At 62.6% G+C, this 127473-nt stretch overlaps 13 protein-coding genes and 1 long non-coding RNA gene across 46 annotated transcripts in view; 6 read left to right on the top strand and 8 right to left on the bottom strand.

Annotated features, from left to right (window-relative positions):
* Positions 1–8136: 8136 nt before the first annotated feature.
* Positions 8137–12114, bottom strand: ALYREF (Aly/REF export factor). The gene is made up of 6 exons (XM_060645129.3): positions 11681–12114; positions 11097–11228; positions 9506–9653; positions 8832–8895; positions 8571–8748; positions 8137–8484 (listed from the first exon to the last, which is right to left on the bottom strand). The coding sequence occupies exons 1-6, from the start codon at positions 11915–11917 to the stop codon at positions 8470–8472; spliced, it is 774 nt and encodes a 257-aa protein (XP_060501112.1). The 5' UTR covers positions 11918–12114; the 3' UTR covers positions 8137–8469.
* ANAPC11 (anaphase promoting complex subunit 11) lies at positions 12084–17728 on the top strand. 4 transcript variants are annotated; one of them, XM_060645132.3, is made up of 3 exons: positions 12084–12206; positions 13114–13233; positions 17473–17728. In XM_060645132.3, the coding sequence occupies exons 2-3, from the start codon at positions 13125–13127 to the stop codon at positions 17616–17618; spliced, it is 255 nt and encodes an 84-aa protein (XP_060501115.1). In that variant the 5' UTR covers positions 12084–12206; positions 13114–13124; the 3' UTR covers positions 17619–17728. The 4 variants fall into 4 exon arrangements, with proteins under 4 accessions (XP_060501115.1, XP_060501118.1, XP_060501116.1 ...); XM_060645135.3 differs by lacking the exon at positions 12084–12206 and adding an exon at positions 12282–12637; XM_060645133.3 differs by lacking the exon at positions 12084–12206 and adding an exon at positions 12651–12801.
* A 2222-nt stretch (positions 17729–19950) lies between these two features.
* On the top strand, positions 19951–20693 carry NPB (neuropeptide B). Its single transcript, XM_060645131.3, has 2 exons — positions 19951–20344; positions 20454–20693. Exons 1-2 carry the CDS (start codon positions 20102–20104, stop codon positions 20580–20582), a joined length of 372 nt encoding a protein of 123 aa, XP_060501114.1. The 5' UTR covers positions 19951–20101; the 3' UTR covers positions 20583–20693.
* Positions 20694–21638: 945 nt separating this feature from the next.
* Positions 21639–28348, bottom strand: PCYT2 (phosphate cytidylyltransferase 2, ethanolamine). Of its 2 annotated transcripts, none has more exons than XM_078437993.2 (13): positions 28185–28348; positions 26374–26462; positions 25675–25836; positions 25402–25468; positions 24815–24899; positions 24659–24703; positions 23882–24020; positions 23609–23691; positions 23299–23376; positions 23030–23095; positions 22818–22883; positions 22469–22557; positions 21639–22373 (listed from the first exon to the last, which is right to left on the bottom strand). In XM_078437993.2, exons 1-13 carry the CDS (start codon positions 28271–28273, stop codon positions 22262–22264), a joined length of 1170 nt encoding a protein of 389 aa, XP_078294119.1. In that variant the 5' UTR covers positions 28274–28348; the 3' UTR covers positions 21639–22261. The 2 variants fall into 2 exon arrangements, with proteins under 2 accessions (XP_078294119.1, XP_078294120.1); XM_078437994.2 differs by lacking the exon at positions 28185–28348 and adding an exon at positions 27904–28165.
* A 391-nt stretch (positions 28349–28739) lies between these two features.
* On the bottom strand, positions 28740–34537 carry SIRT7 (sirtuin 7). Of its 2 annotated transcripts, XR_009613984.3 has the most exons (11): positions 34375–34537; positions 34167–34304; positions 33942–34046; positions 32256–32326; positions 32085–32157; positions 31289–31387; positions 30978–31214; positions 30754–30834; positions 30490–30596; positions 29953–30038; positions 29251–29364 (listed from the first exon to the last, which is right to left on the bottom strand). XR_009613984.3 is itself a non-coding variant. In XM_060645119.3 (10 exons), exons 1-10 carry the CDS (start codon positions 34465–34467, stop codon positions 29166–29168), a joined length of 1203 nt encoding a protein of 400 aa, XP_060501102.1. In that variant the 5' UTR covers positions 34468–34534; the 3' UTR covers positions 28740–29165. The 2 variants fall into 2 exon arrangements, 1 of the variants encoding a protein (XP_060501102.1); XM_060645119.3 differs by lacking the exon at positions 29953–30038 and having other exon boundaries at positions 28740–29364; positions 34375–34534.
* A 54-nt stretch (positions 34538–34591) lies between these two features.
* On the bottom strand, positions 34592–43966 carry MAFG (MAF bZIP transcription factor G). Of its 7 annotated transcripts, none has more exons than XM_060645121.3 (3): positions 43706–43966; positions 39524–39586; positions 34592–39427 (listed from the first exon to the last, which is right to left on the bottom strand). In XM_060645121.3, exons 1-3 carry the CDS (start codon positions 43928–43930, stop codon positions 38975–38977), a joined length of 741 nt encoding a protein of 246 aa, XP_060501104.3. In that variant the 5' UTR covers positions 43931–43966; the 3' UTR covers positions 34592–38974. The 7 variants fall into 7 exon arrangements, with proteins under 7 accessions (XP_060501104.3, XP_060501106.1, XP_060501108.1 ...); XM_060645123.3 differs by having other exon boundaries at positions 43702–43810; XM_060645125.3 differs by lacking the exon at positions 43706–43966 and adding an exon at positions 43319–43365.
* A 4186-nt stretch (positions 43967–48152) lies between these two features.
* Positions 48153–55372, bottom strand: PYCR1 (pyrroline-5-carboxylate reductase 1). Of its 5 annotated transcripts, XM_060645115.2 has the most exons (9): positions 55286–55372; positions 54047–54189; positions 51972–52095; positions 51691–51761; positions 50836–51015; positions 50409–50630; positions 50141–50233; positions 49830–49993; positions 48153–48972 (listed from the first exon to the last, which is right to left on the bottom strand). In XM_060645115.2, exons 2-9 carry the CDS (start codon positions 54173–54175, stop codon positions 48819–48821), a joined length of 1137 nt encoding a protein of 378 aa, XP_060501098.2. In that variant the 5' UTR covers positions 54176–54189; positions 55286–55372; the 3' UTR covers positions 48153–48818. The 5 variants fall into 5 exon arrangements, with proteins under 5 accessions (XP_060501098.2, XP_060501099.2, XP_060501100.2 ...); XM_060645116.2 differs by lacking the exon at positions 50141–50233; XM_060645117.2 differs by lacking the exons at positions 54047–54189; positions 55286–55372 and adding an exon at positions 52506–52608.
* On the bottom strand, positions 55349–57874 carry MYADML2 (myeloid associated differentiation marker like 2). The gene has a single exon (XM_060645114.3). It carries the CDS (start codon positions 57726–57728, stop codon positions 56523–56525), a length of 1206 nt encoding a protein of 401 aa, XP_060501097.3. The 5' UTR covers positions 57729–57874; the 3' UTR covers positions 55349–56522.
* Positions 57875–64774: 6900 nt separating this feature from the next.
* On the bottom strand, positions 64775–73269 carry NOTUM (notum, palmitoleoyl-protein carboxylesterase). 2 transcript variants are annotated; one of them, XM_078437989.1, is made up of 12 exons: positions 73162–73269; positions 71569–71930; positions 70404–70456; positions 70228–70323; positions 69701–69761; positions 69201–69259; positions 68726–68828; positions 67821–68012; positions 67576–67676; positions 66886–67033; positions 65681–65728; positions 64775–65449 (listed from the first exon to the last, which is right to left on the bottom strand). In XM_078437989.1, exons 2-12 carry the CDS (start codon positions 71901–71903, stop codon positions 65143–65145), a joined length of 1503 nt encoding a protein of 500 aa, XP_078294115.1. In that variant the 5' UTR covers positions 71904–71930; positions 73162–73269; the 3' UTR covers positions 64775–65142. The 2 variants fall into 2 exon arrangements, with proteins under 2 accessions (XP_078294115.1, XP_078294116.1); XM_078437990.2 differs by lacking the exon at positions 73162–73269 and adding an exon at positions 72790–73098.
* A 13174-nt stretch (positions 73270–86443) lies between these two features.
* ASPSCR1 (ASPSCR1 tether for SLC2A4, UBX domain containing) lies at positions 86444–113407 on the top strand. 13 transcript variants are annotated; one of them, XM_060645100.3, is made up of 17 exons: positions 86444–86646; positions 87609–87664; positions 89222–89336; positions 90636–90736; positions 98005–98062; positions 98975–99048; positions 99395–99794; positions 106261–106400; positions 106530–106611; positions 106985–107051; positions 107815–107877; positions 108436–108488; positions 108618–108712; positions 111707–111758; positions 111893–111962; positions 112042–112217; positions 112476–112586. In XM_060645100.3, exons 1-16 carry the CDS (start codon positions 86545–86547, stop codon positions 112206–112208), a joined length of 1695 nt encoding a protein of 564 aa, XP_060501083.3. In that variant the 5' UTR covers positions 86444–86544; the 3' UTR covers positions 112209–112217; positions 112476–112586. The 13 variants fall into 13 exon arrangements, with proteins under 13 accessions (XP_060501083.3, XP_060501082.3, XP_060501081.3 ...); XM_060645099.3 differs by lacking the exon at positions 112476–112586 and adding an exon at positions 112351–112444; XM_060645107.3 differs by lacking the exons at positions 86444–86646; positions 108618–108712 and adding exons at positions 86821–87351; positions 87955–88049 and having other exon boundaries at positions 112476–113407.
* A 424-nt stretch (positions 113408–113831) lies between these two features.
* Positions 113832–117187, bottom strand: CENPX (centromere protein X). Of its 2 annotated transcripts, none has more exons than XM_078437988.2 (5): positions 117057–117187; positions 114613–114664; positions 114389–114442; positions 114055–114140; positions 113832–113958 (listed from the first exon to the last, which is right to left on the bottom strand). In XM_078437988.2, exons 1-5 carry the CDS (start codon positions 117084–117086, stop codon positions 113944–113946), a joined length of 237 nt encoding a protein of 78 aa, XP_078294114.2. In that variant the 5' UTR covers positions 117087–117187; the 3' UTR covers positions 113832–113943. The 2 variants fall into 2 exon arrangements, with proteins under 2 accessions (XP_078294114.2, XP_078294113.2); XM_078437987.2 differs by having other exon boundaries at positions 114055–114143; positions 117057–117186.
* LOC145713105 (uncharacterized) lies at positions 114673–116614 on the top strand. The gene is made up of 2 exons (XR_014136041.1): positions 114673–116013; positions 116240–116614. It is a non-coding gene; the product is annotated as an uncharacterized LOC145713105 (long non-coding RNA).
* A 123-nt stretch (positions 117188–117310) lies between the features above and the next one.
* Positions 117311–125439, top strand: LRRC45 (leucine rich repeat containing 45). 3 transcript variants are annotated; one of them, XM_078437984.2, is made up of 17 exons: positions 117311–117975; positions 118526–118587; positions 119008–119078; positions 119329–119507; positions 119761–119889; positions 120940–121052; positions 121376–121434; positions 121686–121763; positions 122039–122174; positions 122260–122337; positions 122428–122539; positions 122661–122731; positions 123161–123253; positions 123545–123637; positions 124180–124350; positions 124424–124571; positions 124781–125439. In XM_078437984.2, exons 1-17 carry the CDS (start codon positions 117756–117758, stop codon positions 124975–124977), a joined length of 2010 nt encoding a protein of 669 aa, XP_078294110.1. In that variant the 5' UTR covers positions 117311–117755; the 3' UTR covers positions 124978–125439. The 3 variants fall into 3 exon arrangements, with proteins under 3 accessions (XP_078294110.1, XP_078294111.1, XP_078294109.1); XM_078437983.2 differs by having other exon boundaries at positions 117312–117975; positions 124177–124350; XM_078437985.1 differs by lacking the exon at positions 119761–119889 and having other exon boundaries at positions 124177–124350.
* A 459-nt stretch (positions 125440–125898) lies between these two features.
* The window catches only part of RAC3 (Rac family small GTPase 3), a 2594-nt gene continuing 1019 nt past the window's right edge, over positions 125899–127473 (top strand). The window contains exons 1-4 of one of the 2 annotated variants that reach the window (XM_060645086.3): positions 125899–126039; positions 126588–126659; positions 126874–126991; positions 127121–127183. In XM_060645086.3, coding sequence (XP_060501069.1) covers positions 126005–126039; positions 126588–126659; positions 126874–126991; positions 127121–127183 — 288 coding nt within the window. In that variant the 5' untranslated portion in view covers positions 125899–126004. The remainder of the gene's footprint in view (positions 126040–126587; positions 126660–126873; positions 126992–127120; positions 127184–127473) is intronic. The other variant, XM_060645085.3, reaches the window with a different exon arrangement.

Here is a 127473-nt window from a genome sequence, read left to right on the forward strand (position 1 = left end):
ACAGAGCCCGATGTGGGGCTTGAACCCACGAACTGGGAGATCATGACCTGAGCCGAAGTTGGATGCTCAACTGACTGAATCACACAGGCGCCCCACAAATTGATATGTTTTAAAAAAAAATTTTTTTAAATGTTTATTTATTTTTGAGATAGAGAGAGACAGAGCATGAACGGGGGAGGGGCAGAGACAGAGGGAGACACAGAATCCGAAACAGGCTCCAGGCTCTGAGCCATCAGCACAGAGCCCGACGCGGGGCTGGAACTCACGGACCGTGAGATCATGACCTGAGCCGAAGTCGGACGCTCAACCGACTGAGCCACCCAGGCGCCCCTAAATTGATATGTTTTAAATTAATGAGTTGAGGGGTGCCTGGGTGGCTCAGTCAGCTGAGTGTTGACTCTTGATCTCAGCTCAGGTCTTGAGCTCAGGATTGTGAGATCAAGTCCCATGTTGGGCTCCATGCTGTGTAGCCTACTTAAGAAAGATGAAATAATAATTAATTAATTAATTAATTAATGAGTTTATTTCTTGGTACTCTGAAGGTTTTATTTCTGCATTAAAATCTTTAATGGCATATAACTTATTGCTATTTTCCCCCAATGCTCAGTTGATCTCAGAGTGAGTCATCAATAACAGTGAATTACTGTAAGTCAGATAAACAGTTATGAACATTACACAAATGTGTATAATTCCATAACAACTAATATATGTAAAATGCCAAAAAAAAAAAAAGTCAACCAGGATACGTGGGGTAGCCACAGTGGGACACCAACGGTAACACATGAACCTAACTATAGTACAAATTACACCAAAGGGGCAGAGAAGAAAAGGACTCACTCATAGAGTGTCACTGGATACTCTATGGCTCAACACGGAAATAACAGAACTCAATACCGTACCCTAGTTAGTACATGTGTCTCGTGGGGGTGGGGTATGGAGCGGCAGTTCTGAAACTAAGGTAAAGGACTGGCATCGTATAAGCAAACAATGAGCAGGTTCCCCCTCATCACAGAAAGAAGTTACAGGAAGGAAAGGGGAGGCAGGGCTGTTGGTGCTGGGTTGGAATCAGAGGCATCGGTAAAACTCACGGTTTTCTACCACGTGTTTACACAGTTAGCTAGATAGGGAGAAGACGGTAGGTGTGTGTGCACGAACTCCTATGTACATCTCCTAGCCCCGTGCTGAGAAGGCCGAGGAGCACCAAGAGCCCGGAGGCAATGAGCACACCCAGCACCCAGATCTTGGTTGCTAAATACCCGTCTCCGTGAAAGTTGCCGTTCAAGCTGAGCCTGGAGCCCCTCCTGGTGTCAGAAAGTCAGAAAAAGCTGAGGCGATGACAGGGGATGTCAGAGGGCACAGGAGGGACCGTGATAGGCTCCTGAGGGCCGAAGCGAAAACAGTCCGAGCAACAAAATAGCAGCTACCGGTTTATGACTCATAAAATCAAATAAATATCCACGAGTCCATCCTGATATAAATAGCTGAATAAATGGGTGGAAAGGGACTTGTCTTTCTTAGAAAAGGATCCCAATTATTGTTGAAGGAATGAGGAGAATATAAAAACTCACCGTCAAACAGCACGGTGATCTGGGGCGCCTGGGTGGCTCAGTCGGTTAAGCGTCCGACTTCAGCTCAGGTCACGATCTCACGGTCCGTGGGTTCGAGCCCCGCGTCGGGCTCTGGGCTGACGGCTCAGAGCCTGGAGCCTGCTTCCGATTCTGTGTCTCCTCCTCTCTCTGCCCCTCCCCCATTCATGCTCTGTCTCTCTCTGTCTCAAAAATAAATAAACGTTAAAAAAAAAAAATTAAAAAAAAAAAAAACCAGCACGGTGATCATGTTTGCACAACTGGGCACAATTGGGCAGAACTTTGAGAAACGGGTATTCACTTAATCCCCAAATGTCTCCCTCAGCGGGGTGCCTGGGTGGCTCAGTTGGTTAGGGATCTGACTCTTGGTTTCTGCTCAGGTCACGATCTCACAGTTCATGAGTTCGAGCCCCGCATCGGGCTCCGCACTGACAGCACAGAACCTGCCTGGGATTCTCTCTGCCCCTCTTCCACTCTCCCTGGGTCTTAAAATAAATAAACTTAAACAAAAAAAATTTTTTTTTTTTTTAAATTTTTTTCAACGTTTTTTATTTTATTTTTGGGACAGAGAGAGACAGAACATGAACGGGGGAGGGTCAGAGAGAGAGGGAGACACAGAATCGGAAACAGGCTCCAGGCTCCGAGCCATCAGCCCAGAGCCTGACGCGGGGCTCGAACTCACAGACCGCGAGATCATGGCCTGGCTGAAGTCGGACACTTAACCGACTGCGCCACCCAGGCGCCCCAAACAAAAAATTTTTTAAATGTCTCCCTCAAGATAGTTGTGGGTTACAAAATGAACAGTAACTCTACAGTAGAGAGGCAGGCAGCTCCCATCTGAACTAAGGCCGCCTCACCCACGATAAGACAGACAGACTGCCATCATGCACCCCACAGGGAGCACTGAAATGGAACAGTCCATCTGTGTATCTTACCAAGGATACATAACCCTGGTCTAATCATAAAGAAGTGAGACCATCCCCGATGGGACCGACCTTCAAAAGTGCCGAGGTCAGGAAAGATAAGGAAAGCACTACCAAGTGAAGACAAGTAGAGGCATCTCGAGGTCAGTGGACCAGGCATCAAAGAAAGAAGCATCTACAACACGGACTGTTAGGACAATTGGCTACATCGAATCAGGTCTGTAGTTCAGATCATGGCACTGGGTCAATATTAGTGTCTGACTATGTAAGAGAATAATCTTGTTTTTATTATTTATTGATTGATTTTTGAGAGAGAGAGAGAGAGAGAGAGAGTGCACAAGTGAGCTAGGGGCAGAGAGAGAGAGAGAGAGAGAGAGAGAGAGAGAAGCGGGACTCACCTATTTGGGGGGCTTGTGTGAATATCCTTGTTTTAGAGAAATACGCAGAGAAAGATTCAGGGGTAAAGATGCATCGTGCCGCACTCACTCGCGATCAGTTCAGAATTACACGGACAGGTGGAATGCCAGCATCTGGGTGAGGAACACGAAGGAACTCTCTGTCCTGTTCTCACTCCTTTCCTATCAATCTGAATATCAAAATTACAAAATAACACCCAAGAACATTCACAACGAAATAGAGAAATAGGCTGACATTAAAAGAAATGATGAGGATTGGGGCGCCTGGGTGGCTCAGTCGGTTGAGCGTCCGACTTCGGCTCAGGTCAGGATCTCGTGGTTTGTGAGTTCGAGCCCCGCGTCGGGCTCTGTGCTGACAGCTAGGAACCTGGAGCCTGCTTCAGATTCTGTGTCTCCCTGTCTCTCTGCCTCTCCCCTGCTCACTCTCTCTCTCTCTCTTTCAAAAATAAAGATTTAAAAAATTACTTACAGAAGCAGGCTCCAGCTCCGATGTGGGGCTTGGACCCACGAACCGCGAGATCGTGACCGGAGCCGAAGTGGGACACTTAACTGATTGAGCCCCTCAGGCGCCCTGAGCTTACTTATTTTGAGAGATTGAATGAGGGAGGCAGAGAGAGAGAATCCCAAGCAGGCTCCTTGCTTTCACCAAAGAGCCCAACATGGGGCTTGAACTCACAAACCATGAGATCATGACCCGAGCCCAAACCAAGAGCTGGATGCTTAACCAACTGAGCCGCCCAGGAACCCTTTAAAAATAAAATCTTAAAAAAAAAAAAGTAAAATAAATAAACCCACTGCGGTACCAGGGTTTTGTCTGGAGAATGTGGGAAGGCAGTTCTGTCTATGCCATCACACTTCTGTGCTGACTGAATGTATTATTATTTTTAATCTATTTTTAAAGTAAGCTCTACACCCAACATGGGGCTCGAACTCACAACCCTGAGATCAAGAGTCCCACTCTCCATCCATGGAGCCATCCAGGAGCCCCAAATGTGTTATTTTTTCAATTAAAAAAAAAAAAAAACACTTTTTTTTTTTTGTTTATTTTTGAGAGAGAGAGAGAGAGAGTGAGAGAGCGAGCGCAAGTGGGAGAGAGGCAGAGTGAGAGAGGAAGACACAGAATCCGAAGCGGGCTCCGGGCTCTGAGCTGTCAGCACAGAGCCCGACGCGGGGCTCGAACTCATGAACTGTGAGATCATGACCTGAGACAAAGCCATACATTTAACCAACTGAGCCTCTCAGGTGTCCCAAAAAACAAGTTGTCTTAAAAGAGCACCTCATAGTCAGTCAGAGAAAGACAAAAATCCTATGACTTCACTCATATGAGGACTTTAAGAGACAAAACAGCTGAACATAAGGGAAGGGAAACAAAAAGAATACAAAAACAGGGAGGGGGACAAACCAGAAGAGACTCATAAATATGGAGAACAAACTGAGGGTTGCTGGAGGGGGTGTGGGAGGGGGGAGGGGCAAAATGGGGAAGTGGCATTAAGGGATCTACTCCTGAAAACATTTTTGCACCATATGCTAATTTGGAGGTAAATTTTTAAAAATGAAATTAAAAAAAAAAAAAAAAAGAGCACCTCATGTTCCATTCACCGTTAAGATAAGACTACGAAAACCCACTCCACGGTCTCTGCCCTTCATCCTCGCTGAGTCCCCGAATTCTGGGCCCAGGCAGCCTTTCCCCACATGCTGCCTTTCGCTCAGGGTGCATCTCTGGCTGATGTCCCCCCAGGGCTCCTTCCTTCACCCCAGCAAAGAGGCCAAGTAGTGAGGCCTCACGGCACCTGCCCCCTCCACCCTGGCCACCCTGGGGTCCCCGAGCTTTCCCGTGTTCTCACCTCGGGGCCTTTGCCCTTGCTGTCCTCTCTGCCGGCAAAACTTTCCCCTAAATACCCACATGCCTCACACCTGCACCCCCTGCCTCCTCAGCAAGGCCTTTCCCTACTCCTCACGCAGCCTTACCACCATCTGCCGCCCTTTAACTTTTTAAAAGATACTTATTTTGAGGGTGTGTGAGCGCTGCACACGTGTGTGAGCGGGGAGGGGCAGGGAGAGGGGTGGGGGAGAGAGAGAATCCCAAGCAGGTTCCGCGGCATCAGTGGAGTCTGATGCTCAGCTCGATCCCACACTGTGAGGTCACGACCTGAGCTGAAACCAAGGGCGGGGCCCTGAACCCACCGAGCCACCCAGATGCCCACCTATTATCTTTCTTAAAAAAATATTTTCTTTCTTTTTAAGAGTTTTAGTTTTTTTTAAGGTTTATTTTGCTTTTCTGAGAGGGAGGGAGAGGGTGCACACCCGCGTGGGGAGGGGCAGAGAGAGACTCCCAAGCGGGCTGTGTGCCGTCAGCACGGAGCTCCGTGTGGGGATCGATCTCACGAACTTCATGATCGCGACCTGAGCCGAAAACAAGAGTCGGACGCTTAACGGACTGAGCCACCCAGGCGCCCCTGACACCCTGTATTTCACCTTCCCCCATCTCTTCCTCATCGGAGCGGCCAGTTTGAGGGCAGGGATTTCTGTGTTTTGCTCCCCGTTACCCCTCGCACGTGAATGGTGGCCGGTGCGCAGCAGGGACCCACGTACTTGTTGGAGGAGTGAGTGTGCCGTGTTTTCTTTAAACTCTGAAATAAAGCGATCACTCCACTAGGTTCTTGGGACGATGGGTGACATGCGCAGGGGACGCCCAGTAACGTGTGGGTCACGGGCCCTCAACAGACGCGTGGTACGCATTCCGCAGCCAGCGGCCCACGTGGGGCCTCGCTCGCGCACTAGCTCCTATGGCGGTTATCGGGCCGCATTCCAGTCTCCCGGGTCGGTTTCCTGCATCGGACCGTCAGCTCCCCGAAGGCAAGAACAAACCTGTCCTCTTCCTGAGGAGCACACACACACAGCGGGTCCCAGGGTGCCACAGGGGTGTGCGAAGCGCGACGCTCGCTCAAGAAGTCCGCAGCCCCGGCCTCTGCGGGGTTTCCTATAGTCCGCAGGGACAGGTTGCTGCTTCTTATTCCAGATTCCTCAGGAACCACAGGGATCTTTGCTCAACCGCCTGAAAGCCAAGCATACGGGTCGACTGCCTCTTCCCCACACGAGCCACCGGGTAAGGGTCAGGCCCCAGGCCCAGGGCCTGCAATCCGTGCGGGCCCGCTGCCTCTCCTCCCTGGTGCCAGCTTCCGGCCAAGCGAATCACCTACGCGCTTCCGGACGCACCACTGAGCTTCCGTGCAGACCGAGGGCCAGGAAGAGGGCTACCCGGCGTCGGATCTGGGCGGAGGGGGTGGCCTGATCCATCTGGTCGGCTGTTGACAGGCGCTGGCCAATTGCAGTTCGGCGTCTGGGCGCAGTGCAGGAGGGACATGTAAGACCGCTAAGTGTCACTTTGGCTTTCTCTCATTCGATTGGTACTTTGGGGGACGAAGGTGCTGGCCAGCGTAGGGACGCCTGGCACTGTCCCTTAGGTGGCCAGATGCCTGGTTTGCCTCGGATCACGGATGCTGTCCTGCAAACACAACAGCCCCCCGCCCCCCGATTTTCCTCTCAAGAGCTTCCCGACAGACAGTGACAGGGTCCCCCAGCCCTTGAAATGAAATGTCCCCAGGGAAAGCGTCGGAGGCTTCTTCCGGCTCAGGACTCTGGCCAGCAGCCCCCCCACCGGACTCACCTGCAACGTCTCGGGTCTCCTTATTTAGTCCTCCTCCCCCCAGTGGCCTCCCCAGCCCGTGACGTCACCCCCTCTTGCATCTCCTGTCACCTCCAGCCCTTCCTGGGCCACGCCACCGGCCGCGGCCTTGCTAGTGTCCATGTGTCAACAGCTTGCCAAATTGACGACGTCCAACTCCAAGCACCCGTGGGGTCCCAGCTCCAGGCCCGACCGTGTCCGGGGTCTCTGCTCCCCTCCCGGATCCAACACGGAGCGGACCCTTCCCCTGCTTTTCTTCCGGGCCTTTCTCTGCACCACGGCACCCTCGGCCACTGCTCTGATGCCTCTGAGCAGGGGATGCCCTGCCCTCCCCATCCCAGTGGCCGTCAGTTCCATACTTGTGGCCTCTGGCCTGGGCCTCCCTCCACCTCCACCAGGTGTTCTCCTCAGGTGGCCCACCACCTTAGCCTGGCACCACCTCCCAGGGACACTGTCCCGCTGCACCTGGACGCTCCGACCTCCATCACGCCCAGGCCTCCCAGACACACCACCGGGGCCGGGCACGGGCCGGTCCTCTCCCCTGCTACGCTGGGCTCCCCCAGGGCTGAGCCGGCCGGGTGAGTCACTCTTCTGCCCCGTCCCCAGTATGACACAGGCCGGAGCAACAGCTAGAACCGACAGCGAGAGGGCCGCTCCTGTACACGCTCCTTTCTCAGGACTCTGGAGCACTGTCCCGAGCGTGGAGGTCGACCTGAAACACGGGCTGTGCTCTGGCCAGTCTTCCTGTTGCAACTGCCCCCTCCTCCCTGTCCCCACTGTGAGGCTCGGGGACAGCTCTAGGGCTGTGCTCCCCACGGCTCATCCGGGTCTCTTCTCCACGGCCGCAGAGCCAGGGCCCTCGGGTCGCACTGGCTTTGGGGCGGAACCGGGTCATCCACAGGCGCCAGAGAGGAAAGTGGAAAATCCTGAAGACTCCAGACAGGTCTCCATGCCCTGCCTCCCACTGGGACCCGGGCCTCTTCCGAGCCCCAAGGTATAGGGAGTAGAGACCAGTGACGTCACCAGCTTGCTCCGTTCTGTCCCAGAGGGGGGTCCAAGTGGGGCACCTGTTCTTCCGGTCCCTCCGGTTCTCTGCACGTCAAACTGGACCCTGCCACAGCTCCCCAAGCTATCTCACCAGGCACATCCCGGTCCTCTTGTGAGAACGCTTTCTGGCTCGTCCCTTAACATAAAAGACAGAGAAAGCCACGAAGGGATCATGCTGCAGTCGCTGCTGAACCCAGGCTTCTGAGAACCAGAGCACCAGAAGGAAGGGAACGGCCCAGCCGGGGCACGTGAGGTCTGGCAACAGCGTGGGGCCCGCGGTCCGCCCCTGACGTCCGGTGCAGGTGGCAGAGGCGGCTGCTCCCAGGTCCTCCCGCCCAGCACCCGCCTGGAGCACGGACTCTGGCGGCTGTGCCAGGACTCCAAGGGTCCGTGGGACTGTTCCCCACACGCTCTCATCCGGTCGCGACACCAAAGTTCCAGCCCAAGCAAGGACTCCGACAGCGGGACAAATCAAATGGTTCCAGTTCTACACACGTTTCTATTTTATTATGGCAAAGGTGAAAACGCCACCTTCTCCACAACAGCAACCGGTAAAATTTATCCCAAAAATAACTCGGTACAAAACAGGTCTGTTTCAGAATTTAAAAAAAAAAAAAAAAAGAAAAAAAAAGAAAAAAAAAAAAGAAAAAAAGAACAAAAAAACCTTTACATGAGTTTTTAAATCCTATTTTAAAACATAAAAGAAACAAATCCGTCATTGGCTGCACAGCCCCGGTCCTCCACCCCCCTCCCGCCAGGGAGCACCGAGGGGACGTCCGGGTCCTGCTCCGCTCGAGGATCTGCCGGTCTGTTTAACTGGTGTCCATCTGAAACACACAAAGACTTCTCACTCCAAGGAGCCCCACCCCCCCCAGGCAGTCTGCGGCCCCGCCCCCCGGGCCCCGGGCCTTACTCTGGCGTTATAAGCGTCCAGCTGGGCGTCCAACTCCTCGGCGGAGAGCTGCTGCTTCGAACTCCTGCCGGTGCCTCTGCCCCTGCCCCGGCTTCCTCCGCGAGCGCCTCTCCGGGTGCCGCCACCGCCCCCGAAGCCTCCGGAACCGCGGTTTCTGGTCATCCCGCCTCTGTTTACGCTGGCAAGGAAAACGGACCTCACTCACGTGACCTGCACAGGCCCGCGGGACGAGCGGCCACGTGCCACAGGCCCCCCACTCACCTCTGTGCGGGTCTCCGCTGTGTGTCAATCTGTGACGTGACGAGCTGAATGTTCATGGGGCGGCCTGTGGCAAAGCACACAAGAGGGCGCGCTCCAGTTAGAGGGCTCTGAGGCGCACCCGCGGGGGCACCGCACCCCGGGCTCCATGCAAGCGCCGGAAAGGGGCCGTGTGTCTCAAATGCTGCCCGCAAGGGGAGCGGCCGAGTGACACCGGTAGGAGGGCGAGGCGGTGCCGATGACCAGCCCGCCAGGACCTCCTCGCTCCTTCTGAGTCCAGGTCAGGTGGGTGTCTGCTCAGGTGTCCGGGGTGCTCGTGGGTGGAAAGGTGTGGGTGACCTGACGGAAGAAGGACCGGTACCTTTGTCTTTACGACTACAGCCCCGCACTCAGAGGTGTACTATGGCGGTTCTGAGAAGGCTTCACAGAAGTGAATCTTCCGGAAGGAGCTGAAGGAGGGGAGGGATGTAGCTTGCTGGATGGGGGTTCACAAGAGGTTGGTCCGGATGTGTGGGGCAGCATGAGAGGTGGCAGAATGGAAGAGAGAGACAAAGGGGCGAATGCAAAGTGTCCTCAGCCACAGGGGTAAGCCACATTCCTGCACGGACGGCTGCCAGCCCCAGACTCCACAACTAGATGCGGCCCCTCTAGCATCCTGGGTCCAACCTCGGACGCACCATCCAGGGGGACGCCGTTGTACTGCTTCATCGCCTTCAGGGCATCTGCCTTCCGTTCAAAGTGCACATCAGCTGTTCCTAAACTGCGCCCTGAGCGATCGTAGTGTACGGCCGCCTTCTTCAGAGTTCCGAACTCAGCGAAGAGCTCCTGGGGGCCGGAAAGTGCAGCTGTTAGCAAAGCGGCTCCCCTTCCTGGGGGCCCAGGGCCGTCCCTGGGAGTGTGAACTTCTGGGGGGCCGGGGGGGGGGGGGGTCTTTCCCTGGGAGGCAGACACGTATGGGGGCAGGGCAGTGCAAACTGGGGGGGGAAGGGAGGGGCGGACGGGACAGCAACTTCCGGGAGCAGCTGGGCCTGAGGGCTCCTGCCAGCGTGGGGACCTGACACCGGTACCAGGAGGCAGGTAAAGGACCGCAAAGCCCACCAGTGAAGGGCACGAGATTAAGTCGCTATCTTCTTCAACAGAGGAAAATTTCCAACACACCCAAGGACTGTACCAAGAAACAGCAAAGGCCAAGATCACAGAGCAAGGGACGCTATCCGTCATGTGGACCAGCTCACAGGGCCCGTTGATGCGGGAGCCCTGACCCAGCCCCTCCCCCAGGGCAGATTTCTGGCTCACCTTTCCCTCTCCTCCTACTCAAGCCTGCCGCAAAGGCTGAAGTCAAGCGCTGCCATGGAAACTGCCCTGACCTCAGGCAGGCTGGGAGTTGGAGAGGGAACCCAGAGTGTGGGGCTACTCCGGCCGCAGGCACACAGCGGGAAGTGGAGTTCACCAAAAGCGGTTTCCAGTGGATGCCAGAAACCACCTTAAAAAAAGTGTTGAGACACCGTGAGTGCTCACCGGCCTTGCTCTGTCCTCCCATGGTAGTCAAACAAACAGTGGGGCTCTGGGAAATTGAACCCAGGAAGGCCCAGCACCCTGACCCAGCCATCTCTGGGACCGATCCTCAAGGTATCTTTACTTAACCAGAAAATAAGCTTATGCGCCTTTGGCATTCAATCGAAAAGAAAAAAAGGAAAAAGAAAACAAACGAAAGAAAACACAGCTTCTGACAAGGATGGGTTTGAAATCGTGTCACTACAAAGACGGGTGGGGGAAGCCGGAGCGCAAGTTCCGCGAGACAGACGCGGAGCTTGCAGCTCAAGGCAAATGGAGCAGGAAAGCTGCCCGGCACCATCCTGTGCCCGTTTTGTCTACCTGTTTCCATGAAAAAAGGTCTTCTCCTCCCAACAAATAGCTAAAACAAATGCAAAAGAAACCAAAGAAACATCCCGGCTGAGTCGGTAACGCGAGAAACACGGGAGAGCCCCCTCTCCGGCCTGGCTGGGAGCTCTGGCAGGGGATCCTCACTGACGGAACGTCTTAGAAGGGCGGCAGCTCCTCAGGCCGGGCTGGGGGCCTGTCTTCCAACACACCGGCCTACTTGTGAGGCTGGCGACTAGTGTGACCTCTGCTCTGCGACCCCGCAGCTCCTCGCGGGGGGCCGGGGAGGGCTCACTGGTCTACGGTGGAGGAGATTCAAGACCACGTCCCGAACAGGACCGAGTCCGTGAGGGGTCAACTGCGCGCCAAGAAGCTCCCGTCCCTTACCTGAATATCAGCGTCCGATACTCCAAAATCCAGATTTGACACCAGCAGTTTCCCACCCGTCTCGACGCCTGCGCCGCCCCCGAAACCGCTGTCGAAAAGGTCGTGTTGCCACTTGTCAGGAAGTTGTTTGGGCTGAAGGGGAAAGAAAACACAAGAACGGACCCAGACCCGTGAGCGGCTCTCCAGGACTCTCCTTCGCCCTCACGGTCCGGGCACGACACTCGGGACCCGGAGGGAAACGCACACGGACCCGCGGCCCTGCCCTTCCCGCCCACGCCGCGTCAGGCCGCAGCCGAGCCCCCGGGAGCCCCGGGCCCCGCGGCTCCTCGGTTCCCTCCAACTAACTTCCCGCCGCCGGCGCGGCCGCGCCCAACGCCCCCTCGGCCCCGCCGCCACGAGGCCCGGCGCCCGGCCGAGACAAAGGCCGGGAGGGTCTCCGCCTCCCGGGCCCGGCCGGCGCGCGGCCTCCCCGCCCGGTCGGCGCCCGCGCCCACCGGCCCGGCGCGGCCTGCAGCCCTCCCCGCCGCGCGCCGCCCCGCCCCGCCGGCCCGCTCCCCACCGAGGCCCGCCGCCTCCGCACTCACCCTGCTGTAGGGCGCCGGCCGGTTCCTGCCGCCGCCGCCCGCCGCGCCTCGAGCGATGGCCGGCCGGTTCCGGATGGGCCCGCCGCCTCGGTTCACTCGCGCGGCGGCCTGCGCCCCGCCGCCGCGGCCGCCCTGGGAGCCGGCCCTGCCGCGGCCCCGGCCTCCGCCGCGGCCGCCTCGCTGGCTCCGGTTCAGCTTAATGATGTCGTCCAGAGACATGTCCATTTTGTCGGCCATGGCGGGCGCGGAATCGGCCTTGGCTCGAGCCCGCGCGTCAGCACGCCGGGGCGTCACTTCCGGGGCCGCGCGGTGTCTTCCGGTGCCGAGTCCTCGGAGAGGCCGGGGATTGGCTGCGGGCGGGCTGTGGGCGGGCTGCGGGGGCGGGGCGGCGCGTGCGCGCCGAGGCGCGAGTTCGGCGGGCGCAGCTGTGAGGTGCCGGGCAGTGGCCGCGGTCGTTTTTATACCTTCCCGCGCGGGCGCTGCCAACGGAAGGCGGGCGGGGCAGCGCGCGGTTAGGCCGGCGGAGGTGCGACAGCGCGGGGCGGAGCGCGGCCGTTGGGGCGGGCCTGGCGCGCCGCCCCTCCCCCGCCCCTCCCCACTCCGAGCCTTGAACCCGCACCTTTCACCCCGCCCACACCCTCTCCCCGCGCTCCCGCCTCTTCCGCGCGGCTTCTCCCCGCCCCCGCACTCCTGCCCCGCACCCCTTCGCCGCGCCTCGCACCTTCTACCTGCTCCTACCGCTTCCCTGCGCCCTGTCTCCGCGCTCGACCCCCATCCCTTCCCCGCGCTCTCAACCCGCGTTCCTCCTTTTCTGCGCCCTCACCCTTTTCCCGCGCGTTTCCCTCTCCCCGCGCCCCACCGTCTCCCACGTCCGCCTCTGCGTCCTTCTCCGCGCCCCACCTTCTCACCGAGCCTGAGCCCCGGGTCCCGGCCCGCATCCCCCTACCCAGCAACCAGGTCCCCTTTTGGTGGCGGTGGCGGCGGCGGCGGGGGGAGGAGGCGGCACGCAGCTTGCCTAGCTGGCGACCGAGCAGCCCGCGACCGGGACCGCGGGCTGAGTGGTTGTTCCCTGGCATGACCTCCTCGTTAGCCGGGTCTGGGTCTTCATTTGTTAACCCCAAGTTAGTCTTATGCCTTTGAAAAGCACTGTATGGCACGTTTTTGCAAATATTGTTGAACGCCCATGCACCCTTTGGTGGACGCAGGGTAGACTGCGGATGCTCTGAAAATGTAGGGAGCCTAGCTCTTGGGGCGCTTGGTGCTCCCAAGGAGGTCCCGGTCCTGCCCCCGCCACCTTGTAGACAGATTTGTGCTCACCCCTCTGGATTTCTCAGCCTGGGCATGGGTTCCTGATCCTCTTGATCCCTGGGGGCCTAGATGCTGTAGCTGAGCAGGCTGAATGTAGCCAGCCGATCTCTTTCCTTTGCTCGCAGGCTCCACGGCCATGAAGGTGAAGATTAAGTGCTGGAATGGCGTGGCCACTTGGCTCTGGGTGGCCAACGACGAGAACTGTGGCATCTGTCGGATGGCCTTTAATGGCTGCTGCCCGGACTGTGAGTGTCCCCCGTGTTCCCTCCCTCTTGAGCTTTGCCTGCTGGCCTGGTCTTGGCGTCTCCCGGAAATAACCTGCACAAAGTGCCTGGGTTTTGGGGCCCCTGTCCTCAAGAAGAAAAGTTGGCAGAAGAAAGCCAAGTGGTTTGGTCACATGTTTGTATAGAGACCCCATCAAAAGTTTTGTAAGAAAAAGGGTTGTAGCCTTTTATTGTGATCAAACTCAGCTATGAAATACGTGCGGCAAGGGGGCGCCTGGGTGGCTCGGTCAGTTAAGAGTCTGACTCTTGATTTGGGCTCAGGTCGTGACCTCACGGTTCATGAGTTGGAGTCCCAAGTTGGGCTCCGAATTCTCAGCTTGGAGCCTGCTTGGGATTCTCGATCCCTCTCTCTCTCTCTCTCTCTCTGCCCCTCACCTGCTCATGTATTCTCTTTCTCAAAATAAGTAAACTTTAAAAATACTAATTTTTGAGAGGGACAGAGCATGTGCATGCGTGCGCATGTGCACGAGCAAGCAGGGGAGGGGCAGGGAGAGAGGGGGGCAGAGGATTCCCAAGCAGGCCCCGCACTGACGGCAGAGAGCCCGAGAGCCCGACGAGGGCCGACTCGGAGCTCCAGCTTATGAACCAGGAGATCACAACCGGAGCTGAAGTCAGACGCTTAACCGACTGAGCCACCCAGGCTCCCCTACTTAAATAATGTTTAAGGGGCGCCTGGGTGGCTCAGTCGGTTAAGCGGCCGACTTCGGCTCGGGTCATGATCTCGCGGTCCGTGGGTTCGAGCCCCGCGTCAGGCTCTGTGCTGACAGCTCAGAGCCTGGAGCCTGTTTCAGATTCTGTGTCTCCCTCTCTCTGACCCTCCCCCGTTCATGCTCTGTCTCTCTCTGTCTCAAAAGTAAATAAAAAAACGTTAAAAAAAAATAATGTTTAAAAAAACAGAAATACACGGGGTACAAAGATGTGTTAAAAGTCTTTAAAGATTCTCAAGCGAACAAAAAGTGGAGTATTGTAAGGATACCCCTTCCCTGCATCCAGGATGCATCCGGGATGTAGGATAACAATGCCTGAGGAAAGTTTCCATGTTTGCCTCAGGGTTTTCAAGTGTGTTATGGTAACAGATAAATAGGATATTTCACTGGACTCCTGCAGAGTCTCTAGCCGTGGCTTGGGTTTTTTACCGGCAGTGCTGTCGTGTCAGATGTGGTGATAAGTCCTTAGCGTTACCCCTGTGCTTAGTCCTTGCTCAGATTTTTCCTGCCGTCTGTAGTCGTCTCTGTCCTTGATGGTGTGAGCAGAATCAGTGAGTGCTTGCTTGCTTTGCTGTGCCTCGGCTGTTGAATCTCCAACGAGCCCCTGTTCCCCCCTTCTCTTAACCTTTCCGAGGCAGCTGATCCTTTAGCAAAGTCATGTTTTTCACACCGTGTCCACTGCCAGGTTTTATCAGATTTCTTCTCTGTGGTGTTTTTTTTTATTGATTTTTTTTAAATGTTTATTTATTTTTGAGAGAGAGAGAGAGACAGAGTGTAAGCAGGGGAGGGGCAGAGAGAGAGGGAGACACAGAATGGGAAGCGGGAAGCAGGCTCCAGGCTCTGAGCTGTCGGCACAGAGCCCGACGGGGGGGGCTCGAACTCACGAACCGCAAGATGACCACCTGAGCTGAAGTCAGACACCTACCCACCTGAGCCACCCAGGTGCCCTTATTTCAATCATTCTTAAAGGGCTACGGGAGCCTGGAGGGGCACGCGTTTGCAGCTTCCTCCTAAGCAACAGACTGTTAGCTTCTGAAAAGAAAAGTCTGGAACGTTGCCCTCGACTGGGTGTGGCAGAGTGAGCCTGTGTCTGACGGGTGGCACTCCCACAGAGCCCACAGAGGGCAGGTTCCACTGGGCCTGTAGCCGGGCATCTCTGCGTTTAAGGGGGTGCTCAAGTTTTGTGGAAGTGGGTCTGTTGCTGCAGAGAGGAGGGGATTTAAAGTTTATTTATTGCGAGAGCGAGAGCGCACACGAGCAAGGGAGGGGCAGACAGGGAGAGAATCCTAAGCAGGCAGCGCAGAGCCCAACGTGGGGCGTAGAACCCACAAATCCTGAGACCGTGACCCAAGCAGCCCAAATGACTGAGCCCCCCAGGCGCCCCAGAGTGGGGGATCTAGAGTCTGGTGTTCAGACTCGAGGTTGTGTGAGAGCCGGTTGTAAGGTGCAGAGTGTTTGACAAGCCTATGGTGCTCTTTGTACAGATGAAGTGAGGCGGGGTTTCTCTTGCCAAAATTGAGCTCTTGTGAAGAACCCAGGGTGACTGAGGCCGTCTTCAATCTGCTCCCTGTCCCTGAGGGCTTTGGGAGTAAAGGTCTCCTTGCGGGGGCTTTTCATTACAAAGGACACCAGCCAGCCCTTGGGTGAGTCACCGACCTTGTGCTCAGGTGCCCGTCAGAGCCTGAAGCAGGCTGCCTGCCTGTGGGGACGGTACGGAGTTCTGGAAGCGGCTCCTGCCCTAGCCCTGACTCACGTGGACCGCGTGGCCAGTTCTCCCCCACCCCCCAGAGAGCTAGCTCCTGCCCACTGTCTTGGATCCTCTTTTTCAAAGCGACTCTAATTTCGTAGGGGTGATTCCAAGCTGAGTTCTGCTGGGCTTGGGAAGGCCTTAGGGGTGGGGGTGGGGTGGGATGTAGTCTCCATCAGGTGTCCTACCACATGGGCTCCTGGCACAGGGTCCTGCTCACCCCCCAGCACCCATCCCTCCCGTGCCTGGGGGGGCAGAGCGAGTTCAGTAATTCCATACTTGCTAAGGGTATGATTTTCTGGTTTTGTCATGAAAATTTCAGAAAGGGAGTGATGTTTTGTTATAAAAAGGAGTTTTTGCCCCAAACAGGTGAAAAAGGCATAGCGGTGGCTCTTTTCTGACTTGGTGGGGTGCACGCGCCACCGTGGGGCGGGGGCTGCGCAGGGACGGGAGCTGATGCTGACAGTAGACCTGGAAGGTTCCTGGCCTGGCACCCACACCAGCTGCCTGGCTGGGCTACTGCTCCGCAAGTGGCCGCCGCCCTGAGACACCGTGTGCCCTGGCCTCCTGTCCGCCAGGGGGGGTGACAGGGAGGCCACAGAGCACCGCCGGGCCCCCAGCCCCAGGTCAGCGGGAACAGAGCCCGGTGGGAGCGCTGTGATTTTGCAGGGTCGATCACCTCTGTTTGGTGGCGGGAGGAAAGGCCGTGGTCACAGGAGTCCAAAGGCGGGGTCTGTGCTCAGAGAGCCCCCAGACTTGCGTTTGGGATACGCGTGGAAACAGCTGTTGCCATGACAGGATGTCTGGTGTGCCTTGGCCCCAGTGTGTCCGTCTGGTCCCCTGCGTTTGTGCACCAGTGACACGTGGACACGGCATTCAGTACACGTAGAGGACCCCCAGGGCAGTGAGGTGGGGGGACGGCCACCCCAGGAGGGGTGGGGATAAGAGGCCACAGCTCTCAAGGCCTGGCGGGGGGGGACCTCGACCCGGGCCTGCGGAGGTCGTCCTCCTCTGTTGGCACCAGCTGTGTGATGGGATTTTCTTGATTCTGGGAAATCAGAGGGACCCGTTTTTGTCCTGATTTGGGGCAGTGTGGACGTCCTCTCGGTGAAGGTAGGTGGAGGTGGCTTGTCCCCGCAAAAGCCAGCGGCTCGCACCTGGCCTTGGAGGCGGGGCCCTTTCGGACCAGAAACAAGAAAGGGGTGGGTGGCAGCACTGTGCTCACTCCCAGCTGCTGACAGGCAGGGCGGTAAACGCCACAGGGTCCCCCCCACCCCCTCTTCCTGCACTGGGTCGCTGCCGCCTGGGAGAGGAACCCCTGTCCCAGTCCCAAGGCCCCAGCTCTTCTCTTGATCGGGAGAAAGCGCTCACTCTTCAGATGGGTGGCTCTGGGGGCTGGGGGGACGGGTCACCTAGACGCGTTCCTGCTGTGATCTCCTGTGGCAGGTTACGTGGCAGAACTGGGGTGCATCCGTGGATGGTCTGCGGGCTAGGCCAGAGCGCTCCCTGGAACTGAGCCCCCGCAGGGGAGGGGAGGGTGATTCCCGTGGGGGTCACTGCTGACCTTTGTTGGGGGGCACACCGCAGAGGCGCGTTAACGCTCCTGATTTCGGGCTTTCCTGAAACCCAGCGTGTGACAGGCTCGGGACACAGACCCCCCCCCCCCGGGGCTGCCACGGCTGCCTGACATCCCTAGCCGCCCCCCCGCCCCATGTGACGTGCACGGTCCTCTTGTCCCTCCCACAGGCAAGGTGCCGGGCGACGACTGTCCCCTGGTGTGGGGCCAGTGCTCCCACTGCTTCCACATGCACTGCATCCTCAAGTGGCTCAACGCACAGCAGGTGCAGCAGCACTGCCCCATGTGCCGCCAGGAATGGAAGTTCAAGGAGTGACACGGCCCCTCTGGGCTGTGACAGGGTTGACACGAGGACTGGAGCCACGTTTGTTTTTCATCACGCGTTGACGCTTTTATCCAATAAATAAAACTCATTGAATTGCCTGAGCCTTGCTGGAGGCCTCCTGTTTGCTCGGCCGCTGCTGCAGCCCCGCTGGGCATGCCTTGATAGGAAAACTCATGAATAAACATCTGGATGATGCCACCCAGGCCCTGAGTCACCACCCCGGGAGGAGAAGGAGTGCAGGATCAGCCAGAAGAGCCTGGGGCAAGAGTGACTGGGGTCTTGAAAGGCCTGGTGGTGCAAAGGCCCTGGGGTGCGCGTTGTGTGCCAGCAGGGGGGGGGCAAAAGAACGGTGGAGTGGAGGCCTGTGGCCTGTCATCTGGCCCCTCACCTGCTCGAAGCTGCCAGCCACCCCACAGACTAGTTTGTGGGCCTCTGACTGCACAGCTGCCCGCGGTCCCTCCTGAAACGCTGTACCTGAGTAGGTGCTGGTGATCCAGTTGGAGGCCAGCTCGTCGGGGCTGTGACCTACCCAGTGTAGGTCATGTCAAGGGTATCTGTGTCCCTGGGTGTCTGAGATCCTCTATTTGAAGGACAGCCTTTGGGAAGCTCCTTTGGACACCTCTGTTAATCCATAGCTGCTGGGGAGGGAGGTGGGGGGCCCTGGGGACTGTGTCCCAGCCCTGGGAGTCTTGACCGCTTCTGGACAGAGCCTGCTGTAGGCTGCATGTCTCTGGGAGCTGCAGGGAGTCACTTGGCACTGGCTCCTTCCAGTCTATTCTCAGTGGACCCTCCCCATCCCCCACTGGGGTCCCCGCCCTGTGCCTCGTGGGTGTCTATCTGCCTAGTGGGTGGCTAGTCGCTGAGCACTTGTGACACTACTTGTCCTCAGCTCCCAGGACAGAAGACTGGTGGTTCACACAGAGGGGCTGGCCTCCTGGTCACCTGTGTGACACCCTGCTTCCCATCTGGATGTTGTACCCAGAGGAAAAGAAGAGGCCCTGGGGACCACCACCCTTACCCAAGCTGAAGGTCACATGCCTCTTGTCCAGACACCTAGCTGCCAGGACCTCCGTGCTGATATCTGTCCTGGGGAGGACACGTGACCGGGATGTTTAGGGACTGAGTGGCAGGGATGCCTGGGCTCAGCCTCTTGGGTGCACCCCACAGCCCCTGCAAACAAAGTTACATCTGGCCGCCGGGGTCCGGGCAGGGGGCTTCTCTGTATTCTCGAGGCTTCGTGTCTACTAAGTGTCTGGATTCGTACCCGGGGAGTCAGGAGGAGGCGTGGTCTGCGGCACCGCGGAGGGCCCTCCTGGGCAGTCTCCCGGCCTCGCCCTGGCCTGCCCCCAGCCCACCTCCCCTGCCTGGGGAATTTTCTCCTGTGACAGGAAGTGCACACGAGGCACGGGGACGTGTCTGTACGCTGGAGCGCCGGGCCCTGAGTGCAGCCTCCCAGGGTTCCCGACCTCGCCGCCTCCGAGGGCTTGCCAACTCGCCCAAGGTCACAGCCCCCCTCCAGGCTGTTCCCACTTACCTGCCGCTTGGGACTTTTCTGCAGTGGGCTCCAGCCTGGTCCTCCCCGGGCCCGCTGGGCCTCAGGCTGAACACGTCGCTGCCCACCAGGCCCCGCTCACATCCAGCCATGTGTCTCTGCTCAGGGCTCCCTAACCTCGGGCTGCTTCCCCTCCTCCGGGAGGCACCCGCTCATCCCACCTGCCTTTGCCAACTCTCTCCCTCCAGTGAGCCACTCTGCTTGCCCTCCGGCGGCGGGGCGGCTGTTTTCCCATCTGTCTGTGGCTTGAGGCAGGGACTGGGTCTGATTCATCTCCTATTGAACACTGGGGTTCACCGAGAGGCCTGAGGCTCCCGAGGCCACCCACGGCTGGGGCAGAGCTGGGCGGGAAGGGCCTGCGGATTCTGGTCAGCTGTCCCTGGGTCTGGTTTCCCTGAGGTCAGGCCTGGCCTCGCCGCCCACCTCTTCCTAAAGGACCTCGGTAGTAGCAGCCGTGTTGGTAGAACCTTCCCCCGTGGGTGTGGGGCACCCAGGCCCACCCAGGCTTTGATCCCCTCAGGGAGCCCTGGCCCTGGGATCAGTGCCCCTTTAGGGCAGGATAAAGTGTCCCTAGGGCCCGGTGGCTCTCTCCCCAGCCTTGAGCACTGAGGACCTCCAAGGGGTAGAACTCGTAGGGCCGCGCGCCCTCCGGCTACTTGGAGGTTCAGTGCAGTCCCGCTTGCCCCCGCTCCGGCTGAGGCTCTACCCAGGCGGGACCGTGGGCAGAGGGAGCGGCAGGGGTGGGGGAGGATGGGGCCCCGATCCCCGGCAGGCGCGGAGGCGCTGCCCAGCACGGCTGCTCGCTCCGCGAGGCGGGGCCCGCCAGGTGCTCCGCGCCCGCCCCCGCGCCCCGCCGGCCACAGATATAAGGCGGCCGCGGCTGGAGCTCCGAGCCCCACGCCCGCCGCCGCCCCGCGTCCCCATGGCCCGGTCCGCGCCGCTGGTGGCCGCCGCCCTGGCGCTGTGCCTGCTGCTGGCGCCGCCCGGTCTCGCGTGGTACAAGCAGGCGGCGGGGCCCAGCTACTACTCGGTGGGCCGCGCCGCGGGACTGCTGTCCGGCTTCCGCAGGTCCCCGTACGCGCGCCGCTCCGCGCCCCCCGTGGGCGCGGGACCCCGGGGCCGGGCCGGCGCCTTCGCGGAGCCGCGACCCAGCCTGCGGAGCCTCGTGAGTGTGGCCGCCGGAGGGGGCGCTGGCGGCGGGGGGCGCGGGGGTCGGGGGCGGGGCGCGGGCGGCGGGGGCGTCGGTCGCTCCCTCAGCCTCTTCCCGCCCCCAGACCGTGTGTGTCAAGGACGTGACCCCGAATCTGCAGAGCTGCCAGAGGCTCCCCGACGGCCGGGCCACCTTCCAGTGCCGGGCGGACGTGTTCCTGTCGCTCCGCGCTGCTGACTGTCGCAGCGCCTAAGCCCCGACCACCGCGGAGACCTGGACCTCATCTGGCCCTGGCCGGTGCCCCCAGTGCCCCCTCCGTGCCCGCAGTAAACGGCTAAATGAATAAACGAGAAGCGCAGCCGGACTCTGAGTGGGGGTAGAGGGGCGGGTGGGTAGGCTTGTGTAGACGCCGCGGGACCTGCAGACCTGACCGGTCTCCAGACGCTCCCGGCCCCCGTCCGGCTCTGGGCCACCGGGCTGTGGTGAGATAGCCCGCACAGAGGCACCATCCCCAAATCCACACCGCCCTCCCGGGGGCACTGGAAGCCTAGCCCCACGCCCCGCTCCTGCTCCCACTCCGGCTCCCGGAGGTGGTCTCCGCGTCCTGCCTCTCCAGCCCCTTCACCTCCCTGCCTTTGTCCACGCAGCTCCCGGGTTCCCCTGGGAGGTGCTGCTGCCTGAGTTGTCTAAGCCAGTTCCAGTGTCCTGGTCAGAGAATTCCTCTGTGACCGCCCTATCCCGGGGGGGAAGGGGGGGGACCCTCCTGCCTCAGGGATGCGCACTCTGGCTCTGCCTTGCTTCCTGGCTTTCTCGAGGACAAAGCTGTCCCCTGCTGGAGGGGCGGCTCCCGGGTGGTTCCCTAAAGGCCTCAAAGTACTGAGCACAGGGCAGCGGGTCCTCGGGTCGAAGGAACGAGCAAACAGGCCAGGCAGCAGGGGGGAGGCCGCCAGCGGCGCAGCATCTCGGGGCTGGTCCGGGCTGCTCAGAGGCCCCGGCACCAGAACTGCGCGGGGCCCAGGCGGCCCTTCACCTCTCCTCTGACCCACAGCAAAGCACGTGGCCCCCACCCTCGAGGAGGGTGCGGCCGGGTCTGCAGCGGCCTCCCCCACACTTGCCGGGAGTCCCGGTGGATTCCTGTCCCCCCGCCCCAGGGAGGCCGATCTGGACCTCCCTTCACAGGATTCAGCCTGAAGCATCTTGGGGTCCTAAGCTGGGGAGGGGGGGAGGTTCCTCGCTGCCACGTTGCCTGCCGCGCCCTCAGTACGTGGATGGTGGGGCGGGGAGCAGGGCCAAGAGCCCAACACAGAGCACCTCCCACCAGGTTTATTGGGTTGTGCGCCAGCCAGTCAGGTACAAAATCACGAACAGTCTGTGGGGGAGCAGCGAGGCCGGCCAGGGAAGTGGGGGGCACAGTGCCCAACAGCCAGGCCCAGGGCACCAGGGACGTGCCACGGGTTAACAGGTATCCACGCAGGAGATGGCACGGTCTGCACCCTGAGACGGAAAGGGGGTGCCCCCCTTGGCTCTCTGCTCCCCTGAAGCTGGCTTCAATGATCCAAAGGGCGGAACGGGCACCGCCTCGAGCTGGGCAGCAGGGCCGTCCTGGGTCTGCGGAGCTTCGGGGGCAGGGAGAGCTGAGCTGGGCCTCCACCGGCACACAGGGCAGCGCCCCTCCAGCCGCAGGTGCCCTCTGCTCACCCTGTTCGCCGAGCCGCCCCACCGTGCCGCGGGCCCTCTCTGTGCGGCTCAGCGGGAAGGGCACCTGGCCGGTGGGGTGGGAGGCAGCGTCCTCCACTCTGGCCCTTCCGGGACGGGGCCAGTCAGAGGGAACACCGGAGGCTTTGTTGAAACCGCGGGAGCCAAGCCCTCAAGGCGCAGGGAACAGAGCAGGGGGAGGGCCGGCACCCGGGCGCTCCGGTGACCTTCCTCTGGTCAGAAGTCACAGTCACTCTCCCTCTCGGGATGCACCTCCTGCCGACGCCTGGCCTCCAGGAAAGCCAACTCCTTGGCCTCCTTCTTCTGGTTCCGGGCCTCGTACTCTAGCCTGGGGGCCAGGCCAGGGTGAGCCGTGTGCCCGGGCCTGGGCCTCGTGGCTCTCTGCGCCCCCCCCACCCCGGGCCCCGCCAGGACCCCTCTCACCTGTTCTTGATGATGCGCTGGACGATGAGGTCCGTGGTAAGGTCGTTCCCGCTGTCGATCTGACAGAAGATGCCCCTTCTCTTGGGCTCCTGGGGGCCAGCGGGGAGGGGAGAAGATGAGGACCCTCCTCTGAAACCTGAGGACACTGCCCAGCTGCCCGGGCCCAGGGGGCCCTCAGGGAGACCAGAACGGGTGCCGTCAGTCCTGCCTGTTAGCAACCTGCCTCGTCATAGCGGGGTGCCGCTGGACTGGCAGTCCTCACCCGGCCTGGGTCCCAGGCGTCGTGAGGCCCCGGGGACGCTAGGTGGCTGAGAAACCTCCCGCCCGGCGCAGGCCCAGCACAACCCACCTGGTAAGGGTCTGAGCCGTCCTTGTCAGGCACGATCTCCGTCTTCCCGTGACACACCAGGTCCACCTGGGGAGGGAGCAGGGATCAGGGAGTACGCCCCCCCCCCCCCCCCCCCCCCGGTCCTCCCCGGCACTCAGGGCCCTCCTAGGGAGAGGCTGCAGCCGTGTTCTCAGCCTGGCCTCCCCTGCGACCTGGCCCGCCAGCAGCCTCACCTTAAAGTGGTCCAGGAGCTCCGCTGTGACCGAATACGGGGCCCCGATCACCACTTCCGACACGTACTACGCAGACACGGAGCACAGGTGGTTAGCTAGGAGCCTGCCCGGCCAGAGGGTGCCGGGAGAGGGCTCTCGCTGCTAAGGAATCAGGGCCTGGGGCGGCAGCACGGTGGGGCTGGCCGGCCGGAAGCCCGAGCCTCCTGGATGCCCTGGGACCACGAGCCTGGGAAGGAGACACCACCCAGGCCACCCGCCTCGGCACGTACCCGGCAGGCCAGCACGCTTAGGGTCCGCTCGTGCAGGTTCATGATGGGGTAGTTCTTCCCCTTGTAGTGGTTGACCTCCTAGGGCCAGAGCGAGGTCGGGTGAGCAGGCAACCCAGGGCGGGTGAGGGCCGTGATCCCCCAACGGTCCCTTGTGGGTGGGGCCGCCCCGGGCCCCAGAAGAGGCCCCGGTTTGTGTCCTCCGCCTCCACCAGCATCCAAGGCCTCACCTCCCGTGGGCCCCCCGACCCAACCTCCACCCCAGGAACCCCCGCGGGCCCCCACACCCTATCCGCTGTCCAGGGAGTGAGACCTGGTCAAAGTGCAGGCCAGCGATGACGTAGGGCCTCTCTGCCAGGCCGTGCACCTTCTCCAGGAAGTCCACGTGGCCGATGTCCATGCCGCAGTTAAGGAGCAGGTAAGAGAACCGGGGGCCCCGGCCGGCTCCCTCACACGCCACCCCGGTCTGGGGGCCCGTGGAGTCAGTGAGGCCCCTCTGGGTCCCGTGGCCCGGTGGTACAGACGTGGCTATGCAAAGAAAAGGCCCAGGACGGGGGCGACCCTCCCACTAGGTCCCGGAGGATACGGAACAGGTCAAAGGCGCCAGCCACGTAGATGACCGTCTCCCCTGGCTGGGGTTCTTTCCCAGAAGCGAACTGGATGATCTTCTGGGACGTCTGCAGGAACTGTGACACCCCCGTCCAGGGGTTCCGTCCCCCCGGGCACTGTAAGCCGAGAGGGGTCTGGTCGGTGACACGCCTCGCGGGCCCGTCCTTCACCTGTCCCCACCCCGGAGCCCCTCCTCTGAGCCTGGGGCTGCCCACACCTGCCTGCCCGGCTGTTCTGGGAGCAGGCAGCAGGGACCGTGGACCAGAACCCGAGCCCCAGCCGCAGCCTGCCAGCTCGCTCAACCGTCTGTGTGCCGGACGGTGGGGGCCCAGCGGGCCAGGCCCAGTCCATTCCAGGGCCAGGCTGGGTAAGGTCCCTGTGACCAGCAGGACATGGCTCCACCCCATGGCCACGGCAGGCACCGCGGCCAACACCGCCACGGCCTGACAACTGGCCCGCCGGTGGACGCGGCCCCTGTGGGGATCCGGCACCCTGAGGCCACCTTCTGGTCACCTGGGAGGAGCCTTCGGAGGAAAGCGTCTCCTTCCTTCCTGGGTGTCAGGTGAGGGGGTTACAAAGGGAGAGAGGACCAGGCCGTCCAGTTAGAGGCCGCCAGACAGGGGCCGCTGTGACCGGCCAGTTCGCCAGGCCCGGTGGTCAGTGCCCAGCCAGGGCGCAGAAGGCAGGGGGCTGCGTGAGGGGCCCGGCCGGCCTTTCCCCAGGGGCGGCCCGGCGGGGGGACGTCAGTGCTCACCTTGCCAAAGCTGTCTGCGTATTCCCGGTACTCAGAGGACATCTCCTGAACGGAGGGATGCGGGATGTGAGTCCACACAGGGGTCAGGACACGGCAGGCTGGGTGCTCCCTCGCTCCCAGCGGTGTCCTCAGCCCCGGGCCCCCCCCCAGACTCGCCTCACAGCTGTGATGCGCCTTGGTCACCAGCAACATACGGCCGACGAGGTCTGTGGTGGACACGCCCTGGGTGCGCCTGCACTCTCTGGGGACAGAGGTGGGGTCAGGGCTCGCGTCCCGGACACGGTCGAGGCCCCACCTCCGGCTCACCCCAGCCCCCCGCCGTGCCGCGTGCAGACCAGAGAGCGGGAAGGCCGCTGTGCTTTTATCAACCGAAGGAAATGACAGAATAGAGGAAAAACGCTGCTGAACCCCAAGCGTGAGGCGCTGGGTGGGCAGGCCAGCCTCGGGGAGGCGGCGGCTCCGGCCCCCGCCGCACCCCGGACTCTCAGGTCTCGCCCTGCGGCGCGTTCTCTGCCAAGGGCGTGCCGGGCCGCGCCGGCCTTCTGAGTTAGTCACCGGCGACAGAACCCGCTCCCCGGTCACGGCCCCGTGCGCCTACTGTAGGCCTACGACACGCCAGCCCCCCACGCTGCGGCCCTGCCTGCTAGACGCGGGCCACGGCCAATTTCCTCGCGGGCAGCCAGAGCCTGGGGGAAGCTTCGAGCCCCACTCCTCGAGAAGGCGGGACCCTTGCTGCGGCTCACCTGTACCTCCCAGCCTGCTTCACTTCCTCGTAGGTGTCCCTGCCGTCTACGGTCAGTGTGATGTCATCTAAGGGGCAACACACGCGCGGGAACGAGGATCCTCAACCCAGAGCCACGCAGACTTTTAGGACCCCCAACCCTCCTCCCAGGCCCGCCTGGCACGCGGGGACTCGCTAGTGGGGAAGGAGCCAGGCCTTTCCCAGATCCCCCGAGGGCTCGGTGCTGCTGCCCCAAGTGTGCGGAGGTCCCAGAGCCCCAGCCCCGCCCGCTCACCGCCATGGACGCAGAAGTCGCAGCTGTACTTGTCCAGCGTCTCCAGCGTGGTGACGTAGGGAGCGGCTGGCACCACCTCGTCCACCCACTTGATGGCCTGTACCATCTTGTATCTCTCCTCCTGAGTGAACACCGGGGGCCCCTTGTGCTTGGAAATCTCCTCTAGAGCCGGAGAAAGGACAAGGATGAGGCCTGTGAGCTCTGGGGGGGCTGGGCCACAGGAGCCCCCGCCCGGCACCGAGCAGTCTCTGACCACGCGTGAGCTCCGTCGCGGGCAGCTGTCTCTGTCACTGCGCCCTCGGCCCACAGGGCAGGAACACACCCAAGCGGACACCGCTCTGTCCTCTACGGGCCAGCGCAGGTGCTCACGATGTGTTTGCTGGACAACTACACGGTCCCTTCATCGGGTTCCAGGTAGTCAAGCGCTCCCTTTGACAAGTGGGTGCTCAGTCCTCGAAGGCCCTGGGAAGCAGGTCGATGCGGATGTGTGTGCGGAGTGGGCGGCAGAGCCGGAGGCTCGTCCGTTGGCTGCACTGCTCAATGTGAGACGCACAGCGGGAAAGCCCTGGGGGCGCTAAGTCTGGGTCTGGAGTCGGGGTGAGCATGCTGAGCTGTGATCTTCAGAAAGACGGCCTTGGGTCTGGTCTCACCCCTCGCAGGGCCCTGCAGACTTAGTGAAAGGCGGCGGCCCCAGCTTACCATCGGTGTGCACACCCACGATGAGGTAGTCGCCCATGGCCCGTGCCTGGCGCAGCTGGTTAGAGTGGCCGTAATGCACCATGTCGTAGCTGTGAAAAGGACAGGGTGCTGAGTCCCTGTGCTGAGGACGCGCAGTGAGCAGCTGGAAGCAGAGATGTGGGGGGTGCAGCTTCTGACAAGCCACCACTGGGAGCTGCTCCCCGGGGTCTGGGCTGAGCCTGGGCTTTCAGGGGGAGGGGGGTACCCGGCTCTCCACACCACCGCACCCTGGGCCACATTCGGCAAGCGTGACAGGGGCCGGACTGTGCCCAGGGGCAAGGCCTGCTGGTCCCCAGGGCCGGGGAGCACACGGCACATACTGTGCGCCCCAGACCTGCCACGGAGCTCTGCCCTTTGCTCTCAGCCCCTCCGCTGTCCAAACGCCAACTGCGGCAGGCAGTCCCTTTAAGCTTTAAACTGACAGTAACTTAGGAGCTGGACTCTGTTCCACTCTGAGGCAGGTGGACAGTCTTGGGGCCAACACAAAACAAAGTCCAAAAATGAGCAAAGGCAACGGCTAGCTTCGGAAATCCTGCTCGTTCCCCCCTGGCCTCCGGAAACTCAGCGAGCCTCTGCTCTCTGGGGCCAACCACCACCTCCCTGGCCTCTGGTTGTAGAGCTCTTATCCTTTGATCTAGGCCTGGTTAAGAGTAACTTCTCAGCTGAAGACTCAAGGGCTCCCCGCGTGTGCCGAGGGGAACCCGCACGTTTCTCTGGGGGCCCCAAGTTAGCCCCACAGGAGCTTTGTTTCCTTCTAGCTTCATGTTGTCTCCTGAGTAGGTGACACTGCCCCCGCTTCTCCAGGTGACCCTCTTCCACTCCATGCCACCTGCTGCTCCCGCCACAGTGCACCAGTCCCGGCACAGAAGCCTGTGGGGTCACATGGCTCCGGCCCTGGGGTGAGGGAAGAAAAGTCCAAATCCAGAGGCACGACCGGTCCTTAAGCTCACTGCACGGTCTGGGCCAGGGGTGCAGGGTGTGTCCTAGCTGCTGTGGCCCGTGTGGCCATGGGTGGCCTGCTGGGGTAGGGGCCCGGCCCGACCAGGGCCAAGGTCAGAGTCCACCAACAGAAGCCACGCTCCCTCTGCCCCGGGTGACTGTGGTGCAGCTGCAAAGTCACGGCAGCCCCTCTTGCTCTCCTTGGAAGCTGTAAGCTAGCAGGGATGGGGGCTGCCCTCTCTCGGATTCCATTAGGTAAAGGGGGAGAAAGCACTCTAGGTGGCAAGACCTCAGTAGAGGTCAGTCTTCCTCTTATCTGTTGACAGCCCCAAACTTATCTTGAAACAAGTCCAGCTGTCTGGCTGGCCAGAAGAGAGAAGGGAGGGGGCACTGTAACCCTCCTGGGATGGCCCCGGGGACCTGGGGGCCTCACTGGGGGTCTGGGACACCAGCAAGTCCTGCCCTGATCCCTGCCCAGGCAACCCAGGGGAATCTCTCCGATCTAGCGATAGGCGAGCTGGGCAGCACACGGCTCCTTCCGAGGGGGCGCACCTCACAACACCAACGTGATTCCTGTCGCGGGGACCGGACACCCTCGCCCCGCGCTGCCACCGGCCAAGATTCGGGCGGGCGGCTTAGCGGCGGGAGCGGCAGCGCCGGGGGGCTGTGGCCCACAGCCGTCCGCGGCGGGGCGGGCGCGGGTCGGCCCCGACTCGCTGCCCGCCCCTCGCGATCCACGGCCGCCCCGGACACCGGGCGCAGGCAGGGCCACAGGCACGTCTCCGGGCGGCGGCCCCAGCCCAGCCGCCCCCGCCCCGGCCGCCCGCGCTCACCAGCCGTCGCACCACACTCGCACGGCGCGCCTGCCCCCCGGCCCCGGCGGCTCGGCGCCCCGGGTCGCCCCGTGCCCGTTCCGGATCATGGCCCCGCAGCGGCGGCGCGGCCCGGCCGGTTCCCCGACTCCCAGCGGCCGCCGCCCGGCGGCCCCGCCCCACCCGGCGCACGCGGCGTCACGCGGGCCTCACCCGCCGCGCGCGGCCAATGGAGAGCACCGTCCCGCCCCCCGGCGCCCCGCCCGCCGCCCACAGCCCGCGGCCAATGGCGTGAGCTACGGGGCCGCCCCGGAACCGAGCCCCCGCCCCTCGGCGCGCGGCCAATGGCGTGAGCCGCCACCGCCGAGCCCCGCCCCCGCCCCGCCCGGCGGCCTCCGGAAAGTCCGTCTCCCCCGCGCGGCCAATAGCGTCAGCGCACCTGGCCGAAGAGGCGGGGCAGGGCCACGTGGGGCCCAGCGTCCCCGCCCCGTCCTGTCCCGTCCCCCAGCCCCACGAGCCCGGCGGGGCGCCCGCCCCCCACCACGCGCCAGCTGGACAGTCACAGGACACTCGAGGGACAGTGCTGAGATGTTTAATAACAATAAAAAGGGCTGCTGAGAGCCGAGGCCCAAAACCACCCCTCTGCCGCAAACCCCACACGGAAAGAGGTTCCTATAAAGTTAACAGGTTTCAGTACGAAGTAGTAGAAAGAGGGTTGAGGCCCCTGAGACTAGCCTGGTGAATGAGGTAAGGCAGCCGCGCTTCCTCTCGGCCGGCCAGCTGTGCAACGACCCGAGCTCTGTCCCCAAAGAACGGCACGGCCGCCGCCGCTTTATGCAGAGGCTGCACAGGCGAGGCGTCCTCCCGGAGACGCGCACAGCGGTGCAAGGGGGCTTCCGGCCAGAGGATTCTGGCTGGACCCCGGGGCAGTCCTGGCCGGGCCCCCCACGAACAGGCGTTCCGTCCTCTGCAAAGTGCCAACTGTTCCCGTCAAGCACCGGGTTACGTTACTTTCTTCCTTTTTGTGCGTTTAGTGCAGCCCCTGCCAAACCAGCCTCCCAGCACCGGGGCGGAGCTAAGTGGCGCAGCCCGCTCTCCGGGCGGGGGCTCCTCGCGGCTCCTGCACAGCGACTTCCGACTGTGGGTGCCTTCTTCACCCGCACGCAGGGGGGTCGCCAGGGAGAAGATCGGGTCCTGCCACCTACCGAAAAGGGAAAGCTGGGTCAGACGTGCCTGGGAGCCCCTCAGTCACAACCTGCCCCAGGGCGGGAAAGCTGACTGCGGTCACCCTGCTGCCCTCCCCTGGGGTCTGAACTGTGGCCAGGCTCTGCCTAGCGGCAGTTCCGTCACACCCGAGCTACAGAGCAGCTGCCGGACGGCTAAGGTTCCTGAGTGATTCAGACCAGCTCGGCCCCGAGAACTGTGTCCTTGCTGGTGATCGAGCAGGCTGTGCGCGCCCAAGGTGGGGCAGCGGTTGGTCACTAGCAACTCTGGGTCCCACCTTTCAATTGTACGGTCAGGGGTGGGTGGGCCAGACCCTCTCCCTCTTCCCAGACTGCCAGACCTGAGGGGGGGGTGGGGGGGGGGCGGGAAAGGCCAGCTGACTAGGGAGGCGCGGCCTACAGACTACACCGTGAAGAGATCATGTGTCTGACGGAGATGTAGAACCACATATCATAAACTTAAGATACAGATAAGCACTGATAAAGAAAATGAGCTAAGTTAATGTAAAAAAAAAAATACAGTACACAATAGGCCCACATTACAGAACAGCACAAACATAACATACAAGAATTGCCAGGCCCAGAAGGTGAAGGGATCCTTAATTCTTGAACCCTTTGATTAAAAGAAGTTATTGATTTCCCCTATAAGACCCTGAAAATTCACAGAGAAAGAAAGTGTAAACTTTTTACTCAATACATACACCACGTCTAAATTATCACAAATTCTGTATTAAGGTACAGTTTAAGCTTCCCCAAAGTACACCAGCTCCCCGAACCGAGTGCACCGAGATCCTGTTTGGAGATGCCGAGACCACGTCCCTTCAAGGCACCTTCGCGTCCAGGCTGTCGGAGGTAGGAGGGGGGCTCTCCAGGCACACACTGGCACATTCTCTCTCCCCATGGGGAGTCACACCAGCCGGGGGGCCTCAGCTGATGCCTCTGCCACTCCCCCTTGCTGGCAGAGGCCACCAAGCTGGGGTCACGCCTCAGACACCATCTGCGACAACTCAGAGCATTCTCTACACTCAGTTCACGAGAAAAGACAGATGCGGTCCATCCACACAGGGCAGGGAAGGGGGGGGATGCACCCGTGCCCCCCTCACCTGCTGTAGGGGGGGATCTCCAGGCCCAGCTCGTCCATGAGGAGCTGCATGACGTCATCACACTTCCCATGAAGCTTCAGGGCAGCCCAGTCATCCTTCGGGGTCCACTGGGGACAGGGGAAGGCGAGTGAGGATACCTCACTTCTTCCCAATGGCCCTTTCCTGCCATATCTCTGTGACCCAGGACACGAGCATCCAGGAACTCTCTGGTTCTCCTGTTCTAAGGCCCAGGTCTAAGGAGGTGTCTCTGGGTGCTCAAGTTACCTGCAAGTTTACAATGTAGAGCTTGGGCCGCCTGCTGGGGGGCTTGGTCATGCACCAGAGGCGTGGATACTTCTTTAGAACCTGCAGGAATGGACGGACGGACAGAAAGACCACATGCACAACAGCGAACGAAGCTACAGGAAGCTAGCTTCTAACACTGAACTGGCCAGGGACTGGCAGTTCTCCCCTCCCCTCCGGTCCCGTCCGCGGCGCTGTTCACGTACCTTTAGGCTGGAACCCAAACACAGGATCGTGTCTGCCTTGCTGGCAGCCTCAGTGGCTGCCTCCCAGTTCAGAGGCTGCCCCAGCGTGCCCCGCTCCCCAAAGTGCACAATGGTGTCCCGGAGCTGGGCCCCACACTTGTGGCAGGCCCGGCCCGTCTGGTGCCGGTGCAGGGCGGTGCGCTCAGTCACATCAAACACCCTCACGTATTCCCTGTTGGGTGTGCAGGCCGTACAGACCTGAGGAGGAGAGGGCGCCGTGAGCAGGAGCCGCTGGCCCGCACAGGCCCGCGAATCCCAGAGGGACCGCTCACTTCAATGTACATGTTCCCGTGGAGCTCCGAGATGGCCGTCCGCGGCAGCCCGCTCCGCAGGTGGAGCCCGTCACAGTTCTGAGACACCACGTGCTGCACCTGCGGGGCAAGCAAGGGCAAGTCAGCAGGTGGCCTGTGAGGGGCTGTGCTCAGTAGTGAAAGCAGTCCTTGACCCTGCCCGGAGTCCCCAAACCGGGGCAGCTCCGACCCCGTGTGGAGCCTCACAGGCAAAACCGGAGCGGCAGGCCGGTCCCAGCAGCAGGTCGAGGGGGGTGGGGGTGGGGGTGGGAGTGGGGGGGAACCCAAGCTGCCCCCGACCAACGACCAACCCGGAAGCACTTAGCGAGCTGGGAGTGCAGCTGTTTGCTCTCGGCAGGGAAGGGGCTGGGGCCCGAAGTGACACTCTCTTGGGTCCTTATGTTTCAGGTCACTGAAGGACCAGGAGGACTGACCCTTCCCTACTTGGTTGAAAGCGCTCGGCAGAGGGTCTTTAGGGTTCCCACAAGCCTCCCCCGGACGTAGGTGGCTTCTGAGGTCGGTGGGGACAATGTGAGAGAAACACAGGGGGGAAAAGCCACCAGCGGCTCTGCGCCTGAGGCCGGCCCTACGATTCACGCGAGAGACTACCCTTCTCTTGAAAAAGCAGCACCGGAGTCTAAAACACTCTGTGGGCGCTTCTCCCAGGGGTCCCTGGGACAGAGGTATGATGCAGTTGCCATGTGGGCACAAAGGTGGCCCTCCAGGTCCTGTGCCAGGGACCCGGCAAGTATACTAGCTAGCCACACCGGGCTCTTACCAGCTTTTGCTCGTGTAAGCGGGCGATGCTCATGTGGGTGAGGGTTGGCTCGGCCTCACTCAGGTCAGCAGCACTGCCAGGTGGAAGGGAAGCAAAGGCGTGGGGAGCTGTGAGGTCAGGCCCAAGCTGCCCCTGCTCAACTGGCTGGGAAGGCTGCATCAGGCTGCTTACCTAACGCTTCTCCCTTTCTGAAGCAGCGTCCACACTCCATTAGGGCCCCGGTAATCTGGGATAGAGGCTGCCTGCATGTTCAGAAGGACGAGGCCAGTGAAAATGCATCACTACGGGAATTGGCAAAAGTCCCCCAGACGAAAACTCAACGTTTTTCTCTTGATGTGTTCCAGACTCGTCTGTGCCCTGGCCTCCGTTCATTCCACAGGCTCAGCATTTCCTAGTCCAACCTGCCTGAACCCAGATGGAGTGGCTCCTTCCCTCTGCCCGGACCCCTGCCCCCACCCGGTCTAGCTCCTCCCTCCGGCTTCCGAGGAGTCCTGCCTCCTCCGGGAGCCTCTCCAGCACGAGTACAACCTGGGCTCTGCAGCCCCATCTGTCCTCCAAACCAAGGGAGAGGACGGGTCAGGCTGATCTGTGTGTCCCCAGGGCCGAGCCAGTGCTCAGGAAACACTTAGCAAATGGTGGCACCCTAGGTAGGAGTGCTGGTCTGTCCCAGTTCTGACACCCGATACGGTGTTTCCTGACCTCCCTTGACAAAGACAGCCAACCTCTCCAGACGAGCTGAACACCCTGAATGTCCTTAGTTCTCGATGCAGAGAAACGAAACCACCACGAGACAAGCCAGAAGGTGTGCTCAGAGCAAGGAGTCTTACATTCCCTAGGCTGTGAATGACATCCCTTCTGGGGAGCCCTGTCTCCTCCCCGCGGTTTAGGCTCAGAAAAATGCCCACCCCAAGCAGTGTGGTTCTGAATCACACTGACAAGAGAAACCTCAAACAGTGATGCTCAGAGCAAACTAAAGAGCAGGACTTTCAGAGACGACAGGAATGACTGGAGGACGGAGACCCGACCACCAGGGTCTGCAAGTTAGGACGGTCAGCGCGCCTTACGCGATCTCGCTGGATCTTCCCCTGGCCCTCTCCTGTAAAACCTTACTCAACCTTCAAGGCCCGGCCTCAACGCCGCCTCGCACACGAAGCAAGCTGCACGGATGTCCCAGCTCTCTGAGACCGCGGAGGGCGTGTCTGCATGTCTGCTCTGGCAACCCGGCCCGGCCAGCATCCCCTCATCACCCGCGGCCTCCCCGGGGCCAGAAATCCTCCGTGTTCACCTCTGCCGGGCCCACACGTGGGTCACGCTCCACAGGCACCCATCAGGTGGACAGGTAACACTCTCAAAGCTAGCCGTGTTCAATGGCCCGAGATAGCTTCTCAATAAAATGTCCCCAAACCCAACGCGTTTCTCTTCTTTACCTGGTGTACTCTAATTCTAACTACCTCGCGATCTACTTACTTTCCTTCAACATTCAGGAAATAACAACGAACGCGGAATCAGGAGACGGTCTGGGGCTTCACTCTACCCACATAACCTTGGGACAGTGAGTTAACCTCCCGGACTTGAAACGAGGAGGTGCCTGCAAGCCCTAACGTGTTATGTCCTGTTTTACTCCTCTTCCCTCCTTGCCTCGAACGGGGCATCACAAAAACTGCAAGTGTTTACAAGTATTTATGCCCTGAATGAAGTTTGAGTCCTTTCGAGCTTCTCGACTGTGCTCTCCTCGGTCCTGGGTCCTGGGTCAGTCACCCAGAAGGGGGCGCCCCACACCCGCCCCCGGCGCTCCGGGTTTCTCCCGGGCCTGGGAGCCGACGCCGGGGCGCGGCCGCCCACGCCTCGCCGCCGTACCGTGCTGATGCCGGCGCCCGTGTAGACGACCAGGTACTTGGCGTTCCGGACGGCGCCGGCCAGCTCCCGTACTTTCCTCCGCAGCTCCTCCGGGTCGTCGCACACCTGCCGAGACGCCGAGGCCGGCCGTAAGCCCCGCCCCCGCCCCCGCCCCCGCCCGGCTAGAGGTCCGGCCCCGGCGGCCCGCCGACCGAGCCCCCGCGCCGACCGAGCCCCGGGACTCGCCTCCTCCTGCCGCCGCTTCAGGCCCTCGCGCCGCCTGCTCCGGCCCTGCAGCTCGGTCACCAGGTCCTCGCTCTCGGCCAGGAGCCGGCCCTCCTCGGCGCTGCGCTCCGCTGCCGCCTTCCTCAGGATGCGCGACACCTGCGGGCGCGGGGCGGGCGGTGAGGGCGGCGCGGGGCGGGGGCGCGGCGCGGGGCGGGCGGCGGCGTACCTGACGGAGGCGCTCCCGCTGCTGCTCCTCCCGCAGCCTCCGGACCCGCTCCGCCGCCTTGCGCTCCGAGCGGCTGGGACCCCCGGCTGCCATCACTCCCGGGAGACCCGCGCTTCCGCTTCCGCCTCCCGGCAGGCCGTGCACCGGCGCATGCGCGCAAGGTCCGCCCCGCCCTTCCGGCCCCGCCCGCGCGGCGCGCAAAGGAAGCACCTGACGGTCTCTTTAAAAGGTGTTTATTGATCATATACAAAATAAAGAAAACCTTATATATCACAAACATACACTATGTACAGCAATAAATACCCGGGGTCCGGCCCAGTGCCGCCCCCCCTGGACAATAATTTAGCAATAAATACTGCACAGGGCGGGGTGAGCGCTGAGGCCACAGCCCGCCCCAGGGAGGCCCCTCCTCACCTGGATCTTCCACAACCCCTGCCTGCCCCGGCAGGTCCCAGGGTACCACCACCTCCCCCTGGTTTCAGCCCTAGGCAGGACAGGCAGGGTCTGATCAACTCCGCTTGGACCCAGCCTCTCAGCGCCAGGAGAGCACCAGAGCTGGACGCACTGGGCAGCCCTTGTCCTGTTGCCCTAAGATGCCAGGAGAAGGCTTTCTGTACCCACTCCCGTTTGGTTAAAGGCTTCAGGGAGTAGCAAATTGAGGGGATGGGGAGAAGGAAGGGGCTGGGACACGAGGGTGCTGGAGGGGCCGCCCCCTCGCAGTCCATCAGGGGCACACTCTTCTAACACTCCGGCTCAGGCTCACCAGACACCCACGTACCAAGGCTGCTGTTCCAGCGTGGGGTGGAAATGTGCGTGACCGGCCCAAAGGTACAGCCCACGCGCAACACACACAGGCCAGAAGCAGGACAGGCCATCAGTCTCCAGGGCACACCCCTGCCTCCGTGTGTCCTCCACTCTCCCCACCTGCTCCAAAACTAGACAGCCAACAGGAAGGCAAAAACGCGCCAAAAAGAATTATTCAGTGGCTTCTGGGGAAAAAAAAATCGTTACTGTGTTGGTTCCTTTCACCAAACCACAGCCTAAAAAAGTAACTTACAAGATCCCAGAGCGGAAACGGTGCTGCAGGCTGTGGCTTGGGCTTCCCAGCTGTGGATGGGAGCTTTAGCCAACTGGCCACCTCTGAAAGGGAGGCCACAGGGACAGGAGGGGGCTTGACCAGCCATCCGAAAGCAGGCTGCAGCTGATCGGAGCTGTGGGCCCAGGAACTGACCATAGAAGCTGTTGCTGACGGGCAGGGTTGTGCACACAGACCTGAAGCCTGGACCAAGGGCAGAAAAGCCTCCGGGGAGACCTGGTATCCGGCAGAAACCAGCACACCACACGGCCGAGCAGCCGTGTCTTCCCACCTTTACAAACAGCGGTGCCGCCCAGAACAGCAGCCAGGGCCATAGGGAAGTCTCCCTGGGGCCACACTCAGGGCAGGAGCTGACCTGTTCCCACAGGGTTCTCCTCTGAAATCTGAGTGTCCGTGTCGGGATGAGGGGGGAGTAGGGCTCAGGCGTGATGGGAAGGAAGGTACACGTCATGGTTTACTTAGCGGACCAGTTTGGGAGATTTGGCCTCGGCCAAAGCCCTCGATTCGCTGTGTCAGAAAAGTCGAGGATAAAAAGAACACAACACCCTCACAGTAGGAAAACTGAATTGACAAGAATCAGAAAGACACCAACCAGTCACATGTGGACACAGGCTCTACTGTCAAGAAACCAAGGGGAAGGGGGAAAGGGCAGAGTGCAGAGCGGCCCCGTGGGGCTGGCTTGATGGGAACAGGATGTACTCCCAGACCCAAGGAACAGTGGCTCCAAATCCAAAAACTCCGAAGGGAAGCATGGCCTCAGTAATTCCAGAAGCTTCTTCCGATACCTAAACCAAGGACCTGCAATTTCTCTTCCGTCTGTGTCCACCCTCCAACCCGCCTCTGGACTTCCCAACCCACCTCCTTTCTCTCCTCTCCACGTCTCCAGCCTGCAGATGGACAACCACCTCCCAGCAAGGACGAAAGTGTCGGGACCGTAAGCGGATATGGAGAACATGGCCGTGACCCCTCTTCAGTGATTCTTATGACGCGATTCCAGCTCACTGCTGCCACAACCAACGTCAACAACGTTCATCTAGACCCTAGGTAGACAAAGCCAGACAGCAAGGAGGGGCAGGAAGCCACTAAGTATTGAGAGCCAACAGTCAAAATCTCCATCGCAGGCCGACCCGGGTACAACCGGGAATGACTGAGCCCCTAGGGCCAAGCCCATTAACACGACAGAAATTGACAGCGTGCCCCTGCTCCTACCCCACGGGCACACCGGGTCAGACTCTGGGATGAAAATCCTCCCTGCGGCCCACGAGGTCACACCCTGCGAGGCTGCACAGTGTTTCTTTTCGCCAGCCCACCCTTCTGTGCTCTACAGGGGTTCGGGGCCCCCAGAGGAGCCAAGGCCCATGTGGCCAGAGATGGGGCAGTAGCCTCTTGAGGGCAGGCACCGCAGGAGGCCTCCGAGGAGCTTCCCAAGCCCAGTCTGGAAGACTGGCTGCCTCTGCCGAGGGGCCACGGGAAGGTAGGCTCAGCCCCGCAGAGGAGCACCCCTTGAGCTGAGCAGCGCATCCCTGGAAGACACAGATCCCAGAGGCGAAAGAAGGCCCAGAGCCCAGTCAGGGCGAGGTGAGAGATAGGACCCGGCCTTGGGCACTGGAGCCCTTGTCTGGCACCGGCGGAGACCCCCCCCCCAACCCCGCCCCAGGCTCATGGGCAGGGTGAAGGGGCCGCCCCAGGTGAGTCCTCAAACCACCTGGTTTTGCCTGGGAAGCTCCACTTCACAGCACAGCAGCACTGCCAGGACACGTGGGCAGCAGGCCTCGCGACCCCCACGTGGGCTCCACGGGTCCCGATGAGGCCCCCGTGCAGCCCACAGGAACAAAGCTGGGGTTGGAGGCCAGAGCCCAAGCATGTTGACCAGAGGCCAGAAGGAAGACACCCGGGGATACCCTAGTGACTCCTTGGTCCCTGCAAATCTGCCACCCCTGGCCAGAGGCGGTGGGCATGGAGGCAAGGGGCGCCGTCTGGGATGGCCCCCAGTTTTACCTACCCGGCCATTGGATCAGCCCAAGCCTAGGACAGACATGCGAAGCCAAGGCTGTGCAGGGGTGGGAGCGGCAGAGCCCCCAATCTGCTCCTCTGGGGTCCCGGGTCAGGCACCGAGGCAGAGGCGGGGGTGGGGGCTGGGCTGCTGGGGAGATTCCCGCGTTCTGCCAGAGCGGGAGTCGCCCAGCGCCCCAGTCCGGGCCGGCAAGCTGGCAGAAGCAAACACACAACCAAATCCAAAAAACAAACACAGGAATAACAGACACAAGAAGTGACACCCACAGGTCAAAGGTCACCAGAAGCACCAGCACGTGACGCTGCACAAGACCTCACCAGGCACGGACGACACCACGGCACCGGCAAGAGACGGAAGCAGGAAGGGCAAAGGAGTAAGTCACTTTCGGTACAATTGCAAGAGAGATAGCAAAGAGGGCGCCAGGATGCGCCTTGTGGTCGCCCACAGCTTGGCTTTTCTTTTTTTTTTTTTTTTTTGTCTTTTTTAAAACTAAGTTTTATAAATAACGTCTGATAACTCTGTGTATATAAAAACTAAACTCCAACAGCCACAAAGACTTGTCCATAAGTTTACAAGAAAGGGATTTTTTTTGTTTGTTTTTTTTTTCTTTTGTTAAACTAGCAAAGTTTCTATTATACTTTCTTCCCTTTTCCATATATATGGTCAAATGTTCTTGCTTGTTTTTTTTTTTTAAAAAGACAGTTTTATAAATACTCTGCAGCTCTTTTTTTTCTTTAGCTTTTAAACATATAATTTAATAACTTCGTAAAAGGAACTCCTCTCTTTTAAATAAAGGGCCACGTAACCACACAGATAGGTCATGTAAACAGTGACACGGGACCCGTCGCAGGACACTGGACACACCCTTCACGAATGTTCACAACCAGTGATTTGGTCTTGTTCAGTGCAATGCGTCAGGCTTGAGCGCCGTGGGCCCTGGCCCAAAGCCACATAACGCCCCGTCCCTCCCAGCGGCCGTAGCGCCCAGGCTGGTGGCCCGCCCATCCAGGCCCATCCAGGGCCCCCAAGGACACCCTACTCTTAGGAGCAGAGCCCATCTATGCCTGCTGGCCACACTGAGAGTGAATCACAGCCCCCTGCCAGGCAGCAGCTGTTGGGGCCTGTGGGCCACCCGGGAGCAGACAGCAGCCCTCCCTACTCAGAACCGCGAGCCCCAGAGAGCTCATCCGATCTTTCTCTGTTGCCACAGGGCCAACTCTGGACTCCAAGCCTGCACGGCCTTGGTACAAAGGGGGCCGAGGCAACCCCACGTCACCGCCGAACTGACCAATCCCAACGTACAAAACACACGATGACAACGACGAGATCAAAGGGGCTCAGCCCGGCGCCCCGGGGTGCAGGTTGTGCTTTGCAGGGAAGGGAGGAGGCAGGAGAGGAAGAGGAGGAGAGGAGGAAGAAGGGGACAGGGCTGCCAAACTCGCCATGCGCCTAACGGCCCCTTGCAGACCCGCCCGGGCAAGCGCGCGTCCCTACGATCGGGCGTCCGTCTTGGACTTTACTATCGTGATGACGCTGGTGGCAGCCACCTTGCCAGGGACGAGGGGCCCCAAGCCGGCCGCGAGGGGGCCCCGGGCCGGCGCCACGGGACTGCGGGCCACCGTCCTGGCGAAGTTCTGCAGGGCCTCGTACTTGGAGCGCAGTGCGTCGAGCTCCAGCTTCATGCTGGCGTTCTCCGAGGCCAGCTTCTCCACCTCCTGCTGCAGCTCCGCCTTCTGCTTCTCCAGCTCCTCCTTCTGGGTCACCCGCTTCACGCGGCAGCTGGCGGCGTAGCCGCGGTTCTTGAGCGTGCGCCGGCGCTGCTTCAGCTGGATGATCTCCTCCTTGGACAGGCCCCGCAGGTGCTGGTTCAGCTCCCGCACCGACATGGTCACCAGCTCCTCATCAGTCAGGCTGGTGCCATTCTCACCTGGCTCCCGCTTCACCTGGGGGCAGGGCAGTGCACGGGGTCAAGGCTGAGCGGGGGACCGCCCACCCTGGAGGCACCCCGGCCTCAAGACTCCATCCACCCCGCTGCTCACCTTCAAGGCCTTGTTTCCTTTATTGGGGGTCGTCATAACCCGGGGGCACAGCACGCAGGCACTCTGCGAAACAGGGAGCAGAGGTCAGGACCCTGGAGAACACCCCGCTTTCCCTCCCCAGTCCATACAGAGCCTGGGGGAGAGGCCCAGCCGCCCCCGCCCCCAGCCTCGCCTCTCAGCTGACCGTCCCCAATACCCCGAGGACCACCCGCCACCCTTTAGCTAGGCTGTTCCCCGTCCCCCTTGTCCCTAGAGAACCCAGCAGGTCTGAGGCGGGAAAGGGGAACCGAGGCGCTGTTAGAAAGGCAGAGACCAGGAAAAGGGGCTTGGGAAGAGTTGAGACGCATGCAGGAGGGGCCAGCCTAGAAGGAAGCCGGGAGCTTTAAAAATAACCCCAGTGTGCGCCCCAGAGCACGGCTGTTCCTGCCCAGTCACGCTGACTCAGCACATTGCTCCCGCTCCCGCTCCCTCACCGGCCTGGCCTGGCACTCCCCAAGGCTGCCAGCCAGCCAACACAGCCCCAGGGGACCCGGAGCCTGAGCAGAGCACCGCTGGGCCAGGAAGGCCAGCCTGGCCAACGGCAGGTAGGGCTGGGGCCGGCGACCCCGCACACGTCTACTCCAGGGTCCTACCTGCTGCAGCCACCTCCCCTCAGCTGGCCCTGCCCCCACGAAGGCTTAGGAGCCAGTGGGGACTCAGGCCAAGAGGAAAATGCAGGAGAGCCCTGAATCTCCCACAGACTTTTCACTCTGAACAGCTCAACTCTTTCCAGCACTGGTGGGAGCCCCCCACCCCTCCAGGTGGCAGGCACTCCGGCGCGGGCTGCACACAGCCCACCTCCGCTGCCGATGAAGCAACCTTCCTGTGGCCTCAGATTGCAGCATCTTGCACCCCTGCCCCACCCCATCCTCGCTGTTTCATAAGAGTGCCCGGTTAGCCACGCAGGGGCCTGCTCAGCCCCTTCCAGCCCCCCACCTGAGGTCACTGCCCACAGTGCAGGGGACAAAAACAAGAGGGGTGGGGGGCTGGACCGAAGGCCCCCACCCCCGCCCGGCACCCACTCGGTTGCCCCTCCCACACTCTGCCCTCACTTTCTGCTTCCTGAAGCCCTGCCAAGGACATTTCTGTGCACCTAATCCTGGCAATTCTGGCTCAGCCACCCCCCACCCACCCACCCCTAGCCCCCTGCTCTCCAGGTTAGACGCAGAAAAAGACGTCAGACGTGGCTGGAGGACCAAGCCAGACTGCAGTTTCCCTGCTGCAGGAGAGGTCTCTTACCCCACTGGGGAGATAAAGCATGGGCTGGGAGGGGGGTGGAGGTGCAGTTGGCTCCAGGGGGAGCCCCCGCCTCACCCAGCCTTGCCCCAGGCGGTGCCTCATCACAGCCAGGGCATCCGGGCTCTCAGACAGGCCCTGAGGCTGGCATCTCCTGGATGTTCCAGAGCAGAGGATGGAAAAGATAGGAACTGGAGGTCAGAAGAGCCCCAGGGCCCCAACCCACCCTGGAAGCCAAGCCCTCATGGCAGAGCTAGAGGGGCGCCCCCAGTCTTGAGTCTGAATCAGGGTGCAAGGACACCGCCCTGGGTCCAACCACTGTCAGCCCGAAGGAAAAGGGCTGCCACCAGCTTTTCCCACTCGCCGTGCTCCCTCCCCTCCAAATGCTGAGCACGACGGTGACTTCCTGAAGAGATCACACAGAAAAGTGCCGAGCGTGGCGGCTGGGAGCTGAAATGTGCCTCCTCGACAGATTTCGCCCTCCGCAGAAGGCCTGAACTCAGCACAAGCACAGCCGCTCGCCTCCCAGTCAAAGGTGCGTGTGCGTGTGCGTGCTGTGGGGGAGGGGCAGGCCTCTGCAAAGCCGGGGCCTCAGCCCCCTGGCCCGGCCTCTGTCCACCGGGGGACACACACAGATGTGACAGAGACAGCCTTTGGACATAGATGGCTAGGGATAGCTCAGGCCACCTCTAGAAGCCAGACGGGGAGTATCCCAGAGACGGGACTGAGGAGAAGCTTCCTCTCCTCCCCATCAAGGGCCGGTCCAGAGCTGGGGCCTGGTCATCCTTCCCAACTCAACTCCCCCAGAGGCCGGGCCACCCTGGGGAGAGGGCACGGGCAGTCCCCAGGGCCTGAAACCACCAAGGTACCCTGCGCCACCCACTCAGGCTGAGAGCCGGTTGGGATGGGAAAACAGGTTCCGAGAGTTCCGTCCCCTGTATCTGGGCCCGAACTCTAGGATGTGGACACTCGGCAGGAGGCCGAGACAGCCTCCTGCTCCTTTTGGTGGCCTGCAAACTCTAGCGTCCAAATGTCCCCAACAGGCGTGGCCCCAACCTAGCCTAGCCTTACTCCCGCCCTGCCCTTCAGAACCACCTTCTCCAAAATCTCTCAGCCACTGAAAGCGATTCTGAAAAAAGTTTCAAACTTCATTTCCACCTAAGCATAAATAATGACAAGACTTACAGAAATACCCCTTCAGGAATCTGTATTTTCCTAAGGTAGGAAGAAATTCCAGCCAAAAGATGAGCTGAAGTGTTACACAAAGCTGCCTCTGTGTGTGTGTGTGTGTGTGTGTGTGTGTGTGTGTGTGTGTGTGTGTGTGTTGGGGGCAGGGGGTGTCCCTGAAAACAAACCACAAGGCGGCCCGACCTAGCCATGAACCCCTAGGTTCAGCTCTGATCTAGACAAAACAGCCCCCGTCCTGGAGGCCAGGAAGCACCCATACATTCAGGAAAGGTGGCCCAGGCCACACCACCCTCTCAGGCTGTCCCCCCGCCCCCCCCGCCCCAAGAGGCCCAACATCCATCAGGGCCACAATCTTTACTAACACCTGCTCGACACTGAGCCCCAATCTCAAGTAGGACAATTTTGGGGTGACTGGAAACCGCATTCTTCCACTCCATGCCTTCCACACCAGCCCGCCTGCTGTGCCCCAAAGGCTAGGCACCCTCAAAGCCACCACCACCTGCAGCTTTGACCCAAACCCCAAAGCCAGGCTGTGCAAAGGGGCAGGGCCTGCTCACCAGACACCTCACTCCCCAGATGTCAAAGTCCTGCCGCTTCCTCTCATTGGCAGTTTCCTGGTACAGCTGCACCTGCTTGTCCCTGCCCTGTCCACTGCCCTCCAGGACTTGAGTAAAGGCACCCCTCTTTCTCCCACTGACTCCCTCTCTGGCCAGGGTGTATTCCTCTCTTTCTTCCCCGCCCAGGGGCTGCCCAGCCTAGCCAACCAGACCAGTCACAGGGAAAGCCTGCTTCCCAGCCTGGCAAGCACGGCCCCCCTAAGCTCCTCCCCTCCTCTCACTCAGAGAACTATTTCCCAGTTTGGGGAACTATCCCAGACGCTGGTCAGGGACCAGCTGCCTGAGAAGAGAATGCCTGGGAGGGGAGGGGACGGGCAGGCCGGGGGGCTTCACATTCTGCCGGGGGAAGAAAACCTACCCCGAGGCCCCTCCACTGTCTTCTCACCCACTCCTCCTTCAACTCGCACGCCGGCCCAAACTTGAACCGGTGCCCCAGTCCCTGGGCCTGAGCCCTTCCCCGGTTTCCCTCCTGCGCCTATCTCCCAGCCCCTTAGACCCCAGGCCCCTTGCTCAAATCCCCCCCAGACATCAGAATGAGCATCGAGTGACCTCATGCTGATGACTCAGCAAGTCTCCCTCTGGGCTCTGGCACGCGTGTGACGGAGCGAAGCCACCGCGAGCAGGGTCTTCCCGGCCCCGCCACGTGCCGCCCCCTACCCCCCACCCGCCCCGGCCCGCCGAGGACCCCCGCGCCCGGGCGGGCGGACACAGACACCTGATGAATCAGCAGCGAGAACCGGGGCCCAGAGGCTCTTCCGCGGAGCCCTAGGCGCCCCGCTCGACCCCACCCTTTCCTCCCGCCACCGCGGCCGCCCCTCCCACCGGGACGCCCCGGGCTCCGCCGAGCGAGCCCCGCGTACGCCCCGCCCCGCCCTCCTCCGGCCCCCGCGGCCCACCCCCAGCAGCCCCGGCGCGAGGGCCGGGAGCTGCTTCTGAGCCGCGGGGAAATCGAGGCACGGGCCCCCAGCAGGGCGCGGGGCAAACCCGAAGCCGGGAGCGCGCGGCCCGCGCCGCCCCCGGCCCTCCAGGAGGAGCCGCGGCCCCGCCCGCCCCCACCCCGGGCCCGGAGCCCCCCGCCCGGCCCGCCGCCGCACTCACCCACCACACTGCGGGCCCGGGCGGGCCGAGGCCGGGGCGGGCGGGGCGGGGGGCGCTCCGAGGCCGCGCGGGGGCTCCGGGCCCGGGGTGGGGGCTCGCCGCCTGCGCGGGCCGGGCCGAGCGCGCTGGGAAGGCCGGGCCGGATCAGGCTCGGGATCCGCCGCCGCCGCCGCCGCCGCCGCCGCTCCACAGACGTCACATGATGTTTGGTCACGTGGGCTCCATTCATGAAGCGGCGACGCGGCCGGCCGGGGCTTAAAGGGGAAGGAGCGGCGGCGGCGGCGGCGGCGGAGGCGGCAGCGGCGGCGGCGGCCGCCGCGGCGGGACGCGCCTGCACTGCGCCTGCGCGCCCGGAGCTGTCGCCCCGGCGATGCCGCCGCCGTCCTGCCCCGGCGGGGTCTCGCGGGACTGGCCCCGGGCGCGCGCACCTCTGCGGGCCAGGCTCCGGCCTTCGAGCGGGGAGCCTCGTGGGACTGTCCCGCCGCCTTCCTGGCCCGGGGGACCCGTGCGGACCTGCGGTCCCGGGGCATCGCCAGGAGGGTCCTCGCGGGGCTTCCCAGGCTGCCTGGCGGGCACTTGCAGGCATGACCTCGCCTAATTGCGAGCCGACCTCTGCCCTGCCAGGTAGCCGCGGCCTGGTTCACGGAGGACCCGACAGTCTTGTCCAGGAGGCAAACTGAGGCGTGTTCAAGGCCGCCTCCAAGATCCTGCGGGGAGGGTGGTCTGGCTTCACCCAACGCCCGAGACCCCACACCGGGCGAGGGGCAGTCAGGCAGCCCAGGAGTGGGTGCGCCGTAAACAAGTGTGGAGTAGTTGGTGCACCAACTGCTCCTTTCCCGTTCCATCCACATCTGCCTGGAGCTCAGCTCACAGGAGTCCGTGGCTGCGCCTGCCTTTTCTCTAAGGACTTCTCGCTGCTGTTCAAAATTCCCAGAGAACGGGGCAACCCAGGGCAAGAGGGGAAATTGGAGGGATCCTTTCCATTTCCACTTCCAAGTTCTGGATTTCCTTTCTCATGTGTAGTCAGGAAGGGTGACTCACCCCACCAGGCGGGTCAGTGGGACTCCGCCGGCAGAGGGAGGAGTGAGGGACAGGTGGCCGGGGCTTCACAGGAACTCAGTGCCACTGACTGATGAAGGCCACTCGAGGAGGCCCCCAAAGCTGGGGGCAGAAGGGCACCACAGCACCCCCTGCCTGCCTCCAGTAACCTCTCTGAATCCCACAGTGCCTTGTCACCAGCGTTGCAGGTTTGGGCGTGGTTGTCTTAATCCAAGCTGCTCTTTAAGGGCAGGGCGTGACATTGTACTGAGCTCCGCTGGAATCTCACATACTCCGGGGCCTTGAGATTATATTTTTAATCTTTACACCCATCGTGGAGCTCGAACTCACAACCCCAAGATTGCATGCTGTACTGACTGAGCGAGCCAGGTGCCCCAACGGTGTGACTTAAAGTCAACCCAATCTACAGAACAACAAAGGCCCCTGAGGATAAGAATGCAGTCCTGTGGGCTCCAGCTCCTCCAGCCTCCTCACCACCGGATGTCAGCCCCGTTCTCCTGGTCCCACTTGGCAGGGATGTGGGGTCTGAGCTACTGTTGGACCTTAAGAGCCAGTCCACGAAGCAGGGCCCTGGCAGGCCACATGGGGTTGACTTGGTGCCACCCAGCTCATGCCAGAACCACGATGCCATCAGGAAACACCGGTGATTGGCCTGGGGCTGGGGGTCACGATGGGTGGAAGCTCGCTGGCTAATCCCCACTCGTCTTCCCACACCCCTGACTCCCCAGTCCTCATGGGAGGGAGTCTGGCTGCCATTGACATGTGGGAGGTGACTGAGAGGCTGATTTATCAGTCATTCGCGTTCTGCTCCTTCTCACCAAGTGAGCAAGGAGTCCCCTCCTCCTCCTCCCCACTGGGAACACACCCAGCCACCTCTTCTGTCTTGGAAGAGGGACAAGCAGGCATGGGGATGCACCCACCCAGGGCCATCAGAGAGGTCGGGAAGCGAATCGGGCCCAACTCACCTGGAGGCCAGTGACAGTGTGGATGTCAGGGATGCTTCCCACAGAGATGGCCCTGGGCCCTGAGGTCAGCCCTCTGGCCATGGGATGGGGGTCAGCTCTACGGCCCTGGGAGGTCAATGCTCTGGGAGACAACCCAGACTCTTTGCTGCCCCCCTCCCAGACTCTTCAGGAATATGGGAGAGTATGTGGAAAAGTGTCCCGACCACCTGCAGAATAACCGATAGGGGGTTTGTTTGCATGTCTGGGAGAGGCCACCGAGGGAGAGGAGGTGCCCTGTTGAAACAATCAAGATAGCCAAGCCCCCGGCACCTGTACTAGGGTCCAGCTAAAGGCCCCAAGAGAGTGCGTGCTTGCTCTCCCACCTGTCAGAAGTCTGGCTGACTGCCACCCACGGTGCAGGACATTTGTCCCCCGGGAATAGCACTACAGCCTTGCCGGGGAGTGATACTGCAAAGGGACAGGCCCAGGTTTCAGCGTCCCTGCTGGTCCAGGCAGCACCACCTTGACCAGCTTCCAGATCGGCCGCTAGGGGGCAGACGCTTAGACCTGGCTTTCTGGTCTGGCCTGGCCCTCTCTGGGCCTTAGTACATTGCTTCCTGTTGCAGCTGAATGCTGGCACCACCCCCCCCCCCCCCCATGTCCTCCAGCCCCACAGCCCCCCTCCAGGTTGAACCCTCCGTGGGCAGATCTTAGACCCCACTGGCTTCTTCTGGAGTTCAGCAGGCCCCAACCTGACACTTCGAGGAGGCCCCGGGCATATAGGATGTGGCTGGTGTCCAAACCCAGACTGACCGGCCCTGCTCCCACTGGTGTCCAGGTAGGGAGATGGGCCCTCACCAGGGCCCTCCTAGGATGGACGTCTCCCTTCTCTGCCTGGCCAAGGGCTGCTGACCTGTTTGTTCTGGAGCCTGAGCCCAGTTGGACAGGGGTTAGCCTGGTACAGGAAAGGACGGGCAGAGAGGAGCAGGGCAAAGGCCCCATCCGGGCAGGCAGGAGCCCAGGGCAGAGTTGCAGTTAGGAAACTGAGGCAGAAGCTGGGTCAAGCAGAGGGAGGTGGCTCTGCCACCAGGGTTCACCTGGCCCATTGGGCAAAGGACAGTAAATTCATTCCAGCCTCTGCCCCATCTGGGGAGGCCCAGGGCGTGGTGGGTGTCAGAGCTAGCAGTGACGGGGGCCAGGAAGGTACGCCAGACTGACCTTCACCCACTGAGACCCCTGTCAAGGCTCCTGCTTGGACTCATTGCAGGACCGCAATGCTTCCCACCTGGCACTTGTGGGCCCCTGGCCCTTGAAGCCCGTCCGCCTCCCTGACCTGCTCTGATCGCATGTACAACACGTCCCCGCTCCCCTCCACAGTGTGCTCCCGCTTACAACGCCTTCCCCGGACACCTGTCCCCACAGGACCCTCGGGGGCCTCACCCGCCTCCGCAGCCTTCCTGCCCAGGCCACTCCCCTCCCTCAGGCTCATTTGCCTTTCCTGCTTCCCCACCTGTGGAACTTTGGCTTGATGAAGAACCACAGATGGAAGGCTCACGAGTCCTGCCTGCTGGAACCCAGCACATTCTTCGTGGGTCAGAGTAAAGCCTCCCTGCAAAGCTCATCTGGACCCGTGCCTCCTCCTAGGCCGTGATGTGCCTCTTCCCCTCTTCAGACTCACCAGCTCACTTTCCTCAGACCCACAGCACGGGGGGGGGGGGGGGGGGGGGGGGGGGCGGGGGGGGCAGCACTGCCCCTCGTCGTATTGGCCGGTGTCTAACACACAGCAGACGCCCAGTGAGACTGGTCTTGACTTGAAGGGATTAGCTGGGGACCAGCTTTGGTCCTGGGCAGGCCTGTGGCACCACCTCTTCTGAGAACATCTTTTTCCCAGGGGGAGGGTGACAAGGTGCTGTCAGGGAAGGGGTGATTCTGGGCACTCACTGCCCACCCCTGCACACACAGGGCCTATGATGGGGCTCACACCTTAGGAGGGACCCACAGACATTCCAGGCCCAGATGTATATACATCTACTAGTCCTATTTCTCTGGAGAGCCCGACGTACCTCCGCAGGGGGCTCCTTCCTCACCTGCCCCTGCCAGCGTGGGTTGAGACATGTGCCCCTGCTACACTGGGAGATGTGGAGGGTGGAGAGGCCGGCGCCCCTCCCAGAGCAGGGCCCGCCAAGCCCAGCCTTCGGTGCCGGCCTCTGGCCACAACACTTGTGATGGGGGCCCAAAGCAGTACACTCTTCCCCAGAAGCTCCCTCCACTACTGCTGACTGGGAGACCCAGCCCCCCCACCCCCCGCCCGAGCCAGAATGCCGTGCAAAAATAGGGCTCCAGGACCTGTGGGCTGCTGATGGCCTCTAAGATTACACCCAACAAGGACCCTCTAGGGCAGCTGGGGCCTTCCCTTCACACGTGGTGACAGAGGTAGAATCAAGGCACTGACTTGGAAACCAATGTATTTAACCTAAAAGGTCAGGAGAGAAGTGACAGGCTTGTAAGTTGGGTCAGGAATGGGAGACGGGGGCCTTAACGGTCGGGACTATCGAAGAGCCCTTTTCTCAAATGCCAAACGGAGATAACGGGCAGTGGTCCTGCTCTCTGGACCGAACCCTCTGGTCCTTCTCACACGGAGAAGGAGGCATCCCCCCAAGTGGAGGTCGGGGAAGGGGCAGGAGTGGGACGAAGTTCTCTCCTTGGCTGGGCCTTCACGGGAGTCGGGGGTGCGGGGCGGGAGAGGGGGACTTGACCTTTGTACTCAGCAAGGGGCCAGGCCCCAAGCCAGCTGACCACGGGGAGTTAGCTCAGGCCTCCTGAGCTCCAGAGGAAGTGGTCCTGACCCGGTGTGGGGGCAAAGGAAAGGTAGGCTGAGGTCGGAGAACCCAGCTCTGTTCTGGGGAGGAAGCCCTCAGTGACTGGAGATCCCCACTGGGACGTGATGTGCCCCATCCCGGGTCACAACCCCAGCTGACCCCCGAGCTGACCAGAGTCGTGGGAGGCAGGCCGCCGCGGTGACACACTGAGGCCTGGGGCTAAGAACACACAGCCTCAGGGTTGCAGGCCCAGGAGGGAAGAGGAGGGGAGAGCGGCGCGGGCTTGTCCGGCACCTCAGTTCCTCTTGCCTGCCGGGGCCAGGCTGTGGGGCGGCAGCTTGGAGTGGCCGGAGGGGGCCAGCGAGGACTCCAGCTTCACCTTGTCCAGGACGGTCTTCTTGATGGAGGCCGGCGAGACCTTCTCCTGGTCGGCCATGGACTGCAGCTCCCTGAGGAGACAGTGGGGAGGGTTCGGTCCGAGGCTCTGTCTCCCTCCTGAGCCCGACCGTCCCCCAGGGAAGACGAGCGCCTGCCTCCCCGGCACTGCTGGACAGTCACACCCACCTCGCGGCCTTCGCACCCACGGTTCCCTCCACCAGCCACCCCTCCGCCAGATGGCCATCTGCCTCCCTCACCCCTCCCGCAGATCAGCTCAGGGTCACCGGATCCACTAACAGCACCCAGACCCCAGCCCATCGTGCCCCAAGTGTGGGACATGTGCCTCATCTGTATCCCCTGAAGGCTGGGGCGGGGGGGCTGCATCCCAGCTCTGCCGTCGTGTCGTGGCGCCTGGAGAAGTTCTGGGTTTCGGCCGTGGCCGGCAGGGATGTGAGAGGGATGCCTGTCCATCCGGCAGATCCAGACTAGAGACAATGGCTCCGAGCCAAGATACTAACCCTGCCGCCCTCCTCTCTGATTTCCTTCCTGGTCTCACCGAGCCGGTGCCAGCGCACAGAGGCACGTCCTGGGCCCGGCCTGCCGTCTAACTTGCTTAATCTCCCCAGGAGGAGGAGCTCGGGAGGAAGGTGTTGTCAGACCCACAGGGATCCCCTCCGGTTCCCCCAGGCCTGCCTCCCCGGCTTGGACGCGATCCCCCCCGCCCCCCGGTCTGAGGGCCACAGTGGGGAGACTGTGGGGAGCAGAGGGCAGGCGCCGAGGGCAGCCCGTCCTCACAGGACAACGGATGGTGAGGGGCACCGCCGCCAGGCCTCGATAAGCATCCGCTGAGCGATGGCTGAGCACAGCGTGCGGGGGCTCCTGTGCTGGGGCGCGCAGCCCCGAGTAGGCGGCGGCGGCGGGGGCCCACCGTGTGCGGGTGCAGGAGGCCTCCACGGCATTGATGAGGAGCGAACGGAAACCCCCGCTCTCCAGCACGTGCAGGGCATGGATGGTGGCCCCACCGGGAGAGCAGACGTTGTCCTTGAGCTGGCCAGGGTGCTTTTCCGAGTCCAGGAGCATCTTGGAGGCTCCCTGCAGCCAGAGAGAGAGCCGGCTGCCGCGGGGGCACCCCTGCCCCCGGCCCCCCTGCACGTCCACTCTCCACCCACCCGCCTGGGGGCGACAGCATCGGGCCTGGCAAGGAGTGGCCCCCAACAAGGCGTCAAGGAAAACACTGACCAGCAGAGCCTGGGCCCCGAGGCGGATGGCCAGGCGCCGCGGAAGCCCCATCTTCACGCCGCCGTCGGCCAGGGCCTCCAGGGCTGTGAACGCCTGCAGGGAGAAGGCGCCTGAACCTCCGCCCTAGGCCTTTCCTCCTTCTCCTCCAGGCAACGGTGGGTCCAGCAGCTCTGCCCACGGCAACCGAGCAGGGAGGAGTAGGGAGGATGTGCCCTGAGGTCCCCGCACTGCCCACCGCCACCAGCTGCCACCCACCCCCAGGCCTCACATAGGCTGGGCCGCTGCCACTGAGCCCCGTGACAGCATCGATTAGGTCCTCCTCCACCTCGGTGCAGAAGCCCACACTACTCATGAGCTGCTCCAGGAGCCTGCCGTCTTCCACCTGGGCGTGGGTGCCCGTGGCGTACACGGTGGCCCCCTCCCGCACCACGACAGGTGTATTGGTCATGCAGCGGATGACTTTAGGGGCTGGCCGGAACGCCGTCAGCTTCTGGAGGAGAAACCGGCTGTGCGTCCATCCCACCCAGCAGGGTGTGCGGGGCACGCGTGTGAACACACTCACGCAAGCAGCGTGTCCCCGCCCTCCCCGTGGGCCGGGCCAGTGCGCCCGTTTCACAGCCAGAGCTCCTGACCACCGGGCAGCATCCGCCTCCACCCGCTCTGCAGATCCCACCGGCCTGGACCCACAGGCCCACCTTCTCGATGGAGCTGATGGTGACACCAGCCGCGCAGGACACCACGATGTGCCGATCTTCAACGTCGGCGCCGATCTCGTCCAGGATGAAGGGGATGATGTGCGGCTTCACGGCCAGGAAGAGCACGTCACTGTGCCTCACGGTCTCCTTGTTGTGGGACGTCAGGTTCACGCCCATCTTCTGCGGGGAGTGCAGACGTGGGCTCAGCCTGCCCCGCCCAGTGTCCTCCCCAAGCCCCACGTAGAGAACAGCACAGACGCTGCTGAGAATGTAGACGGCCAGGGTCGAGGGCTCAGGGTGTGGAGCTCTGCCGGCCTCCAGCCGCCCTTCCCGCCCCAAAGTGGAAGAAGCACTCGGCCCCGGAATAGGTCCCCTGCACAAACAGAAGAGGGGTGCCGCATCCCTGCCACAGCCCTGACCCACCCTGCCTCGGGCTGTCATCTCCCTGGTGTCCGGGTGGAAAGTCTCCAGCCTGGAGCCCACCCCACCCTTGGATCTGGAGCCAACGTATTCAGTCCCCAGATGTGTCTGACCTGGCCCCCACCGTCCCTGTGGAGGCTCCTTGGCGAACCCCATTCCAGACCAGCACACCCTCCCCACCAGCGACACCTGGGTCCCAAGAGCTAAGCAAGAGGGGCTATCAGCAGGCCAGGAGGCAGGGTCTGTGACATGCTCCCCCCAAGGCTCTTCTCTCATGAGCGGGGGAGGGGGGTGGGAGGGTGGTGGTGGCATGGTGTCTCCCGCCGGGACCTCCACCCCCGGCCCTTAGGGTCAAGGCTATCACACACTCTCCCCAGACACACTGACTAGCCCCTTCAGCGACTGCCTCCCTGACCCCCTCCACCCTGCACCTACCCTGAGGGCAGAAACTGTGGCCAGGTCCATGTCTGGGGAGCTGGCCATTATCTTGTGGGCAGCCAGGATGCCTGCGGGGAACAGAGTTCCTTCCTCAAGGCCTGGCCTGGCCTCCCTCCCTCCCATTCCCAGGAAGGAAAGTGGAAATCCCACCGCTCAGAGTAAAACAGCAATCCCTGAGCCACCCCAGACACCCCAAGGCTGCCACTTCCCACAGGACTCAAACCCCTGCCTCCACCCGCCCCCCCTGCACAAGGGGCCCTCCCGGCTGAGGAGCCTACCTGCTGCTGTGAAGCCCTTGGCCAAGGCGAAGGCCAGCTGGCCCGCCCCGATAAAGCCCACGCTCATGCTGGACGCAGGCCCCGCCCACAGCCCTCGCAGCTGGCACCGGATACGCAGGGGCAGCTGCGGGGCGAGATGGGGCAGGATCCACAGCAAGAAGAAGTTAGGTGTGCAGTGCCAGGCTTGGCCACTGGGCCGCTGGCCCTGCGCCCATTTCCCCCCCCCCCCCCAACCCCTCCATCCCAGCTGGTCCAACTTTCCCCTCTGCTGCCCGGCAGCCCCGACGTGGTAACTGTTCCAGTCTCCCTGCCCACAGTGCCGTTTCCGACCTGCTCCCGCGGGTCTCGGACCAAGGAGACAGGGAGGGGCGCGCCGACCTCCGGAAGGGGTCGAAGAGGGGCGGGGGGCGACGGATCGGGCCCGGAAGCTCCCCACGGCCGAGCTACCCCTCCCCTTCCTCGAGCCGGTGTGCGGATGCGCAGCCCCTCCCCGCACCCCCGCCCCCGCAGGACCCCAGCCCAGCGCGCGCTCACCCAGTTACCCCGCGCAGGTCTCCCGGCTCCCCAGAACCGCGCCCGCCACGCGGCACCCGGGCCCCGCCGGCCCCGCCTCCGCAGCTGCAGCCAATCGGCAGCGCGGCCGCCAGACGCCGGCCAATCGAGGGGCGCGGGAGGCGCCGAGGGGCGGTTGCATCAGCCGCTTGCCCCGCGCCCCCGCCCACCCCGCGAGGTCCCCGCGCGCCGGGTCTGCGCGCCCCCGATTGCGCGTGGGGCCTGGGGCGCCGGGAGCGCCGGCCGGAAGCTCTGCCCGCGGGGCCTGGGTGGACCACGCGAGCTCGGGCACGCCAGGCTGGTGTCCTAGTGGCGCGGCGGCTGATGGCTGCTACTGGATCATCCTGTTTGGAGACGCCCAACCGTGTAACAGTTTTGCTTGTTTGCTTAGGGATTTTTTTTGTCCTGGTTTTTGTTTTTGTTTTTTGTTTTGTGGGAGAGTTGAAAACAATTTGCAAGATGGAAACATTTAAAGCATACAATTTTGATAGTGTATTTTGTCGCTTTAAAATAATTTTATTGTAGGGGCGCTTGGTTAAGCGTCTGACTATGGCTCAGGTCATGGTCTCGTGGTTTGTGGGTTGGAGGCTGGTATCAGGCTCTCTGCTGGCAACCCAGAGCCCGCTTCTGATCCACTGTCCCCCTTCTCTTTGCCCCTCCCCTGCTCATTCTCTCTCTTTCTCAAAATAAATAAACTTAAAAAAAAAAAAAGGCAAAAATTTCTCTTTGTACCAAGAGGCTTGGAAACTGGAAAGGATAGCCTAAGCCTTTTTGGGCTCTTAAAATTAAGGGGCACCTGGGAGGTCTAGGTCAATCCCCTTTGACATCCAGACCCTCTTCTTCCCAACTGGGGTTTTCTCTGGGAGTCTTCTCTAGGGCTCTGGGGTGACAGAAGCCATAGACCAATTACCATGTAAACCGCTCCAAACAGGTGCTTCGGGTGGGTGGTGATAAACCAGTAAATAGAAGATGAGATCCCATAGTGTTCCCCCAGCTCCCATGGAGCACCCCCATGTCTCCTGACATCTGGTCACCTGAAATCCTGACATCTTTGGCCCTGCATTTGGAAGAACGGGTCATTTTTCCCCTGAGGACTCACTCAGAACTCATCCGAGTTGAGTTTGCATTTGGGTTTCAGGATAGTCCAGGGTCTCAGTCAGCAGCAGAGTTAAGGGCAAAGTAAGAAGTCATCATCGTTGGGGCGTCTGGGTGGCTCAGTCGGGTGAGCGTCCGACTCTTGATTTCAGCTCAGGTCATGATCCTAGGGATTGAGCCCCACATCAGGTTCCCCACTGAGCATGGAGCCTGCCTAAGATTCTCTCTCCCTCTCTCTGTCTCTGCCCCCTCCCCAGCTTTCTCTCCCTCTAAAAAAATGAACGAATAAAAGAAGTTATAATCATTGACAATCCGTCCTTGCCCCCAGCCCCGGGGAAGGGGTGAGCTGCTCTATTTTTTCAGTTCTGTATCTTCAATGGTGACAGATTGCTCTAAAACCTGATTTCAGCATCACCCGGATGTCGTACCTCGGAAGCAGGGCTGTGAGCTCTTGTTGACAGAGCGATGACTGACGATAACGCCACCAGACCACCGTGTGCTGACCGTGTGTGCAAGGTGGACTTCCTGGCCTCCTCCGCACGCCTGTATCTGGGCATTTAGCCCTCACCCTCTGAGGAAGGGGCCATCGTAAGAAGCCCTTCCCCGGTCGGCGCCCCCGGGCTCCATGCCCGCCACACCTCTGACCCCCCGGAACCCCTACCTCAGGACCCACGTGCCCCTGACTCCCGCCCACCGACATCTGGCCTCGAGCCCACTCCTCTTGTCCACCGTGGACTGTCTGGGGGTGGCCCAGACTCAAGCCCATACACAGAAAACCCAGCAGTCCCACTGAGTTTTGCCTGACTGTATAATCAAAGGACAGAACCCCCTCCTTTGGAAAGTACTGTTTTTCAAGTGATAAAAACAAATAACTCCCTCCTCCAAAATGAGAAAGTCCTCTTGCCCCGGAGGTGACTCTGGGGAGAACATCCCAAGGCTCCTCCTGGGGGACTCCGCCATGCTTATGCTGAGTCCAGGATCCCTCCCTGCCTCTGTCTCCCTCTCAGGACCTTTGCAATTGAGGGTGGCTGGTGCCCTGGGGGCACAAGGCCCCTGGGCAGTGAGGAAATTGGGGAGTTGGCGACCGATGACCATTCCTGAAGTGTGGCCAGAAAAGGAAGGAAGACTGGTCGGTGTCCAGGCCTCCCTGTGGGCGAGGAAGGACGTGGCGCCCATGTTCCTTTGTCACCTGGAGATGTACCCTAGAGGGTACCATCTAGCCCCCGCTCTCCCTCACTCTCCCTCAGCCCCTGGAGGCCCTCAGGACCCTCCAGGACGCAGCCTCCTGGCCCCTTTGAGGATCTCCGTTGAGCCCTAACACCCACCCCTCCAGGTGAAGGACCCCTGTCCTGTCAGCCGCCTGTCTCACACTCTGCCTGGCGCCAGCGCAAGGGAACCCTGGGAAGCCCGCCTAAAAGCCGCTTGGGCTCGGCTGCCCCGGCACAGCGGCCGCTCTGCCCAAGGCTGTGCCCCTGGCAGCCCCCGGCAGCGGTGTGGGCGGTGTGACCCGGAGCCCCACCGGGAGGGGGGAGACGATCTTGGCGGCACCTTCACCCCTCCCACTGCCCACTGAGGAGGAGGACACCGCCTGCTTCTTCCCCAAGAGGCTGTCCCCCGGCCACGTCCTCCCTCAGTCAAGCCTAGTTTCAGCCCTTCTTCCGACTCACGTTGGAGGGATGGCCCAGGAGGTGCCCTCGGCCATTGGCAGAGACTGCTAACCAGAGCCAGGATGCGGGTCAACATTGGCGTTTATTTCCTGCTCGAGGCCCTAGACCCCTCTCCGGGCCAAGGGGCTGCTGTACTCTGGGGTGGCCCCGTCTGGGCTCCTGAGCAGGAGAAGCTGGCTAGAGCGTGGAGAGTGACAGTCCCGATGGGCTCTGGTGGTCAGCGGCCAGGTGAACGGATACTTGAGTGGAGGTCATGGGCCTGGGAGTACCAGGGAGGGACCCGGGGCCCAGGCGCTGTGGCCGAGGGGCTGGGCCCTCCCCCAGTGGTTCCAGACTAGCCTCCCTGGCCCCCCCCCCCCCCCCCCCCCACCGCAAGCTCTGCAGAAGCTGATGCCCGGGGCTGATGGTGAGCGCCTGGCGGGCACTCCCTCCCTGGGTGGGGACCCACCTCCCCGCCACCCCCCCAGCATTCTGTGCTCATTGTGGTGCGTCTGAGGCTGCCTTGTGTGACCACACCGTGGCCCTTGTCCTTGTTATAGCCACGTGGAGGTGGGCAAGGTGGGCCCCAAGTCCTGGCTCCTTCTCTTTGAGCTGGCACACAGATTCCCCAGCAGGGCCCTGTTGAGACAGCCTCCTTCCAGGGCCCTGGGAACCCTTCCCTCAAGTCTACAGGAGCCAGGTCCCCTTGTCCCTCTGCTGGTCCAGCTCTGGCCCTCTCCTGGGTTCCTTTCCATCCCCTTCCCATACCTGCAGGAATTGTCCCCTTTCCAACTCTGCTTAGGTCACACAGCCTGAGTGTGATCTCCAGACGCTGACGTGCACGTGGGGCTGCCTCCAAAATCCTAGCCTCAGTGGCCCCATCTCTAAAGTGGGTCACCACAGCGCCTACTTCAAAGGCTTCTTGTGTTACAGTGGGTAGCACTGAGCCAGGGAAAGCCAGGAAATGGAGAGAGGGAGAGAGAGAGAGAGGGAGAGAGATGGAGATAGAAAGAGACAGAGAGGGCTGGGAGCTATCTCGGGGAGGACCCTCGCCTGTGTCCTGCTCAGGGCTGCCAGCCCGTCTGTCTTCCCTCCCTCCTCCCCAAGCCTAGCTGCGGAGCACTGCCCGAGGTCCAGGAGCACCTGTCCTGCCTGCCTCCCTCCAGCCTGCTCCTTCGGGGTCTGGGTTCACCCGGTCACCCCCCAAGGTGCCGGGAGCCCCTGGGGAGCACAGGTGGGTGGACTGCTGCCCACAGGGCTACAGGGGGGGCACGAAGCGGATCCTCTGGGAGTAGGCGAGGTCGGCGACGTAGAGGAGCAGGTTGACGTAGGTGAAGGTGGCCACCACCAGCTGGCTGTCCCAGAAGCAGCCGCCTCTGGGGCAGTCAGGGGGCCGTCCGGGCTCACCGTACTTGGGGTCGAAACAGAAGACGGGCCAGATGACCGCGGCACTGAGGTAGAGGAGCACGGCCAGGAAGGTATAGACCACCACCAGACGGTCGAAGGGGCAGCCCAGGCCCCCCGTGTGGCCCGTCACGCTCAGGACCACCATGGCCACCGTGGCCAGGAAGCACAGGCTGTAGACGGCCACGCACCACTGGGTGGCCACGTAGCGCCCGTAGCGGCTGTCGTAGACCAGGGCCCCAAAGATGATGCAGGCCACGAAGGCCTGGACGATCTTGAGGAGCCCCGACACCGTGGCCATGTAGCTGGCCACCTGGCCCGGCCGGGCCCGGGTCAGGGCGACCTCCGCGGCGTAGGCCAGGAAGAGGAGCCCGGCGAAGACGCTGGCTGCCAGGCGGAAGTCCCGGGCGGCGCAGCCCGCGGGCTCGGGCGGGCACTCCAGCCGGGTGAAGTACAGCGGGTAGATGACGGCGGCCGTGGCCGACAGCAGCGTGGCCAGCATGGCGAAGGCCGCCGTGAAGTTGCCCCAGGAGAGGTGCAGGCAGCTGTGGAGCCGGGTGAACTCACAGGCCACCACGAGGCCCGAGAGGGCAAAGCAGAAACCCCAAGCGGCCACGCAGAAGGTGCCCTGGACGCCCGCGAAGCCGCCCCGGTGGGCCACTAAGCTGAAGGTGGTGCAGCCAAAGGCCAGCTGCAGTACGCGGGCCGTGCCCACGGGGGACGTCACAGCGCCGAGGTGCAGGTACCCGCCCCCGGGGGGCTCCATGGTGCTGCCCATCTGGCCGGCCACGTCGTCCTCGCCTCGCACAGTGCCCGCTGGCGCTGGGGTCCCCGCGGGCCTGCGGCCCCTCTGTCTCCTCCGGCAGCCGTGACAGGTGCCGGCAGCCTGCAGCAGCCGTGACGCCGCCGCCGCCGCGGCCGCCTTGACATTGCCGCAGGACAGCCTCGCTGCTGCCTGTGTGGGGCGGGCCAAGGCTCCCCCCGCCCCCCCCCCCAGCACTATAAATAGGTGGTCACGATTTGAGCCCCGGAATAGCAGCCCGGGCGTGCCCGTCCCCATCCCAGAGGGTCATCTGACCCCTGCGTCCCCGCCAAGCCCCCGCTAGCACCGTCCGTTAACTCCTTGGCTGCTGGCGCTGCCCCACCTCCGGAGCACCTGCGTCTGTCTGTCGGTCAGCTGGCTCCAGGGCCCGCGGGGGAGGGGAGGGAGGACGGCAGAGCCGAGAGAGGAGGTGGGCTTGGAAGCCTCCCGGACCACCTGCTGGGGAGGATCTCCGGGAGGCGGGACCGCAAGGCAGAGGGAGGAGGGGCGGGGGAGGGGGGTTGGGGGCGGGGACTCCGCGGGCTGTCCCCACCCCCCCCCCCCCCAGCCTCCTGGAGGGAGGCTTGGCTCAGAGCTGAGGTGGCCTCAGGGCGGACCCTGCTGAGAGCGTCCCTGGGCTCCTACTCAGCCTGATCTCCTGGAGGTGCTGGGGCTGACCCTGGCGCAGAGTTTTTGTTCTATTTGGGGGTTCATCACGGAGCTCCTCGCTCGTCCTTCCTCAACCTGTAAACTAGAGAAAACTCAGCTCTCCCATTTTGGGGCAGAAGTATTCATAATGTGTGAAATGCTTTTGACGATGGAAAACAACTTTCTAACTGTAAAAGTAGTACCTTGGAGGCCCAGTCAATACAGGAAAAGACAAAGAAAAATCGCCTGTAATTCTGTTGCCTGACCATGAACGTCTCCTGTATGTGTGCCTACTTCTCTTGACTTTTCATTTAGAAAATTATAAAATTTGGGGCGCCTGGGGGACTCAGTCAGTTGAGCGTCCGACTTCCGCTCAGGTCACGATCTTGCGGTTCGTGGGTTCGAGCCCCGCATCGGACTATGCTGACAGCCAGTTGCCTGGAGCCTGCTTCAGATTCAGTGCCTCCCTCCCTCTCTGCCCCCCTCCCCCCTCCCATGCTCTCTCTCTCTCTCTCTCTCTCTCTCAAAAATAAATTAAAAACTTGGGGCGTCTGGGTGGCTCAGTTGGTAGAGCGTCCGACTTCAGCTCAGGTCGTGATCTTGCGGTTCACAAGTTCGAGCCCCGCATCAGGCTCTGGGCAGACAGCTCACAGGCTGGAGCCTGCTTCGGATCGTGTGTCTCCCTCTTCTCTCTGCCCCTCCTCCGCTCATGCTCTGTCTCTCTCGGTCTCTCAAAAATAAATAAAAACACTAAAAAAATTTCAAATTTATGGAAGAATTGCAAGACAACACAATGAACACTCAGACACCTAGATTCAAGAATTGTTAATATTTTGCCCTATTTGTTCTCTTTCCCCACACCAGTAATAATTAATGATATTGACTAATTCTGCAGATATGACAGTTTGCCCCAGACACTTCCATGAGCATCTCCTATGAACAAGGCCATTCTCCCATAGAACCTGAACACAGGGGATTTAAGAATGATCACTTCACACACGGTCCTTATTCCATTTTCCCCCTGTATCCCAAAATACACTTAAAATCTTTTAAAACATTCGCACCAGAATCTGATGGGGATTATGCATTGCAGTGGTCTCTCGTGTCTCCCAGTTATTCTGGAATAGTGTCCATCTCCCGCCCCTCCCCCCCCCTTTTATTATTTATTTATTTACGTACTTTTTATTGTTTAAAAAAAATTTTTTTTTGATGAAAGAGAAATAGAGAGTGAGTTGGGGAGGGGCAGAGACAGAGGGAGAGAGAGAGAATCCCAAGCAGGCTCCACACTGTCAGCACAGAGCCTGACTCGGGGCTCAAACCCACAAACTGTGAGATCATGACCCGAGCCGAAATCAAGAGTTGGACGCTCGACTCGCTGAGCCACCCTGGGTGCCCCTGACACCGTCTTTTTGAAGATTCCAGGCCAGTGGTTTTATAGACTGTCTTTCAACGTGTATTGGCTGTTTCCTCGCGGTTATAGATTCTGCTAAATGCTCTTGGCAGGAAAACCACAGGGAGACGCGCGTGGCCTCAGGGTGCCCGTCGAGAGAATGGTGACCGGATGAGTCCAGAGCGGGAGGCCTGGCTGTCGCTGGGGTGGTGTCCCCAGCACGGGTCTCGTGGCCCCCGCAGTCCTCCCAGGCTCTCAGCAGCCTCTGGAGTCTCTCGTGGGCAGCATTCTCCGTGAACACACACCCCCTTTACAAGTAGACTCGTAGCGGTCCTCTGACCCGATGTGCCTGTTTATGATTTTTCTGGAAGAGTTAATATTATCATGAAAGAAAGGATTCGTGTTGGTTTGCAGGTCGTGAGTCCTCCGAGATGGTGTCTGGACGCTGCAGGCTGGGGGAGGAAGGCCTCGAAAGGTACACCTTCCAGTCCACTGACACTCAGGAGGAAGGCGACCCCGCGTGCGCCCTTGGGAAGGGTTCTGCTTCGTCCCTCCAGGCGTCCGCCATGTGCTCTGCTGACCCTGGACCAGGGAGCAAGGGGACATGGGCCTCCGGCTTGGGGGTGCAGGGAAGATGGGTCAGCTCCCACCGCCCTGCGACCCCAGGGAGCTGGAAGGAAATCCTCTGCTCGGAACAGTTTCATTTACCACAAGCGGACCATGCTTTAGCCAAAGTTCATGCCTCAGCAAGTGGTAACGGTGAACCAAGCCGCGTTCCTCAACGGCTCAATCGGTGGCTGGGGCACAACCCCCCGCATCCTAACCGAAGGGGTCCAGCTTGCCGCACGCGAAACCCTGAGCATTTTGGGAAGACCAGGCCCGGCGTGGCCAGCGCCTTGGGGTGGCCCTGGGCGCTCAGGGACGGCCAGCACACCTGTGCGGGCGGCAGGCAGCCTCCCAGGCACCCTGTGGCAGGTGCGGTGAGTGAGGGGGCACCGCTGTGGGCTTCGGCAGAAGTCGACTCCCTTCCTGAAGACCGGACACCGCACAGACCTTGCTGGGTTTCCAGCTGCCAGCACGGAGATGCCTGGAAATCAGGCCAAGATGCAACGAGAGATGCTGGAGAGGGACAGGCATGGCAGCAGCGAGAGTGTCCCGGCAAGCTGGGACATGGCCTGATAGTGGCCATGGAGTCCAAGTAGGGCAGCATCCCAGGGCCAGCGTCCATGGCTGTCCCACGTCCCCCCGCCCCTGCGGCCCCCTGGCCCTGCAGAGCACGGGGGGCCTCAGTGGCCCTGCCCAGGAGAGAGCTGTGGCCGGCGTGGCCCGGCCAGGGGCCTGGACGGAGCAGCAGGCGCTGTGTCTGAGCCTGGGTGAAGCCCCTTCTGGCCACTTAGTCCCGCATTTCTCTAGCTCCCTGCGCGTGGAGCCCGGCCCTGAGTTCTCTGTGCAGGCGGGCCTGAAACACAGGCAGAGGCAGAAGAAGCGGGGTGGGGGGTCTGCTCAGGGGCAGCCCCCTTGCCTGGGCCCTGCAAGCCTCCCCTTGCCAATTCTTAACCGCTCCCCACCCGGAGGGGCCTACAGAGCTGGAGAGAGCACAGCAAAATCGGCTTCCTTTGCTTTGCAGTCGGGCTCTGCTGCCCACAGCGGGAGACTCGGTCCGCGTGGCCACGCTGGGGAACAGAGGCCAGGCTGGGGGGCTGCTTCGTGGCTGGGACGGTAGCCGGGACCCCTGGGAGCCTGACATGGGACACGTTCCAAATTCCAGACACAGACTCCCCAGTTGCTTGGCGCAAGGCTGCTCGGTGGTGACGTCTTCTGTTCTCAAGCCTCCACTCACTTGTCACAATTAAAAAAACACCGAGAGGGCGCCTGGGTGGCTCAGTCGGTTGAGTATCTGATTTCAGCTCAGGTCATGATCTCGTGGTTCATGAGTTTGAGCCCCGCGTCAGGGTCCGTGCTGACAGCTCAGAGCCTGGAACCTGCTTCACACTCTGTGTCTCCCTCTCTCTCTGCCCCTTTCCTGCTCATGCTCTGTCGCTATCTCTCAAAAATAAATAAACTTAAAAAAAAAAAAAAAACACTGAGAATCTAGCTTCTTGTAGTGCGGAAACAGCAACTAAATGTTCAGTGAATTTAGCCTTTTTTGGGGGGTCATTGAAGGCCCCTCTGAAGAGGGGACAACTTGGCTGTGAGCTGAGTGATGCCACGAGCAGGTGTCCACACGACAGAAAGGCAGGGGTGGCTGCTGTGTGTGCTCAGGGGACACGGAGGCTTGGTAGCTGGAATTTGGGCACGAGGGCCGGCGGTGGGGGCAGGACAGCTGGGAGGGAGGCTCTGGAGGTCCCAGCCACTCTGATGGCAGCCACGGGGAGCGTCTGTGTGCACATCTTGCCTGTGCTGTCGGATATTTTGGCTTTTTTTTTTTTTTTTTTTACATTTCTATTTATTTTTGAAAGAGAGACAGAGACAGAGCGTGAGCGGGGGAGGGGAAGAGAGAGGGAGACAGAGAGTCTGAAGCTCAGAGCCCCACGTGGGACTTGAACCCACAAACTGTGAGATCATGACCTGAGCCAAAGTCGGACGCTTCACCAACTGAGCCACCCAGGAGCCCCGGATCTTTTGGCTTTTTTTGAAGTGTGGAGTTGAAGTTCCAGGCTTCAGGTCCCGGGCAGCAAAGCTTATGCTCTGGTCATCACGTACCGGAAAGCAGGGCCATGGGTTTGGAGTGAACGTTCTGAGCACTTTTTTAATCAACTTTTTACATCTTAGAGCAGTTGCAGGATCGCAGCAAAACCGCCGGGAAGGTCCAGAGCTTGTCCGCGTGCCCGCCCCTCGCGCACAGCCTGCCCACGCACCTGCCGCGGTGCTGTCGGAAGCCTCGTGCAGGGACGTTTCGCCTGCTCGTCCCTCCCCCACCCCGGCAGCCCTGGATCCTTGTCCTGTCCCCACAGCTCTGCCTTTTCCCAGGGTGCCTGGCACTTGGGAGTCACACAGCCTGGAGCCTTTGCAGACCAGCATCTTTCACTCAGTAATATGCATTTAAGGTTCCTCTAGGTCTTTTCCTGGCTTGGTAGCACATTGCTTTTTAGTGCTGAGTAATTGTCTATCGTTTGGATGGACCACAGTTTATTCAAGAAACGGATGCTCAACCGAATGAGCCCCAGGCGCCCCTGGTCTTTTTTTTTTTTTTTTTTTTTTTTTTTTTTTAAGTAGGCTCCACACCCAATGCGGGGCTTGAACTCACAACCCTGACATCAAGAGTCAGTCGTGTGATCTATCGACTGAGCCAGTCAGGAGCCCCCAACCCCCCTGTATTTAAAGTATGTCCTGAGCATTTTTGTTCCCATGGGAGAGTAAAAGCAGCACCATTTCTAGAAAAGCCGAGAACTCAGTGTGGAGAGCGCTGCGTGTCACTTGCTGAGTACTGAGGTTTGGCCGCCCCACGGTCCTTGAGTGTTCTGGGCTCGTTTTGTCACTGGTCCGGCAGTGAAGCACAGCCCGGACAGGCCACTAGGCCGGTGGTAGGTCTCCTCTCTCTCTTCTTCCTTGTCGGGAATGCGTGGAGAAGGGTTTGTTCATTTGGTGACAGAAATCCCGTCGGGTATAACCCACAGGTATGACGTTCAAAGGTGCACAGCGCATCCGAGGAGCTGCCTGCTCACCCCCCAGCCCGCCTCGGACATCTGTCCGATGGTGCCGATGTTGCCGCCCCCCGCTCTTCTCTGCACAAAGAGCTGGGGTTTAGACGGCGCCGCTCGAGTCCCCTGTCCGGCTTGATTGTGGCCCCTTCCGGTGAAGCCCCCCCTGTCGGCCCCTCCCAGCCCCCTCTCCCACCGGGAGTCCCCCATCCACGGGGAGCCTGAGGAAGGGCCGCTCCCCCGAGCCAACAGTCCCCCCTGGATTCCTCTTCTTTCGTCTACAGCCCTTGCCCACCCCATCCCTGAGCTCACTGTCTCCTTCGCCCTTGGGACCGCATGGGTTCCCACAGAAGACCATGGGGCCGCGGTCCCTGGAGACCCCAGGTGGGCCGCTCAGCGCCACCTGGGGAAGCCAACATTGGTGATGAGCGGGCCCAAGGTGGGCTGGGAGGGGCCGCGGCGCTGCTCGGCAGATGACACGGGCCCTCGGCTTCTGCCCCGATCCCTCTCCACCCCACGGTGGCCCTGATGTGTTGGCAGAGCTAGCCAGACCCCAGGGCACGGCCCCCGACCTTGCTGGGCCAGAGGGTGCCGGGCCTCTGAGATTCTCCTGTTCTGGGAACAGGTCTGGGCTCCTGACACGTGTGGTGGGTGCGGAGCCCGGGCTGCCTGGCAGGGATCCTCCCTCTGTCACAGAGGCGGCCTCTCCGGGCCTCAATTCCTTCATCTGTCACTTGGGGCTTGTAATACTTGAGGGCAGCTGGGGCGGTGGTGGGGGGGGGGGGGGGGTTTGTCACCATGCAGGTATGCTGGGGTGCCCGAAGCAGGGAGTGCCCGGCTCCCCTCAGTAAGCCCTCTGGGCTCTTTGCCCCCCCTCCCCCCCCCCCGCCCCGCGCGAGGTGACGTCTGTCGTCCAGCCCGAGGCGACAGGAACACCACTGGTACACAGCTCTGTGGGCCTCAGACACGGTGTGTGGTGAAAACAGAGGCCACAACAGAGGGTGTGCGTGCGTGCGTTTGCTGGGGTGCAGGGTCCCCGGGACCACCCACGGGAAGACTACCCCTGTGTTCTGGGAGGCAGGGTGGGGGCTGGGCCCAGCGGGTTCCGCCTGGGAATCTGCATCTTGGCGTGTGCACGGGTGACCTCATAAGAACCAATAATGCAGTGCAAGCTTTTAAGAACGCTTTAGCTGGATAGGGAGTGTTTTTCCGGGGTGAGACAGTTTGGAAATGAGATTGCTGGGGGTGGTGTGTTGCCTAAGGGGCAGGTGCCCCGCCAAGCACTCTGAGTGGCCTCGGTGCGCGCCGTGTGAACGTCCCCGGACGGGAAAACAGAGACATGGGAGCTGTGATTGCCATGTTGGAGTCTCACCTGTGCTGTGCCCGTGACTGGTATTTGCTGAGTGGACGAACAGGACACGAGGTGGGGTCCGTGCCCCCCACGAAGGGGTCAGAGGTCAGGGCTCCCTATGGCCCCCGCCCCCAGTATCCCTGCTGCCCTGGGGATGGGGGAGGGGGTGTGAAACGGGCAAAGTGCCCATTCAAATAAACACGCCTGCAGGGGGAGGCTCTTTTGTTATCTTTTTTTTCATTATTTAAAAAAAATATGTTACAAAACAATATCATTAATCATATATTTCTTATTTTCCTTTTTTAAAAAATTAAAGTAATAAAAAAGTCATTTTATAAAATAATACAAAAGGCCAGGAGAGGCTGAGGCTGGGGCTGGGCCAGCGGGCTGGAACCCGGCGCCTCGGGCTCCCCAGCGAGGGCAGGCGGGAGGCAGGGCTGGGGCTGGAGGGCAGGTCCACGGTCTCCCCTGGCTGGGTCCCCCCCCTCCCAAGGCAGTGGTAGAGGGGCAGCGAAGGCTGCTGGGAGGATGGCCAGGGCCCTGTCTGTCCTAGGAGGGGCAGGAGAGGCCAGGCAGGTGGCCCTGGGGTGGGGAGCCCGTGGCGGCGGCCGGCCCTCAGTGCCAGCTCCCGGGGCGGGACCCCTAGCTGCCGCTGCTCAGCATCCCCAGCAGTTTACTGGGCTCCAGGCCCTGCTGCTGCGCCACGGTCTGCACGTCAAAGCCCATGTGCATGAGGAACTGGGCCACGTTCATCTCCTGCCCCGTGAACTGGTCCCGGATGGTGGGGCAGGAGGGGTTGCAGTGGGGCCAGGGGCAGCTGTCCACCAGGTGGACGGGGCAGCCCTTCAGGGGGGCTTTGCCGGCCTTGTGGCTGTCGTGCAGGCTTCTGTCCCAGCAGTGCAGCGCCCGCGGCAGCGAGGTCCCCTTCACCTGGACGTCCGTCCAGTGGCTGCAGACAGAAATCCAGGTGGGGCTCGCTCGGCATTGCTACCACCGGAGGCGGGCTGACTCTGAATTCTTGCCACACAGCCGGTTGTGTAAGCGGCATCGGAAGCCCGAGACGGAAGCCCTTCATGCAGAGCCAGAGAAGGCAGGTGGCGGCCAGGTGGGGGGGTGGGGCTGTGGACGTTTGGAGCGAGAGCCAGGGATGCGATCTTATCCAGGGCATGGGGACACTGACCTTCGGATGATGATCTCGTGGGAGAGGCAGGCGGGGGCGAAGCTGGCCCTGTTGGGGAGCAGACGGTCAGCTCACAGAGAGCACCTCCAGCATCTTCCCACCCCGGTGCCCGCAGGTCCTGACGCTCCAGCCCACCCCCCTGGGCACCTCTCTCTGGCTCCCACCTCCTTCCTGTACCTACTGCTCTGGACCAGGCCTTGTCCCCACCGACCCATGGGCTCCCCTACAAACCCTTGTCTCTTTCTGCCTCCAAACCCGGCACAAAGTTCACCCCTTCCAGGCACGGCCCCTGGGCCATGGTGGGATGCTGACCCGGACAGGTGAATATTTTGCTTTGTTCGTTTGTTTAATAGGCTTCATCTCTAGATTCACATTAAATTTTTTTTTTTAACGTTTATTTATTTTTGAGACAGAGAGAGACAGAGCATGAACGGGGGAGGGGCAGAGAGAGGGAGACACAGAATCCGAAGCAGGCTCCTGGCTCTGAGCCGTCAGCCCAGAGCCCGACGCGGGGCTCGAACCCACGGACCGCGAGATCGTGACCTGAGCTGAAGTCGGACGCTTAACCGACCGAGCCACCCAGGCGCCCCTCTAGGTTCACATTAAAATTGAGTGGAAGGTATGGAGATTTCTCACACACCCCCTGCCCCCACACCTACAGCCTCCCCCATTATCGGCATCCCCCACCAGATGGCGTGTCCGTCACAACTGACGAACCTTCAGTGACACACAGCTATCGCCAGAGTCCAGAGCCACGGTGCACTCTCGTGCTGGACATCGTAAGGGTTTGCACAAACGGATGCTGACGTGTGTCCATATCACGGTCTCACACCGAGTAGTCTCACTGTCCTAGGAATCCCCTGTGTCTGTGCATCCCTCCCCCTTTTCCCAACTCCGTCCTTGGTACCGAATGAGCTTTTTACGGACCCCGCAGTTCTGCCTTTTCTGGGATGTCACAGAGTTGGAATCATACGTTATGTGGCCTTTCTCGGACTGGCTTCCTTCTCTTGGTTACGTGCGTTTACGTTTCCTCCACGTCTTTTCATGGGTCAGAAGCTCATTTCTGTTCAGCACCGGGCAATACCCCTGCTCGCAAGGCCGCTTCCTGTTTTGCCATCTGTGAGGCCGCTATCTTTACGTCAAATGGTTTACCGCCTACCTAGAGGGGCGGGAGTGGGGTGGGGTGGGGTGGGCAGGACACTCACGGCACATCCTTGAGCGTGTTTCGAAGCTCGCGGCCCAGGTTCTGGATGTACAGCCACTGGCCCTCCTGCACCGGCTGTCCCGTGAGATGCACGTTGTCCACAGTCAGCTGGGCCTCATCAAACAGCCACTGCACCACGAACACGGGGCCTGGGGGGCACAGCTCAGCTGGGCCTTGCCTCGACACTCTACCCTCCACCCCGGGCTAAGGGCCGCTGAGGTCCAGCCAGCTCCACAGCAGGCTCACGGGCCCTTGGAGTGCTGGCTACCGGCCCCCTCACAGTGTGCTTGTCTGAAGAAGTACCTTGTTACCTCCCCCACCAACCTTGGCCTGGCTCCCAGGGTGTGCACTGTGACCACAACTTGGTGGTGGTGTCCCTTCAAGTGGGGGACTGAGGAGGGACGGCCGAGGCCCACCGAGGGCGGCACTAGGATTCAGCTGCCAAGCACATTCCTAACTGTGACTGTGGACAGGGTGACCCACTGTCCTGGTCGGCCTGGGACCGAGTGCACTTTCAGTGCTGAGACCAGGCAAGTCCCAGGCAAACCTGGACGGCTCAGTTCCCCCGCCCCCATGTGGGTGGCCTGCGGTCTCTGCACCCAGCTCTAGACTCCAGGCTGGAGGAAGCCTAGACCCACACCCCCTGCTCCCCACCCTGCCCCGCGAGTCCCGCCCGCAGCCGGCCCCTCACAGCGCAGGGTCGGGTAGACTTTGTAGCCAAAGAAGCAGTTCCACTCCTCGCCGTCCTTGAACTGGTGCCGACAGCGCTCCGGGACCACCCCGTTCCAGTACCTGCGCCAGGGCTGGGGGTCAGGCAGCCCCGCCCCGCCCCGCCCCGCCCCGGCACCTCCCCCCCCCCCCCCCCCCCCGCAAGCCCAGCCCCAGGCCCTCCGCCCCCGAGCCGGCGAGCCCAGGAGGCACCCCGGGGTCTGGCACCTGATGCCGCGGCGTATGGCCTCCGTGGGCGCGCACGTGACGGTGTCGACGCAGTCGGTTCGGCGGTACTGCTTGTTGTCCAGGAACCAGCCCGAATCAGCCAGGCCCCGCACCTGGATGGCCGGGTAGCCCAGCTCCTCCAGCTGCTCGGCCACGCGGTCCACGTTCAGCAGCACCCCCGTGCCCCCCGCGCTGGGGAGGAGGCAGTACGTGAGGCCGGGTGGCCGCGGTGGGGCGCTCGCCTCCCCCGAGCCCGCCCTGCCCCAGCCTAGGCCCGAGAAGGGGCCGGGATCCTGATGCTTCCCAGCTGCCAACACGCTCCGTGTTCCATGTTCGTGTGCAAGACCCACAGGCCTTTGGGGGTCACGGAGGCACAGGAGGGGCTGGCAGAGCTCCCGACACTGAGCTAAGTGGCAGGTCACCCGCTTCCTCCCCCTCCTCTCTCCCTTCCTCTGTCTCTGACTCGGTTTCCTTATCTGAAAACGAAGACAAAACATGTGGCCTCCGACCCCCTCAGGTATTCTACCGATGTCCTCGGGGCCCTGCATGCCTGCAGGGGTGCAGCCACCAGGCGTGATCCCGCTTGCAGGGACCCGAGGCCTTGGAGAAGGTACACCGGTCCACAGCTAGCCCCTAACCGACTACCTAGGCTACCGTCATCCAAGGCTTCCCTGGCATCCAGCAACCTCGGAGTCCAGAAGCATCCTCCGGAAAGCTTCCAGCTACACAGCACTGTGGAGCGGAACCCCTGCGACGCTCCAGTAACACAGACCCTCCTAGGTGCCCTCCCAGGCCTGGGGAGGCGTGAGCTCCCTGGAGCCCAAGGCGCGGCCCCTCCTTGCCCTCCACACCTCTAATCCCGCCACACCCCCTGCACACACAGGCCCCCGCCCTGCCTGGCCCACCTGCTCCCTGCCAGCAGCAGCACCTTGGCCCCGCTCAGCCCTTTGCCCAAGAGCTCTCGGACCACCTCCTGGATGATGAGGGCACCCATGAAGGCATACTCGTCTGCAAGGAGGAGGACCGTGGCTTCAACGGGGGGCCCGGACAGGAGCAAGGCCTCCCAGCGCCAGGTTGGAAGGAGGAAGAATTCTAGCTGGGGGTCTGGAGGTCCTTCCGGGGGATAGGGTCAGGGGCTGAGGTGAACTGAAGGGAGGTTGTCAGGTGCGTGAGAGATGGGGCCCCTCCCTCCCCAGGGGACACGCAGGAGTGAGGACCTCCGAAGGGGCCAAGCCAGCCCTGGACAACAGGCAGTGGGTGCTTGGGGCAGGCATCCCGGGACACACGGTCAGAGGATTAGAAGGAGTTACAAAACAGGGGCCCTGTCCTTCCTGCCGTGTCCTTCGGGGCAGAGAACAGAAGTTACAGCAAGGGACTCACTCTTCTCAGACTTGGATGAAGCTCCACTCCAGACATCGCTGGAGCAGTAGGGGATGAAGCTGTGACAACGGACGGTGTGAGTTTGCCATAGTCCTCTGCTGCCCAAGGCCCTCAGGAAGGACCCCTCCCCAGGAAGGGTCCCGAGGACAGGACCGCCTGGGAAAAACCTCTCGGAGGACAAGATCCTCCCAAGGACAGGACCTCCTGGGAAGGACTCCCCACAAAAGGAAGGACCCTCCCCAGGGAGGAACACCCCCCATGGGACTCCCCTGGAAAGAACCCCCCCCCCCCACCCAAGGACAGGAATCCCTCATAGGTAGGAACCCTCAGGGAGAATCTCCCCAGGAAGGACCCTCCAGGTGGGACCCGCCCCCAGGAAGGACCCCCCCCCCCCAGGAAAGACCCTCCCCAGGGAGGAACACCCCCCATGGGACTCGCCAAGAAAGAACCCCTCCCAGAAGGACCTCCCCCCAGGGAAGGACCCTTCTGCTCCCTCTTACACCATGTTGGCATTCCACCAGTGGGGGTTTTCCTCTGGCTGGGAGGACAGGATCCCTGTGCCTGTGGTGTCGGAGGGCAGAGGCAGTGGGTCTTTCTGTTGGGAAGGGGTGTGTGGGGATGGGAGCTACGGGAATGTGTGGGGGGTGGGGGATCCTACTTGGCCACGACAAGGGAGGTAGGCCAGACTAGCCATCTGGACGTGACCCCCGACCTCCACCACCCAGCACTGGCTGCTGTGACCTAGGGATGAGGGGTGTAGAAGCAGCCATAGTAAGCCCCCTCCCCCCGCCTCTGGAGATTACCTGTGGAACAGAGTGAAGGATGATAGGTGGGTGCCCCCTGACCTTAGGAGGGTGGGAGAACTGGGGGGTGGGCGCGGTGGGGGCTTTCCTAGGGCTCTAGGGAGTGAGGAGGGCAAGGGTTCTTCCAGAACTTGGAACTGTCAGCCCTACCCTACCCTGCCCTACCCCTCAGGCGGGAGCTGGGGTGGGGGGTGGGGTGAGGGGGGGATCGGCGACTTGCTGACCTGTGCGGGTGCGCGGCCAGTCTCTGGAGCTCATGAGGCGCCGCATGGTGTCATAGCGGGAGTCGCAGTTCTCCCGGTTGAAGCAGTACCAGCCACCTGCGGGCACAGCCACCATGTCAGGGCCCGCACGCCCAGGGGCCTCCGCCCTCCTCGCCGCCTCGGCTCCGGGGACGCACCTTCCAGAAAAAGGAGCCACCGCCGACTGCCCTTGGATTCCTTCAGGTAGTAGCTGCAAGGAGGGGGAGGGGGACGGGCGGAGCGGGTGGTCAGCTGGGGCCCGCAAGGACCCAGCTCTGGGGAGGAAAGGGTCGTTCCACCTGTCGCCCGGCGCACGCGCCGGCCGCACGGGGGCGCCAGCGGCCAGGCCCCGCGGAGCGCGCGCGGCCCCGCCAGCGGTGGCGGGTCCCGGGAGGTGGCGCTCGTGGGGCGGGAAGGGCCTCGAGGGGCTGTGTGGTCCGTGGAAAATCCCCACGGCCCGCCCCGCGCGGGACCCGCTGTAACCTCGGCGCCGGCGGCGGGGCGCGGGGAGGGGTGGGGGCGGTCTTGCTGGGCTCGGGATCTCCCGGGACCCGCAGTGGTGCTTGGAGACCGAAAAGCACCCTCTCTAGAGGAGCGTGCACGTGGGGCGGGGGCCCTGGGACCGCCAGGAAGGCGTGGAAGGGCGCGAGTACCACCGAGGCCCGACCTAACGTCCGGTCCTCGGGCTGTCGACTTAGCTGAGGGTGTGGGGGCCCCGACCCCTCCTCAACCCTCAGCCTCACATCCTTCCTTCGTATACATCGGGGCTGGACAGGGGTGAATGCCGCAGCCCAGGTCCTTCGGTCCCACCTGCGCCCCTTCCCCGTCCCTCTGGCTGGCTGGGATCTCAGGTAGTCCCGGCAGCAGCAGGGGGCGGACAGGGTCGCTGTGGAGCTGGGGTGGGGGTGGGGTACCGCAGGACTCTCCCCGTCCCGCTGCGTCGCCTCCTGCTGCTGGAGCCAGGGTCATCTCCCCGCCCAGAGACCGAAGGACGCGAGCAGCGGGGCAGGGCACCGGTGGCCGAGGGGTCAGTGCCCGGCCTGGCCAGAGGCCAGCTCTCCGAGCGCTGCCCCCACCCCACCCCACCCCACCCCACCCCACCCCCGCTGCGGGTGCCCGCCCCGGGTCCTCCGCAGGGCCAGCTCCTCTGCGAGCCCGACGGGAGCCCTCTTACCCCCCACCCCGAGGAGGGGGGGCGGGCGACCAGCGCCGAGACTCCGTGCGTCCGAGGGGGGCACGGAGGCGGATGGCGGCCGAGCCCGGCGGGGCGGCCTGCAGGGGCGCGCCGGTCGGGGCGGGCGGGCGGGCGGGCGCAGGCCTTACCCGGCGGGGCTGCCGTCGTTGCAGGTCACCGACGTGTTGAGCAGGAGGTGCAGGCGCAGGTCCTCGTTGAGCTGCTGAGCCGAGCAGGGGTACAGGGACTGGGCCAGGCTTTTGACCTGCGCCATGAAGCTGTCCATGTTGCCCTCCACGGCGGTGAAGTCCAGCGGGAAGCTCTCCACCGGCTGCCCGGCCGCGGGTGCCGCCTCGGCACGAGGCGGGGAGGGCGGCGGGGGCGGCTGCTGGCCGCGGCGCCGCCAGGTCTTCCTGCCCTCGCCGCCCCCGGCCCAGTGCAGCAGGCCCAGCAGCAGCAGCAGCACGCGCACCCCTCGGCCCATGGCCGCGCCGCTCGGGCCCGCGGCCACCTGCGGAGAGCGGGCGGCCTTGAGGCGGCGGCGGCGGGGGTGGGGGCGCCGGGCCGGGGGCGCCGGGGCCGCGGGGCGCCGGCCGCGCCTGCTCGCCCGACCGGCTGCCCGCGCCGGGCCCGGCGGAGGAAGCGCGGGCGGCTCGGCGTCGAGGCTCGGGGGGCCGGGCGCCGTCGGCCTGGGCTGCTCGGGCTCCGCGCGCGGCCGGCGAGGGCAGCGCAGGGTCTGGGTGCGCTGGCTCCGGCCCGCGCCAATGAGCGGCGGGGGCCGAGCCTGGGCGTAGTTTGCGGGGGCCGCGGCGGCCCGGGTGCCCGCGCGTTAGATGTGCCGCCGCCGCCGCCGCCCGGCTCGGCGGAGGGGGAGGGGGCCGCGCTCGCTCTTTTCTTGGCGGAGGCATCGCCTTTTCTTCCCAAACCGCAAGCCTGACGGAGGGGCCTGGCCTACCCCGCCGCGGCCGCCGGAGGCGCTCCCGGCCCGGCTCCGTGGGGGGCAGCGCGGCCCCCGCGGTCCCCGGCAGCTCCATTCCCCCCGCGGCCGGCCCGGCGCCGCCGCCGCCGCCCCCACCCCCACCCCCGCCCCGGGGAGGCTGGAAGGGGCGGCGGGGGCCGAGGGGAGGGGGGACGCCACGGGCAGGAGCGGGGCTTTTCCGCGCCGGGACTCCGCCTGCCGCGCAGGGGCCGGGCCCGACGGGCCTGGGGGCGCAGGGCGGGCGCGCTCACCTGAGCCGCCGGGGTCCCCCCTCACCCTGCTGCCCAGGCCCGGAGCCGCCGGCGGGCGACCGGGGCCCCGGTCCGCACCCCACCCCCACCCCCACCCCCTCCCACCGCCCGTCCCGAACGCGCCCGAGCCCCGCGCTCACCGCGGCCGGCCCCGCGGCCCCGGCTCCTCGGCGTCGCTCGCCCTGCGCCAGCCCGCTGGGACGCCGGCTCGGCTGCGCTCCCCCTCTGGCGCTGGCGCGGAGCCGCCCGGGACTTTTATCCAGCGGGGCCCCCGGGATCAAAGCGACGGCGGACACAGGGCCCCGCGCCGAGGGGCCGGCAGCAGCGGCGCCGGGGCCTCCAGGAGGAGCGGACAGGTGTGGCGCGGGGCCCCGGCGCCCTCGGCGACCTGCGGGGAGGCACCGGGCGTCCCGGCACGGCGCCACGGGGGAGTCGCCCGATCCTGCGCCCGGATGGACGGATTCTGGGCGGCCCTGGGAGGCAGTGGGGCCAGAAGGGGCGCTGCCACTTACCGAGGTCGGCGGGCCTCGGGGTGGGGTCCTGGATCCTCCCTGCGTGAGCCCTGGCTGAGTGCTCCACGCGAGGACCCCCAAGAACCTTTCCGTGCCCCAGCCGCCACTGGGAGATGGGGAGGGGAAGGGGCGAGGATCGATGAGCCGCCGGCTCGGTCTCCCCTCAGTGACCCCCCCCCCCCATGCGGCCCAGTCTGTCTGGCCCATCACCTCACCTTCCCAGCGCACCTCACCGAAGACAGAAGGAGATTCTTTCTCAGAAATCAAAACGGGGTGTGTGTGGGGGGGGCAGGTGTTTGCTTAGGAGGCTTCTACGGGTGGGTGGGGAGAAAAAAAAACGTTTCTTCACCCTCCACACCCACAAAGTGCTGTGGACTGCTTTAGTAGACCTTTTCTCCTTTCCCCTCCCATCTACAGTCCAGCGGATGCCATCATGCCCATTTTAAAGATAGGGAACAGGCCTTGCCTTTGGGGACAGGGGTCCAGAACTGGGTTGCGGGGGGGCTTCCTGAGTCCGTCTCCTAATTCAGGGCAACGGGGAGGCTGTGTTCACACCCCCCCCCCCCGGGAGGCACCTGCAGCCCCTCCTGGGGCAGGAGATTAGAGGCTGCCACCCCACCCCAGCCCCCCTGGATTGCTGCTGGCCCCACTGCTCTCTGTCCTTCTCACCAGGCCCGAGGCTGAGTGCTGAGCTGTACACACAGCAGGCAGCTCTGGCTGGGCTCTCAGGAAGACCAAACAGGGCCCCTGAGAGCTGGTGTTGGGGCACTCGAGGGATGTGAGGCGTGTAATGGAACCCTCAAAGCCTAAGATGAGTCTTAGGGGCCCCAGAGGTTGGCCTGGGCTGGAGTCATTCAGCTAAGAGAGGGCAGGCTGTGTGATAAGCACGGGTCCTCCCCACGGGCACCTTCAGGGAAGCTGTGTACCCATTTTCCAGATGAGGGGGACTGAGGCTCAGAGAAGCTCACAGACGTGCCGAGAGCGAGCTCTGTTCACTCAAAAATCCACACTGGCCGTCCCACCCCCACGTGGTTGGGTCAGTTTAAAGGCTTGGGACTGGCCGGCCAGAGGTGGTAGCTTCGCACAGATTCCATCCAGAGGGATTCCACCTTCCCGCCCCCGCTGACCTAGGTATTGGGGACAACCTGCCTGGGAGCCCCCTACCTCTAGGAGCCCATTACTCCAAGTCCCAGGCGGGGAAGGTCGGCTTCCAGCTGGGTGGCATCATCGGGTTGGGTCGTGCCCCACACTGACCCGGCTCTGAGCCGTTTCCTGGCTGGGAGATCCAGGGCAGGACCTGTGACCTCTCTCTGTGCCTCCGTTTCCTCTTCTTTAAAGTGGGGTAATGACCGTACCTCTATTAGAGCTTCTCTTGTGGGATTATGGGAGCCCATGCGTGAAAGTGCTCAGCACGGTGGGCGGCCAGGACGGCAGTGGTGATTGCCAATGAAATTCCGGGACGAGGGGAGAGCATGAATGTTGTGCTCGCCGGTGTTTGCCGTAATGCGTTTTAGCCTGCACGTTGAACCAAAATGAGTTCTTGTTTTGGTTTATTCGACATAACTAGCAGAAGTGAAAAGCTTTCCCCAGAACGTTCCTGCCCGTCTGTCTGTCTGTGTCTCCGCCTTCGCCATTCCTGCTCCGTGCGACCCTGACCTGTCGTGGCAGTTGGCTGTGACACACTGACTCTGTCCTCTCCCTGCCGGCCCCCGAGGGGCCAGCTGTACCTTCTGCGCCCCAGACTCCCGCGCTCAGAGTTTGCAGCTCCTGCACTCTGCCGGGTCCTCCCAGGCCAGCCGGCCCTTCAGGCTGCCCAGCGCTGGGCCTCCGCTTCCAGGCAGACGCACCCGGCCCCGAGGCCACGGAGGAGGGCAGACCCTCGGCTGAGAAGCAACGGGTCAGATACCGCCTCACAGCCAGGAGGATGGGCCGCGGTCAGAAACACGGGAAAGGACAGGCATTGGCCGGGGACGCATGGAGGACGTGTGTGCGCCGCTGGCGGGAACGTAAAATGGGGCAGCCGCTGCGGGAGACGGTTTGGTGGCTCCTCGGTGGGTTAAACGGAATTATCGTGTGATCTAGCCATCCCATGCCCAGGTATAGTCTCAAAACAATTGAAAACAGGTGTCCCAACAAAAGCCTGTATGGCACCGTCCGTGGCACCAGTACGTACAGTCGTCAAAAGGTGGAAAACCCGGACGTCCATCCACAAGTGAACGGATGGACAAAACGTGGTCTATACCATTCAGACATAAAAAGGAAGCATTGACACGTGCTTCGTAATGAGTGAATCTTAGCAACGCGAAGCCCAGTGAGAGAAGCCAGATACAAAAGGCCACATATTTTATGATTCCGTTCGTGTGAAATGGCCGGTATGGGCGAGTCCACAGAGCCAGAAAGCAGACTGCTGGTTGCCAGGGCACGTGGAGGAAGAGGGAACGAGTGACGAAAATATTCTGAAATCGGTCGAGGTGGCAGTTGCACCTGTGCGTGAACTCGATGCCGCGGAATTGTATACTTTAAAGTGATTGGTTTTAGGTTATGTGAATTTTACCTGGGAAAAACAAACAAACAAACAAACAAACAAACAAACAAACCCTATAGCTCCAAGGGGTGTGACCCATGGTGGTCACCAGGCTGGACGTAGGACACCACGTGACTGAGGATGTGCTCCAGGTAGACTGAGTGTCCAGGTGGGACATTCTCCCAGGACATGTGATGTGCACCCCCCAGCTTGCTCACTACGTGGACGTCCAGGGGCCCCACATGGTGGGGGACGGAGCAGCAGAACCCCCAGCACCTGCTCTCTGCCCCCCCCCCCCCCCCCCCCCCCGCCTGGGGCTGGGTCTTGTATTGCCAGGTTTCTCACCTGTAAAGTGGAGACAAGAACAGCACGTGCCTCCCAGGGTCGTGAGAACAGGAAATGAGCCAGGACCAGCAGAAGCCAGGGGGCATGTGATATATGATGGTTATTACTTTGGCGTGCGTGGTGGCCATCCCCGAGGGACCAACGTAGACTGAGGTCATGGCACCAAGGGCTCATGGAATGTCTGGAGGGTAGGAACTTAGGTTTGGGGACGAGGAGCAGGAACAAATCGTCCTCCCGCGGTGGCCCACAGACCAAGGACGCCACAGATGCTGGATGTGGGGCTCGCCCTTCTCTGGCCTCTCCCCACGGCCACGTGCAGTAGACTTTGCTTTATTCCTGCCTCTTGGCTTCCTGGCTCCCATTCAGGGGGGCAGGTGCTTCCAGCTAAGCTCAGATCTGGCATATGCTCAGCTGCAAGGAAGCTGGGGAACTGAGAACCTGGAGTGGGGTTTCTTTTCTTTAGGAGGGGTACCCCCAGACACGGTTTGGGGGTGCAGGGGCTGCCGCCTGGGCAGGAAGACGTGGGGGAGGGAGCCGGAGACCTCAGGTGAGTACGCGGGTAACTGATGGGAGCTGTGTTCCGCGTGTGAACATGTGCCCAATTCCTGGGAAGCGGCAGGCAGAGAATGAATGAACGTTTTGGGAAAAACAGAGCTAGGGCCCAAGCCGGGGCAGGTTCAGGGCCCAGGCTGGCCGAAGCCACTGAGGGAGAGGGAAGAGGGCGCGGTGGAGGGCAGTCCGTGGTGCGGGGGTCCCACCTGAAACCCCGTGTGAGGCCTTTCAGACCAACAGCGCGGCCAGAGGGCCGGGCCTCCAGGACCTCCGGTCATGCGGCAGCTGTGGACCCGGCGCCCTTGCCCAGATGTGGGACCGCCCTACACCGCACGGCTGGCTCCCTCCTGGGGCCCCTTGAGGGCCCTGAGTCTGGCTTTGCATAGCAGGAGGGCTGCTCTGAGCTCCAGCTGTGGCCTGCCTGCCGTCTGGGGCCCAGATGCCGCCTGCCGGCCTCAGCCGCCTCGCCTCGCTCTCCACCACCTGGGCAGCTCCACACCCCAGCTGCTGGCCCCTGAGGCCCCAGAGGGCACACAATCCTGCTCCCCCCAGGGGCTTGCTCTGAGAGGAGGCCTTGCTCCCTGGCCAGGCAAGAGCCCATCTCCAGCTCTGAGCCAGGGAAGGGGCCTCAAGGCCAGAGCCTGCAGTCACAGAATCTGAACCCTCTTTTGGGTTCCCCCAGGGTCCCCCCTCCCCCATTCATTAGCAGGAAATCCCCCCTGGCCTCATACTCCCAGACCTCGATTAGCAAAACGGCTTGCCTGGTGCGGGGGTGTGTGGGTCTAGGCCCTTTACAGACACTTCTAGGCTCGATGCGGGGACATGTCCTCTCCTGAGAATCAGGTGGCCATTCGCAGGCCTGCCCTGAGCAGCCTTGGGATCACTTGGCAGAAGGGACCATATATATATCCCTTATCCTGGGATTGAGAGAGCCCAGGAATTAGAGCCCCATTCACGTAGGGGTGAGGGACCCCAGGGCTGCGAGAGGAAGCTACGTCATAGTGCCCCCTGTGACCGCCTCCCATCCCATCCCATCCCATCCCATCCCATCCCATCCCAGCGAACAGAGGACCAGTGCAGGCTTTCCTGGCCCCAGACTCAACCCCTGAGGGCCTTGGGTCCCATGCACGGTCATTTGGCAAGACCTGATTGCCTCTCTGCGCCCCTCCCCCATCCTGCCCCCCCCCCCCCACCTCCCTGCAAAGCCTCAGCTGCCTGGTGGACAGTCCTGGCTGGAGGACCCTCCCGGACGCCGGCCTGTGGCTGCCCCCTGGGCTAACTGGAGTGTCAGGGCCCACCTGGGAACGGCCACCCTCCAAAGCTGGCAGGAGGAAGGGGATGGGGATGGGAGGTGCTTCTGGAAGATCTGTGGAGATGGGGCTTCCCAGGGTGTCGCAGGTGTCCCCAGGGCGCCAGCACGTGCCCCACCCCTGCCGTACAGGTGAGGAGGGGCCTGGGGAGGTCAGGCCCCATGGGGAGGGCCAGAGCCGGCTCCCCCTCGGCTCTGCCAGCTGCTGGCTTCTTTGCACCCTAATGAGCTCCAGGCCAGCTGGTCCCCATCCGTGCAGCCTGCTGGTCCCCAGTGCCGGCTGCAATAGCGGCTGCAGGCCAGGGAGGCCGGGCCATGTGACCTTCGGCCCGTCCTCCCTCCCACCCTGTGATCTGCACGTGGCCTCTAGGGAGGCAGAAACAAACCCTCAGATCTCATCACTGGGAACCTTTCAGCGCCAGCGACATCAAAGGGGGCAGCGGGGGCGGGGGCGGCAGATGCTTCTCTTAAAGGGCCACACCACTTTTTAATTCAAAGCAGATTCTGGGAACAGCTGTCTAGCTACCGCGTCGTCCTCGTTGTCGGAGGAGGGAGGACAGGGGCCAGAAGGAGCGGGGAGGCAGCGATCCCTGCCCTCCCAGCCCACGGCATTCGCTGCTCAGAACCCGTGAGAGGGTAGGTAGGGACAGTGCTGGGGCCCCTCCAGATTTCAGAAGAGGGCACTGGGGCTGAGTATGTCACTTTGCCAGCCGGCAGGGTGGCGACTTAGAAACTCAACTGTTTCATGAAATCAATACTCTGATCATTCTAACACGTGTGTGTGTGTGTGTGTGCGCGTGTGTGTGTGACGTTCTTAGTGCCTGGGGACCACCCACCTTGCTCCATGCCCGGGGGGGGGGGGGGGGGGGGCGGCAGGGACCCTGTTGGCTCACCTGAGCCCTGTCCCTAGGCTGTCTTCTGGGGGATGGGGCAGATGATAGGAAAACAGCTGCCCCAGGACCCTCATGACTCAGAGCAGAGTGGTAAGTGTGGAGGTCGCCCGGAGTCACTGTTTCATTCTCTGGCAGTGAGAAGTCACTGCCTTAACGATAACACAGATAATTTCCAGAAAGATCTATGTTGGAAAATAGATGAGGCTGGTTAAGTTAAAAATGCCATGTAACCACGATCGTGTGTGTATGTGCATGTAAACACACACACATATGTACATATATTTTTTAAAGTTTTTTTTTTTTTTAACTTATTTATATTGAGAGAGAGAACAGAAGGGGCAGAGAGAGGGGGAGAGAGAGGATCCCAAGCAGGCTCCACGGCCCCCAAGCAGAGCCTGATGCGGGCTCAAACTCACAAACTGTGAGATCATGACCTGAGTTGAAACCAAGAGTCGGACATCTGATCGGCTGAGCCACACAGGTGCCCTTATATGTATCTTTTAAATGCATTTTGCTGAATTGTAAGTATGGCACCGGGCAGGGCCTCCCCCAGGGGCCCAGCACAAGGTGAACCCTTAAAAACTACTTGCTCCTAGAGGTAACAGGAGCTTTGTTTCCCAGGCCAGCCAGGCGCTTGTAACCTACAACATATGACCTGAGGTCCTAATAAAACCACATCATTTCTTTGAGCCATCATTTCTCTGGAAAATACAGCCTTGGCCCCATTTGCAATGCCCAGGAAGGTAACCTGTATGGCTCTCCTCTTCCCTCAGCATTTGGGTTGGGCCAGGCCAGGAGATTCTGTCCGCCTGGGGCGAGGACCCCAACCTGGTCTTGTGGCCTGGCTCAGGGCCAGCGGAGGCCCACTGTGGGGCACTCACTGCCTGTGATGTGCTCTATGGCTTGGCCCCCTCTCCTCGGCAGTCAGGGCTGCTGCCGCTGTCCTTTTACAAGTGAAGAACCAACCCCCACCCTCCATGCAGCCCGGAGTTCATGCCCCGACCCCTCCCTAGGCTGTCCAGCTTGTGACCTCCCCTACAACATCCTCTTGGGGACGCTCAACACTCTGGGTGCGGTGTATGGAGGTCAAACTGGTCCTCGAACAGGGTCATGTGGGCTGCGGTGAAAATAACACACAAGGGGACATCCGTGCCACCCGCTGGGTGAGAAGGAAGGAGGAGAAGAATTTACACCCATGTCCCTTAGCATTCCGATACATGCACTTGCTTATCTTTGCAAAAAGAAACACGGGACGGCTACCCCAGAACTGAAAGAGGATGGTTTTCTATGGGGTGAGTAGGAACGGACCAAGAGGGAGTGATCCTTTCTGGCTGTCTTGTGTTAAACTTGCAACTTTTGATGCCCATAAATATCTTGTATAACCAAACATAGCATTCAATCAAAAAAGATGAAAAAAAGACCCTAAGATTCAGAAATAAATGAACCTATGTATCGGATGACCGTAACTGCACAGAAAAAGAGAATTAATTCAAATAAAATTTGAACACTATACTCTGTACTTTTTTAGCGGTATCTGTTCTGAGGACAAAAATAACTACAAAGAGATCTTGAAATTTCCTTAGTAGGTCGGTAGTTAATAGCCAGATTGCTGTGGTGATGCCGAAGCTATTTGGAGGGAATTTTGTGACAGAATGGGTTTTTTGTTTGTTTGTTTGTTGCTGTTTTAAATTTTTTTTTAATTTAACATTATTTATTTTCGAGAGAGAGTGGGGATGGAGGAGTAGAGAGAGGGAGACAGAAGATCTGAAGCTCGATGTGTGCTGTGACTGCAAAGTCCTACGTGGGGCTCGAACTCGCGGACTGTGAGATCATGAGCCGAAATCAAGAGTGGGCCGCTTAACTGGCCAAGCCACCCAGGCGCCCCTTGTTTTGTTTTTTAAAGTAGGCTCCATGCCCTATGTGGGGCTTGAACTCATGACCCCAAGATCAAGAGTCACATGCTCTGCTGACTGAGCCAGCCAGGTGCCCTGGAACAGAGAACGTTAGTAAACACACTGATGTTACTGAAAACAAGCATTGTCACTGTGGGGAAAGGGATACCTGGTTGAACCATGTAGATTTGCTTTTTTTTTTCTTTTGTAGAATAAAAAATGGTTGAATATTGGTAATTTCATATTGTTCAACCAAATATAAATATGGAATGAGGGGAGAGGAAGAAGCCTGAGGTGTGGTTTGGAGGGAGAGACATTCTATGCCATCAGGACGCCAGCTCTGTCCCTGGCGAGGTCGTAGAAGGCAGAGGGGCTCCATAACGCTGAGCACGTTCAGCTCCAGGCCTTGGCTTCTAAAGCCCACTCCCTTCTCATGGAGACTGGGGCTTCCTTGAGAAATGGCAGATTTAAATGGCTGGGGCAGGGAACATCCTGGGTGAACCTAGGACATCTTTGAGTGGCAGAAGTGAAGTGCTCAGAGCAGAATGGAAACACTCAAAAGGATGCAGGGAAGATGTCACTGAGAAAGGTGCCTGCAGACCAGCTCAGAGTATGGTATCCACGTTAGATCTCCCAATGGTGTGTAGAAGTTCGGTGATTTGTAAGAGATTGGCTTGGCTCTCGGGAAACACACACCGAAGCACTGAGCGGCAAAGGTGCACGGTATCTCCAATTTATTCTCAAATAGTTCATCAAAAACTTACGTATCTGTATCTACAGAGAGAGAGAGAGATCATAAAACAAGTGGCCGGCATGTTATAATTGGTGAGTCTAAGAGACACACAGGAGTTCCTTGTGTTGTTCTTGCAACTGTCTTCTCCTCTTCCTCCTCCTTCTCCCCTCCCTCCTCCTCCCCCTCCTCCTCCTCCTCCTTCTTTTTTTTCTTTTTAATTTTAAAAAAAATGTTTTCATTTATTTTTGAAGGAGAGAGAGAGAGACAGAGCATGAGCGGGGGAGGAGCAGAGAGAGAGGGAGACACAGAATCCGAAGCAGGCCCCAGGCTCTGAGCTGTCAGCACAGAGCCCGACGAGGGGCTCGAACTCATGAACCGTGAGATCGTGACCTGAGCTGAAGCCGGACACTCAACCAGCTGAGCCACCCAGGCGCCCCCCCTCCTTCTTCTTTAAAAAGTGTTTTATTTATTTTGAGAGAGAGGGAATGAGTGGGGGAGGGGCAGAGAGAGAGAGAGAGAGAGAGAGAGGGAGAGAGAGAATCCCAAGCTGGCTCCTCACGGTGAGCAGAGAGCCTGACGCGGGGCTGGAACTCACCAACCGTGAGATCGTGACCTGAGCTGAAATCAAGAGTTGGACACTAATCAACTGAGCCACCCAGGTGCCCCCTTGCAACTTTCTTCTAAGTTGAAATAATATAAAAATAAAAGTCATCCCCCTTCAATAAATAAATAAATAAATAAAATGGGAGCATAGGAGCCAGCTTTAAGGAGGTCTCACTGGCTAAATTTGGATCAATTTGACCATCGAAAAGAATAATTGAATGGAAAAAGAATCTATGAATTCATATTAACATTTAAGAATTTGTTTTTACTTTTTTTAATGTTTATTTTAGAGACAGAGAGAGACAGATAGACAGAGCATGAGTGGGGAGGGGCAGAGAGAGAAGGAGACACAATCCGAAGCAGGCTCCAGGCTCCCGGCTGTCAGCACAGAGCCCGACGTGGGGCCCGAACCCATGAGCCCAGCGAGATCATGACCTGAGCCAAAGTCACAAGCCCAAACGACTGAGCCATGCAGGCGCCCCAACGCTTAAGAATTTTTTTGGCATTTCTTGACCAAGAAAATGCCTAGTAAATGTGAAGGAAATGATAAAGTTAGAAAGTCATGATTTTGCAATCATAAACGTAACGATGGATTCAGACACTAACCGTCGACTGATGCTAGAACCATTGGGTAAATGGTCATTGAAAAACATATTTACAGTCTCAAGGAACTACCCCACACATGGTTTATTCACTCTGTGAGGGACCTTGGCCACGGAGGAAGCTGGCAGAACCCACCCTGGCTGAGTGTTCAGACTTCACTCCCCACTAACAGGACAAGCTGATGTCCCGGACCTCCTGATGGGCTGTCGCCTTTGCTGCCTCACTGATCCAAACATTTAATCCCGGAAGGGCTGAGGCAGGACCAGACTATTGAACAGTCTAAAGGAAACGGGTCTGGGTTCTTACCAAATGCAAGTGTCATGAAAAATTAAAACAAGCAAAACAAAAGATCGAGGGTCTGTTGTGGATTAAAAGAGTGTAGGCAGATGTGATGAACAGACACAATGTGACAGCCAGCAGTACAGGACTATTTGGGGACAAGGGTAATTCTACAGTGAGATGTGTATTAGACAATATCCTTCTGTCCATGACTGTCTGCTTGGCGGGCGCAGGGGTGGGTTGTTGTTAAGTAGGGGAAGGTCCTGCTTCTTAGGGGGTGCTGCTGAGTTGTTTGGAAGGAAAGTGCCTGGATATTGTCAACTTACTTTCAATATAAACAAATATGCAGATATATACATTTATTTATTTATTTATTTATTTATTTGAAGAGGGGGTGGGGAGAGAGAGCACATGGGGAGAGGGACAGAGGGAGAGATTGAGAATCTTAAGCAGGCTCCACACTCAGTGCAGAGTCTGATGCGGGGCTCGATCCCCCGACCCCGGGATCATGACCTGAGCTGAAATCAAGAGTCGGACGCTCAAGTGACTGAGCCACCCGGGAGCCCCAGCACATATGCAAATATAAATGCACAGAAAGAAGGCAAATGTGACATGATGTTAGCAGCGATGCATCTAGAGGGACGCGTAGAGAAGGGCTGGAGAGCAGCGCTTTATTAAGTGTTTAGCTTGTCTATAGATGTCCTTTTTTTTCAGTTTTCATTTATTTAAGTAATCTCTACACCGAATGTGAGGCTTGAACTCATGACTCTGATCAAGAGTTGCATGACTGAGCCAGCTGGGTGCCCCTACAGGTCATTAAAATTATTTATTATTTATTATTTTTTAATGTTTTATTTATATTTGAGAGGGGGGGAGGGGCAGAGAGAGGGAGACACAGAATCCGAAGCAGGCTCCAGGCTCTGAGCTGTCAGCACAGAGCTCGATGTGGGGCTCGAACCCAGGAACTGTGAGATCATGACCTGAGCTGAACTCGGACGCTTAACTGACTGAGCCCCCCAGGCACCCGCAGATGTCATTTTTCAATTGAGAATTTTACTGAGGTGATTAGAGAGTCATGTGGAATCGTAAGAGATAATACAGAGCTATCCCTCGTGCACTTTGCCTGCTTTCCCACCATCACGGCATTTGGCAAAACCACGGACGAGATCACAGCCGGGACGGGGACGTGGGTACTGTGTACCCCCCCTTCCCATTTCCACGAGGGTCCCTGGCATTGTCTCCCTAGATCTACACCGGCTTCGTTCCCTCCCCCAACCCAGTGGCCCTAACGTCTGGCGACCCTTCGTTTGTCTACCATTTCTAAGATGCTGCCCTTTCCATAGAGCTGCATCCACGGAACTGGGATGCCCGTAGCCTTAGGGGACCGGCTTTTTCTCACGCAGCACACTGCCCTGGGGAGTCGCCCAGGTGGCTGTACCCGGAGCTCGTTCTTCCGGATTGAGGGGTGGTGTTCCGTGGCGCGGCCGGGCCTCCACGTGCTCAGCCGCTCACCCCCTGACAGACATCTGGGTCTAGGTTTGGGCCACCACACACAAAGCTGCTGTGAACACTGAGGTACAGACCTGCCCTTTTCTGAGATAACAGATTTGGAAAGAAAAACACGAACTGTAAAAAGATGCCCGACGGAGACCTAAGTAAAGACTCCCCTTCATGGCCTCGCATACCTCCCAAAGATGCCCTTTGACCCCGCAGTCTCCTCCACGGCCTCCGCCGTGACTGCTCCCTGGAATCTGGGTAGCTCAAGGCTGTGTCTGAAGTGCCCGTAGGAGGTGACGGAGCCCTAGATAAGTGTGCTGAGGTGCAGAGACGAGCTGAGGGCGGCAGGCACAGAGAAGCAGCCTCCCTCCCAGTGGAGCAAATACACGGCCCTAATGTGTGTGTTCAACCCTGAGCGTGCACACACGCCGAAGGCAGGTGAGGGGTCTTCCTACTGGGGTGGTGAGCTAGCACGTGCAGGACCTGGAGTTTTGGGTGTTTCCTGCCTTCAGAGGCTTGTCAAGCGTGGGTCTGGCAGACCAGGGCTCTGAGCCAGCATCCAGTGCTCATCCCCGGGGCTTGTTTCCGTAGGTGCCTCGCCGTATACCTGGTCTGTCCTGCCTGGTCTGCATCAGGTCCGGCCCAGCCAGGCTACTAAGGGGAGGTGGTCTGCCCTGACTCTCCTACCTCCCATGGCCAGTGCCCCAGTGTAGATGTCACTGAGTCTGGGGTCCCCTGCCTCTGCCAGGTGAGGATGGGCTGCCGGAGGGGCAGGCACAGTTGCAGGGGACTATGTGTTTGTTGTACTATCAATGGTCAAACGGATATTTGCCAAGAACCTGTCCCATGCCAGGCTCTGCTCCACGCACTCTGCTCTGAGTCCCTGCACAGGGCAGGGCCCCAGGGCGGGGCCTGCTCCAGGTCGGGACAGCAGCAAACCAGTGAGCAAGCAGCAAAGTCCTGTCCCTTGGAGACAGGGGATCCCGAGGGGATGCCTGTAGGCTGACATGCTGAAAAGGCTGGGCTCAGGGAGACTTGGGGTGTACGGGCTTGGCCGCCACATTACTGCCGTTGGGGCTCCGATGGGTTAAAGAGTGGGGGTGGAGAGCTTGGCCAGGCAGTGATTAGAAATGCCCCAAAAGTGTCTGCTCACAGACAGTGAGGCCGATGTGAGCAGGCTGGAGTGGACAGCACGAGGTGATAGCAAGAGACGTTGTCTCTTAGCCAGCAAAGACCTGGCAGTGGCTGGTAACCGGGCTTGACCAGAAGACCTCCCAAGTGCCTCCCATGTGAAACCTCCAATGTCCTGTGATGCTCCCTGGCCTCAGGGGAGGGGCGTACTGAGGGCTCAGTGGGACACTCAGGTCACACTGAACATAAAGGACTGCTGCCTGGACAGTCAGGCAGGACCATCAGGGGTGTCCCTGGAGTTGCCCCGTTTTCTTACATATGCATGCACATGTGTATTTGTCAGTATACGGGTACGTGTGAGATGAATGTGTCACCCACATGAAGGTGAGACAGCACCCACACAGGTGGGACAGTAGGACCCGACACGCCCCTCCTCTGCAACCTTCCAGACTCCCACTGCGCCGGGCTGCAATCAGGGCAAGCACCTAACACATAGAATGTTGGTGTCAGACTTGCTCTGCTCTTGAGCTCGTGGCCGGCCTTTACCCTGAGCCGGTCCCTGGCCTTCACACCACCCCCCAGGGCCGCAGGCGTAGGTGACCATTGGGGACTGGGGGACAGTGGGCAGGAAGGGGGGCAGGTAGGCGGGCACTGGGGTGGAGGAGCCAGGGTTGAAGGGCAAGCGAGGCCCAGGCCGTCCTGGGCGCGGTGACCCTGCGGGACCGGGAGCCCAAGCCTGGCGAGCTCGCAGCCCGCAGGGCCGGGCCGGGCCCAAGAGCCACGCTGTGCCCGTTGGGGTGCCCGCGCGGGGCCACGCGGTATCCCAGCGCTCCCGCGCTCAGCGGCGGCGTCGGGGCGGGGCCAGGGCCGAGGGGCGGAGCCCGGACGCCGGGGCGGGCCCGGAAGCGTGCGCAGGCCCCGCCCCCAGGCCCCGCCCCGCGGCCGCGTGGCTCTGCGTCCCGGCTGTTGGCGATAAAGTGGTTTGACGCCGAGCCGGCGGCGGCGGATCACGTGAGCGGAAGATGGCGGCCCCAGCAGGCGGCGGGGGCTCCGCGGTGTCGGTACTGGCTCCGAACGGGCGGCGCCACACGGTGAAGGTGACGCCGAGCACCGTGCTGCTGCAGGTGCGGCGGCGGCGGCTGCGGCGGCGGCGGCGGGCGGTGGCGGCGGGCGGCGGGGGCGCGGCGCCGGGTCCGCTCCTGCGGTTGGCTCTGGAGCGCTGCGGGGGCGGGGCCTTCAGGGGCGGGGCCTGAGGGGGCCAATGAGCTTCCTTCTGGCGCGGCGGGCCCGCCCCCTTCAGCCCCGGGCTCCTGCCTCCGGGACTCCGCGGGTCCCAGCGGGGGCCGGGGTCTGGCTGGCTGGAGTCGGGGGGAGGCACGTCCTTCCACCCCTCCGAGTCCGCCGCAGAGCCTCGAGCCGTGTCCCCATCCTGGGACGTCCTTCGGCCAGGTGTCCATTGGATGTGCGGCCGTGGCGTCTGGAAACTGATTTGCTGAGTCACTCGCTGCACTTCCCTCCGGGGCAGCTGTTGCATTAAAAAGGCTTATCGGGCCCCGCGGTTCAGGGGCCAGTGCTCGCCCTACGGTCTGCCGGGAGGAGCCCCCATTGTGGGGCGGTGGCGGTCTGAGCCGACCCGAATAACTCAGTGTGTCTGCCGGGCCCGGAAGCGGGGATCTCCCGGGCCAGACGGGCGCCCCAAGACCCACCTGCGCTGGCCGTGTGTGCGGGTGGCTCATGGAGAGGACGGTGAAGTACTGCAGGCAGTGGGGCCCAAATTTGAACTTTACTCTCTCTGCGTGGGGCGAGTGTCCCAAAGTGCGGAGGGAAAGGTTTGTGGCGGTGGACTGTTGGAGACCCAGGGTGGAGGCTGTCCCGGGAGCTGGGTGACGAGGCAGGCCCAGTGAGGAGAGGGAGAGTGAACACGGGTTGCAGGTGAGGCGTGTGGATCCGTTGAGTGGACAGTCCCTCATGTGGTTTGTACTAGGCTTGGCCTGGAAGCCAGTTAATCAAGAGTTGGACTCTGTGCCTGCCGACCAAGTCACCAGGCCAGACCCAGTGGCTCACAGTCCTGTCGTCTGACTCCTAGGTTCTGGAGGACACATGCCAGCGGCAGAACTTCAACCCCAGCGAGTACGATCTGAAGTGAGTGTGCTAGGGTCCGGTCCGGGTCTGTCGGGGCCATCCGCCCCTCCCAGGACCCTGCCTCGGGGTGTAAACCAGCAGAAACCTACTGTCTCACAGAAACCCCAAGTCCAGGTGTGGGGCAGGGCCACATTCCCTCTGAGGCTCTAAGAGAGCAGCTTCCTTCCCTGTCCCAGCTTCCGGGGCCTCCAGCTGCTCCCTGGTTTGTGGCTGCACTCGGCCTCTTCCTCCTCCTCACGTGGCCTTCTCCCTGTATGTCGTGTGTCTTTTCCTCTTCTGTCTCTTATAAGGACACTTGTCATTGGATTTAGGGCCCACCCAAATCCAGGATGACCTCATCTCGAGATCCCTAACTCAGTTTTATCTGCAAAGTTCCTATTTCCAAGTAAGGTCCCACTCATGGGTTTTGGGGGTTAGGATGTGGATGTGTCTTTTTAGGGGTCTCTGCGGAGGGTTTCCGTGTGTTTGTTTGTATCTGTTCTTGGTGGGGCTCTGAGGGAAGAGGAAGTGGTCGTGCAGATGTGGGCAAACCTGCAAACTTTCCCCCGCAAACAACTGTGTGGATCCTGGCGGCCTCGCAGTGCCCCGGAGTTGCATGCCTGGGTCTTAGCGTGCGGGCGTGTTTCTAAGGAGAGGGCTCTTGGCACGTCCTCAAGTGGTCTATTTTTTTTTTTTTAACGTTTATTTATTTTTGAGACAGAGACAGAGCATGAACGGGGGAGGGTCAGAGAGAGGGAGATACAGAATCTGAAACAGGCTCCAGGCTCCGAGCTGTCAGCCAGAGCCCGACGCGGGGCTTGAACTCACGGACCGTGAGATCATGACTTGAGCCGAAGTCGGACGCTTAACCGACCGAGCCACCCAGGCGCCCCTCAAGTGGTCTAAAACAACAAAGGAATCAGCACCCTTCCTTGGTGGCCTGTGGGTTTCTGTCCCACCTGAGGAACTTCTCCCCTTAGTGACTTGTCTTGGTGTGGCTGTCCTCACCTCAGACAGAGGAGAGCCTGTGCTGCCACTGAGAATCCCAGGGCCCTGCTCCAGGCTCCGGGCTGTGCCCTGGCATCCACTCACAGAGCTTCGAGCTCTTTCTGGTTTCCCCGATCTGCCAGAAGCAGGTTAGAACTTTCCCGAGCAGAGCTAGGCACATACACCCCTCAGTAGCTCTGGGGTGCATTTTTATTTTCTGAATCTTCTGGGCCTGCTGCTGCTTCATGCCTGGGGAGGGGACTGGGGCGCCCCCTGGTCTGTCCACGAGGGTGACCCATTTCTGGTTTCTCCTTCTTGCTCTGTCCTTGTTAGCTCAAAGCTGAGTCAGTGTCTACTTTTCCTTTCCTTTGAAAGATCCGCCGCAGACAGGCATCCACTCTGTCTCTGCAAGCTGGCAGGCTGTACCTGTGTTCCTGCAGCCTTGGGGGCACTGGCTGGGGAATCGCCACGTGGACGCAAACACCGCTCGGCTTAGTCCCTGCTCCCAGCAGGGCTGTGCTGGGCACTGTGTGCAAGCTGGGCTGTATTAGGATCTGCAGGGCAGCCCGTGAGCTGTGGCCTGTTTTGCAGGTTTCAGAGGAATGTTCTTGACCTCTCTCTCCAGTGGAGATTTGCCAACCTGCCCAATAACGCCAAGCTGGAGATGGTGCCTGTCTCCCGGAGCCGCGAGGGGCCCGAGAACATGGTAGGTGGCTCCCCTGGAGGGGCCCGGCAGCGCTGCCTGTGGCTCTCGAGTCCGGGCTGTTGGGACGACAGGATGCTGTAGCAGGCTGAACGGGTGGGACGAGCTGTTGCCGTGATTGGAGGAGGGGGCGGCGAATGGAGGGATGTGCTGGGCGAGGCTCGTGTCCTCACACCCTCACCACTTTCTCAGGGTCGGTGGTTGATTGGAAACGAGTCTTTCGGTCTCTGCTCTGAATTGGTCTTGGGGGGTGGGGGGCTACCTGTGCTGTCAGCCAAGCACCTCGGAGCCTGTGGTTTCCTGTGGACGTGGTGCAGCCTCGCTTCTGGCGGGAGCACACGTGGCCCAGGGGCTCAGGCTTCACCCTGGGCCTCCTCACAGGCCTTGCTGGGACCACAGCCCGAGTCTTTGACCGTGGCCTGCTTCCCACCAGATCAATTACTTAGGACCTAGAGATTGAGCAGACGACAGCACAGTTACCGTGGGTGGAAACAATAACCACAGTGCTGGTGTATCTCTGCAAGCCCCCCAGACACCGCAGGGGAGGTGGTTCATCCCTGTCGAGAGACAAGGCGGCTCGGGCCTGCGGACATCAGTTAGCACTCCGGAGCCCATCGGGAGTCGGGCGGCGGGGACCGGCCCCAACACCCCTCTTTTCACATGGAAGGAACCCTGACTTCCCTTGGGGATTCCTTGGGGCTGCCGGGGGTGGTAGGGAGCTTCTCTCGCGCTTTCACACAGAGCGGCTCGTCCTCTGTTACTGGGACTCCATGTAAAGGCACGCTTGAAGAAAAGAGTGTCTTGGCCAAAGTGGCAGGGATGCCGGCCTGGGCACCTAGCACTCACCGTGACACACGGGCCTCAGGGAGGTGCTCGTGGGCGTAGGGACACATGCTCGCTCCGGCTCTGCGCGCGCGTCCTCCGGTGTGTCTGTCACTCAGCGGAAGGACCCGAAAGGAGTGTCTTCTCTGGGGCTGTAGACTTACGTCCCCACTCGGTGCAACAGTTGTTGCACACGGAGCTTCAAGAACAGTGTGTTCGTTTGTGAAAAACGCTCAGAAGACGTAACACGCTTGTCATTTGTCTCTGCGGAACAAGTTAACCCGAACTGTGACGACTAAAGACACAGCGACGAACGTGTGTGGGGTGTGCGGGGGGGGACAGCGCTTCCTTACCCCCAAGAGTCCGCGTCCTGCCGCCCACGGGATCCCGAGGCCCCGAAGGAGAGGTGTGTGCTCTCTGACCTGTGCCCTGGGCGGCTGCTTCTCTTCCTGACTCGGTTTCCCAATCTGCACCCCTCAGGTTCGCATCGCTCTGCAGCTGGACGATGGCTCCAGGTTGCAAGACACTTTCTGTTCAGGCCAGACGCTCTGGGAGCTTCTCAACCATTTTGTACAGACCAGGTGAGCGTCAGCGAGCAGGTTCTGGGCCCTGCCCTCTATGGCGAGGCTGCTGCTGGGTCGGCGGGGCTGGTCTGGAGCCACAGCCCGAGGTTCGCCGCGGCCGGAGGGTGTGCCTTAGGGCTCTCCGATCTTGCTGAGAGGACGGGTTTGAGATAAGGGGGCCGCCTTCATCAGCTGCCCCCAGCAGGTGCTGGCCACTGCAGCTCATCCTTTTTCCTGGGTTTCCTGTCGTGACGGTGGCGCCTTGCCCTCCCGGAAGACAAAGCCATGCTTCTGTCCTCGTTGGGGGGCTTGGTGAGCGGTGAGGGGAACAGGGAGCTTCTGGGCTCCTCGGTGGATAGAGGCTTTAGGTATAAAACTTCCTTAGGAAAATGGGTCACGTTTGAAAAGAAACCATTAACGATATTTGACAGGTGTCGGTTTCCATCTGGTAATTAATGGTTTAAATCTTAGTCCTGAATGCGTCAACGTGGTAGCGTTTTACTTTTCTGTCTTTCACTTTGGCATGGAAGTCTTTGTTCTCTTTTGAAGGTCTTGGCCCGCGGCATAGAAGGGACCGTGGGAGGGCGCAGTGGTCACTGTGTGGCCCCGGACAAGTTGCTTGCCGTCAGGGGCGGTGTGAGGACGGGAGAGCAGGGCCTGGCCCTGAGGTTTGTCTGTGCGGCAGAGGGGAGTCTGGGCCCGCACGGGGACGGGGTCGCCTAGGAAAGCCCATCTAGTCTGACTGCAGTGCCCGCCGCCCCTGCCGTCACCGCATCCGGACTCCTGCTCCCCGCCGGCGTCGTCCCGTGCGGGCTTCCTCTTCCCGTGTCTCCTGTGTCGGACCTTCTTCCCACGGGGCCGTGGGGGCGGCTGTGCCGAGAGCAGGGGGCTCCCCTCCGCTCCTACGGGCCTGGGCCCCTGCGGCCGGGCCTGCCTCCCCTCCAGCCAGCCTCGACATCCTCCGCGGGCGCTCCTGGGGGCCTTGGCAGCCCCTGCTCGGGGGTCTTTGCTAGTAGAAGCACGTGGCACGCCCGACAGCAGTCCGCGGGCCGCCTCACTGTGGCGCCTGCTGTCTTGCTTTCCCAAGGGGGCGGGGGTGCTTCTGCAGCTCAGAGCCCTGTGCCGCCGGCACCTGCCCTCTCTGCTGCTGCTCCGTGCTGCTGGGAAGATGAGGCCTCCGTATCTGTCTCTCCTTTGTCCTTTCATTCGTTTGGCTCAGGCCGGGTGGGGCTGAAGCAGGGAGCCGGGGCCTGGCCTCGCAGAGCTGACCTCTGTGAGGAGCTAACAGGCAGTCCTGCAGAGCCACAGGAAGACTTCGCAAAGGAGAAGGCAGGGCACCTTGGGACGTGGTGGGGCAGCATTTTCTGGGTGGTGGGGGAGGTCTCAGGAGCAGCTGTACCAGGATCTGGGAGGGAGCCCTCTGGGTCTAGGGGACATTAAGTGCAAAGGCCCTGTGGCAGGAACAAGGAACAGGAAGAATTCCTGGAATACAGGTGTCATTCTCCCTCCCAAAAGGCAACTAAAACGATAGGAGAGGATTTTACAAAGGTATTACTCAGAGCCCGGGCGATGGCAGCACTGGGTCATGGGTGAGGCGGACGATGGCTGGGCAAGGAGGCCAGAGTGGGAAGGCAGGTGGTAGATGAGGTGTAAGGAGCCACGGGGCCTTAGCTGCCTTCCGCTTTATGCTGCCGGCCCTGGAGGTGGTCCTGGGTGTGGAGCCTCAGGGCTCTCTGGACAGGGGTGCCCTTACTGTTCAGGCTGTTGCAGGAGCATGACCCCCCTGGGTAGCTCCCAGAACACTCGCAGCTCCCACTATAGGAGGTGTGGGTGGCTCCCCGGACCACTGCCTGGGCACCGACAGCCGACTGCACTGCCCCTCGGAGCCCAGATGTCTGAGCAAGCCTTTGGCGTATGAGGAGGAGACCGTGAACTGCAGGGACAGAGTGACAGCCTCTGTTCGCGTTCTCAGGACGGAGAGGCAGGTGGAACGAGAGCTGGGTGCGGTTGAACAGGCAAGTGCAGAGACCAGGAGGAGCCCTTGGAAGCAGGTAGGGAGGTGTATGGGTCAGCCGCACCCGTGGCTCAAGTGGCCACAATCCTTGCTGCGCGTGAGGAAGCTCGTGGGTCTGAGGACCCACCATCCTGCTCAGTTGCCTGAGGCTCGGCGGGGCGGGGCTGCTCGGCGGCCGCCCCTGGAATTGAGGGTACGGGGTCCTGGCCGTTTTGGCCGAGGCTCGGGAGGGAGCTCACCTCCTCTGCGGGAGGAAGAGACAGAGCCAGGCGGCTGAGCGTCAGGATGGGACAGGCAGAGGGAGATCTGGGGCCCAGGCAGCTGGCTCCGGGAAAGAGAAGAGGGAGGCGGGGTGGGGGGGGGGGGGGCGGGAATCGTGGCAGTGCAGTGGAAAACGGTGCCAGGACCGGACGCTGCATTTCCAGACTGCAGTGCACCACCGTGAGCACTGGAGCCGGACGAAGGGACACCGCAGGCCTGCGGAGAGGCCCCAGGCTCCCGGCTGCACCACCAGGAGGGCGGCTGACCGGTGCCTTCACCTGCTGCAGGAAAAGTGTTTATCCTAGAATTATCTGTCAGGATATCGGAGGCGTGGATGGAACCAAGCGGTGTCTAGGCCTGAAAGGTCGCACGGTCTCCCCTTGCACGTGCTCTGAGGACGCTGCCGAGGCCACCGCAGCGAAGGGCAGGCAGGGTCCACCCGGGAGGAGCTGGACACGCGCGCCGAGAGTCCCGCCTGACGGAGGGATGCGTTGGCTCCCTGCTCTCGAGGCTGGGGCTGGCGGCGAGGAGTAGCTCAGAGTCGGGCAGCCGGGTCGCCCTGCCGTGAGATCCTCCCTCCAGAGGAGACTGCAGTACTTATGTGCAAATAAAACCGAACGGCGTCGGAAACCTGGAAACCGGTGTTTCCAAAAGACCCCGGTCCCCTGCGACGGATCCTGTCCCCTGCGGCAATGCGTAGGATCTGGTCCCTCGGCCGGTGGTGGCTGGAACTAGACAGGGTTCCGGTGGAGGGTGCCGGGGGCTCTGGGACTGGCCTTTCAGGACCGGCCGGTGGGGTCAGCTGTTGATGGAGTGCGAGGAGCGCAACAGGGGGGTGGAGACAGCTCTTGGGAGAAGCTGGGTGGCGTCAGGAGGAGCTGGGCCCCTCGGGTCGGTTTAGTTGGCCGCGGGGTGTCCGTGAACGTGTGTGAGTGGGAGCAGAGCAATTTGCCTCTTCTACGTGCTGCTTACGAAGGTACCGTAACGTCTCTAGAGGTTTCCTCCCGGCACCCTTGCCCCAGCCGTGCGGCTGCTGCCCCATCTGTGTCCCATCGGCTCCAGGCAGGGGGGCGCTTCTCCGCTCGCGCTTTCCTGGGAAGCTGGCGCCCACTGACCACGGAGCAGGGTCCACAAGAGGGAGGGCAGGCGGCATCTGTGGCCACAGTCACGGCCCCACGCCTGATTCACAGGGCTTGGCGGGGCCGAGCTAGGATCTTGCAGGGGCTGTGCCTGCCACTGTGGGACACCGCTGGTGCGGACGTGTGCGTGGTCCCGGGATGGATCCTCGCGCAGCGGGGACGACGCGCCAGGGCTCACGGCAGCTCCCGTGCTCGCGGGGGGAGGGGGGGGGCAGCTCTGGGAATTCCAAGTCTTCACAGGACAGGATGAGCGGGAAGCGGGTTTTTCAGGAGGAGGTAAGCCTCTGAGCAACAGGCTTGGCAGGGAGCTGTCGGGTGAGTGCGCGTCCTGGGTCCGCTGTGGGTCAGGTCGTGGCTCCTGTGCATGGTGGCTCTGCCCTGACCGCCAGCGTCTGGATCACCTAACTGGCCACGGGACGTGCCACATGTGCCACACGTGTGGGCTGCAGAGGTAATTCAGACTTTTCTGGTGGCCACATCAAAAGAACAGGTGAAATTAATTTCAGGTTATGGCGGACTTGACTCAGTGTGCCCAAAGTACTGTGCTTTGAACATGTGATTAACGGGAAAATGAGACATTTTTACATTCTTTGTTGGATGGAGAACTTTGACATCTGGCGCGTCTCACACTTGGACCGGCCTTCCTACGGCTGCAGCCGTGTCCGTGCTCAGTGCCCACGTGGGCCTGGTCGCCGCCGCCGCCTCTGCTTGGCCTGACCGGCCCTCCCCCCGCCTCCTCCTCGGGCACGTGCTGCAGGGAGGGCCACCAGGAGAGGGGCTCTGTCCTGGTGCCCCGTGTCCCCTGCTCCAGCCCGTGACTCTGTCTCTGAGCTGCGTCTGACCGGTCAAAGCAGCAGGGCCTCGAACATCCTCGAGAGGGGCTGCCCACGAGTTTGGGGACCAGCCTGCGGTCACACTGAGGGGGTGCATGAGCCACGCCCCAGAGCTTGCGGGCGGCCAGAGGTGTGGATGCCGGGGTGTTCGTTCAGAGCTCTGGGGCACCGTCCCCCATCTTTCCTTGGGAAGAAAATGAAACTTCCCTCTTGAAACTGACCCTGCTCGGTCTGCCCTGGAGGAGGGGGCCCCACGGCTCCCTGCGGCCCTGACCTCACCTCCGTGTTGGGATACGAGTGGCCCGGCCCCTCGGGATGTGGCCTTGCCTCCTCGTGGCAGCCGAGGCTGAAGTCACAGCTCTGTCAGTCCCAAATAGGTGATGTAAATAGAAGGGTCCGGATGTCTGGTTTGCCTCCCGCATGGCGTCCTGCCAGGAGCTGGCCCTGGGTGGACAGACATCCCGTGTCCGTGGGGACAGCATGTTTGTGGCGAGTGAAGCCAGTAGCAACAGAGTCTCTGCCCCGCCCAGCTCTCCCGCCGCCCCGTGGCCCAAGCGGGAGCGGCTTTGCAGATCTTCCGCGGGGCTAGAGCCGTCCTGCCGACCGAGGCGATGTGCGAGGAGGGGCGGGTGGGCCTCCACGGAAGGTCTGCGTGACGCCCGGCCTTGAATGACAGTGCTGCCTGGGTTGGGGGCCCAGCTCCCTCCAAGAGAGTCCTGGGGCTGCCGAGGTCTGCTGCTCTGGAACAACCGCGCCCCCCCCCCCCCCCCCCCCCCCCGCCTGCCGTTCTGGAGGGAGAGCCCCGCTCATTGGCCCGGGGGGTCTGGAAGCCGTCGCGGCGCCCCTCCCCTGGCACGTCTACTGGCCTCTCCGTCAGATCCCCACATGGGAATGGGAATCCGATCCCTCTGGAGGAGCCGCACATCAAAGCCGGGCTGGCGTTTGATGTCCAGGGGCCTTGAGGGCACAGAGATGAGCAGGCCTTCCCCGGGCACCGTTCCTGTTCCGCTCCGCTCATCCGTCCCCACCACGACGTCAGGTGCCAGAGGAAGGTCCCGGAGACGGCATGCCTGGCCGGGGCTCCTGAGGGAGCAGCGAGGGCCCACTCGGACCTGGTGGGCGTCGGCTCAGCCAGCGTGTGGCCGGTTTTCTGAGTCCAGGTGGTCTAGGACCCCATGTCCCCACTCGCCCTCGCTGGCCCTGGGATCTGGTTTGCTAGAACGCACCTTCCTTGGCTGAGGTCCCTTCACTTCCCCTGTCTCGTCTTCAGTAAGAAAAGTGCGTGAGCCTGGCCGGGGGACGCCACCGACACTTTTGGGGTCCTGTATTTTTCTGAGGCCTGGGCTCACTGAGTCTTGGGCCAGTCCCAGGTCTGCAGGGGTGCTCCCTGGCCCTGCTGTGCACGTGAGATTACACCTTTTGTGGCCAGCCCCCTGCGTGGCTCTGGTTGAGGCTGGCAGCCTTCTCTGGGGACCAGCTTCTTCACAGCTGTGGGTGTGGGGAGACCACGGGTGAGTTCCGTGGGGGCTAATGGGCCTCCCACCTTCCTTTGGGGACGTTGGGAGGGCTGGTCAGGCTTGGGCAGGGACTCCTCCGGGGGTCCCAACATCTAGCTCTGGACTGTGGGTCCCAGCTCTGGGCAACAGGCAGAGGAAAGCAAACAGGAGGAACAGAGAGAAAAAACCCACCCAGAGGATGGGATCACGGGTCTTGGGGACGGTCCTAGGCAGCCGTGCGCTCAGAGTGTCCGTGTGCGGCTGGAGGCCCTGCTGCTTGTGGTCACCAGCTCGGCTGCCGAGTCGTCTCGGCCGAGCCTGCATGTGAAGCCCTGAGCCCTGGTGGGGCCGTGCAGCCTGGCCTGACGTCACCCCAGGTCTCCCGCTCTGGCGGGCCCTGCCCCTCCGACTCGCCCTTCTCGTGGGAGAGGGCCTGGACAGGACACCGCAGGCGTGGTCTCCAGTGGGTGTCTGTGAGGGCTTACTTCAGTGACGTGTAGGAGACACGCTTTGCTGCCTGCAGTGGGAGGGCTCCAAAGCCAGGCCTCGGCCTGCCCGCTTGCCCCCTGACCTCCACGGCCAGCACAGGGCCCCTAGCACAGGTGGTGGTGCACAGGTGCGTGGGGGGGGGTGGGGGCAGCATGTGTGCGTCCTGCTGTCCTGTGAGCGCGTGCAGCTGTGCTTCCTGGGCCTGTTCCCTCCCGTGTATGGGTCCCGTTTACGTCAGTGGCTCGGTCTGGTGCAGGTGGGTGCCCGCCGCCATCTTACCGGTGAGCACGGCCTCGAGGAGAGGAGGGAGGATGGAGGGGAGGGTGGCATGGCAACCTGGAGGACGGCGGTGAGGGGTGGGGACACCTGGTGCCTTTGCCCCTGCGTTGCGCTGGCCCAGCCTGTGCGTGTGACAGAGGCTGGGGCGCCTGTATCGCCCTGTGCGCCAGCACCCGTGCCCTGCCCCGGTCTTCACCTTTTTGGTGACTGTGGTTTCAGTGGCTGTCGTGAGCCCAGCCCTGTGCGGTGTGACCGCTGGGCTGCGGCCAGTGGGTGTGCTCCACAGGGAGGCCCCTCCCTGTCCTCCCGCCTCACGGCCCGAGGTCACGCTTGCCCTGGGGTCTGGGCAGAGGGGGCAGCGTGCCTTTGCTCATGGCCTCGGGGGCCTGGCCTCTCTCCTTGGAGTCCACTTAGTGGGTGCAGGCCCTGAGCTGCTCCTGGGGCTCTGGGGTCAGCAGTCCTCTTAGAGGATGGCTTCCCAGGGCTCCGGGATCCTTTCTCGTCGTTGACCTGCTCAGCTGACCGTGATCTGAGGCTTGTCTGGGAGGTGGCTGGTGCTGCTCTGGGCTGTGAGGCTGGGAAACACCCCCACGCCCTTTGGGCCGGTGGCTCCCCGCCAGGCGTTGGCCGCCGCCTCCTGGTGGCCCCGAGGCGGCCAGGGTGGGCCCGGCCCCGGGGTCCTTCCCGGGTGCCCAGGGGGCGCCGTCTGAGGGCACCGGGTGTGCCTGCGGCTGGCCTGTGACGTCTCCGTTGCCCCCCCCCCCCCCCCCCGCAGGGAGTGCCTGGAGCAGCCGAGCGAGGCGAGCCCGGTCTGTGTGTACATGCGGGACGAGGTAGGTGAGCGGCCCAGCCCCACCCGCCTGGCCCCAAGTCACCACACGGGCCCGGCCCCACTTTCCAATCTGGAAAATTCACTCTCTCAGACCCGCCTTCAAAGCAGCGAGCGGGGAGACGGCCTCTGAAAGCGTGATGTGTTCCATGGAAAAAAGCGGAGTGCCGGCTCCGCTGGCACTAACCACGGGCCGCCCGGGCTGCTCCCCAAGCCTCCTCAACGCCCTGTTTGTTTTCTCAGCGTTTCTCAAAGCCCGAGAGTCACAAAAGTGGTTTCATTTTAATAAATATTTGCTTTGCTCCGTGTTTTGATCTTTTTCAAAACCGAAGGCAGCATAGTGCGGGCGTAGCCCGGCTCCGAGGCCCTGCCCGTCCCCACCCGCCCGTCCATGACGGGGGCACCCTCCTGCTGCTTAGTCCCCTGCCTCACAGGGGCTTTTTGTTTTGAGCCTGGCCAAGTGCCCTTTTCTGGCCCGGGGTGGCCACTGTCCCCAAGGGGCCCCGGGAGGATGCTGGGGTTTATTTATCCCAGTTCGAGGTCCCCTGACGCAGGGCCGTGAAGGGCAGGGGTCCCAGGGCTGTTAGTGGGAGGGACCTGGTGGGACCCATCCTCCCCTAGAGGAGACAGACCACGGGGCCCCGGGCACCTGGGCCTGGGTTGAGGCCGTCGTGGTCGGGTCAGCCCACGGAGGGGGTCGGCGGGCCGGATGTGGCTGACTCCGGCCTGAGCCTGCCCACCCAGGCCGCAGACCAGTGAGCATATGCTCAGGTGTCTGGCTGGGGGCCCCCGTGGTGCCTGTGCTCAGGCCGAGGGAGCTGGCCTGAGGAGGGCTTGGCGGATGGGGCTCACGGTGCCCGTGTCCGGGCGGCCAGGTGGGTGAGCACTGTCAGCGAGTCCTGCTTCCTCCTCACAGGTGACCGGCAGAGCCTCCTTGCAGAGCACGACGCTCAAGTCTCTAGGTCTCACCGGGGGCAGCGCCATCATCAGGTGGGGGAGCCCTCCTGTCTTGTTCACTGAAAAGAGTGGGGTCTGAAAGAAAAGGTGGAAAAGTGAAAGAGAAGATGTGCCCCATCTTGGTCCTCTCCCCTTGATCTGAGGCCACTGCCTGCTGGCTCGTCCTGCCCGGGGACCTGGGGGGCTTGGTGCCACGGGGAGTGGCTTGTCGCTGTGTACGGCCAGCGTGGTGGCCCCTGGACGGCGAGCCGGGTGGGAGCTGCGGAAGGCGCCGAAACCGGTTTGGTCCTTGCCAGAGGACGTCCCTCAGGGCCGTGAGCCCCAGGAAAGGGAGGGCTCCGTGTGGCGTTTCACTTGCTTTCCGGGTCTGCGCCCCCAGGTTCGCCATGAAGCGACGCGATCAGGAGCCTGGGGTCTCCCGGACCAAGACCCCAGGGAGCCCGGCCCCCTCCCTGTCGGCCGACCAGGCCACCGGCGGCCCTCTGCTCCCGCTGAATTCGGTGGGGCTCAGCCAGGGTGACGTGAGCCATCAGGATGAAGTGGGCACCTCGGGGGCCAGCCGCGTGGACGCTCCAGCGAAGCAGATCTCGAAGGAGCCTGCCCCCGCCCCCTTTGTTCCTTTCTCAGGTGGGGGACAGCGACTGGGGGGCTCTTCCGGGTCTGCCAGGTCTCTGACGTCGCCTTCAGCCAAACCGCCGAAGTCCTTCTCCAGCCCGGGAGGCCCCTCCAAGCCGAAGAAGTCGAGGCCTGGCCAGGAGCCCGGGTCAGAGCCGGAGCCGGTAAGGAGCCCCAGGCCATGGCCGGCGGGCAGGAGGGCGCGTGGTCGGCTCTCCTGGGAAGCCGTGGTTCGGGTTCTGTTTGGCCTCAAATCAGTTGCGCCGAGGCCCCGTTTTAGATGTTCGGTCTGGTGGGTTTGGACCAACTCGTGCCCCTGGGACCGCGTCACAGCCGGGGGAGCCCACCTGCCTGGTGGCCTCTCTGTCCGTGTGCGGGCTTCCGACGCTCCCGCCCTGCGTGCCTCGGAGCCGTCGTCCCGCGCCCTCTGCCTGGGCCCCGGGCCCTGGCCGGTACCGCCTCGCGGGCAGCTGTGGCGCTGGCAGTCCCCTCGGTCTGCTGCTGCTAGCCGGTGTGCGGGGCGGGTCTCCTCCTCCGGCGCGTTTGCCTGGTGAGGTTTGGGGTTGATTCCCCGCCGAGCCATCCTTGCGTTGCAGGGACCCGTCTAGTTGTGATGCTCTGCGTCCCTGCTAGCTTCTCTGTTGGTGGGAGTTAGCGTTTCAGTGGAGGGTTAGCGTTTGTAGTGTCTGTCGTTCGTAAGCAGAGCATCCCGTGGGCATCGTGGGGCCCTCGCACCCCTACCTGCATTCCTGTCTCCTCTGGGGCCCTTGTCGTTCTTCCAGGCCGCACACCTGGGGAGGGCGGAGGGGCAGAGGCACCTGGGCTTGTGGGGGTCGTGGGCAGGGGACGGCTCGGCCACAGGATCGAGCCTGCATCCTTTCAGAGGGCCGGGAGGCTGGGGCTTGCTCACCTGAGTGGATGGGGGCCGAGCCAGTCCCGAGGCTCATGGACGTCCACCCTGGAGAGGTGGTGGTGCTGCCGCCCCGGCCCTTGTGCTGATATTTGGGCCGTGTTAGAAACCCATCCGCAGTCCCCGCTCTCCTAGCCTTTGTGACTTGGGCCCAGAATCAGTGGCCAAAAGCAGACCCGTGTGGTTGGGGTGAGCGCATTCTGGGGTTCTGACTCCCAGTGGGCCGGCTCTTCCTGGGGATCTCTGGGTTTGGGAGCTGGACGCTGGGGCCAGGGCGGGCTGTCCCTTTCTCCCATCCTGAAGTCACAGAGGACTGGTGAGTGGGGCTTGTGGACGGCTGGCTCGGCCCAGGCACTCCCTGCCTCTCTGGGTCCCTTACGAAGCCGCGCATGGCCCTGTGGGCACCTGGGGGGCAGGGGGCGGGTGCTGGCTTATGCTGTCCTGTAGCGGGTGACTGTCTGGGCACAGGATCCCAGTGTACCCCCAAGTACTGAACCTGGGGCCCCCAGGCAGGAGAGGTCCCAGGCAGGGTGCGCCTGGCCGCCAGCAGCGTGTGCCTTTGATCTGGGGGCCCCAGCAGCTGGTTGATTGTGGAGCGTCCCCCACGGCTTGCCCGCCCGCCTCGTGCCTCCTGTCACTAACAGCCCCACACCCGGAGGGCTGGCCGGCCACGTCAGCCCTGGGGGGGGGAGGGCAGAAGGGAACAAAACAGAACTTTTGGGGGAACTTCAAAGGTACACTTTGGTAATCAAAACGAGTTTCCAAGTTTTCCATTAATGTTTTGCCTGTGTGTGGTTTTGGATTTAAATAAAGAGTCAGAAGAGACAGGATAAAATATAGGCAGGTCCTCGGCTGAGAACTGGGATGGTTTACAGACCCGGGCGGCTCTTGCCTTTGATGTCAGAACATTAATTATTAGAAGGTAGTTTTACTGGCCATCAGAGCCGGGCTCGGGGAGAGGCTGGGGCTGCCCGGCGGCCCCTGGCCTGTCCTTTGAAGTCCTTCCGCCGGCCCAGGAGGCCGCCCCACAGCCCTGTGCGCGGCTGGGCCACAATCCCAGCAGGCGCCCCCCACCCCCAGCCGGTCCGGGGGTCTCTGATCAAAGGCCCCGATGCCCCGGGCAGGACAGGCGGCTGGCAGCAGTCTTCCCTTGCCTGACTCTCCGCCCTCAGAGGCGGACCTGGGGCTTCCTTGGTGTCTCCTTGGTGCCTCCTTGGTGCCTCCTTGGGGCTTCCTACCTGCGTCTCCAGGCAGCTGGCCCTGGCCGGCCCTGCCCCCTGCTTTATGGGCAGGTTGAGCGAGAGCACGTGGGGCTGGGAGGAGCCCAGCCAGGACCTGGGGGTCCGAGCAGGCCCCCCTCCTCTCGTGCTGGGGCGCCTCTCCTAGCATCCTCCCCTGAGCACACCCCACTGTCCCCCGCGTATGGGTCCAGGGCGCGGTTCGAGCCTGCGTCCGGCGTGTGCGTTCGGTGCTGTGGCCGCCCGGGCTCCGGCAGCAGCCCAGGGGCCCAGCTGTCCCCAGAGGCACAGCGGCGGCCTTAACGGGAACGCCGCTGAGGTTGGTCCGCAGATGGGGCGGCGGCCCGGAAGGTGCTGGCCCAGTCTTGCAGCGGTTTCGAGGGCTGCCAAGGGCCCTCCAGCCGTCTCTGCCACAGCTGAATGTGGGGGGGGAGATGCCGGCCTTCGAACCATAGTGGAGAATGGGTACGCGGGGTGCCCTGGTCTGCAGAGCTCCGGCAGGGCCAGGTGGCCTTCTGTGGATGGGCCGGGGGGTTTCGTTGGCAGGCCCCCATCCTGAATGGACCCGAGGGGCGCTCTCTGTGGGACCGTTCCCGGCCCTCTGGCGTGGCACGTGTGTCCCCACCGCGTGGGCGTCCGCCCCCCTGTACTTGCTGACCTCGGGCCACGTGTCCTCCCAGGGGCAGCTGGGAGGCGGAGGGGACCCCGCACCACACCTTACATTTGTGTATCTCCGTACCGTGGGGCGTTCGTGCGCCTCCTTCGCGGTGGCGAGCGTCTGGTCACGCCACGGGCGTGTGGGAGCCTCGGCCCGTCCCCCCATTTCTTGTGCTCAGGGTGGGCGGCCTGGGGAAGGCACCGCCTGCCCGCGGCCTCGGGTGTCCTCGGCGGTTCCCTCGAGCAGCCCCGCCGGGACCAGGCCTGGCCTCGCGCCGGCTCGGCCCTGCGGAGGGCGGAGGGCGCCGGCTCTGTGAGTAACTCGGGAGGTTTGGCCCGCGGCCCTGTGTACGGATTCATTTAAGCTCCAAGCCTCAAGGGGAGACGCTTCACATTCCCTCTGACCAAAGACCATTGTCAGAGGACAGTCTGGGCCGGGAGCGGGGAGAAAACCAAGAGCCCTCACGGGAAAGCTGGAAAATCTGGGGTTGAGGTCACCCCCAAATAGTTTTTACATTTTTTCTCTGTGTGTCATCGCGTCCCGGAAAATTACTGTCAAGAAAATGAACCCTCAGCCGCGGCAAGGCCACTTCCGACAGGAGGGGACCCGTGTGCGTGGTGGCCGCTCCGCCACCGGGGAGGCAGCTGCTGGAGGCTGGCGCCCGGCCCGCCTGGCCCTCCATGCCTGGTGCCGGGCTGGGCCTTCAGCCGCGCTGAGCCTGGCGTGGGGCTGGGGGTGGGCGAGGCCCCCTCGGCCCCCTCTGCAGCCTCCCTCACTCGATCCGTCCTGGCGAAGCAGGGCGCTTTCCGTGTGGCCGGGGAGCTGGGCTGTCACCCACTGCAGGGGCGCCTGGCCGGCGTTCACGGCTGTGCGGACAGCTTTATGTTCTCTGATCTGTCCTCCGTTGTCCTTTTCCGGACGTCCTCTTGTCTGTAGGACCCTGGGTGGAGGCCAAGTCCTAGAACCTGCCGGGTCCTGCGTTTGCCAGACAGGAGAGCCCTGGGCTGGGGCGCGTCGGCACCTCCTCCCTCAGGGTCACACCTGCACCTCAGTTGTCCCATCTGTCACGCACACTCGGGACAGACCCTCGGCCCTCCGGCTGTGCCCCCATCGTTCTGCCCGGCCCCTCCCCAGGCACTTCCAGGATAAGGGGTAGGGGTGAGGAAGACGGGCCAGGCCTTGAGCCCATGAGGCGGGCAACCAGCACCTCTGCAAGGGTGACCCGGGCCCAGTGATGTCATGCTCTTTGGAGCCGCTGTCCTTTGCATGGCTCCCCCACAGGCTCTGGAGCTGACCTGGAGATTCGGGCCCTGAAGGCCAGCTGTCAGGGTTCCTGAGAAGGTTCTGGGCTCCATTGTTCTCAGCCCCCGAGCCTGTGGCCCCAGCAGCTTCTCCTGGACCCCACGGCCCTCAGCCAGCGCCTGGGAGCTTGGCGCCCTGTGCTGAAGGTGAGGGCCACAGCCCCCGTCACACTGGATGCCACGTACGCTTTCTCCCTGAGGATGTCTCATCTCAGAGCTGCACTCTCTGTCTAGAAACATCCGTAAACCCGCCTCGGATGGGAGCCGTGCGTATAACTGCTGGGACCAGGGAATAGTAGAGGAGGGCGGCTTGCTGGCCGAGCGTCGGCCGTGAACAGGACGAGGGCTCGGCCTGGAGTCCGCCCGGCTCTGGCCTCCCCAGCCCCACTGCGCCTCCCCGTCCCCGCCGGCCCCTCCTGTCTGCGGGGGAAATGCTCTCCTGGGGAAGGCCAAGGGGAGGTGTTCGAAGCCCCCCGGCTTGTCCCTCCATCATTTGACAGTGGGATGGTACTTTGGTCCATTCTCGTGGGCCAGGGCCTCCTGGGCCAGGACATGGTGGCCGCCCTGAGACTCAGGAGGTTTGGCCCCGAGCTCTGCGGGGTGGCTCGTTCCCAGCTTTTGGCTTCTGCTTGACCAGATAGGTTTTTGGAGCAGAGTGAGACGCCGGAGGAGAGAAGGAATCAAGGGTAAATCCAACACTGAGAGGGATTTTGTCAGGTTTATTTTCTGACCAAAAGTCAGTGGCCCCTGAGCGGCACGAAGCCGGTGGCTGGTGTCCTCTGTGTCCCCCATTCTGGGAGCGGTCTGAGGAGCGTGCTGTGGGCCTTAGGCTTATCGGCACTGCCGGGGGCCTGCAGTCCTTTTGGCTGCCCCAGGCTGTGCCCCGGAAGTGCCAGGAGGAGGGGAGGCCCGAGTGGGCAGGGCTCCCTGGGGCTGGCTTTTCCGCAGGGGAAGCGCTCAGACTCCATTCAGTGCCCCGGACCGCTGGATTCTCGGGCCAACTCATGCCCAGGGCTGGGTCCTCCAAGGGAGAGACTGTGACACGGTGGCCTTAGAGCTGCTCATTAGCCTGCAGGCTTCGTGCTTGAGTGCCTGGGGGCCTGGCGCTCGTGCCCTGGCGGTTCCTGGCTCAGGCCTATCCGCGTCCTGCCCTCACTCCCCCCAACACCCTGCCCCAGGCGCCCCGGCCGGCTCTTGGCCCTTCTGGAATGCAGGCGCCGTGGCTGTGGGGGGCAGCCTGGCGCCTGGCATCTTGTTATAAAAAGCTCTGGTGAAGACTGCCCACAGTGGCACAGGATCCTGTGGCTGCGAAGGGGCAGCCCCCAGGGGCCTCAGCCAGCCACCTACGGGCCCTGCTACCCAGGCTCTGGCCAGCCCTGCTTGGCTGCTCTGCCCCGGTGCTTCAAGGTCAGGGGGGGCTTCCTGGTGAGAGCCCACCCCCCCCTTCAGCGGGGGAGAGCCGTATCACGAGGCGTGGCGTCGCTGGGCACTCGACCTGAGACTGCCCGGGCCGACAGTCCTCACGTGTGGCTGGGGAGTTAGCCCCGGAGACGCCCAGCAGGTGCGCTGGTCCCCAGATGCTGGGCGGCCCTAGCCCTCGATTGGCCTGAGCGTGGTCATCCCCCGGGCGGTGAGCCTGGCCTTCGGGGCAGGCTGGACCGTGTAGAGGGCTCTCAGGAGGGACCTCTGGGGAGGTGTGCTCCTAGAGCCTGCCTGGCCTGTGCCTGGGTGTGGAGAAGAGGTGAGGTTCCCCCACAGGGGCAGGGCCAGAGGGCCGGGACCTGCGCGGCTCGGTCGGGCCCGGCTCCAAGGCCGCCTTGGCGCCGAGAGGGGTCACACTGGCAATTACCCACCCGGAGGCGCCTCCGGCCAAGCGAGCCCTGCCTCGCAATTTCCATCGTCGCTGCTGCCAATTAGGAGTGATGCCGTCCCTTTCTGCGTCCCCAGGGTGGTCAGAGGGTGGGCTGGGCTGCTCCCCTAGAGAGGGGAGGGGGGGTCAGCCTGGCCACGTGGCCAGTGGCTGGCAGGTTTTTGCCAAACCTCTAATTTGGGGGCTGTCACTTCCCCTGCCCTCTTGTGGAGCCCCCGATGTGGCCTCGCCCGGGGTGCTGTTCCCTGAGTTTGCTCTCTATTCGGGGGACCCTGATAACTGGCAGCTCCGGAGGCCTCTCGGCGCTGGGGCTTCCAGAGACGGGAAGTGAGCCAAGTAGCTACTAGGGGAGCCTGTCACCCCAACCCCCAAGTCCCCCGGCAGTGAGGGTGCCTGCCTGGCATGGCTGAGCCGAGACTCCAGGGCCGCGTGCTCTGCTGGTGAATGGGGGTCTCCATGTCAGTGTACCTGAGCAGGAGGCATGGAAGGAGGGTCTCCAGTCCTGGACACCTGGCCCCGGTCACGGGCTGACGGGTGGGGCCGGTGAGGGTATGGGCTTGGCTCCAGCTGTGGGGCCTGGGTGACCCGGCCCCACGGAGTCAGGAGACCAGGCTCCTGGGGGCCTGCGGCAGCCGAGCCCTCTGCCCACCCAGCCGGTGGATCGGGACCCCGTGGTGTGCCACCCGGACCTGGGAGAGCTGCTCCAGGCTTGCCCTGCGGAGCTGCCGGATGACTTCTTCGAGGTGACCGTGGACGACGTGAGGAGGCGCCTGGCCCAGCTCAGGAGCGAGCGGTGGGTGTGCCCCAGCTGTGTCGGCGCCTCCTGGTCCCTCGGAGCCCGGGGGTGGTGGGTGTGGCTCCTCCTCACTGGCTGGCCAGGGAGACCCCCGACCTTCACACGCAGACTCGCCACCCCCTGCAGGAAGCGCCTGGAGGAAGCGCCCTTAGTGACCAAGGCTTTCAGGGAGGCTCAGAAGAGGGAGAAGCTGGAGCGGTACCCCAAGGTGCGTAGAAGGGCTCGGGGGGCGTCTGACCACGCCGCTGGCTGTGGTCACCGCCTCATTGCAGGCTTGCACGGCCACGGCTCGTAACCAGTCAGCCCTGTTCGTGATGAAAACACGCTGACGTGTTTTTACAAACGCGCGTGGTGGGGCTTGACCAGTCCTCGTGTGCAGCCCGCGGTACAGTGAGCCGAGGCCACAGCCCTGGCCAGTAGCATGGTGGGGACAGCCGGGAGCGGGTGCTGGCTGGCACTTCCACCTGCCCTGGGCCTGGTGTCTTCTGGCCCGGGTTGGGGGACCGGCCATCGTGGGCCCAGGGTACAGCCGATGGGGACTTTGGCCGTTCCTGCTGACAAGTTGCCTTGTCCTGGCCCAGGTGGTCCTGAGGGTCCTGTTCCCTGACCGCTACATCCTGCAGGGCTTTTTCCGCCCTAATGAGACAGGTCAGTGGCCCCACCGGGGTGTCTGGGGGGGGGGGGCCCTCTGAGTCCCGCCTGGCTTCCTTCCAGGCCATGGGACTGCGGCTGCTGGGCCTTTGGGGGAGACGGGCGTTTCCGGGTTGTTGGTTGTATCTGTGGGGCAGCCTGTGAGCTTGCAGAGCGTGTTGGGGGTGTGGGCACGGGGCCGGGGGGCCAGCTCGTGTCGGATGTGTACCTGGCCAGCCTGGTGGTGCCCCCGCGTGCCCACCTGTTCAGGGCACGGGTGTGATGGAGGGGTACCCAGAGGAAGGGTGGGCCCCCGCCCCCCTAACGTGGGAGTCTCTGGCTTGGAGCTGCGGCTCCCCTGGAAGGAAGGCAGCAACGCTGCCAGTTCTGAATGAGGTCAGCAACCTCCTTGGTGACCTGTGCCCAGGTCAGTGAGGGTGGCAGGCAGGCCCCCACGGTCCCTGGGATGCTGTGTAACCAAACCTTTGTACCCGGGGCCCCCATAGGGCAGAGCTCGGGTGGGCAGGGTAAGTGGTAAAGGGAGGGATGCTCCCGCAGCAAGCTGGGGGCCTAGCCAGGCTGAGGGTCTCAGAGTCCTGTGGAAGGACCATGCTTGGCTTTTCACCCCTGGGGTGGAGGTGGCTGAGCTGCCCGGGGCTGCCCGTCCCATGGGGTGTAGGGGGCTCTGCACAGAAGCGGGACGTGGCTTGTCCCGTCCCAGAACGCGGACCGTGCCCGTCCCATGGGGGCTCTCGGCTTAATCCCGTCCTCCCTTCTCCAGTGGGGGATCTGCGGGACTTCGTGAGAAGCCACCTGGGGAATCCTGAGCTGCCGTTCTATTTGTGTGAGTCCTCCTGCTGGACACGTCCCGGCAACGTCCGGATCTCGGTGACCCCCGACCCGTCCCAGCTGGGGCTTGGAGAGATTTTCCTCTAGAAAACAACATCGTGGGGTGGGCTGGGCTGGTCATGCAGTAGCCCGCCTACTGTGTAAGCCCCGCTGGTGTCTGAGGACAAGTCCGAGGAGAGGGGAAAGGCAAGGGGAGGTTGGCTTTTGCCCCCTCAGCACCCCTGCCCTGCCCCCTCTCCCTGACCTCCCCTCCCAAGGGCGTCTGGGTAGGGAGGGGTCAGACCACTGGGCTTCGCGGGGAGTTGTGTGGGGCTGGGGCTCCTTGTAGGTGGGCCCGCCCTGGGTCACCCACCCCCCAAGCCCCTTGCCCGGGTTGTAGTAGTAGCAGAGAGGCGGGCAGAGGGCTACAAGCTGAGGGGGCTCCTTGGAGATACCCCAGCTAAGGCCTTGGGCCCGGGGCCTGCCCCTCCCCCTCAGGCCTGTCCTCCTGTGGGGGTCCGGGGATGGGTGGGGGGCGAGGTGGCTCTGGGCCCAGACACTTATCTTTTCACAGTCATCACTCCTCCAAAAACCATCCTGGATGACCACAGGCTGACCCTCTTTCAGGTACTGGCACCCTGGCGGGGATGCGGGGGGCCAGGGGTGCAGGTGTGGCCGGGCTGGCTCTGTAGACGTTGGGGGGGGGTGCACCAGAGGGAGACGAGCGCCTCTGAAGCTGGTGCCGGGCCTTTCCAGCCTCCCCCGCTTCCTGCCCTGGCGGGGATGGGCCTACCCGGCTGGCTGCCAGCCTTCCCGAGCCGGGACCGCCTGCATCCTGCCCCGGGGTCTGGGTGAGAAGGAGCTGGCGGGGGCGGATGGAGGGTCAGAGGCCTCACCCGCCTGTGGCAGGTCCCCTGGGGTGGCAGCTGTGGGGCTAGTGTGGCACCCGGCTGCCCGGCCTGCTTCCCTGCCTCTGCTGGCAGGGCCGTGATGGGCCCTCCCCGCTAGCTGGTGTCTGCTTCGGCCGACCCTCCCCACGGCCCCCAGAGCTCCTGAAGGTAAGGTGAGGAGTGTTGATCCTGTGCCCTGCTGGGCTGCCTTCCAGAGCCAGGAGGAATGTCCCGTCCCTTTGCCCCTGGGAGCGTAGCCTGGGGCCTCCCCAGCCCTCTGGCCTAATGGTTTCCTCTTCAAAGTCTTTTCAGATATTTTAATTAGTAACAGAGGCCGGCCCTTGTTAAGTGGCTGGCAGGCCCTGCAGAGGTCTGAGTTGGGCCGAGGGGGTGTGCTTGCTGCCTGGGGCTGCCACCATTGTCAGGAGGGCGGGGCAGGGGCTGGAAGCTCTCCGAGGAAAGGAGTCGGGGTGAAGTCAGGGCAGGCGGGAGCAGGGAGCTGTGCCCCCCGCCCCCAGCTCCCCTTTCTCAGCCCTCGGGAGCCCCAGAGGCACTGGGCCTCTTCCTCCAACCCGCCCTCCCACCTTCCCTCCCTCCCTCGCTGGCCAGCCTGTTGATAAACATTGAATTTAGGAGATGCTTTGGAATGGAGGGGGACCAACGCCGGTCCCGCCCCCCCCCCCCCCCCCCGCCCACGCCCCGATTAGGAGCCCTGGGGTGCTGTCTGTTCTGTCCAAGCGGCCTGATTCCTGGTGACACCCTGCCCCCTGCTACCAGCAGCTGTCTCCTTTCATCTGTCAGCTCAGCCTGGAGCTGTGGGGGCCTCCGCGCGGGGTGGCGTCCCCGCCCGCCCGCCATCAGAGAGCTGGCAGGGCTTGGGGAAGGAAGCCTTCCTCCCTCGTGTGGGTGAGCGGGCGTGGGCGCGGAAGCCGCCGGCTTTCATGTCCCTGGCACGGCTGTGCTCCGGCTGCTGGCTGCCTGGGAGGCTGCTGGGAGGCCGGTCCCAAGCTCCAGAGAGTGGCAGCTTGGGGTAGGTGAGAGGGACGGTGGCCCAGCTGCCCTTTTTGGCCACTGGGCCAGGGCACTGAGTGCTGGGAGAGGTGGGGCTGAGGACGAGGCCTGGGAGGATATTGGGGGGGGTTTTGCGGTTGGCAGGCACAGGCGCCCCCAGTGCCCATTGGATGGGCTTCCTTTTTAGTCCTGGTGCTGCCCTGGGCCCCGGCACCTCTCCCACCACCTCGCTTAGGGCCCAAGTAGCAGCCTTAGCCGGTCCTGAAGACTGCCGTGATTTGCGTAGACCTCAGCCTGAACAGAGGCATAGACTCCTTCCTGGTGGTCACAGCGGCCTTCTGTGCTGTCCCTTCACCCTTTGTCTGGTTGGGATCGCAGAGACGCGAGCAAGCTAGTGGGATGCTTCTGGTGGGTGCTGAGCGGGGAGGCAGGGAGGCTGGGTTCAGGAGGAGTTGCCCCAAGGGCCCAAAGGACTCCCAGCTGGGTGAGAGGGGTCCTTCAGGGCTTTCAGCTCCACGGCCCCCGGCTGTCCTGCCAGGTGGGTTCCGGCGGGGTCTTGGGAATGTGCCGAGAGTGGTCCAGGTGCCTGGGAGGTCAGCCAAGTCAGGGTCCGGTCAGGCTGAGGCTCCCGGGGAAGCTCGGAGCCCTGTTGTCTCTGCCCCCCTCCCGGCCCCAGCTTCTGTGCCTCCCGGGCCCTGGGGCAGCCCCCTGTACGCCCCACAGGCTGTCCCTGTGACCCCAGGTGTCCTGACAGAGTGATGGGGCCTTCACATCAGCCTCGTCTTTGGCCTTGGTCTCAGCGTCCCCAGGCTTGGCCTTTGAAACTTCCTCCCGGAGAGCAGAGGGGGCGCTCTCACCTGTGGCTGCCCTTTCCACTGAGGGCTGAGGACCAGGACCCTCTGGCCAGCTTTGGGGCTTGCAGCCATGGTCCTCGGGTACAGAGACCGGAGCGGTAGACCGTGGGGCCCCTTTGTGGGCGGCCCTGAATCTGCCCCTCCGATTAGCCCCTGCCTCCAGGGAGCACGTCAGGGCCTATGTGACCCATCCCTGTCCTGCACCTGAGCGAGAGCCCCGCACCACTACCCCCCTGGGAGGGGACTCTGGAGCGGCAGTTCCTGGACGCCCAGGGCGGGGTGTGGGGGCCCCGGTGCGGCGCCCTCCCTGTGGCCAGGGCTCCACACCAGTCACTTGCAGGTGGCCGCCCGGTGCGGAGTCAGGGACCTCGAGCCTGAGCTTTGGGGTCCTGGGTGGCGGACACTCAAAGGTAGCCGACCCGGTACCTCCCCGCCCAGGACTTTCAAAGCGCCTTGGCTCCCAGAGCCCCCGCTCACCATGCCTGGGCCTGGGCCGGCTGAGGGGCCCCCGCTCAGCGGGGATGGGGGCTCCCCCTCCCCCTGACGGCAGCCCACCGGCTGCTGCACAGACCCCCGCGCTCTGGGTCCTCTGAGCAACACTGCCTGTTCTCTTCCTCCACACCAGTCCCGTGTGTCTGTTTTCATCTCCCCTGACCCGTCGGCCTCTTACAGGCTCCGCTGAGGGTGGGGGCTTCTAGGCCTGTTCTCCTGGGTCATCAGGAATGCCGAATGCATGTGCCGCGAGAACGTCCTGCTGGTGTTGGGGCTGGCTCCCGGAGGGACCCCTGTGGTCTCACAGCCAGCCCGGCTCGTGCTGGGGGTGGGGGGTGGCACAGCGGGACCCAGTAGAGCCGGGAGGGGTGGGGGGCAGTTCCCGGGAACAGGGCAGCGGACTGCGCTTGCGGTGGGAACCTGGCCAGGGCGTGGCCCTGGTCGGCGGAGCCCTGGGCCCGGTGTGTGGCGCTTAGCTTCCCATGCAGCCCCCAAGAGGCCACCACGAAAGTGGATGCGGCCCGCCCTGCCCACCCGCCGCGGCCTCTGCCCACGGTGCCCACCTGATGCCCCGAGCCCCCTTCTGTTCTCCCTGCAGGCAGATCTCTTCCCTGCTGCCCTCGTGCACTTTGGAGCTGAGGAACCAACAGGTGGGCGGGGAGGAGATCCGGGAGGGAGATGTGTGCCCAGTACCCTGTTCCCAGGCCGCGTCCCCTCCCGGAGCAGAGCAGCAGCAGGGGGAGGGGGGCCCTCCATGGCCTGAGGTGGGCTGGGTGTCCCGCAGGCCTCTTCCTGGAGCCCAGGCTGCTGGAACGCACCGTCTCCCCGTCTGCGGCTGACTTGCTGGTGGCCAGGTGAGTGCCCGCGGCGGGGAGGGGCGAGTCCCTGCTGTGGCGCATCGGCCCTGCTGCATCTCGGCCTCCTGCCCCCCAGGTGCATGCCCAGGGCTGCTGGGGCCCCGCCCCCGATGCCAGCCCCTGACCCTGCACCCCGTGACTTGGAGCCAACGGCTGAGGCGGGGGCAGTGGGGCTCCCTGAATCCCGCCCCGAGACGGCCCAGCCGGTCAAGAGGGATCTGGGCAAGGTGCCCAAGTGGCTGAAGCTGCCAGGTACCGTGGCAGGGTGCAGCGGAGGGAGGGGCTGCCTGCCGATGGGGAGGCCCTCGGGTCATCTTGGAGCAGCGGAGGGAGGGGCTGCCTGCCGACCCGGGGCCCTCGGGTCATCTTGGTGTTGGCATTGCAGCCGGCAAGAGGTGAGAGCCACCAGCCTGGAGGTGCCCTGTCTGCCAGCTGCGGGACCCCTCCCCACCCTGAGCGGGAATAAAGGTGTGAGCTTCTCTCGGGGTGCTTCTGTCGTCCTTTCTTCAGAAAGGGACCCCACCGCGCCCTGCGTGCAGCTCCCCACCCTGGGCTCATCGATTCTGCAGCCGGTCTGGACCCGCGTGGACCTGGGGGATGCCGCTTGCCGGGACCTCACTCTTGTGAACAGAGGCACAGACAGGTGTCCTCCCTGAGCCGCCGACTTGACCTCACTGACACCGTTAATTACCCCTCCTGTGAGGACCCCAGCGGCCCCAGGCGTTCACTGCCTGGCCGCCTGTCTGAGCGCAGTGGCCGCGGGGCACGGGCTCCCGCCAGCCTCCTCTTCGGGTCTAATCACTTCCACATGCTCCCGGCGCTTTGAAGCCCCTAACGCTCCCTGAGGAGAGGGGTGGGGGAGGAAAGTTGGGGGGCCATCATGGGAAGGGGTGCAGGAGGGAGCCAGCGGGGCTAAATTAGGGAGGACGGGCTTGCTGTCCAGCCCGGGCCCTCCTCAGGTGCGGGCTGCCCGCAAAGGCACAGATCCGCGTGGCAGGCGGGGCGGCTGTTGTCCCTCCCCAGGGGACACCCTGCAGCTCAGGTGTGGGAGCCCCAGGGAGGTGGGTGCCGTGGGGTGCCCAGGCCCCCGAGCGCCCGGGGGCAGCCGCACCACCCAGACGGGCTCTGGACGGGTCCCATGCAGCTCGGTCTCCGGCGGGGCACGGCCTGAGGCCACGGAGCCACCCTGACCTAGCTCCGGGTCCCTCCTGCCGGCAGACCCTGCCCACGGCAACATTGCTGGGCCGTGGCAGCCCCACAGCCACGCGCCCCGCCGGGAGCACCGTCCGGCAAGCGGCCACATGCGTGAGGGCTCGGATTTCACTGCCCCTCGCTGTGGCCCGCGGCAGGGTGCTCACAGGCGCAGTTTGGTGTCCTCCTTTCTCAGGGCTGGGCTGCCTTCCTGCCAGCACGGAGAGGGGCGGCCCAGCAGGCTTTGAAGCAACTTGACTTTGGGTGATTAATGCATCAGGGAGGCGTGCCCGAGAGGCGGCTTTGATTTATTGACGTTGCCTTGTGAGAGCAAATTTATGGCTCAGGGAAGCACCTTCTGAGGGGAATATCAAATGGTTAAAAGGGTACACGGCAGCTTTGATGTCGGGGTGTCGGGACCGTGCGCACCTCCGCTCACTCGAAGGCGCACAGGCCACCTGCTCCAGCAGCAGCCCGCTGCTTCCTGGCACCTGCATTCGGAGGACCGGGCGCTTCCCTGACACCCGTGGGCGTGAGGGGGAGACGCCTGCCTCCCCGTCCCCTCGGCGACCTTCCCCACGCCGTCTGCTGTGTCCAGGCAGTCAGCAGCGAGGCAAAGGAGACACCAGGAAGGGTGGGGTGTCTGCCAGGACCCAGCTCAGCCCTTGGGGCCGGCGGAGAATGCCGGGTATCAGGAGCTGCTTGTCTGTAGCCAGAGGCCACCGAAACGTGGGCACGGGGCTTTAGCCTTGACTTGGACAGCAGGCCGCAGTGGGGGTGGAAGCCCCTAGAAGTCCAGGAGCTGTGGGGGGGGAGAGGAGCACTCAGAACCCACAGGTGCCAGCCCCGCTCCTGCTCCCGGAAGGGCAGGGCGCAGGCCCCAGTGGGGGCCACCTACCAGCTGAGGCAACACCTTTTCCAGCTGGTCCACGTCCACGAGAGCCAGGTCCTCCGCCTGGGCCTGCCGGACGCTGCGGATGGCTGCTTCTGCCGTGACACGGGAGGAGAGTGTGCAGGGGTGGAGGACGGGGTGCACCTCCCCCCAACCCTGTGCGCGGCTGGCAGCTCAGAAACATGGGGCTTTCCAGGAACACAGAACTTAGGGGCTGGTGGGAAAATGGGAAAGAGGTGTGTGTGTGTGGTTTCCCAGCTGAGAAACATGAGGGGAGCAGTGAATGGTCGGGACCGGCCTGGGGGACACCAGAGGACGCTGCCGGGGCCCCTTGGCTCACCCACAACGAAGATCTTCAGCAGCTCCGCCACGAGCCGCAGTGCATCCCCGCTGACTGCAAGGTGGAGGGGAGTGAGTCACAGGATCCGTGCCCCTCTGGCCACCCCTGTCAGGGGCCGTGGCCCCACCCTGCACCCCCACCCCGACCCCGGCCTCCCCAAGGCGCTGGCCCTGTGCCTGGCGGTCCCTGAGTCTGGCCCCGCCTCCCAGCCAGTGCCCACGAACCTTTGGTCTTGTCATCCTTAAAATGCAGCTGCAGCAGCTTGCCCACCAGCTCCTGGGGGGGGGACGGGGGACGGAAAGGCATCAATGGTGGGTCAGTGGCCCAGCACCGTGCCCTGCCTGCGGCAGATCCCTTAGGCATTCGGTTCCGGCTGCTGGCAAGACCCTCTGTCCAGGAGCCTTTTGAAAGCTGGGAGACTGGGTGGGGAGAGGCCTCCAGGGGAGAATCAGACATGCGGCGGACAGGTGGGAGCGGCCCGGGTGCCAACCCGCTGCTCCCTGGGCTCCAGGACAGTCCTGTGCTCCCACCCCTGGGCCCGAGGCACTCTCCTCGAGGGGCCCCTTGGCAGGAGTGTCCGCACCACCAACACTGCCTAGCTTGTTCCAGACCCTGCTCTCGGCGCCAGGTCAGTTCCATCTGGGGTCCCTCCCTGGGGTCTACCGCGTGCAGGGCCTGCAGCGCACAGGGGAATCTTCCTGTACGGGCACGGGTGCCGTGAGCCACACAGCTGTGCAGGGGCCGGGCTGCTCCATCAATAGGCGGTCAGGGTGGACAGGGGCGGAGGGGAGCGGAGCCTGGGCGTGTCTGCAGGGCCTCCAGACAGGAGGGTGGGGCGAGGGCGGGTCCAAGCTGAGACTCCTCAAGGTAGGGGACTTGAGCCCCCGAAGGATGGCACCTCTCTGCAGAGCTGGGGGAGGTGGGAGGAGGGGCAGCCAGAAATGGGGTGTCATGCAGGGAAGGTGAGTTGGGGGCTGGCCAGCCCTTGACTTTAGCCACAGGAGGTGGCGCTGCTCCACCCGGTGCCACTCGGCAGAGCCTGAGGGCAGAGCAGAGGGCAGGACAGGGAGTGGATGCCTTGGGGCCCAGGCTCAGGAGGGTAAGAACTTGCCACAGGGTCCCTCCAGCAGTGACTGTGAGAGCTTGGCGCCACCTGCTGGTCCTTCTTGCTGCTTAACCAAGAAGGTACCAGGAAAGGCCCAGAAGGCCCTGCTGCCCCACCTGCTGGGGGGGGGGGGGGGGACCCCAGGAAGACCTACATCAGCAAGGCTGCTGCACCCGGGGTGGGGGGGGGGGGGGACGGCGCTGTCCAGACCACTGAAGGGGTCAGCACCAGCTGAACACGGTGGTTCCCTAAACAAACAAGTAACTCAAACTCGCGTTGGGCAGGACAGCCTGTAGGCACTATGGTGCCCTCTGGCCCTCACCTGGGACAGCCCTGCTCAAGGGTAATGATCGTACCCCCAGCTCTCCAGTTATAATTGCGGGGGAGCACTCTCATGACCACCACTCTGCCAAGTCATTCCAGCCTCAGTGACTTTCCCTGTTAGGTCACAACCCCTCCTGGGGTGGCCAGGGCTGAACCACAAGCCCAGGTGACGAAGAGGAGGGGGCTGAAGCAGAAAGTGAGCCACAGAGGATCCCTGTGTCTGTGCAAGGGAGTGACTCCTACCCCCCGGGACTGGCAGACCTCCCTTCTGCTATCAGGGGCTCAGAAACCACTCATAGCGGGCAGGGGGCGGGAGCCAGCGGGGCCTCCGTACCCACCCAGCTACCCAGAACCGCCCTTACCAGGGCAAAGGGTGAGGCCCTGAGTGGAATGGCCTGAGTGTAACCCTAGTTCTGCCTCAGTTTCTCCAACAGTAGGTGAGGAGGGTCCCAGTACCCAATTCCTAAACGGACTCATCTGAGTCAAGGGCCTGTAACCGAGCCTGACCCAATGACACTGACTGCAGAGCCACACGCACACCCCGGATGGAACACAAACAGAAATGGTTTCAGCTTGGGGCACCTGGGGGGCCAACTTCAGCTCAGGTCATGATCTCGCAGAACCTCAGTGCAAGCCCCGAGTGGGGGCTCTGTGCTGACAGCTCAGATCCTGGAGCCCGCTTCGGATTCTGTGTTTCCTACTCTCTCTGCCCCTCCCCTGCTCATGCGCTCTCTCTCTCGCTCTCGCTCTCTCAAAAATAAGTATAAGTAAATAAGTAAATAAAAAAATAAAATAAAGTAAGTTTCAGCTTGACTCAGGTGAGACACAAAGCCCAGGACTCTTGATAGGGAGCAGGCCAAAGGGAAGCTTTAGAGGATGCAGGCCGCGGGACTACCTGCGAGCCCGGCGCAACCACTACGCAAGGTGGTCGCCGGATCCCGGAGCTCCCGTGGCTCGGCGGGCGGCGAGGGTTGGGGGCACACGCCTCTGCCTGGTTCCCGCAGACCCTCTCCCTCTGGCCGCCAACCAGGCTGCCTACTCCACCCTAGGCTACTCGGCTGCAGGACCCCACCCGAGGAGAGCCAAGGGCGCGCGGGGCGGGGGTCGCGGTCGGGTTCTGGGAACGGGCCTGCCCCACAAAGCACCAGCGGGCGTAGCGGGGGCGGCTCGGGGCCCGCACGTGAGCCACCCTGGGGTTCCCCGCCCGGTCCCCGCCCCCTGCTCCGCCGGTGCGCTCACTTTCCGGAAGCCGCCGCTAGTTCCTTCCATGACAGCCGCCGGGACACGCGCGCTACAGGGTCCTGGGAGCCCCAGGCCAGTCTGTCCCGGGCGCAGCCTCCGAAGTCCCGCCTCCGCCCCTCCAGCCAATCAGTCCGGAGCGCGCCCTCCGCATCCCCGCCCCCTGGGCCAGAAGCGCGTGCCCACCCCTTCGTCCCTATTGGCCCGCGAAGATCGCTCCTCCTCCTCCGCAAAGCCTCCTGGGAGTTGCAGTTTGCGCTCGCCGTTCCCGGCGCGCCTTGCTCTTCCTGGATACTGAGGTTCGCGGCGGCCGCGCGGACTGGCGTCTGCACGGGGACGGTCCGGAGCGTGAGGGCTGGGGCCTGGGGCTCGCGGACCGGCCTCGCCGCGGGAGGTGCCGTCGACGAGGGGTCCTCACCCCCGCCGCCTGGAGCGGCCCCCTGCTCACTCCCCGGCCCTGCCCTCATCGGGTCTCCCTCCTGTAGAACCAACTCACTTTGTTCCTCTTTCCTAGGCTCCTGAGAACTTAGGAGTGCCTGTGCTCCGCACTGAGCGGTCCGGCACCGTAGGCCCCCAGGGGACGGGCCCTGCCCTCTTGTCCTCAGGGAGAAGAGCCGGGTAGCAGGAGCAAGCAGTCGCCTTCCCTCTGCTTCCCAGCCCCAGCCGGCTCATGGTGAGGCCTGTCCCCAGGAGTGTGCCATGGAAGAGTTCCGGCACTCCTACAGCCGGCTGTGCAAGGAGAGTGGGGCCGAGCCCCAGGAAACTGTCCTGCAGCAACTGCAGGGGCTGCCACGGGGTCGGCTGGACCTGGCCACTCAGAGCCTGACCGTGGACACCTGCAGGGCCTTGGGCGAGCTGCTGCAGAAAGAGACACTGCCGACGGAGCTCATCCTGAGCGACTGCATGCTGAGCGAGGAAGGTGGGCACCCGAGGGCCCGCAGGGGCCAGGGCAGCCCTTGCAAGGTTGGGGTTGGGGTCAAGCCCTTTGCCTCAGGGCAGCCTGGACTTGCTTTGTTTCTCACGGTTTGCTGCGCGTGGTCCACGTTCCTTGGCAGCCTCTGGCTCAGAGGTCTTCCGTCCCGACGTCACACTTCATCTTTGTGAGGTTTCTACTCTGTGCTGCAGGCAGTTGAAGCAAGCGGCAGCGCCCCTGACAGCTGCTGGCAATTGAAACCTGGCAGCAGAGGGCAGTTTCTCCTTGCAACAGAGAAATCCTAGGTTCCCCTTAGGAGAATCCCAGGGTGCTGGTGAGCATGAGGTCAGGAGCCTGGCTCTGTGCCTAGCAGAGGTTACAGATGTCTCAGACCTGACACAGCAAGCAGGGCAACTCAATTCGGGCATGGATCCTGACCAGTGGGGGCCACTGGGACAGTCGTTTCTCCCTTATGTCTGGGAAGCTGAGCTGTCCCAAGCTGGAGCCCACGGGGAGGAGCTCAGGGGCACAGGGTGACCGTCCTGCCGCCTTACAGGGGCCACACTGCTGCTCCAGGGGCTGTGTGCCAACACTGTTGTGCGGTTTCTGGATCTAAAGGTGAGCAAGTCTGCACTCGGGCGTGGGACTTGAGACCCGGAGGGGAGCGGGGGGGGGGGGGGGGGGTGGCGGGGGGTGTGTGTGTGTGCGGAGATTTGAGTGTCCTAGCAACCTGAAAATGTGGATGGTGGCTGGATACAGTATCTGTAAGTGCTCTCGGCACACAGGGCTCCCTACCGTCTTCTGGTGGTCTTGATTGGGGGGTGGTGTGTGATTTGAGGTTAGGAATGTGAGTTCCAGAGTGTTCGTTCAACAAACCGCTCCAGGAGGCCCACTCTGGTCAAGGAAAGCACCTCCCGCCCACAGCCGGCCACCTGGCCTCATCCACTGTCTGACCAGGGCCCTGTGGGGTATGGACGTGGCATTTGGAGCCCAGCATGTGACGATGGGGAATTACCAGGCTGCCTTTTCCTGCCCTAGGGCAATAACCTTCGAGCTGCAGGGGCCGAGGCTCTGGGAAAACTCCTCCGGCAGAACAAGTCCATTCAGAGGTGAGATGTGGTCCTCAGGTCGGCCCCAGAGGGCACGTTCTGAGGCCTGAGAGAGTTCTCTTGAGCCCTCGTGGCCCATTGTTTGCATTTCTTATCCGTTGGTAGGGAGCTGACAAGTTTAAGTTACTCACGTGGCTGCAGCTTTTCTGCTAGAGACCCTGAAGCCTGCACCTCCCCTCCAGCCCCTCCAGACCCTGTGGCAGCAGGGTGCTCCTTGGGGCCACACGCCTCACGTCCGCCTCTCCTGCAGTCTCACGCTGGAGTGGAACAACATGGGTGCGTGGGAAGACGCCTTCGCCACCTTCTGCAGGGCCCTGGCGGACAACGGGGCCCTGCGGCAGCTGGATCTCCGCAACAACCAGATCAGCCACAAGGGCGCAGAGGAGCTGGCCCTGGCCTTGACGCGCAACGCCAGCCTCCAGCAGCTGGGTGAGGCCTCTCTGCACTGGCCTTCTCCCGAAGGTCTGAGGTCTGGGGCTGTCGCCTGCTGCTCCCTCGGCCCTCCTGCCGCTTCTGTCCTGTTCTGGAAGCAAGTGGGTGGAAAGGTGCTGCGGGGAGGGGCCCGGTTTGCTGGGCTCCTGCTCAGTTGGCGACCACAGGGAGTGCCCTTCCCCCAGAGAAAGCATCCCAGGCTGGGCCAGCCATCTCCAGGCACGTGTGGTGACAGTGGATTTCCTTCCAGACCTGCGCTGGAATGACATCGGCCTCCTGGGGGGCCGGGCCCTGGTGAACTGTCTCCCCCGCAACAAGACCCTGTGGAGGTTGGAGCTGGCGGGGAATAACGTCCCCGGGGACATTCTCAGAGCTGTGGGTACGGGCACTCCGGGCTGCCGACAGCTCGCCCTGTTTGGAGCCGGGAATAAAGCTGATTCCCTTGGACGGGCCCAGCCACTGAGGGAGGGGCAGCTCGGGGCTTGGGGCAGGGACGCGTAGAAGCATCGTGAGATTAGCCTAAATCAGAAATGAAGTAGAGGGAGAAGGTTCAAGAGAAGGAGACAGTGGCAGTGAGCCCGCGGAGAGCCTGCTGCCTTGTGCTGCTTGCTCCAAGCCTGCCTCGGGATGTGCGCTTGCTCCTTAGGCCTGTGAGGCACGGGGTCACCTGGGGCGTGGGGTCTTGCCCCGATGGCCATACCACTGCCTTGGTGGCCCAGCCACAGATGGGAAGGAGTCACCCCAGAGTTCGTGGCTACACATGTAAGCTGTGTATAAGCACAGCCACCCAGACTTTGTGGCCCCCTCCCATCAGTGACCCCAACAACTCAACCCCGGGCCCGGTTGGACAGTCTGCCACTCCCCATGGTTACTTGTCCTGCCAGCAGCACCGGCCACCCAAGGGCCTGAACTTGGGCTGGAATCCTGGGTGGGGCCACCACCTCCTGCTGGGCCCACCCGGCCGGTGTTGTCCCGAACTTCTCCTGGTCCCTCGGCCATTATGATTACCCTCAGTGCCACTTTGGGCTGGCTCCTCTACAAATCTCGCCAGAATCTTTCTGGAACACAGGAGAGGAGTGTGGTATTCGATTCTGGGGAGTCACGCTGTGGATTCTGACCTCTGGGGTGGAGCCCAAGTGCCCAGGAGAGCGTCCATCTGTGGCAGCTGGGCAGTCTCCCCACGTGCATGCCCCTTGCACTGGGTGCCTCCCGGGCTCCTGGCCCCACTGCTACCCACGCCTCTGCCTCTGGTGCATTGCGGGGAGGTCTCTCTGATTTGTGGGGTAAGGCTGCCTCACACAGTGTCGATTCCCAGATGACTGGCTTCTGGGTGCGGGGCCGGGCTGGCTGCTGGCCGCTCCTGGGCTGAGCAGCCTCCTCCCCCCCCCCCCCCCCCCCCCCCGGTGGATAACTTGGCTCTTTCCAATAGAGCAAGCCATGGACCACAACCGGGACCGGCAGACCACCTTCCGAGAGAACCAGGCCCGCACCCATGTGCTCAGCAAGGAGGTGCAGCACCTCCAGGAAGAGAAATCCAAGCAGGTGAGTTCTGCAGAGCCTCCCCCCAGCTGCATGGACAGAGCTCCCCTTGGTCCCCATGCCATGGCCGTCTTTCCTTCTCGCAGACACCAGTGCTCCCCCAGGGCGGCCAACACTTAGGCCCGAGAGGCAGCCTCTTGGTCTGACCTCCTCTGTCAGGTGGGCGGGCGGGCGGGCTTCCCCTGTGCAGGAGTCCCAGCCTCCCTTTGGATGAGGCCAGTGCTTTCCTGTTCTGCTTCGGCGGGCGTCTGCTCTCCTTCCTGCTTGACCAAAGGGAGCGGGCAGGCTCCAGGTCCTGACACGGCTCTGGCTGGCTCTGTCCCCAGTTTCTAGACTTGATGGAGACGATTGAGAAGCAGCGGAAGGAGATGGCCAGGAGCAGCAGGTGAGCGCCGCCCCGGGACCGCAGCTCACCTGGGGCGCCCGAGACTTGGATGCTCGGCACCTGCCCACCGACGAGGGGGTGGCGTGCTCCCCGGGGGGAGCTGGCTGCAGGATGAGGGGCGGCACCGAGGACTTCCCGGCCCGGCACCTGGGGCGTGGTGGGAGCATCGGGAACGGCAGCTGCCTCCAGAGCCCAGGGGGCCCGGGAGGGCCCTGAGGTTTGGGCTTCTCGGACCTTCCTTCTGTTCGTAGGGCGTCAGCTATACGCGTGGGGCAACTGCAGGAAGCCCTGAATGAAAGACATTCCATCATCAATGCCCTCAAGGCCAAGTAAGCAGGCGTGGGGGGCACGAGTGTGGTTGGAGGGTGGCTTCAAAGCGCTTCAGTGATGTGCCCACGGGCAGAAAAGAGTGGGACAGACAGGAACCCGAGTCCTCAGTGTGCAGAGTGGAGGTGGGGAACGGCTGGGCTGGTAATCCTGGAAGGCTTCTCGGAGGACGTCAGCTCTAGCTGAGGTGAACAGTGGCCAGCAGGAGTGAGAACAGCAAGGCCTTTGCGAGGCCCGAGGTGAGGCAGGGGCGGGGCTGGCGTCTCCCTCCGAACAGGCTGCAGATGGCCGAGGCCGCCCTGGCCCTGTCGGAGCAAAAGGCCCAAGGCCTGGGGGAGCTCTTGGCTACCGCGGAGCAGGAGCAGCGAAGCTTGGCGCAGAGGCAGGCAAAAGAACACAGGCTAGAGCAGCAGGTGAGCAGGGGAGGGCTGGGCGCAGGGCGGGCAGGCGGTGCGGGGCAGGGGTGACGGGGGCGCCCTTGCCCTGCCTCCCCCGCAGGAAGCTGCGGAGAGGGAGTCCAAGCTCCTCAGAGACTTATCTGCTGCCAACGAGAAGACCCTCCTCCTGCGAAACCAGGTGTGGGGGTGAGGGGCCGGGCCCCCTGAGGAAACGGGCGGGGCCCCGGGGCCGGGACCCAAGCTTCCCACCCACGGTGCTGCTTCCCAGGTGGACGAGTTGGAGCGGAAGGTGGGATCTCAGCAAGAGCAGCTGTTCCTGGCCAGGCAGGAGCTGACCAACACGGCGGCCGAGCTGAAGACCAGGGCCATCCAGGCTGAGGGTAGGCGCACGCGGGCCCACAGCCGAGGGGCCCGGAGAGGGGTGGGTGGGTGGGTGGGGAGCGCCGGGAACGAGGCGCCCCCAGCGAGTCCCACCCATGCTCTCCCCGCCTGGGCTTGCAGAGCGTCTGGAACTAGAGAAGAAGAGGTCCCGGCAGAGCTTGGAGGACTTGGAGCGGCTGCGTGCCAAGGAGGTGCTTGTCAGTGACCCCATCAGGCCTCCTGCTGTCCCCGCTGTCTGCCCGGGGCCTGCAGAAGCCTCAGGGTGGCACGGTGTCCCCGAAGCACACCCCTGGCCGTGCTCCCCTTGACTACCTTGGGGGTGCCTGGCAGTTCTTGGCCAGCCCTAGCAGATATAACACCCAGGGACTCCGACCAGGCTGTAGAAAGGACCCCGGCACAGGCTGCCGTGTGCCCTGTGCCACCCTGTGTGGCACTGGACTGTGCCCTCCACCCTTCGTGCAAAGCCGCGTGGGGCAGCCCATTCTCGGGAGGAGCAGCGTCCCCAAGATTTGCCTGCCTCCTGGGGTGGGGAGGGAAGCCTCCTTCCACGGCAGGGGGTCAGGGGATGCACGCCCGGGGGGTTGGTCTCCCAGCCCTGCCCCCACCCTGTGCCTGGGCAGATAGAGCACCTGACTCGCCGCTTGGAAGAGAGTGAGAAGGCCATGCAGGAGAGGGTGCAGAGGCTGGAGGCCTCACGGCTGTCCCTAGAGGAGGTAAGCACATGCCAGTTGGGTGCTAGACTCTGCCTTTCTCTGGGGCACCCCTTCTGTCGGTCAGAACCTCTTCAGGCCCGCCCCCTCTCCCCCCGCGTTCAGGACCAGTATCTCCGTGAGGCCAGAGGGACTTTCCTACGGTGGGACGTGGGACCTCTTGGCCGTGGCAACTCCCGGGACACTCTCAGGAGGCTGGTGCAGGGCACCCCCGGCCCAGTGGCCGGGTGGGGCCACAGGGGTCCTGGCTAGGGGCAGGAGAATAGGCCCAGTGGGTCGCTGTCTGTGGGGCAGGAGCTGAGCCGAGTGAAGGCGGAGGCTCTCAGTGAGCGTGGCCAGGCTGAGGAGGAGCTCATCAAGGCCAAGAACCAAGTCCGTCTGGAGGAGGTAAGCCCGTGGCCAGACACGCCAGACACGTGGCTCCCACCGGGGAGCGAGGCCTGAGGGGCTGATGTGTGCACCGGCCAGACCTAGGCCGTCCTTTGGTTCTGTAGGGGAAGGTGGGGGGACGGGAGCTCCAGAGGTACAGGGGCAGGGAAGAGTCAGAACAGGACAGGTGCGGGACACATCCCACCCCCTCCCCCACCAAGAGCCACTGTCGTGCCACCCTGGGATGGGGGAAGCGGTCTGCCCCCGTGCAGCCTGTGATCGCATGGCCACAGCCAGGACCCAGAGGGCAGAGTGGTCAGCCTGGGGGTGGGGAGGGGGAGCGGGAAGGGTACTCTGTGTGGGCTAGTTCAGGTGGAGCCTGCTCGGAACACACACACAGAGTGACTTCAGTTATGAGCAGTCTTCACGCTGCAAGGAAAAGTTCTCCTGGGGCCGAGGCGGCTACTCCACAAGGAGGCCCAGGGCCAGGGCGGGAAGCGGCTGGCAGGCCTCGGCCCTTCGCCCCTGGGCTCAGCAGCCCCCCTGGGTGCCCACAGCAGCAGCGCCTGGCTCACCTGGAGGAGAAGCTGCGGCTGCTGGCTCAGGCGCGGGACGAGGCCCAGAGCGCCTGCCTGCAGCAGAGGCAGACGGTGGCCGAGGCGCAGGCGCAGGCCGGCCAGCTGGGCCTGCAGGTGGAGGGCCTGAGGCGGCGCCTACAGGAGCTGCAGCAGGTAACTCGGACTTTGAGGCCCCCCCCCCCACCGTGCCCTTCCCCCGCCACACACTCACCCCCACGTCTGGCAGGAACTGAGCAACAAGGACCAAGAAAAGGTGGCAGAGGTGACCAGGGTGCGGGTGGAGCTGCGGGAGCAGAACGGCCGCCTGCAGGCCGAACTGACGGCCCAGGAGGCTCTGAGAGAGAAGGTGGCGGCGCTGGAGCGCCAGCTGAAAGGTGAGCTGAGCCCCCAGCCCCGGTGCCCTCGCAGCCCAGCCTGTCCTCAGCGGGCCACCCAACGACAGCCGGCCGGGCTGCAGAGCTGAGCCTGGCCTGGGTCTCAGCTCCCAGGGGCGCTGTATGGGGTCTGCCTCTGTGGGACCCCGGCCAGGGCCCCCCAGGCCCTCTCCCCCACTGCCGACCTCCCTGAGGTTCTTCCCCTGCAGTGATCACAGGTGACCACCGGGAGGCGCTGCTGGACAGGGAGAGTGAGAACGCCTCTCTCCGGGAGAAGCTTCGGCTCAAGGAGGCTGAGATCGCCCGGATCCGGGAGGAGGAGGCCCAGAGGGCCAGCTTCCTGCAAAATGCCGTCCTGGCTTATGTGCAGGGGTCTCCCCTGAGGGCCATGAGTCCCCAGAAGTGAAGGGAAGCAGGGGGACTCCTAGAGTGGCAGGAAGGCAGCATCTCCCGGACATCTGTGCCCCATCCCTGCCCGTCCCTTCCTCTCAAGGGACAGCCCATCAGGCTGGCAGTTTAAGGCAGGGTCTACAGCTGGAGACTTGGAAAATCGGTGCCAAGGCGGACCGGCGAGCGGGGCCACTGCTGCCCAGCGCTGGGGTGCCCTGCTAGGCAGGCACGGGGCTAGTCAGCCAAGACGTCCCCAGCGGACACACCGTGGGCCCCAACCCCAGTCCTTCCGGCGGGTCCCAGGGAACATGCCTGAGATGTGTTTCAGAAGCAGCAGCCACAGGGGAAGAAAATCCAGAAGACCTGCACCCCCTACCCCTCACAATCGCCCTTTCCGGTGTGCCCACAAACGCTCCTTTCCCAATGTAACCAGGAGTCCTGGTTCTTTTGAAATACAGAACTTTTACACTTTGTGATACATTTTGGGCCGGTGCCTTTCCCCACATGTGTCTGTGCTCCCAGCCACCCAGGAGACGCTCTCGGGGGTGGCTGTTGCCCTGTGGGGACGTGGGGCTGCGGGGGCGGGGTGGGGGGACCGGTGACTGCCAGCACCAGCTGTCTCCTGGTCGCGGGGCGAGTGCATCTCAGCCCCTCTGTCCGCGGTCCCTGGGGCAGGCGCTTCCTGGAAGAAGCCACAGGCACACAGAGGGCCCCACACACGGCCTGGTTGGGGGGCATCGCCTGCCTGCGCTGACCCCCAGCTCGTGGCATGGGTCCCAGGGGCTCCGGGGACTGGCTGGGGATCGCCGTGTCCCCACCCCTCACCGGAGTTCTCCGGGACCGGGCGAGTGCCGGGCTCGGGGCGGGCCCGCGCCCCCCGCGCCCCCCGCCGGCCGCGCTCGGCTGTCTCCGCGCCCGGCGCTCGGCGGCGCTCGGCTGTCTCCGGCCGCTCGGCTCCGCGCTCGGCTCGGGTCCGCGGCCGCTGCGGCGCCGGGCATTTCTCCGCAGCTCGGCTCGCGGCCGCGCCCGCCCGGCCCGCGCCCATGCAGGCCATCAAGTGCGTGGTGGTCGGCGACGGGTGAGTGCGCCGCGCGGGGGCCGCGGGCCGGGCGGGGGCGGCCCCGGGGACCCCGCCCGGGCTGGGCGCAAGGCTCCGGGGCGCGGGAGCGGAGGGGGTGCGGGGGGCCGGGCGGGGCGGCCCTCACGCCCCGACGCCCCTCCCGCGCGCGCCCCGGGGTCGGGCCGGAGCGGGAGGGCGCGCTGGGGCGAGGTCCCCGCTGGCCGCCGGGCCGCGGGCCTCCGGCCCGGGCCCACCTGATGCTGCCCTGCCGCCGCCCGGCCGCCGGGTGGGTGGGGCCGGGCCTCCCACCTGGGCTGCGCCCTCCGCCGGGCCCACCCGCCCGGGTGCCGGAATCTCTGAGACGGCTCGCCCCACCCCCACCCCCAGCCCCAGCCCTGCCCTGGGGAGGCCGGCCCGCGCTGGTCCTCCTCCAGCTCCGGGCAGCTGCGGATCTGCCGGGCCGGGACCCCTGTGTTCGCCTCTGGCTGCACGGGAGGGGCTGCCCTTGCTGGGCGGAGGGCTGAAGCCCGGCCTGGGAGCAACGTGGGCTCGCCCTCTGTCCACAGCGCCGTGGGGAAGACCTGCTTGCTGATCAGCTACACGACCAACGCCTTCCCGGGAGAGTACATCCCCACCGTGTGAGCGCTCCGGGCGGGCGGGTCTGGAGCTGGCCCGTCAGGGCCTCGGGCGCGGTCTCGGTGTCGTGGGCCCACCCCCCCCCCCAACCCCCAACCCCGGGCTTCGAGGTCAGGCGCGGGAGGCCCCGGTCTGGGCTGCTCGGGTGGGGCCGGGGCGCTGCCACACCTCGCGTTCTGTGCGGGCCTGGACCGACCTTCCCGCTCTGCCTGGCAGTTTCGACAACTACTCTGCGAACGTGATGGTGGACGGGAAGCCGGTCAACCTGGGGCTGTGGGACACCGCCGGGCAGGAGGACTACGACCGGCTGAGGCCACTGTCCTATCCCCAAACTGTAGGTGACGACAGGGCCGCCCCGGGAGCTGGGTGGCTTGGGTGGGGTCCTCGTCGGGATATGTGGGGGGGTTGCCATTTGGAGGTCCTTGACCACTCCCACCAGGGCCCCCTCACCTTTTCTCCCAAGGACGTCTTTCTGATCTGCTTCTCTCTCGTGAGCCCGGCGTCCTTTGAGAATGTTCGAGCCAAGGTAGGGCAGTGTCGCAGGGAGGGCTTGTCTGCGGGAGAGGGGTTGTTCAGAGGATTTGCCCTGGCAGGGTGGGGGCGCTTGCCTGAAGACCTTAGGCAGCTTGTCCTTCGGAGGCAGGCGAGGTCTTGGCACGGGGTCTGAAGGTGACCCGGGACAGTGACGAGGGGCTGCGGTGAGGTAGGGGTGGGGGGTGAAGCTCTCAGAGAAGGGAGGGCCGCTAGGCCCTTGAAACTTCCCGGTAGGCATTTTGTCCTGGGTCACTTTCCCACTAATCCCAGTGACGGCTCCAG

This window comes from Panthera onca, chromosome E1, assembly GCF_046562875.1.
Source record: "Panthera onca isolate mPanOnc1 chromosome E1, mPanOnc1 haplotype 2, whole genome shotgun sequence".
Classification (NCBI taxonomy): Eukaryota; Metazoa; Chordata; class Mammalia; order Carnivora; family Felidae; genus Panthera; species Panthera onca.

Coding starts and splice junctions, on each gene's coding strand:
- ALYREF (XM_060645129.3), bottom strand. CDS start 11,917: ATGGCCGACAAAATGGACATGTCTCTGGACGACATCATTAAGCTGAAC. Junction 11,229..11,680: donor GGCCGGCGCCCTACAGCAGG/GTGAGTGCGGAG, acceptor TTTCCCCTTCAG/CCCAAACAACTTCCTGACAA. Junction 9,654..11,096: donor TATCGGACGCTGATATTCAG/GTAAGGGACGGG, acceptor TCCGGCCCCCAG/GAGCTCTTCGCTGAGTTCGG.
- ANAPC11 (XM_060645132.3), top strand. CDS start 13,125: ATGAAGGTGAAGATTAAGTGCTGGAATGGCGTGGCCACTTGGCTCTGG. Junction 13,234..17,472: donor TAATGGCTGCTGCCCGGACT/GTGAGTGTCCCC, acceptor TCCCTCCCACAG/GCAAGGTGCCGGGCGACGAC.
- NPB (XM_060645131.3), top strand. CDS start 20,102: ATGGCCCGGTCCGCGCCGCTGGTGGCCGCCGCCCTGGCGCTGTGCCTG. Junction 20,345..20,453: donor GACCCAGCCTGCGGAGCCTC/GTGAGTGTGGCC, acceptor TCCCGCCCCCAG/ACCGTGTGTGTCAAGGACGT.
- PCYT2 (XM_078437993.2), bottom strand. CDS start 28,273: ATGATCCGGAACGGGCACGGGGCGACCCGGGGCGCCGAGCCGCCGGGG. Junction 23,377..23,608: donor CTGGCCTGCACTTTGACCAG/GTCTCACTCCCT, acceptor CTCTGGCCCTAG/GAGGTCAACCACTACAAGGG. Junction 23,096..23,298: donor TAAGCGTGCTGGCCTGCCGG/GTACGTGCCGAG, acceptor GTGTCTGCGTAG/TACGTGTCGGAAGTGGTGAT.
- SIRT7 (XM_060645119.3), bottom strand. CDS start 34,467: ATGGCAGCCGGGGGTCCCAGCCGCTCGGAGCGCAAGGCGGCGGAGCGG. Junction 34,305..34,374: donor AGCGGGAGCGCCTCCGTCAG/GTACGCCGCCGC, acceptor CCGCGCCCGCAG/GTGTCGCGCATCCTGAGGAA. Junction 30,597..30,753: donor TCTACATTGTAAACTTGCAG/GTAACTTGAGCA, acceptor CCCTGTCCCCAG/TGGACCCCGAAGGATGACTG.
- MAFG (XM_060645121.3), bottom strand. CDS start 43,930: ATGAATGGAGCCCACGTGACCAAACATCATGTGACGTCTGTGGAGCGG. Junction 39,587..43,705: donor CCGCCCGGGCCCGCAGTGTG/GTGGGTGAGTGC, acceptor CCTGTTTCGCAG/AGTGCCTGCGTGCTGTGCCC. Junction 39,428..39,523: donor AAGGAAACAAGGCCTTGAAG/GTGAGCAGCGGG, acceptor CCCTGCCCCCAG/GTGAAGCGGGAGCCAGGTGA.
- PYCR1 (XM_060645115.2), bottom strand. CDS start 54,175: ATGCCCAGATACAGGCGTGCGGAGGAGGCCAGGAAGTCCACCTTGCAC. Junction 52,096..54,046: donor CTCACAGCCCTGCTTCCGAG/GTACGACATCCG, acceptor CTCGCCCCGCAG/CTGCCCCTGCGTATCCGGTG. Junction 51,016..51,690: donor CCACAGTTTCTGCCCTCAGG/GTAGGTGCAGGG, acceptor CACTCCCCGCAG/AAGATGGGCGTGAACCTGAC.
- MYADML2 (XM_060645114.3), bottom strand. CDS start 57,728: ATGGGGACGGGCACGCCCGGGCTGCTATTCCGGGGCTCAAATCGTGAC.
- NOTUM (XM_078437989.1), bottom strand. CDS start 71,903: ATGGGCCGAGGGGTGCGCGTGCTGCTGCTGCTGCTGGGCCTGCTGCAC. Junction 69,260..69,700: donor TGGTGGAATGCCAACATGGT/GTAAGAGGGAGC, acceptor CCGTTGTCACAG/CTTCATCCCCTACTGCTCCA. Junction 65,729..66,885: donor AACACGCTCAAGGATGTGCC/GTGAGTGTCCTG, acceptor GCTCCCCAACAG/GGCCAGCTTCGCCCCCGCCT.
- ASPSCR1 (XM_060645098.3), top strand. CDS start 86,545: ATGGCGGCCCCAGCAGGCGGCGGGGGCTCCGCGGTGTCGGTACTGGCT. Junction 106,612..106,984: donor AGCTGGAGCGGTACCCCAAG/GTGCGTAGAAGG, acceptor GTCCTGGCCCAG/GTGGTCCTGAGGGTCCTGTT. Junction 112,218..112,475: donor CAAGTGGCTGAAGCTGCCAG/GTACCGTGGCAG, acceptor TCCTTTCTTCAG/AAAGGGACCCCACCGCGCCC.
- CENPX (XM_078437987.2), bottom strand. CDS start 117,086: ATGGAAGGAACTAGCGGCGGCTTCCGGAAA. Junction 114,665..117,056: donor CTAGCGGCGGCTTCCGGAAA/GTGAGCGCACCG, acceptor TCCCCCCCCCAG/GAGCTGGTGGGCAAGCTGCT. Junction 114,443..114,612: donor TAAGGATGACAAGACCAAAG/GTTCGTGGGCAC, acceptor TCCACCTTGCAG/TCAGCGGGGATGCACTGCGG.
- LRRC45 (XM_078437983.2), top strand. CDS start 117,756: ATGGAAGAGTTCCGGCACTCCTACAGCCGGCTGTGCAAGGAGAGTGGG. Junction 121,764..122,038: donor ATCAATGCCCTCAAGGCCAA/GTAAGCAGGCGT, acceptor CCCTCCGAACAG/GCTGCAGATGGCCGAGGCCG. Junction 122,338..122,427: donor CCCTCCTCCTGCGAAACCAG/GTGTGGGGGTGA, acceptor GCTGCTTCCCAG/GTGGACGAGTTGGAGCGGAA.